At 37.7% G+C, this 121,151-nt stretch overlaps 2 protein-coding genes across 2 annotated transcripts; one reads left to right on the plus strand and one right to left on the minus strand.

Moving 5' to 3' along the window:
• Positions 1–8,206: 8,206 nt before the first annotated feature.
• LOC121429576 (multidrug resistance-associated protein 5-like) lies at positions 8,207–41,532 on the plus strand. Its single transcript, XM_041626671.1, has 26 exons — positions 8,207–8,413; positions 15,769–15,852; positions 17,548–17,808; positions 19,965–20,123; positions 21,660–21,807; positions 22,275–22,508; positions 23,174–23,350; positions 24,240–24,387; positions 25,118–25,272; positions 26,294–26,401; positions 28,380–28,610; positions 28,983–29,264; positions 29,516–29,785; positions 30,103–30,306; positions 31,501–31,810; positions 32,385–32,569; positions 33,320–33,439; positions 33,667–33,796; positions 34,169–34,638; positions 35,087–35,176; positions 36,090–36,279; positions 37,569–37,728; positions 38,507–38,585; positions 39,534–39,647; positions 40,288–40,452; positions 41,006–41,532. The coding sequence occupies exons 3-26, from the start codon at positions 17,573–17,575 to the stop codon at positions 41,099–41,101; spliced, it is 4,461 nt and encodes a 1,486-aa protein (XP_041482605.1). The 5' UTR covers positions 8,207–8,413; positions 15,769–15,852; positions 17,548–17,572; the 3' UTR covers positions 41,102–41,532.
• A 6,227-nt stretch (positions 41,533–47,759) lies between these two features.
• On the minus strand, positions 47,760–114,063 carry LOC121429481 (E3 ubiquitin-protein ligase TRIP12-like). The gene is made up of 42 exons (XM_041626506.1): positions 114,011–114,063; positions 111,644–111,702; positions 94,414–94,696; positions 92,844–93,793; positions 92,221–92,311; positions 91,783–91,928; positions 90,294–90,377; positions 89,708–89,803; positions 88,646–88,833; positions 86,778–86,873; positions 85,799–85,891; positions 85,147–85,308; positions 83,172–83,294; positions 81,665–81,776; positions 80,892–80,956; positions 80,380–80,429; positions 77,897–78,053; positions 76,716–76,875; positions 75,943–76,064; positions 74,734–74,840; positions 74,021–74,139; positions 73,032–73,299; positions 72,346–72,587; positions 71,575–71,919; positions 70,990–71,102; positions 69,465–69,656; positions 68,728–69,063; positions 67,532–67,585; positions 66,552–66,760; positions 65,495–65,652; positions 65,042–65,193; positions 62,812–62,954; positions 61,696–61,849; positions 60,915–61,013; positions 60,128–60,242; positions 58,206–58,360; positions 56,499–56,663; positions 55,430–55,594; positions 54,276–54,389; positions 53,345–53,439; positions 51,338–51,441; positions 47,760–50,912 (listed from the first exon to the last, which is right to left on the minus strand). Exons 3-42 carry the CDS (start codon positions 94,626–94,628, stop codon positions 50,716–50,718), a joined length of 6,711 nt encoding a protein of 2,236 aa, XP_041482440.1. The 5' UTR covers positions 94,629–94,696; positions 111,644–111,702; positions 114,011–114,063; the 3' UTR covers positions 47,760–50,715.
• Positions 114,064–121,151: the final 7,088 nt, after the last annotated feature.

Here is a 121,151-nt window from a genome sequence, read left to right on the forward strand (position 1 = left end):
TACTACTCTTTATTTTCATGCAAGCATTTATCATGATTATTGTTTCACTGGTACATGTAGATGAATACAAATCCTATTGTTGATTTTGTGCCAATTTACTTTCTTTATGTCATGATAGGGGTATTTATTGTGTGTGTATTGAAGCAAGACACTGTCACTCATTCAAGGCTCTTCTGATTGTCCATCTAACGTAGCAACTTTCAATTTGTGCGTTTCATGATACATGTGAACGGGTCGCTCCCTCATTGTGACATCACTCATACACATTTATCCTGAGAAATGAGCTAACCACCGTGTACTCAACAGCATGCATTGAATGGTCACCGTGTTACTCTTTCAAAGTGATCACATATCTCCTTTAAGTTCTTCAATCCCGGGGGGGGGGGGCTACTCAAATTATGACATGATACCTATGTGCCACACCGAAATTGAAAATATGGGGCCCTAGAACTAAATCTTGGTCTTAAAATGGGGGTCTCCTGAACGGCTCTTGGATCAACGATCGCTGAAAGTGCAATTCTCTGGAACTGACCACATAAAAAGGGGGGGTCTCTGGAACTCATTAGATAGTAGGCGTAGCATGGTAGCGGCCGTGTAAAAAACGTGCACACGTCTTGCTAGATTAACATCGGGCTAGCGCAATATAAAAGAAATATGTATATCGGGCCAGCGCTAGTGCTAGACAGCTACAGGCGCAGCAAACTTTGGCGGCCCGGCATATGGCTCCACGCCGATCGAGCTCGCCACTCTGATCGGGGCTTAGTTCATGATGGACGTGCACTGGTACGAGGAACAAAAAAATTTTAGGGTCTCGGGAATGGGGAAAAAATAGGAATTTCTAAGGCTTTCTAAATTGGCGATACTCTGGAACGAATATTTAGGCATAAAAATGGGGGTCTCAATTGCGGCACATGCATATCATACATTTATACTAAGTGCCCCTCCCCCCTGGGTCTTCAATTTGCCAGGATCTCACATAAATTTCTTCTGATTAACCCTCATTCTTCTCTGAGCTTGGGACTCTTCGTTCAACTCAAAATTTCCTCAATTTTTCAATTGTCACTCACAGCCTGTGCTATTTTGTAGTCTGTGGGTACACACCCTAATTGAAACTTTGATCGACAAGTGGGTCTCCATGCAAAGACTAGCATATGTAAAACAACTTGACAGTCTGGTGTGGTTCTCCTAAATTGCGCAAATGATGCAGCGCCACACCTCCCTTTGAATGATATGTATATGTATAAGCTAAAACAGCAACTTGCTTTTACAATCTAGGGTGGGAGGGCCTTCAGTACACAAGGCATTATAGGCTGATCTTTCAGACCCTTAACTCGATCGAGTAAAGAGTTTGCACTGCAGACTATCTATTTTGTATGTCTCTAAAGTTCTTGACCTGCAAGACCTCTCATGGTAATGAATTCATCCAAATTTCTGAATTGGACGGATAAAGACAAACCTGAATGCGGTGGCTCACATGTTTTTATGAAATGCTCAAATTGAATAATAATATTAGACTTTTTCAAATTGTGGACAAGATGGAGCCACAATTTTTTTTTCATGAAGTGAGTGAATTTAACAGATGATCACTGATTTATAATTTATTTGAGAACTGTAAGCTTTGAATGGACAATAAACAAAACACAAACTATAACCGATATAAAGAATGTTATTCCATCTTTGAAGTGATTGTTTACTTTTTTTGTACTTAAGAAGGGTAATTGCAGATTTACCAACACATACTTTCCATTTCGTCTTTATCACACATGATCTAATCCTATTTCATCTGCAAACAGTTTGTCTGCTAACCATTTGGTCTAATCGCCTGTTTCATTTATTGCCGTTTCCCCCAATTGCCATTTTTCCCAGGGATATGCAATATGCCAAGTTCTGGCCAAATATCTGACATTCGTTGGTAACATGTACACTGTAGATTGATGGACATGAAAGAAGAAGTGGTAATGTGATGAAGATTATGTGAGATAAAATTGGTTGAGTAATGAGTTGAAATACCCATTAATGTTTGTGCAGTATGGTATGTGTTTTGCTTTGGTACATGTAGGTGATTGTTAGAATCCATGCCAATATCAATATCAGAATGCATGTGGTTTTCCTTTTTTGAAATCCAGATACAGTCCACCAAATGAGTTTTTGGTACCCCTTCTTCAAATTATTTTTGCTCACTCATGTGTGAATCAGGAATAATCTAAGTAATTTCAGATGAAAGAAGAGATTCTAAGCTGTACAATGGTATGTCATTTGTCATGTATTTGCGATAAAGTTATGATGAATCGACAAATCTTGGTTTTGCTTTTTGTGGAACGCACTGTATACAGTATTTGGACATTTTACAAACAAATGCACACCCTTTTGCTGGCCAAGTACATGTTCTTATGCATGTATCATACTTTTAAGTAAATCATGTAATGATTTCCTCTCTTTGAAAGGTTACAATGGGAAGAACCTCGTACCAAATCTCTCGCATGGCTAATTGAAACGCCTTGATAGTAGGCATTGTCCAATCAAGCTTGTCCTCTATTGCGGTAATAGTGTGATGCAGTATCTTCTCTTGTAAACATACAGTATCTTATCTCTTGTTGGTCCTCTGTAAATAGCTCTGGCTTGATCTGGTAGTGACTTAGTGACTGTAGGATGTGGTGATGTATTGATTGTGATTGAATTAGAGGGCTTTCTGGTTGTGAAGTGTTATGGTTTTCTTATGAAAACTTTGAATTGAAACTTGGGAGTGTTGGCAATTTGCTTTTGCAATTTAGATTCAGAAATAATAAATTGGATCTTTGGGATTAATGATTGATATGTTGAAAGGGAGGAATGTATGATGATTCTCCCTTCTTTTCCCCTGCCAACACAATCAATTCATGATCATAAACATTAACATTTTCATCTTTATCATCGTTATCATCTTCATCATTATGTCATTATCATCCTCATCATCATCATCTTTATCAGCATCATCATCATGATGGTTGTGATGATGATCATCATCATCACCATTCTCCTCTTCCTCATTATCACCATCATCATCATCATCATCTTCATCATCATCATCATCATCATCATCATCACCATCATCATCATCATCACCATCATCATCATCGTCATCATCATCAACTCCATCATCAGCATCATCATCATCATCACCACCACCATCATCATCATCACAATCATCATCATCATCAACTCCATCATCATCTTAATTCTCTCCACCACCACTACTAAAACATAAGCATCCAGACTTATTTGATATGTAATGACATCAAATTTCCATATAAATATGACTTCAATTATATTAAGGTTGAATGCCATAGCGTAATAAGATAATTATATTGAATCAATTGCAATATACATGTAAACACATGTATTATATATTCATAGATTTGTACAACAGATAAAGGTTTTTTGTTTGAACGAATTTTGACCCTATGCTATAATTTTCAATAGTATTTTGTAATTGAAAATATTTTGGTTACTCCCTGAAAAATGATAATCCAAGACAAAGTCCTTCTCCAAATTATTTGTTTTACTAATTTAAGAACCGAGACAAAGAACTGGTATTATCAAGTTACAGATAGTCTTCGATCAAAACATGATTGTCATATTCTTTATTAAAGTGCTGTGCCATTTGATTAATTGCACATGTGCAAAAACATTTCTTTGAAATTTTCATCAGTCAGCCATGTACATGTACACTGTATATCAGTTTTTGTGGAAGCAAAAATGATTATCCCAATTACAAAAATTACATTAAAACGCCTGTGTCAAGGAAAAGATTTCGCTATTAAATAGCTTTCAATTGTGAGTACAGAAATGATTGCTCCAGGGGCGGGGATTTCTGTATACATGGACGACAAGGAAAACACGTAAGAAAGGTACAGTTTTGGGAGTCAAAGCACATTATGAGTGTAAAACAAGCCTTAAATCTGAAAAAGGGTAATACATGTTTAGAAATTAAAAATGCAAGTAAAAAGGGTATATTTCTGGATTTGTCACGCATGAGTTTTTTTTAATTAAGTGTATACAAATGAAGAATACTGTGAGTTGATTAAAGTCACAGACTTGAGAAGAGGCTAACATCTGTCCCTATTTCTGGGTTAGCATGTGCAGTAGCCTCACCAGTGAGCATCGCCATGGCAACTTAAATCGAGCATCGGTAAGCCGTTGCTCAAATTTACACGACACCCAGGCTCGGACGATCTTTGGATGCTTGCGCCGGGCGAAGATCGCAGCGAAGGAAAGATAGCACTTTATCAGGAACCTACTTCAAGAAATGCTCATGATCATATTGACCCCAAAGGTAATAGTTTATTCTGATATTCAAAGTACTTTACGTAAAGTCCACAAATTATTATCCAATAAATATGTTTTTGATAACTTATCAAGTAATAACCAAAACCAATGGACTTGTGTACATGTTTGTTCAGTTTATTATGATATTTAAAGTTGTTTTTATGTAATTCCACAAATTATTATCCAACAATATGTTTTTGATAACTTATATAATACCCAAGAACAATGCACATATATATAGGCAGTTTATACTAATTTTCAAAGTACTTTTATGTAAATTCCAGAAATTATTATCCAACAATTATGTTTTTTACAACTTTACCATAATACCCCAAAACAATGGACATACATGTATATGTATCATATAGGCAGTTTATACTGATATTCAAAGTACTTTTATGTAAATTCCAGAAATTATTATCCAATAATTATGTTTTTGATAACTTGTATAATACCAAGCACAATGGATGTATTTGTACATGTATGTAGCCTTGTACATTGTTTTGGTTTATTGAATGTCAATTGACTTTTTTCTCAATAGTATTTTGGAATGTTTTTTTTTAGTTTGGAAACTTCCAACCTACACATTATATACATTTATAGTAAAAGTTTATCTCAGAAGGTCATTGTGAAATCTTGAGGATATTTGAATTATTTATATGTTTTTTCAGTAGTATTTCAATATAATCTTTCTTTGATTTAAATCGAGTATGAAATGATGTGTCTGATGATATAATGAGAGCACATTTAAAAATCATTGCCAATTTTCTGAGAAAATTGATTTTTGTGGAATTCATATCTCATGAGGGAGCTGTTTGCACATGATATGACAAAACCAGACCTTAAAAAAGATCCATAACTCTCTTATTCCATGATCAGTTTTTGCCAAATCCTGACCAGTACATGATGTTTCTTTTGTTGTCTGTTATTATTAAAAACTTTTCTTCATGGCAGGGTAAACTTCCCCTTTAATAACGGTCCCACACGCTATCTTACATCTTCTGATTCTGTGAAAAGTTCCTACCTCACATTCTTATTCAATTAGCCAGAACATTTGACATTGAAAACATTCTTCCAAAAGTCGCCACTTTGTCTTCGTGTTCTTTCCATTTGATCTGATGATCGCATTCCTATTGGTCTAATACTAGTTTGTCTTCAGCCAGTTGGTCTACTACCAGTTGGTCTAATCCTAGTTTGTCTTCAGCCAGTTGGTATACTACCAGTTGGTCTAATCCTTGTTTGTCTTTAGCCAGTTGGTCTAATCCTAGTTTGTCTTCATCCAGTTGGTCTATTACCAGTTGGTCTAATCCTAGTTTGTCTTCAGCCAGTTGGTCTAATTGCTATTTAGCCCATCTACTACTATGTCTAATTTCCAATTTGGCTACACCAGGGGTGGATTCGGGATTTTCCAAAAGGTGGGGCACATTTTCCAGAGGGAAATTTGACAAGTAAAAATAAAAAATGGTCTTCACCAAAAATTTAAGGTCACCTCCTCCAGGTAAAAATTAACAAGCAAAAGAAAAAAAAGGTCCTTGTATATGAGCAACATTTTGTCATTGAAAAAACATGCTGTGACTTTGAAAGGGGGGGGCACACTTGTGTAAAAACGGCATATTTACATAATTTTTTCCATTATGGTTCTCAAGAAGGGGGGCACAGGCTGGATGGGGATCTGGGGTCGTCATTTTGTCCCCAGTAATCTGCTTGTGATGAAAATCCATCTCCTGCAAATTTTGAATGTTGCAATACCTTAGTAGTAAATTATATTTGTGCGCAAAGATTTTTAGTCAAGTTTTGTTGACGTGATTCATGCCCCCAAAACAGTAATCAGTGTTATGCAATGAAAAATATATTATACGAATGATATGAAAAAGAAAGGAAGAAAACAAACCAAATCAAAATACAGAATTTGATGTTTATAACACCAAAGTACACAAAATTTGCATTTTAGGAAATTGGAAAACTTGGGGCCGCTAAATTAGACCATCTGCCTGAGAATTAGACCTTCCGCAAGAAGACCAAGTGGATGGATTCTTCTCCGATGATGTATATGTGGTCAGTGTGTGAATGGGAGGATGCCGACGCCCATCTCCAACCTTTGTCTCCTCTTATCTCCACCCCTCAAACATTCATTAACCAAGCCCGATCTTGATCCTAACACCCCCCCCCCACACCACCACAAATGCAATGTTGAGCTGTCTTACTCAACAAATGCAATGATGACGGATCAGGACTGTACCATTCACAGGGCGGGGAGGAGATGGATTGCATTGAGGGAGGGAAGAGGAGAAAAGCATCTATGAAATAGGTACTTATAAATGACATAGCTACTTTACTTTTTGGAGTAAGAAAAACATTGTTTTTTAAATTCTGGTATGATCTTATTAACATTTGACAGTGTTCAAATGCATTTTGCTTGATAAAAGGGGTTTTAAAGCTCCATGTTTTTTGTATGTGTTTTAATGAATATTCAATCTTTTAAAATTGTTTTATCATTTTGAAAAGCTTTGTTGTGTTTGAAATGATTGGTGTTATTTACGTCAAGAGATGTAATTATGTCAATTTTTAAATATTCAATATGGCAAAATATTGTTTTTTCAATCATTCTTCATTTAATGATGAAGATAATCCCATTTGATGAATGATTGAATTTATTCATATTTTACAGTATTATTAGTTTATTCCCTCTTGATGTATGTTGTTGTTTTTCTTTTCATTTGAAATACTTGATACTTGAAATGATTTCAGAGACAAAGTTTAGTGACAAAATTTCTCCAAACACAACTTTTCCCTTTAATTTAGAATTTTGAGTGACAGATGAAAGTGTGGCATGGAAATTGTGTGGAACTAGGTATATTTTCTTAATAAACTTTTATAAGAAATAAGATTTGCTCTCTTGAACTCTTGATACTTAAAGTTAAAGCCTTTTTAATGTTTTGACAACTATTTCCCAAAGTTCGATCCTGTCTCTTCCTGACTAGATTACATGAATGTATATTCTCCAAAACAGTAATGATATGAAAGGTACTTATATAAAATCAAATGACTTTTTTTTTTGGGGGGGGAATACATTTGTAATTTTACATAGAAATTTATTCGGGTGCCCAGTCAAAATGGAAATAGGAAGGTGATATGTTTGTGTGTTCTCTTTGATATTTAAACCTTTCCCAAGCAAGCAAGGGGCTGAAATATTTTGCAATATTAATTTTGTCTATAGCTTTCTGATAGGCAATCACTGCATTTGTAGAATAAGTGCCCCATGTGCCCTTTTAAAAAGAGATTGAAACTTGAGGCCCCTTAATATACAAAAAGATCAAAATATAAAAATTTCAATTAATAATAAATGGATGACAAAAGATCCAACTCCTCTTGCTACCCATTTGATATCGGAAAGTTATATTATGATGCTTGAGTCTGATTCATATGATTGGAATTTTACCATAACTTAAGATGGGCTTTAACATAAATGCCAATTCACTTTATTCTTGATTATCAAATGGAAAGATCAATTATTATTCAAACCTATACAATGGCATCGACAAGAATAGCAAGAAAAAAAGGGACAACAAACAGCGTAAGATTGAAAAATTGAAATAATCAACCTTCAAAATTACAAGCCCTTAGAGGAAAAGAAGGAAGGAAGGGAGGAAGGAAGAACTTGAATAATGTGGCTATTACCAGAAATCTGTAGCAAATTGTGACAATCATAGTAAATGAATACTTACAGACAGATTATCAAAGATTCTTAAACTTTTAATCAAACATTGGAATCAAGGATTAATTTTCACCACCATACCCCTCCGTTTATATAGCACCCCTGCAGGTGGAATGGTATAGTCATATACCATGCATAGTATGTGCTATTAACTTCTGATACAGTTTTTTCTAGCAGGCCACAAAATACACCACCAAATCATTCAGGACTTCAGTCATATATTAACTCTCTTTGGAAGAGTATAGCTATCAATTCTTCCTCCCTCTTCAAGTTTCTCCATTTTTGGACTGTTTTTCCCAGGTTTTCTCCCAAGATGGAAGAGTTTGTGTGATCAGCTGACTTCGAACTGCCGTTTTATTTTACGAGCCATAAAACACAAGTGGATTTCAAGAGGTTAGTTGTCTAATTATTACTACCCAGTCAGTAATTGCCATTGATGTTCGTGTGTGAAGATGATTATGTTTTAACCATTATATTTTGCAATTTTTTCCTCTTTTTCATTTCTTTTGCTATTATTCATTTGGATGCCTGATTTTGAAGTTTATTTTCATAAAACAGTGTAATTCCATATAACCTGTGTAATATCGACTTTATAAATTTTTGTCTTGTTTTGAATCCAAAGTTTCAACATGCGAACAAATTATTTTCTTTGTAATTAAGCCACAGCCTTGGAATACAAAAGTTTATTTTAATATCAAAATGGATTAGAATTTTTTTTATTTTCAGAAGTATGACCTATTATTTCTCATGATGAATGCAGTCCTAAAAAAATATATATATGAATAATAACTTTGTTATTATCAATGCAGATAAAATTGAAAAGGTAATACACCTTCCTTCAAAATGAGTATTAAATTTAGAGGGATTCTTTTTCATTGTATGATGATTGTGTGTGTATGATTAAATTTTATTCGATAATTTCATAGTTTGGTATAAACTTTTAAATTTGGATCTCAGATTGTAAGATGTAGTTTATTAATTCTACGTTGATTCATCTTAACGTATGAAAGTATTTAACAAAATGGTATATCTACAGTAATGTAATATTCATAGAATATGTGAATGTATTGAGTGCAGCTTAGGAATTGTACATCTTTTTAGAATGACCTTTCTAACTGTTTTTACTATTCTACCATTATGAGTTTGCCTACACACATTTTCATCTTTCCCACCTTTTTGTACATGTATATGGTATTCTTCATTACTAGCTGTTAGTGTCTGAGCAAATAGCTTGATAATAATAGAAATTCTCACAAACTTTGATATTTTCTTAAAAAGCTGGCAAGCATTAGCAGAATCAAACAATTATGACATTTGTTGCAATCTTTGTCTTGGTCTATTTTCATACAGGAGTTATGTATTTTGTTATTGATAAATACATGGCCTTTTGTATTGAGGAGGATTGTATGCATGTATATTGCATTGAATTGAGAACTGTAATTTATTTATTTTTCATTTTGTGGGTGTTCTTGGGGCATAATCAATATTTGCCTCTTCATGAATGATAAATGTTTGTAAATTTGAGTAAACAAGATAATACTTTCATATCTGGAGAAGATAATTGTTTTCATATTCCATTTCATTCTTTTTTTTGGAGGGTGGAGGGGGAAGTTTATTTCTTCAGATTCAATTTTTTTTGGAGTTTCTGCTTTTATTGAAGAATCTATGTATTCTTTATTCAATAACATTGAAAAGCAATTTAATTATAATATAATGACAAGAAATTACCACATTATTTCAATGTGTGAGGTTATAGAACAATTAATGCAGGGGCAGACTGTCATGAATATGTTTGTTCGAGTTAAAAGCAACCATTTCATTAGGATCTTTCAAATCCTAAACCATTGAAGCAATATTAACTATGAATTAAATGTTAGCATAGATATAGTACATTTCATATACCTTCAAGGGTTGATAATCCCATACTATCCCAATCTCAAAAGTATTGATTTGTCAAATATAGACTTTAAATTATATTTCTTTGTACAAAATATATGTTGCTCATTTTTCCAATGCAAATTGTGATGATAAATTGATTACCGAATTGGAGGGATTCAATGCCGCCTAATTTAGATTCCCATAAATAAACCACTTTAGATTACATAGCATAAATAAAACCAGTGTTAAGAATCATGTAATAGGTAGGTTGCATAATATTCTTGTAAAGTAACTGTTTGCAACTTTATAACAAATATTTATCAAGATAGTTCTCCCTGAAATAAAATTTCTTACTGAGGTACTGTAATGACTACCGGCACGATTAGGATTAAGATACATGATTATTAGTCTAGATTGGGAGAGAGCTATGGGGGGGGGGGAGAGCAAGAGTGAGGAGGGAGGGGGGCACTCTATGTCACCGTATGAATGAAAGAAAAACCAGAAATAAATTTATCAATAGTGATAGGAAAGAGGGAGATATGAAACCAATAATAGACAGAGCTATAAATGACATTTTGGATATGATGTATTCATTGGGCTGTTTAAACCTCGTATCTCAAAATCACAAAGTTTTGAAGAAAGCTCAGAAAAAAGCTCCACCCTACCATGATTGCATAAGTGGCAACCTTCTTTTGCCTCGGATGAATTCTCCACAGTACTTTGGAGAATGTTCAGACAATGTGAGATTGCTGAAATATTTTTAAAATAGAGTTTCTTTCTTTGCTGCCCAATATATAGGCCTACATATATATTTTAATTTTGGGATACAAAGTTTAACAGCACATCCAATTTGAAAAAAAAAATCTACTGACACCTGTGAACAATTGAAAAATGAAAACAGATCAAACTATGCGTAGAGAGAGAGAGCGAGTGAGAGAGAGCGAGAGAGTAAGATAGCAAGAGAGAGAGCAAAGACAGACAGAGAGATCATTTAACACTCTTGTTAGGGTCACTCTGTACAGTGTTATGAGAGTCCCTTGGGTTAATCATAAAGGAAATCCTTCTGAGGAAATTGATTTTTTTACAACCATCATTCTCCAGTAACCCCAAGCTGAATCAGGATGTTAGGATTCATTCTGCCTTTATATTCATACAATTCTAGGAAGTTACACTATTAATTTTCATAATGCAGGTTGGGTTTCTTTTTTTAATATGCATATATGTACATGATGGCGGGGGGGGGGGGGGTTACAATAGGAATGTAAAGATGATTTCAATGGTTCGTGAAAAATGGAGGCATTGCATAGAATTTTTTCCTACATGTACAAATGGCTTTTAAACAATAACCATAATTTGATATAAATTGTGAAAAGATATAAATAGTAGTAGCAGTAGTATTAATATCAATAATAATAATAATAATGATGAAGATGGTGGTGATGATGATTATGGTGATGATAATGATGGTGATTATGATAATGATGATGATGGAGATGATGATGGTGATAATGATGATGAAGAAGATGATGATATTAATAATGATACTCATTATGATGATAGTAATAACAATAACAAAAACAAATTATGTGGTTATTTTAACCATTTCTTTATCAGAATGTACAATAAGATTCTTTTTCTTTTCCAGACTGAATATTCAATTGAGATTGGCAAACTTATTTGCTTCAGAGAAATGAATACTTACGAGCAACAAACATGTCCAAATCACTATGAATTTTAAGATTTAAAGCAAACTATTATCTTTCAAAGCTTTCAAACAGTAGAAAGAATGAACATGTGAATTATTGGTGATATACTCAAGTAATAAGAGGAAGGGTTACTTGCTCATTAAAAGTAAAGATTAATTGTTTGGTTTTAGAGTGTCTATCAATCAATCTATGAAGGCCTAGGATTGAAGCATTTATGGACAACGGTGAGGGCTATACAGTCCAACAACAGAGATATTAATAAAGATATCCATGGTTCACCATGAACTTGGGGGCGATATTAAAGAGGGAAGTTCACCCTGAAGAAAAGTTTGTTTTAAAAATAGCAGAAAAAATTATTTAAAAATATTACTGAAGGTTTGAGGAAAATCCACTAAAGATATGGACAGTTATTCAAATATAAAGTTTTGGATTTGGGGGTGATGTCATAAACAGCAGTTGTCCCATATGTTAATGTTATGTAAAATAAAATGCATAAATTTCAATTTTTTATTGGTTCCTGATTACCAATTTTTGTTTCTTTTTAGAAACGGGTATGAAATGATTTCTCTATTAATATACTGAAGGTACAGTAGCAGCCATTTTCAATTTTATGAGAAAATGACATTTTATTGATCTTTTTACCATACGTTATGGAGGAAAGCTGCTCTCATATGATGTCAGAAATCAAGTAAATAATTACTGGGATGCTCCGGGCTGAAGATGTTTATATCTGAATAAATAGAGTGAAATTCACAGAGCAAAATGCTGAAAATTTTCATCAATATCGGACAACAAATTAATGAAGTCATTGAATTTTAAAGATTTGCATTATTCTGGTGAAAAAGTTCTAGGCAGGTCTTCTTGAATGTTTATTAATTCTATATTCATATTTGGGGAGTACTTTTCGCAACCTATACTGCCTAGATGTACAACATCGGTTAAGCTTTACTAATATTGCAGCGATTGGTAATTTTTCGCGGCTTTTACAAATTTCAGGGGTACTTTTCTGTGCTTTTTTATTGGGGTGGGGGTGTCCTGTGTAATTTTTTTTCCTGATGGGGAATATCCTAAATGGAATATCCTCAATACTGATCACATTTTTTTTTCAAGTTGATATATTGTGAATTAACATTCATTGTTAAAATTTCAAATGTTCAAATAGTAGTACTACCTTCAGTAGTAATAATACTATTACATGCCATGTTAGAAGTACATGTAGAAGAAGTTATTGTAGTAGTTAACTTCTATTGGATAACTTTTTCAGTATTCAATGGCTAATTTGCTACAAGGTCCATTGTAATTTTTTTCTAATTGTGCAAAGACTTTTTTTCATTTTGAAAAATATTTTTCTGTCATATTCTGGTGTCTCTATTGATTTATTGATTCCTCATTTTTTTTATTATTTATATCACATTATCTAAACCCCATTTGTCCTCTTTGGAGCTGATTAAAACAGTTCATGATTAATAATGAATGGTTACAAGACTAAGCTCAATTGGTTCGAAGAAGAAGATAGCATTTAGTGTTTCTATTAACTGTATCTGATTGATCCGTTCACACGTTGCCTTGAGGTCCAAAGGGCACTCTGTATAGGGTTCATACCAAAACTTGATTGATGTTAACCGACCCTGGTCAGACCGAGCGCTTAGTTATATCGTGATTAGCATTTAACTCATTAAACACAGGATCTTTATTTGTGTATAGGATTTAAGCAATCGGTCTCGTTAAGGGAGCTCAATTTGAAGCATCAATTGTATCTTTTCTGTACTTGTGGCAGGGTGGTAGTTGGTCATTCGATTAGAGTTTGGAATTTAGAGCGGAGCAATTGTCGCCAGAGCAAATATCAGGGAACTTTAATAAGATCCATCCTGTAAAACTGTCTCCTATTACTACCTCACATCAGTATCATGAAATATTTTTCACTCGCTCACTGCAAAAATCTCTCAACAACTCAATTGGGACTCATTCGTTGAGTTGTTGAGAGACTTTTGCAGTGAGCGAGTGAAAAATATTTCATGATACTGATGTGAGTTAATAATGGGAGACAGTTAACAGGATGGTTGTTAGTGATGGTTCCATGATATTTGCTCTGGCGACAATTTCTCTGCTGTAAATTGTACACTCTAATCGAATGACCAACTTCAACCCTGGGTTAAATACTATACCCAACCCTGAACCTAACATAAAACCCTATTGTAATCCTAACGCTAACCCTACATCTTGTAAGCCCGGAGTAATAGTCACAGGAGCAATAGTCACAGGAGCAAATGTCGTGTCACCATTATGAATACCTTTCTATGAAGCATGCAGTGCTCATTTCTGCTTGATGATCCGATATCAATTGGCCGGCATGAAGGCTTTTTAAACATTAATCATTACAATTTGATTTGGTGTATTTTAGGAAATAATCACTTTTGAAAGAAAATATTTATTTCCTTCCAGTGATATTTATGTTTCGGTATCAATATGATATCCTGTGTCCACTAGGATAAGCTCAAGAAGTTCATCAGGTGAAGTAGCGAAGATGATCTTTTTATGGACGAAGAAGATAGAATGAGAGGAAGAGAGAGACAAAGACAGGGAGAGAAGGAGAGAGAGACAGGGAGAGGGGGTAAGAGGGTGGGAGAGGATGTAGACTGATGTGGAGGGGGGAGGGGGTGAGACTGTGGAGATGGGGAAGGGAGGGAGAAGGGATGAGGGAGGAGTGGCATATGGGTACGGAATGGGACAAGAGGGAGAGGTTAGAAAGAGAGAGATGAAGAGAGATAACTGGAAGAAAAGAAAGGGAAAAGAAAGGGAGAAGATGGAGGGGAGGGAGGGGGATCGGGAGAAGAAAGAGAGCGGAGAGAGGACTGGGGGAGGAGTAGCAGATGGAAAGGGAATGGGACAAGAGGAAGAGGTTAAAAAGAGAGAGATGAAGAGAGAGAATGGAAGAAAAGAAAGGGAGGGGGAGGAGGATTGGGAGAAGAAAGAGATAGAGAGGGGGAGAGAATGGAGAGGGCACTTGGGGAGGAGTAGCAGATGAAAAGGGAATGAGACCGAAGAGAGATGTTAGAAAGAGAGAAGAGAAAGATTTGGTTTTTGAGAAGAGGGTGTGGACTGGTGAGAGAGGGGAGGAAGAGCGGAGAGAGAGAGGAAGGGAGGAGGGGCAATTGAAGAAAGGATGGAGGGGTAGATAGAAAGAAAGAAAGAACAAAAGAAAGAAAGAAAGAAAGAAAGGAAGGAAGGAAGGAAGAAAGAAAGAAAGAAAGAGAGAGAGAAAGAAAGAAAGATCAGCAGAGAGAGAGAGATGGAATGAGGGATGGGAAGAAAGTGAGAGTAGAGAGAGAGGGTAAAATGGATAAAAGGAGGAATGAGAGTGTGAAGTACTTGCCATAAACTGGATGCTCCATTTGACGCTGACAATGATGAATGGTTTGTGGTACTTGGTTGTCTTGTAAAACTGTTTATTAGCAACATGCAGTGTTTCACTCTTAATAACATATGGGGCCTGTAACACAAAGCTTAGCAATGATTGTAGAACATTTTTCTACGATTGATTGCATTGCCTACAGTGTACAGTCAATCGTAAAAATCAAGCGTACGATTAATCGCTAATCTTTGTGTTACTGGAACATGGTCTCGACTATGATCTACAGTACCATTCATCTATTCCTTTGTTTAGATTGAATGAGCAATTCTGACTTTTATTTGATATAAATGATCTATATCAACATATATCTACCAAGTTTTCTGCCACCCTTTTCCTCTATCTCTCTCTTAATCTCCATTTATCTCTTCTTCTCTCTCTCTCTCACACACACACACACACACCCTCGCACACACACAAACCCTCTTACCCATACATGCACCCCACTCACCGACATACGTACTCTCTTTCTTTTTCTTCCTCTGCAATATATTAATTCACCATGCCCCATTCCCTCTCTCACACCATCTATTTGTTTATCACTTTTCTCTCGTTCTTATATCTCCTCTCCTTATATCATCTCTCCCACAATGTAAGTGCCCATCTTTTCTGCAACTCACAGTTATGGTAAATTCAATGCTGTCATGTGATGTTCACCACACAAGATTAATCACTAAATTAAAAAAAAATGATAATTACAACTTACTAGTACTGATCATGTGTTTCTTTTTGTTATCTTGTTTTTATTTTTGCAGGAACTTTACAGTGTTTGTTCTCCAAACATAGACATTTCTTACACTTGTATTTTGGACTGGATCTTGCTGTTAACTGCTGGAAAGGTAACTTGAATTGTTTTACATTGACCATATCATTCTCACTCTTTTATATCGCATAAAGTTATAAAAAGATCATAAAACAGCTTGTTCAAGAAATATATGTCATACAAGGATGATGTTTGAAGGTCAAGTCCACCTCAGAAAAATGTTGATTTGAATCAATAGAGAAAATCAGACAAACACAATGCTGAAGTTTTCATCAAAATCGGATGTAAAATAAGAAAGTTATGACATTTCAAATTTTCGCTTATTTTTAACAAAATAGTTCTGAACAAGCCAGTTTCATCCAATTGAGAGAGTTGATGATGTCACTCTCGCACTATTTTTTTTTTATTGTTTGACTAATACAATATTTCAATTTTTACGAATTTGACGATTAGGACCTCCTTGCCTGAAGCACAAAATGTTAAAATAATGGAATTCCACGTGTTCAGGGAGGAATGAAACTTCACTTCACATGACAATGATGAGAAAATCAAAATATTTCATATTTCAAACAATAAAAAACAAAAGAAATAGTGAGTGAATGACATCGTCGACTCTCTCATTTGGATGTAGCTGGCTCGTTCATATAACTGTTTTTGTGAAATGAAGCGAAATTTTGAAATGTCATAACTTTCTTATTTTACATCCGATTTTGATGAAATTTTCAGTGTTATGCTTGTTGAATTTTTATCTTTTTATTCAAATTAAGTTTTTGTTGGGGTGGACTTGTCCTTTAAATAAATCATGATCCTAGAGCATTGTGGGTCTATGCTGCACTCACATTTACCCTACGGTGTCCGCATGGTAAGTCGAAAGCTTGTACAAAAATGATAAAACAACTGTTTTTGACTCGCTGCAGTTTGCCCATCGTTGGCGAAATGTGACAGTGCCATGATACAACGTACTGTATCTAGTTCTTGGTGATATTTGTATTTCCAAATACTGTTACATCATTTCCCAGAATTAATTATTGTAAATTCGAGGAAAGATCTTTAAAAATTGTTTTATGAAACACTGCATTTACTTTTTCATACATGTAGATCACCTTGTTTCTGTATTATTTGAAATATGTAAAAGAAGTCAAAACATAGATGGATAATAATAACTTAACATTTTCAATGCTTGCTGGGATACTGTCAACAAGAACTGAAGTGGCTGCACTGGGTAAATTATTTTCTTCTTCTTCTTCATATCTTCCTCCTCCTCCTCTTCCTTATTTCTTCTTCTTCTTACATCCTTTGGCAAGGCATTTATCAACATTTGCCACTCTCCATTCATGGGGCCGTTTCATAAAGCTGTTCATAAGTTAAGAGCGACTTTAAGAACGACTGGTGAACCTTTCTTACGCGCTAAACCATCGCCAACGGTGTATTGCATTTACCAAAAGAAAGGATCACCAGTCGTTCTTAAAGTCACTCTTATCTTACGAACAGCTTTATGAAACACCCACCAGGTGTATTAAGTAAGCACTATATGAATGTAGTCTGCTGGGCAAACCCTTCACGCGAGTTAAGGGTCTGAATGTGTAGCCTACTCATAATGCCTTGTGTACTGAAAGCCCTGAATTGAAACAGCAAGTTTTGTATGTGCTAGTCTTTGTGTAGAGACACACTTGTTGATCAAAGTTCCAATCAGGGTCTGTGCCTGCAGACTAATATAATGTTGCATATTGTTATTATTATAAATGTATTTCTTATTTCCTTTGGTGTACAGGGCAGTTACTGACCTATTGCCAAGGATGCCCACCACAACGGTAGGCGCAACCAAGAACGGCAAGTCATCAGGGGTAGGTGGGTTCATCTCGTCGTTACCGGCCGACCTGATTGACAATGCCGCCCTCGCGGAGATCGAGACGGAGGAAGGGGTGGAGCTCGTCCCCGAGGTGACATACCGTGACTTGAAGAAGAAGAAGAAAGGCATCGCCAAATACAAGGATCCGCTGAAGGTCTTTATACCCATCAGGAAAAAACCCAAGTAAGTTATACACGCCTCGCTGAAACCTGTCTATCATGTCTATAGTGCTTCATAGTCTATGGAGCGTTGTGGCCCAGTGGATTAGTCTTTGGACTTTGAAACAGAGGGTCGTGGGTTGGAATCCCGGCCATGGCGTAATTTCCTTCGCCAAGAATTTTATCCACATTGTGCTGCACTCGACCCAGGTGAGGTAAATGGGTACCTGGCTGGAATTTATTCCTTGAAATGCCACCGCGCTGTAAAAGGCTGCGGGGCTAAAGCCAGGGTAATAATATTCAAGCGCACATGGACGTATTTGGCAGTGATATGCGCTATATAAGCATGTTGGTATTACTATTATTATTATTATTATCATAGTGACCATAAACATGTATACATGTACATATTGGGTATTATGACATTGGTTACAGATAGGCCTACGTGTGTATATGAAATTTTGTTTGCTACAGCTGGGGCCGTATTCTTGATTTGATTTTGATTTATCTATTATTTCTTCTACATGACAATATACATGTAGCATAAATATAACAAATGCGTTTTAATAAAAATCAGACATAAACATGTATATCATTGAACATAAAATCAGCTGCAGAAGATGGATTGTCATTGTAAGCAAAAATGCTTGAAAATATGACAAACAGAAACATATATTAATCATATAATCTTATTATGAGCATAATGGATGACTACAATTTATTAAAGTATCAATTATGTAAAAAGAAAGAGAATCAAACAGATTCTGGAAATAGTCTTAAGAGAAATATTTTTGTATCTTCATAGTTACATTGAGATCTGAATTCTGAAAATTTGTTTATCTTTTCCTGTAAATTGTTCTTGTATCTTTCACTGAGCCCGTATGATGTTAGAGCTATAATGATTCATAAAGTAAATAAAATGGCAGCCAATGGGTGAAATGTATTTTCTTTTTCACAAAAGGTTTATATATATATATATATATACGGATTCACGATAATACTGTACATGTACAGAACCGGTAAGATTGTAAGAAAATTAAATCTCAGCATTAGGCATGAGACATACTCTTTTGAGTCGATCAATACTGACTGTATCTCATGTTCATAGAGAAAAGTTTTGTTGTGGTGTCTCTGTCACATCAGTGTGTATACATGTAAGTTGATTTTTTTTCTGTTTTCTGTGATGGACTTGAATTCTTGATCAAACTCTTATTAAAATCTACACAAATCTTTTAATCAATTAAAATGCAATGTTTATTCCAACATAATCCTTGACTTGTTAAATTTGATTTCTGTTTTTATTATCTAATAAAGAGATAAACTCACAATGCATTTTACAGACACATTGTGTATACTCTAAACAAATAAATGCTCTTGGTATTGTTACCAACTGACTTTAAAATAGGTCATGAGGGTTAATACAAAGGCTCAGAAACTTTTGGGTGAACGAAAAGTTACGAGGTATCCTTAATAGGTTTTAATCAGCTCTCCTCTTTATCAATAAAGCAAACATGGCTTTATGCTGTAAGTAGCTAGAATAGTCAACAGGTAAAGAAACAACAAGAATTGTTTGTCTTATCGTGAAGTATTTGACCAAAGTTCATTAATTAGCGGCCCTGCCTTTTTCCGTAGTTCTGCTGACTTACCGTCGAGTGTTTTATGATGTAATTTGTTTGTGTGGCGTCTGGGGTTAATTTTTTGTGAAACAGTTTGAAGTGAGGAATGCGTGGTAGTATGATTTAATAGGGTGGAATCTCAATATGAACAAGTACAGTGTAGATGAATAATCATATTCATGCATTAGTAATTATGATGTCATAATGGTTCATGATAAGCTTGGTGAGGAAATTGAAAGTGAGGTATTTTCCTGACCTTTTTGCTGTTTGCTCCCCTTTGTGCACTTTGAGCATCTCTAACAAAATTGATATGGCGCCTTATTTATTATTATTAATGTTATTATTAATTGTTCCTGATGGTTATATGCTACAAATTTTCATATGCATGAAACTATATAAAAAAAGATCAAATGTACATGTATGTTGTAGTTGTTGAGGTAGTGGTTTTTAATCGAGTGTTATTGAAATTAGATAGGAATTGATTTTTTTTAATCCAGTACTTACATACATGTACATGTAAACAAATAATTCATTGATCCTTTTCCCCTTTCTTTTGCCCCTCCAGAGAAGAGAACTACTCCCCCCTTGACCATTATGGACTGTTCTCCTTCCTCACCGTCAACTGGTTGACGAAACTCTTTGTGAAAGCAGTCAAGAACAACCTTGAATTTGATGACCTCTACGACCAATCGGAACTTGATACTGGATACCTGAACGGATTGAGGTTAGGATCGATGAAATTGGAAGAAATTTTGAGATTATTTGATCATGTTGATCGTGGTGATGATAATAGTAATGTTGGTGATCTTGATCATAAGTATGACAAGAGTATGGATTGTTGTTTGGGCATGAAACAAAGCTGGTAGTATCGGGATGTGTTGATGATATTAAAAGGTACATGTAAATGTGATCTGAGAGTGATGATGGTGACGATAAATATGGATAATGATGATGATAGGGATGATGATGATGATACATGTAATTATGATATTAATGGTGATAATCAGATGATGATGATATGATGATGATGATGATGATGACAATGATGATGATGATGATGATGATGGCAGTGGTAATGATGATGAGGAGGATGAGGATGATGATGGTGGCGATGTTAATGGTGATTCGAGGATGATGAGGAGGATTATGGTGGGGATGTCTATGGTGGTGGTGATGGTGAGGAATGATGATGATGGTGTTGGTGATAGTGGTGGTGGTTATGATGACGATGGTGGTTCTGATGATGATGATGGTGCTGATGTTGATAATGAAGATGGTAATGATGATGATTACAATTTGATATGCGGGGGAGCATTTCATCAATCCTTTTGTCCGACAAGATGTCAGATCTGACAACTTTCCTCGATGTTGATTGGCCAGAAAGCAGTGTTACTATGGTAACTGTCGGATATAATCAGACTTGTCAAATAAAACGTCCAACAACTCCTTTCATGAAACGCTCCTCAGGTGATGATAATGATAATGATGACAGTGGTTGTGATTGGGATGGTGATGATGTTAACGTTGATGGTGAAAGTTTTGTTGATGATGTTGACAATAGGTGGTTTCAGACCGCCTCGAAGTTCGTCAGTTCCAGGTATTCTCTGATCGGGAAATTTACCCCGATCAGAAAATACCAGGTATTTTGGTAATGTGAAAGCAAACTACGCGTAATTTCCCCGAAAGAAAATACCCGCTAAATAGTAGGTACTTGGCGAAATTTCGAGAACTTTCGCTGGGATTTTTCCATGGTCGCGGGTATTTTGGCAATGTGAAAGCAAATTACGGGAACTTTTAGCCCAGCGTGTCGTTGGGCGGGGCAGTGTGGGTGGCTGCTGGGCTAGTGATTTTGAATCTCGCGCCTTGCCTGCTTATCAGACCATACTGCGCATGCTTGTAACTTCGGGAACTTATCCCGAAAGGATGTGTTTCGGGGCGGTGTAAATGCAGGAATAATTAACAGGTATTTTTTAGCCTTAAAAAGTTCTCGTAATTTAGCGGGGATTCTTGTGATAGAGGCGGTTTGAAACCACCTAATGATGAGTGTGATTATGATGATGATTATAATGATGATACCTGTGGGGGTTAAGGTAATGATGATGATGATGACAATAATGATGATGAAGTTTTTGTTGATTACAGAGATGATGGTATCATAATAGTGATGATGTGTGTAACATGAGCCATAATGTACCCCCAACTTCCTGCTCCAAATTAAGCATTATTTAATAATCCAACCTCCATCTCCTCACCATTCCAGATTTGAAAAGATGTGGGATGAAGAAGTTGCTAAGGTGGGCCAGGAGAAGGTCAGTATGGGTAAGATTGCCATGAAGTTTGTTCGGACTCGACTCGTCATCATCATCTCCGCTCTCCTTGGATATGCTGGTTGCCTCATTGTCATTTCCGTAAGTTGAAGACATCTCTGTTCTTTATAAATTGTGTATCTCAAAGTAAATTTTTCTTCCTCTCGTTTTCTCATACTTACTTTAAAGCCACTTTAAAGGATATTTATCACAATTTAAAAAAAAATTAAAATCCATAATTTATTGTTCAAAAAAAAGAAATTTGACGCAGAAATACTCTGGAAATTCATTTTTCCCAATTGACTGTGGGACCGGCCTCAACTGTGCAGTGCAAGATCGGCATTGCTCTATCCCTTGAATCGTTGAGCGCCAAACAGGGTAGCAGCAACTCCCATCTCTTCTTGTCTGACACGTCCGGGATTTGAACTCCCGACTTCCGGTTTTGAGGCGACGCTCTACCCACTGAGCCAACACATCGGTATTTGTTTCTTGTTTTCTTTTTCTCAGTCATTCTTACTTTTTATAAAATGTTTATCTAAAACGTTTCTTTGTTGCTCTCTTTTCCTCAGGCTTACCTTGTGCAAGAGCTGCTGGTGTTCACCGATGACGTAGAGGCGCCGATGTCCCGTGGCTATATCCTGGTCTGTTGTATCCTAGGCGTTAACATCATCCGTATCATCAGCGATGTGACGTTCTGGATGACCTCCATGAGAACGGCCACCAGGCTTAGGAGCGGTATCCTCTCCTTTGTCTTCAAGAAGATCGCCAGACTGAGGAACCTCCAGGATAGGAGCGTGGGAGAGGTAGGTCGATGGCTTTACGTTAACTTACGGGGCATTGCAAGAAATTTGTGATCAATTGCAAGTCTATTTTTGCTCCCTAAATCAATCATAAGTCTTGAAATTAATTGGGAATTTGCGATTGATTGCTGCTCTGCTTTATGAAACAAGGAGTGTAGTCTGATTTTGCTACAGTTGATCTCTCTAGGATCGATCTATCAGTTGTAAAATTGCAACAGAATATTTGCAATTGATTGAAAACATTTTCTCGCAACACCCCCTTAGTCTACAATCTTAATCTGTTATTGTGAATGTTACACTTATACAACAAGAGGGTCTTGTGGAACCTTTTGAGTTCATTAAATAACTCTACAAAGTCACAAAGTTTGGGATTACGAAATTGCTGATGGATAAGCTCTATCTTTATACTTCAAATAACAATGATTATAATAAGAACATTTATAGGGTGCTTTATACGGCTGTTCCAAGTCATATTGATGGACTTTCTAACTTAGGAAGAGCAACAAATCTATTATTTAATCTGTGTGATTCAATTTTGGAAGAAGATGTGTACTACTTTATTTTTCCTAAGTGGCAATGTTTACATTTCCTGTATGAAAAAATTATGACATTGATGCATTGCCTTAGTTGAGACTGATCAATCGCATCATCTCTCGTTCTCTTCGTAGATTGTGAACATCTGTGCCAACGACAGTCAGCGTCTGTTTGACGTCTGCGTCTATGGCAACTTCCTGTTTGTATCAATCGTCCTGATCATCGCTGTCCTGGTCGCCGCAAGTCTCATTATTGGATGGGCCGCTATCTGCGGTGTCCTCTTGACGTTCGTCTTCTTCTGGCCTCTTCAGGTAAATTTACATGGACGTGTTTTGATTTGGGCAGTAAAATGCAGTGAATGAAAATATGGGTGAAGTGGTGATTCTCATAATGAAAAAATATATAGATATGGTTATAAGATTATTAAGTCATATTTCATGTGCAATTGCTAACATTCATGAAAAAAAGGGAAACTGCATGTTAAGTTTCTCTTGAAGTAGCCAGCATAGTTGTGAAATGTCACCTCGGTTTTAACATTAGAAAGGTCTTATTTTAAAAAGGTCCAGTACCTTGGTGTGTGCTGTACTTGGTTTCAATCCTGTTGATATTTATGACGATTAAATCGTGATGAAAAAAAAATCTGAATGCTGCAGGCACTGTCAAGATATCATTTAATTTATCTGCTTTGAAGTCTAAGGCATGGATTCTGAAGTCAGGTTTAATTTAGACCATGGTCTCACTCTGTGCTTACTTTGTGGAGCGAGACACTCAAAAATTATCCATATATCGTATATTTCTTATATTTCTTATTTTGTTTCCCTTTGCTCTCATTATAAAGAAAATATTTCAGTTATCATTCTGAGACAGCTATAAAAGATTTGAGGCTCATACATGTAAAGTGTTAATAAATTAAACATGTACATTAGAGATTTTTGCCCCATTTGGCTCTCAATAATTAATCTACAACTTTAAACCAGGGTTTGATTTAAACCACAGTTCAGAATACAGGCCTAAATGTAAAAACTAAGGATGTGGTTTCTAGCCACTTTAATATTTCACTCTTTTGAAGCCCAATGATGATTTTCAGGTGCAGTTTTTCAGGGATATATTTTTACAACCTATCACAGGCACCAGTGACAAATGGAACCCTGAAACTCAGAAACTCAAATCAATGTTAATCAATGCCCTTGTATTTTGCAGATGATCTTTGGTAAGATCACATCCATCCTCCGAGACCGCTGTATCTCGGTGACCGACGAGCGCGTCCAGAAGATGAACGAAGTGCTCACCTATGTCAAGCTCATCAAGATGTACGCCTGGGAGGTGCCCTTCTCCAAAGCCATATCAGGTAACTTGCATCATCAACAGGTTGGGCAAATGTCCAGGGGATTCCTCTACTCCTTGAAAACCACTTAGAAATATTATCGCCACCCATCTTTTTTCCCCCAAAACATTGAAGAGTTAGATTTGGGATTCATGATTGGTGTATTGTGTCTACAATAAGGGATGATTTCTCCTTTTCCAACTTTTCTTTTTGCAACATATATGAAAGTGTCAAGTCACTGGTCATTCATTGCTGAGTTTGGTTATCCCACCGCTAACACCAAACCGTTAAAGTCGGAAGGACACCAGTCTAAATAACCCTACTGGTCAATTGTTGTGATGCCTGGTAGAAGTATTGTGGCTTATGCCATGGTAAATGCGCATGCCGATTTTCATCGCAATCGTGTGGTTGACGGCAGAGATCATAAGGGGACTGAATCATCCCCCACCCCCCAATCTTGCTAGGGTTAACTCAACAAATTGAAGTCTAATACTTGACTTTATACATGCAGAGCTTAATAGTTTGTGACATACTATGGGAGCCTGAGCCTTTGAATGGTATCTTTACAGATAAATGGCGCTACACATATGCTGGTTATCATGATCATCAGAGTTGGCGGGAAATAGGCAGTAAAATCTGCACACATGGTTAATTATGTTTTTTTTTTAATTTGATTTGTATAACTCTGTCCGAGGGAGGGCAGCAAAGCACAGTGGACTTAATTTCATCATGTCTAATTTTCTTTCCTTTTCAGCTATCAGGAACTTGGAGCGCTCCCTTCTCGAGAAAGCAGGATACATGCAGAGCTTCAGTTTGTCTGTGTCTCCCATCACCCCAAACATCGCCACCGTTCTCACCATTGTCATCTTCCTCTCTACTGCCTACGAGGAGCCTCTTACGTCAACAAAGGTGCCTTTACGCTTCCTTCAACTTCAGCTATTATTAATCCATGGTCCCGTTTTCCAAAGAGTTATAATCGATCCAATCAAATATGGAAAGCCAGCAACATCAACATCTAAAATGCAAATTTGTACATGTTTTCTAGATATGATGTATTTTCATACATTCATCATTCTCTGGAAGATTCGGTGTGATTCTTTTTGTTTTCAAAGGACATGGTGCAAATTTCCTGAAGAAAATATGATGGCATTGATGGATTACCTTATACTTGCGGTAGATTGGATCAATGGTAACTCTTTGTAAGACGGGGCCCATATTTCTGTTTTCTAAAATGCAGATTCTGTGTTCTTCGCTGAGGTACATGTACGAAATGTGACAGAGCAGTTGTATATATGAGTATATTTTTAGGAAAGCATAATTTTCCATGCAGAGTAGGATTAGCAGATACATACTAAACACTGTGAGCACTCAGATGTATTAGCCATAATTGAACGAAACCCCATACTTTAACTATACAGTGCATGTACAGTATGAAACTGTACACTTGGACATCCTCTTATTAGCACACACACACACAAACATCTGCCAGAATTATTCATATCTATGGATTTTTAAAAAGAAGAAGATACACACTAACACCAACATCCTCAAAAGTATTTGCTGTGAGGCAAATGATCAACCTTTTTGTACATCTGACCTCCATTGTCTAAAGTCTTACTTCACTTCATAAACTGACCAAATCATGGTCCTTTGAGAACATTACAGACTGTCAAAAGAACAAGAAATCAGAGACAGAAAATTTCATGAAGATATAACATATAGGTGGTCGGATGTACATAATTTATGGAATTGGCATGTGGTTTATCCTGGGAACTTGTGCATTGATGTTTGTCTTGGAAAGGTCTTGTGTAACCCAAAGATTTTGACTAATATGAAATGAAGAGACCGAACTCTCATTTGACAGGACAACTTGTAAATCTTATTGAATCTCTGTGTGAGTATTTGACCTCCTGTTTTCTTTCTGTTGTAGGCTTTCACCTTAGTTGCCATTTTGAATACTCTCAGAGCTGTGATTGGACCGACCCCGTGGGCCATCCGATCTCTGGCTGAGGCAAACATCGCCCTGGGCAGGTTAAAGGTATGAACACTTTTTTTATCAAAAAAATAGAGTTATCTGGTGGGAGGGGGGGAGGGGGGTCGCAGAGCTTAACTTAGAGTCACACTTAAATTTTAGTTGCATCCACTTACATAATGGACATGGTGGCTCAGTGGTAGAGCGCCCACCTCAGGCCTGCCAACTTCTCCGGGTTTTCCGGAGTTTCTCCGTTTTTCAGAATTTATAGCGGCCCAAAAGCGGAGAACTCCGTTTTCTTTGTATTTCAGATGATTTTCTTTTTTCTTTGGGAAATGACGCACTTTCCGTCTGCCTACGGCTCTCTTTCTCTCTCTCTCTCTGAGTCCTCTCAATGTTACATTTACGTACGTACGCACGTGTGTCGGATCGTACCATAGAGTTATATAAACCTAACTCTATGGATCGTACCTATACATACCGTGCGTAACGTTAATTAAACGCATGCACTACGCGCGGGTACGTGGAGTTCAGAGTTCAATGGATAAGAACGCGTGATGGGCCTGTGCCCCGTGTGTGCATATACGAAGCGCAACAAGCCACGGCCAGCGCGCTATTTATCCGACAGTGATCGTGTGTATTGACATTGGACAGTTCGCCCGCGATCGCGAGGATTCATAGCGAATGTAACTCTATGCATACGATGCAGCGCAGCGCTTGCGTGCCTCCGCTACTATACTACTGCCGTTCTGGAATACCGTGTGGGAAATGGATTGTTTTGCCAGCTGAGGGTTTAGAAACGGTAACATTTTAAACTAATATCTTTTCCTGATATTTTTATATGTGCTTTGTGCTTAGTGAGCTAAATGCTTTGGATTTTAAAAGTCTACCGTTTCAGTGCCGATTCTTGCAAACTTTTAGACCCCTGCTGTATTTTTTTTTAGTCTGTTAAAGGCACACAGTGACAGAGACACCCTCCTAATCCTATGCAAAACAATGAAAGCAGTTCTGCTAATTTTTCATAGCAACAGTGACTGTGAAAGAGTATTTTCCATCGTGGTAAAGAACAAAACTAAGCAGAGAGCAAGCCTGAGCACAAGAACATTAAGTTCTCTGATGGTACATAAATTGGCTATGGAGAGTAGAAAGAAACTATGCCATACTTGCTCAAGAGAGGTAATACATGGTGCCAAAAAAGCCACAATTTATGAAAGGCTCCAGAGAAAGGACAAGGCATAATAAGCTCAAGAAGGGCTCCAGAAGGCTTGTTTTTAAGGTGAAATTTCCTAAATGTCCTCCAGCTTCGAGGGGGCTCCGTCCCCTTGCACCCCCGCCGGGGCCTTGCCCCTGGACCCCACAAGGGGCCCTAAGGCGGGCCCCTTGACCCCCGCCGTTGGGAGTTCGGCTTTCCGCGCGATTCGTGGACTCCTTTTTTCCATTTTCAAATGTTGGCAGGTCTGCATAATGGATAAAGAGTTTGTATCACCTCATGAATAGGACATCATGGGTTCTATCCCCGGCTGAGTCATACATGTACTAAAGACATCCAAAATGGGAGCTTATGTCTTCTTGTTTAATGGACATTTGATGTATAAATAATAATTGGCATTTATGTATATATATATATATAATATCAATCTACGACTGTGCAGAGCGCTTCACAATTATTATTACCTGGTCAATGGATTCATAGCATTTCAAGCAGCCTGTTAGGCGCAAACTTGCTAAACCAACCACAATGACAGTTGTTTCCTACCGGTACCCAATTAGCACCTGGGTGAGAATGGCAAAGCGTGGATTGACGCCTTGCCAAAGGGCGCTAGACCCTCTGATTACAAGGCGAGAGTCAGAACCGCTACACCCTGGCTATTACACTATTAGAATTGAGAAGGGTAATAATAACATTGTTATGCAGGGCCCCTGCTGGGAGAACAGTTCATAAGAGCTGAAGTAGCTACCCTGGATAAATGAAGGTAATTATTATCATCATTGTTGTAAGTATAATCATTATTTTGGATTAATAATAATCATTATTTTCTTCTAGAGTGTATTTGTGATGGACGAGCAGAACCCACTGGACGTCCTCCCACGGAACGACAAGTACGCCGTCATCATCCGAAACGGAGTGTTTGCGTGGGATAGGCTGGAAAGCGGAGAACAGGAGGAGGAGGACGAGGAGGAGATCAAATTGAAAAGTCGGGCCATCGAGAATGGCAGCGCCAACAACAACGATAGAAAGGTTGCGTACGTCCACACCCGAGAGGTCAATCTGCAGGTCAGTTTTGGGCCCAGTAACATTAAGTTTTGTCTGGATGCAATGGGGTCATTGCACTTTGTTAGCAGCTGTTTCTGTTTCTGTTTATGGTACATGTAACTCCTGTGGGAACTCGGCAGGACAGCATTTTTCTGGTAAACGCCAAGCTGATATATTAGCAATTACCTAGGAAACATTTTACGTCTAGGTTATTCAGTCATAGTGGCTGACCTTGTAGACGAAAGATGGGCCTTTTTTTCAAAGTGGAGAGAATGGCAGAGTGGGGATTCAAACTCACAACCTTGCGATTATGTTTATTTACATATGTATATCACCAAACTGCCAAGTTTATTCTTTATTGTATTCAATTTTTGCTTGGATTATCACAACTAGGTTGATTTGGATGAAGACACAGAAGAAGCTCCCTCCAAGAAGTCGGCTATCACCATTATCGAGCCAGAGAAACCAAACGGAGCCATCGGCAAGAAGAGCGATGACGCACAACCAGCCAGGCGATTCAGCATGGCAATGAAACCGGTCACCCTGGCCGAGGCAGGGCTTGATACGATCGCCGTCGACAAACTCATTCAGAAGAGTAAGATCCACCCAAGACCTCACGTTCCGGACGACAAAGTCTCAAAGGTTCTCTTTGGCATCAACTTTGCACTAGAAAAGGTGAGAACATATTGATAATGCGACATTTGCCCCTGCGACAATCGCTCCTCTGATAATTTCTCAGACAATATATTTATATCTCAGAAGTTATATTCATTTCTACTATGTACATGTATGCCCTTCATGTGAATATTTTTTTTTAGTTTCAACGCATAATTCTCTAAATACATTGTATTATTATATTGTCCTGTAACATAATCTTGTTGCTGAGGACCTCATCAATGTTTTTCACCTATCTGTTTGTATTGTAGGGCAAGCTAACAGGTGTCTGTGGTTCCGTTGGGGCCGGCAAGACCTCTCTCATCTCGGCTATCCTTGGTCAGATGCACAATATGGAGGGTGACAACTGCGTCAACGGAAACTTCGCCTACGCGGCCCAAGAGGCTTGGATCTTCAACGCAACGGTCAAGAATAACATTCTCTTTGGACTTCCATTCGACGAGGAAAAGTATGATATGGTTCTCCATGCTTGCTCTCTAAAACCCGATCTGGCTATTCTACCAATGGGAGACCAAACAGAGGTCAGTTATTCTTGGTTTTAGTTGATATGCAAAGATTTTACATTTATCTTATAGAGTATGTGTAAACACTGTGCAATATAAAGGTTTATGATTGTATTAATCTATTGATTTTATAAATAAATGTCTAGAATGTCTAGCATAATACGTAATTATGATAATAGTATTAATGATGATAAGAATTGTAATAACAATAATGATAATAATAATACTGAAAATAAATATGCATGTATTGTCATTGACCTACAAAATAACTGGAGAACTGGTATTGAATATTCAACCCTTGCTCTCATTTTCATCTGATTTATTTCTCGACGCAGATTGGAGAGCGTGGCATCAACATGAGCGGAGGTCAGAAGCAGCGTATCAGTCTGGCGAGGGCGCTGTATTCCGACCGTGATATCTATCTCCTTGACGACCCTCTCAGTGCCGTGGATGCCCATGTGGGTCTTCACATCTTCACACATTGTATCAGCACGGCTCTCAAGGGAAAGACGGTTCTCTTTGTTACCCATCAGCTTCAGGTAATCAGGGTTAAGCTTCGAAGGAAAGGGTCATCTTGATGGCCTGGGACCCTTGTCATAATACTTGTTATAATAAGAAATTTGCAATAACAGTTAAAAAGCTATTGAAATCCTGCAATCTGATTGGCTGATGGAAAATTTGTTAATGGGAATTTAACCCTATCTAGGCCAGGCGGGGGGGGCCTCCGAGGCCCCCCCCTCAACGAATCGCGCAATATTTTCGCAGCGCGAAATTTTTTTACCACGCCGCTCCCTGACTTTTTACTTTCAAGTCTTGCGCAACTTTTGAGACCAATTTTGCGTCACCCGGGTACGTGGTTCCGAAATTACGCAAGATTATATAAGTGCATGTCAGACCAAAAATTGCTCAAAAACATGATTTCGTGTACAAAGTCAATGCAAATTGTGTTTTCAACCAAAATTCATAATTGCATGATTATTTTTACTTTTACTGGTCTAAATGTATTTATTTTATGCTTTTTATGATCACAGAAGAGTCCCCAACGAATTTCATTGAAAAAACAATGAAAAACAAAAGGTCAAAAACAGAAAAATACATAAGAAATTGCAAAAAATAATATAATACATAAGAAAAAGATTTGATATTGCAATTTTTTTCACGCACACTTGCTAAGAACACCACAAAGAGTTTCTATACCAAAAATTAGTACATTTAGAGCTTTATTTAGGGAGTTAGAGGAAAAAGTATGATTTCGCATACTAATTACGCATAAATTAGCATAATCACTTAATAGCAATTCGCATGAAATAAATCACTATACAATCTTGTAGATCATGTCCCAGGCAACCCGCGTGCCAATTTTCAGCGCAATCAAGCGGTCGACGGCCGAGATCTTAAGGGGGCCTGGGAGGCCCCTCCCCCTGGTCATATGAACTCCCAAAATACCCCGGCCTACATAGGGTTAAAATTTTTCATTATAACAAGTTATGGTTTACTTGCGCTTAGAAATGTTCTGGTGTATTCTCACACAATTTATATTAAATCATATAAGTAAGTTAGTTAAGTATTAAAGTTAAGTTAGGTAGTTAAAGTAGTTAGGTTGTATATTGTAAATCACTTAAGAGAAATTGTTAGTTTGGGGCTTTATACATGTGAATATTGTAATTACTGGAAGTATTATCATTATTATTTCTTATTCATCTCTATTGTTTCGTTCTTTCTTTTATCGACAGTACTTGAAGGACTGTGACTTAGTGATGACGATGATGGACGGAAGAATCGTTGAACGCGGTCACCACGACGAGCTGATGGCCGTGGACGGCGTGTACGCAAACCTGATCCACACCTTCCATTCCAAGCAGGAAGCAGAGGACCTTGAGGACGTCGCCAACCCTGAAGCCGATGAGGACATGCCAGAGCAGGAGGAATCCATGGTGGAGCGACGAGAGAGGGCGCAATCCCAGCTCAGCTCAAGATCTAGGGCGTCCAGCTTCGTCTCGGATGTGCCGCCGGAACCGGAAGCCGCTGTACCCGTCACTGATGGTGAGTTTTGTCGAAGATTCCGATGGTGATATCCAGTGGCCCAACCGTGACCCAGAGGAGACAAAGCATTGGAGGGGCACAGCATCGTTCACAAACAAAGCAGTGCCTCTCCAATCATTGTTTCCTCCGGGTCACGGTCCGCCACTGGTGATATCTTATCTGTGCCTTTATATGAGGTGGTTTTTATTTCCATGTCCGTGACAATAGACCACACTGCTACAGGAAATTGATCCATATTGTGCTGCACTCAACCTAGGTGAGGTAAATGGGTACCCGCCAGGATTAATTCCTTGAAATGCAGTGCGCATAACATCTGCTCTGCTAAAGCCAGGGTAATTATGCTGTATTACTGTATAACGGTATACAGACTTCTGATAAAGGAATTGTTAGTCTCTATATATTGAGCAAGTAAATCCATGATGACATACTATTCAAATGGGAGGGGGGGATGAACAATAGATATACCCCCTCCCTGAACGGTAGGGTTTCCGCTCGGATTAACGGCATTGCATTCATTGTACATGTATGTACCTCCAATGGCTTATTCTACGTACCGAATGCTATATCTTTGTAGGTAAACTGATGTCCTCGGAGGAGAAGAGCACTGCGTCTGTTGGCTGGGGCACCTATGCTACGTACATCAAGTCCATGGGCGGCTATCACATGGGCTTACTCGTCCTCTTCTGCTTCATCCTAATGTTTGGCTCGATCACACTCAATAACATGTACCTGTCTTTCTGGCTCAATCAAGGAAATGGAGTAAGTTATCAATGACCATATGAGTAGGGTTTGGGGTGATAGGTACTCTATAATAATAAGAAGAATGTCATATTTACCCAGGATAGCCACTTCAATACTGGAAACCGGTGGGTGTTTCATAAAGCTGTTCGAAAGTTAAGAGCGACTTTAAGAACGACTGGTGATCCTTTCTTGTGGTAAAAGTTATATGCCAAAATGTTCATTGGCGATTATTTATCACAGCAAAGGATCACTAGCCGTTCTGAACTTACGAACAGCTTTATGAAATGGCCCCCTGGACTCCCAGCAGGCCCTGTTTAACGTGATAATATTGTTATTTACCCTGGCTTTAGCTGGGCTGTCCAGTTGCTCAAGCATTTGAGAAATTTCTTCCTTCTGGGTACCCATTTACTACACCAGGGTGGAGATTGGCAAATGTAGATAAGTGCCCTGTCTAAGGACGCGGATGCTATGTTGGGATGTGAACCCTGGACTCTGTGGTTCATAGTCAGGAGACTTACATGTATCCTCTCCAACACCTTTATCTCTCATGATGAAAGAATTGGGTTATACTTTAGAAAGGGAGGGAATGTGATCAGGTTAGGGGTTGTAAGGGCTCTATTAAACACAATCAAAGAAATAGGGAAAGTTGAGAGACAAAATTGGGGGTAGGGTGTACATGTAATAGGGGTGTCCTTTTTTGCTATGATGATGTGTATTCGCAATAAATTGCATATTTTCACTGTGTGCATTTCTCTTGCTCTTTTTCAGACTGATCCCAATGGTGATATTGGTTTGAACCCCGATGCCCAGAGGTACCAGCTGATCTACGGTCTGTCCCTTATCGTTATCATGATGTTTGGAGCATTCAAGAGTCTGGTCTTTATGAAGGTACGATACAATCTTATTTTAGGTATCTGTAGAATGATATACAAGAAACGGAAAGAGAAAATGATGAAAAGAAGTAACAAAAGAAGAAGAGAAAAAGAAGAAACTTGTATCACTTTATGAATTGACTTCATATTTCATGAGCACAGAAACTTATAAAGAGATACATGTACCAGCATGATTATACAAAGTGTGATTCCTCAAATATCTGATAATCTGTCCACATTTAGGTAACCCTGAAAGCTGCATCTCACATGCATGACACTGTCTTCATCAACGTTTTCCGCTCACCAATGAGTTTCTTTGATACAACACCAACCGGCCGTATTCTGAACCGATTCTCCAAGGATTTAGATGAAGGTATTTGTTGTTTGTATCCATTTTATGAACATTTTGAGGATTTTTGATAAATGATTTGTTAAGAGGTGGTCACGTGATAAAACAAAACAAAAAAATATTTTTTTCTGGGGCTTTTGAAAAAATATAGAACAGGAATTCCTTGAAAATACAGTGCACATAATAGCTGATCTTCTAAAGAGTAATGTATGCTGCATTACTGAAGAGTGCTTAGAGACTTGGGGTCAAGTGGTTAGCACTATAAGAGCAAGTATAATTATTATTAATAGTGTAAGTATTATTAGATTTACTGTAATTATAATTATCATTACTAGTAGTAGTAGTAGTGGTAGCACTGTTATTATTTTTATTCATTGAATGACTTCTTTCTTACAGTTGATGTCCTTTTACCTTTCAACCTGGAACTCTTCCTGCAAAACGTCTTCCTCGTATCGTTCGCTCTGATTGTCATCTGCATCGTCTTCCCCATCTTCATCGCCATCATCATCCCAACGTTCATCATCTTCGTCATCATACTCCGCTACTACCGAAAGGGAATCCGCGACCTGAAGCGTATCGAGAATATCACCCGCTCGCCTTGGTTCTCCCACATCTCCGCAACCGTCCAGGGTCTCTCGACAATCCACGCTTACAACAAAACCGACGATTTCATTGTCAGGTTCCGGACGCTGCTCGACGGCAATGCCCTACCGTACATGTTCTTTAGGATGGCTGCCCGATGGGCCGGTGTCCGATTAGAGACTCTTGTTATCCTTCTTGCATTCATCTGCCATCTCCTTGTCGTCCTGTATCACGGAGAGATTGATTCCTCAACGGCCGGTCTTGCTGTTTCATATACTATTCAGGTAATTCATCAATTTGGTTATTTTCTCACATTGATATTCTCTAACGAAAAAATCTTTAACAAATATTCCCTAGGGAGTGGAGGATGTTGTGCGCGGGAATGACTAATAGGATCTGTATTAAAGCACTTAGATACATACATTGTATGTCTTAAAGGCTATAACCAGACTCATATATTGTTTACAGAATGGTGTGTCAATACCTGAAAGAATTTATTATTTCTGACAAGAAGATTTTGATGGTTTTATATCAGCAAAATGCTGATATACTTTGAATTATACGATATCATCAGCATTCTTTAAACAATGAATGTATTCATGTTTATTTTCATTATATTTAGTTTTCTTTCTTTTTGTGAAATTAAACACATCTAACTGATGTCATCATAATTATCATTATGCGTGTAAATGGATGATTTTCTGAACTTTATACTTTTTGATCCGTTTACAGCTGACTGGTATGTTCCAGATGTTGGTTCTCATGGCTTCAGAGACAGAGGCTCGGTTCACATCGGTAGAAAGAATCCAGAGCTACATGAAGGTAAACTATATAGCTACATACTGAAATGCCTTTAACTGGTTGACTACTGAATCCATTGATTCACATAGGCTATGTACAGGGATCACCTGGGCCCCGTCTTACAAAGTATTATGTTTGATCCAATCAATCGTAACTCTATGGAAATCCATCAGTGCCATAATTTTTTCTACAGGAAATTTGCAAAATGTCCTTTGGAAACAAAGGAGAACACACCAAATTGTCAAGAAATGAATGAATTCATGGATATACATTCATATCTAGAAAATAATTTGAATAAACATGCAGTTTATGTGTTGACTTTGCTGGCTTTCCATAGTTGCGATTGATCGATTCAATGGCAACTCTTTGTAAGATGGGGCCCCTGGTTCTAATAGGCAATGGGTTAACATTCTTACCATGATAAAACATTCCTTGATCAGAGTCATCTCTATAATAAAACTAAATCTTTTCAACTATACAAGTTTAATTAAATTTGAAAAAAAAATGTTTAATGTTCAATCCTCGTGGACAATTCTCAACCCAAATGACTGGGTGACTTAAAAATCTATCTTGACATCTATGTCTTTTGAAGCACAAGTTTGGATAGAACAACATGAATCCTAAGTTGCCTTCTCTATCTAAACATTGAACATTTGATACCAACAAGATGGTGCAAGAAACTTGCGTTCAATAGTAAATCAAGCGTAATTTAATATTGCAAGAAAGTTGAGTTTCCATTGAATGCTAATCAAATACAAATTTGCATTTAATCAATAGATTGGTTTTAATCAAGGGACTTGGGCTTTACGATTGGAATAAAAAAAAGTAAGTTACTTGCAATGCCCCATAAGAGTTTTAACAATAATCTCTGATTACTATACAACTTTCAAATAAGGTAAACATCCTTTCTGTTCATTTTCTTGCTATTTTCTAGAATCTAGTCGCGGAGGCACCAAGGGTAATCAAGAACAAACGGCCGGCCAAGAAATGGCCAGAACAGGGTCAGATTGAATTCAAAGACTTCAAGATGCGTTACAGGGAAGGGCTACCTCTTGTATTGAAAGGTGTCAAGCTTGTTGTCAAACCTATGGAGAAGGTTGGCATCGTGGGAAGGACGGGATCAGGTATTTATAAATACAATATTTCTTTTCTTTGGATGAGGCGTTTCTCCATTGTTGTGGCTCAGTGGATAAGCCTCCAAACAAATGCTACAGTCATATTTCCCCTACGGCGATGGTACAGCAAGTAAAAAACAGCTGTTTTATTCATTTTTATTCAAACCACCGATATGTATTAGTACAAAAAATGGCTGTTTTTGACTGGCCATACGGCAGTTGTGGAGCAAATATGACTGAGGTATAAGAGCCACAAGGTCACATTTCATTTACATAGGTGCAAATTCATATCATATTAGTAATGATGTCCTGGCAAATGTACAATAAAATTTTAGCCAATGTTGCCATTACTGCAAACTGAATTCTTGTGCAATTATTCAAAAAAATTATTTAGTATTCTAATACATGTAGTTATCCTGAACATTGAATAAGATCATTCAAGATGATTGCATCATAACAAAATGGCCATAATGTTGTTTCTTCCAAATTTATGTTGTAGAACGGGGGGTGTTTCACGAAGATTTATTAAGTATGTCTTAGGGTTGCACTTAAGTACCAAAGTGTATATATCATGCAATGCGTAATCTTATTGATTAATACGCAATAATGAGTGTCCTCTTTTATAGCATGATCTGACCAATGCAGTCATGCAACTAGGCATCCAAGTGCGACTCTTAAAGGGGAAGTTCACCCTGACAAAAAGTTTATTGTAAAAATAGCGAAAAATAATAAAAAATATTGCCGAAGGTTTGAGAAAAATTCATCAAATAATTAAAAAGTTATTAGAATTTCAATTATTTGATTTGTGACGTCATTTCTACATAGCAAATGGTAAAAAATCAATGAAATGTCATTTTCTCAGAAAATTGAAAATGGTTTTCACTGTAACTTTTGTATATCAATAGACAAATCATTTCACACCCGATCATGAAAAGAAAACAAAATTAAGTCATCAGGAACCATACAAAATTTGAAATTCATACATTTTATATTACATAACACATGGGGCAGCTGCTCGTTTATGACGTCACAAATCCCAAATTTTGAACTCTAATAACTTTCTTACTCTTTATCGGATTTTCCTCAAACCTTCACCGATATTTTTGACTATTTTTTCTGCTATTTTTACAACAAAGTTTTCTTCAGGGTGAACTTCCCCTTTAAGTCATTCTTAAATCTTTGTGAAACACCCCCCAGTTGTAAGGTGTGTAGGTGTAGTGACCTTCAAACAGAAGACATGTTTGACTTTGTGAAAGAGAACTTAATGTTACAACCCGATGTTTGTTTTGGGTTTGCAGGTAAATCAACGCTTGGAATTGCCTTGTTTCGGCTGGTAGAGGGCGCCAGTGGCCAGATTGTGATTGACGGTATCGATGTCAAAGAGATTGGTCTCCATGATCTTCGTGCTAAGCTATCCATCATTCCCCAAGATCCAGTCCTATTCATCGGAACCGTCAGGTAGGTCCGGAGACTCACTTATGGGTAGTAATTGCTTCTGTTTTGTTGCAAAGTACGATAAGACATTTTCAGGTGAAGAAATCAATTATATTCAGCTCTATGAGAAGGATAGATTTTTATGTCAGTTTTATCAGTTTGAACAGAATATGTAAAAGGGATAGGAAAGCTTGAGGTATGAACAGTGGCGGATCCAGCCAGGGTTGGACACCATGCCATTTCACGGCCTACATTGTTTGTGCACAGTGGGGGTTCTGGCCAAAGTATTGTGTCTAGTTCGGCTGGATCCTTCAAATCATATAGATGAAGATTTATACAGTAAGTGTAACCCTCAACTATGGCAGGCCATCTATACCACCTTGCCCTCACCCTAACCAAATAACAGACCTTATATTTCATTTAAGGTGCTTTTGTTTTTATGATGAATGGAATAAATGCTATCAAATCTAATCTAAGTCTAATCTAATCAAGAATTATCTCTCAAGGTAGTAGTAATTATCTTTAACTTCTATCATGAGACGACAAATAGTCAGAGCAGACTTGGTGATGGGTAACCATAGTAACAGTCTCATGATGCATCTTGTCATTGATTATCACTGACAATATAAGCTACTGAAATACTTTCATCTCATTGGCTGAGCCAAGTAGATTAGTATGTGAAAACGACTGATGAAGTGCCCCATGGAATGCCTTTCCAGTTACATGCAATGGACTTTTTATTACATCTATAACCTCAGATCAGAATATCAAATAATTTTCATTTAATTTTGTTCTTATGTAGGTACAACCTTGATCCTTTCAATGACCATAGCGACAAGGAACTCTGGGAAGCCCTGGAAAGGTCTTATATGAAAGACAGGGTAAGAAAAATATACATATGCATAGGCCTGTTTTTTTCTAATATTTTCAAATGTATTAAAACCATGTACAATAAATTCAATTACATAATAAATATCTAATCTTTGTGTTACTGCCCCTTGTCTTGTACATATCAAGTAGAATATTGCACGTTTCATTTTCAAATAATTTTGGATAAATTAAGCCAAAATGCTTAGAAATTATATTTCTCGATTTAGAGATTTCTCGTTTTAGAGATCTGTCTTTTGACGAGCTGAGTTATGACCATTAGGGTAAAATGCACCATCTCTGAACAAACATTCAAAGTAGCAGCATAATTGCTGATCAAAATCCTATCTTTGGACTTTTGGTGGCAGCGGTGGGATTGAAAATCTGAAATTGTTCTGATGACAACCACAGCAAGTCATTATTCTAATGATAACTGCATCAATTCATTGTTCTGATAATCACAGCAATTTATATCCTGGTAATCGTAAAAGTAGATGTGAAACTTGATACCTACAATATCATCTACAGTGCTTGTAGCATAAGAATTAGAATGACAATACTGATCTTGTTGCGAAGGGAAGGAGTCAGAATTGGCATACACTGTAGTTGGGAAAATATACTGTTGCGTCCCATTGCCTCTGTTGCAGCCCTTCAGTTTCATCTTTAAACCAAGTGGATATTGATTATCATTGGGATATAATGCAATATTAAGTTCTTTAATTGGAGACTACCCGATTATGCTACAACATGCAGGCTGATTATTTTACATGTATCTCCTTCCAATTTAAACAGGATATGGCACCACAAAGCCATGAATGATATCAATCCAAAATGAAGTTGACATAAACATTTTGCAGAGAGAACTTAAAGAGTTATCATTTCCGATTGTGTCGATTCACACTCATTGTGTATGCACATTGATATCATTAAAATTTGACTGTTATTTTTGCTGTGTATTATAGATAAGTGCTTTGGAGAGCCAGCTAGAAGCCCCAGTAACAGAGGGTGGAGATAACTTCTCGGTAGGAGAGAGACAACTCATGTGCATGGCTAGGGCTTTACTCAGAGGCAGCAAGGTGAGAATTCATCTCATATAGATTGTAATTGAGGAGGAGGATGATGATGATGATGATGATGGTGGTGATAATGATGATGGTAATGATGGTGATGATGATGGTGATGATGATGAGGATGATGATGATGGTGTTGATGGTGGTGATGATGATGAGGATGATGATGATGATGTTGATGGTGGTGATGATGATGAGGATGATGATGGTGATGATGATGATGATGATGGAGGCGATGATGATGATGATGATGGTGATGAGGATGATGATGATGGAAGCGATGGTGATGATGATGATGATGTTGATGATGATGATGATGATGATGGAGGCGATGATGATGATGATGATGATGATGGTGATGATGGTGATGAGGATGAAGATGATGGTGATGATGAAGATGATAATTGTGATGATGATGATGATGATGATAAAAATGATGATGATAAAAATGATGATGATGATGATGATAATGATGATGATAATGATGTTTCTGCTGCTGATGATGATGATAATTGTGATCATGATAATGATGATGGTGATGTTGACATTGATGATGATGAAGAAGAGAATCTTGGGGGTGATGATGATGAATGTGGTCTGATTTATAATTAGGTCTCAAATGCTTCTTTTTTTTAAACCTTTCCAGATTTTGATGTTAGATGAGGCTACGGCAGCCATTGATACCGAGACTGATTCATTGATACAGCAGACGATAAGACAAGAATTCAAGGACTGTACTATGCTCACAGTAGCTCACAGACTCAATACAATTCTAGATTCAGACAAAGTATTAGTCATGGATGACGGAAGGGTAAGGAAAACTCACCACTCTCTGTCTCGAAAATAAGTTTAGATTGATAGATGGATGGACAGATCATTGGGTTTTATTAAAATCATCATGTCTCGCAGGTACAGACTGAAATCGAAATTAAGAAGAATCACAAGACATTGTATGATATAACATTGGACAGCTGGGGGCCATATTTGCAGTGCACTCATGTTCAATCCAGAAAAATACTAACAAGGCACTACTTTCACATTTAAGATATAATTATGTACATTACAAATAAGAGAAAAGAAATCGAAAGAAATGGAAAGGAAGGAAATCTATCTTTTTAGTTTGGAAAAAGAAAACGAATGGCTTACTTCAAAGTCATGGGCATAAGGTGACGGCAACAGGCAAAAAGTTATATTATATATATATATATATATATATATATATATATATATATATATATATATATATATTTTAGGCCCTCGATGGCTGTTAAATCATATAGGGGATTGTCGTTTGGAATACTGTAGATTGATATGTTTTGGTAAGCTATTCTGATGAAATCTTTGCCTTCTTTTCTTCCCTACAGGTGGCAGAGTTTGACAAGCCAAGCAATCTACTAGCTAATCCTAACTCTATATTCAGCGGTATGGTAGCAGCTGCGGAGTCGGCTCAGAACCGTTAATCATGCTCATCCTTCCTACTCATTGAGTTCAATCTACATCACAACTGCATGTACTAATGGCGAAAGTTTCAAAGCCCAACCGAAGCACATTCTCTTAAGTATTGAATAGTAGCGTGGACTCGGCTGTTAAAACTTGGCGTTCTTGTGGGCCATTTGGAAGTTCAGTTAATTCTGAACATCAGTGCTATCATAGCATTCAATGCAATAAACTATTGTGTGAAGCCGATATTGGATATTACTCCCGAAACAAAGACTAGCAATTTTGCCAAATTCCGATTTTGTTATCCTTCCTATATTTCTTCTGAACCAAGTAAGATCATTTATCATGTTTAAACATTTGCATTTGAAGCAAAGAGCCAGTTGTTCCTAAGTCTAGCTACAGTATGCAGTGCAGGGGCCCGTTTCATAAAGGACTTGCAACTGTTGTAACTTTGCCATTATGGCAACTGTCATGGCAACAGGGCTCAGCAGCCAATCAGAATCAAGGTTACCATGGTAGTTGCCATAATGGCAAAGTTACAACAGTTGTAACTCTTTATGAAATGGGCCCCAGACTGGAGACAGAATTTGACTTTCAAACCATAAAAGAGATGCATGTTGTCATCACTTCCCTATAAAGTGTACTTGAAATGTTTGAGATTTATATGAGTTTGAACCTGTGAAGTTGCTCCATAACTTCAGCAATGTCATGTTTTATTTTGTACTTTATCATGGCTTGAAATTCGAAAATAATCCATGTTTATTTTGTAATTTGTGTTAACACTTCTTTTATGTTTCATCATGAGCTTAATGAAGCTAGCCAGGTTTAACCTCACAGCTTAAGTGAGTAAATGTATGCAATGGCAGAAATGAAAAAACACACCTACTTTTACCTGTCCATTTTAAAGTCCTTTAACTTGATTTAACAAGCATGCTAATTAAAAATGATAGTAATTTTGCATTAGTTCTTTGTCTATAGACATTCTTGAGAAATGTCTTGATGATTACAAAAAAAATGGTAGGATGCACCTAGATTTTAATCAGAAATTCAGAGAAAGTCTTTTCCTGTGCGTGTTTTTGTGCGTGTTTGTCTTTCCACATTAAAAATGGATTCATTTTTTTTGTATTTAAACCCAAATAAAATACATTAAATTGGCAACTTATTGCATTGGTATTTATTTGAAGGGTATTCTGCTATTTACAGGATATCAATAATGCAGATATACATGTAAGACTATCAAGCCAAAATTTTACATTCCCGGAGTGTGTTCATATTTTGTTTCTTTTAAATGTCAACAGAAGTTGTGTTTGTTTTCATATTCAAGAATAAACATATAATTCATGTTTTGTTAAATGTTACATGTATGTTGTAACAATGACAGAAATAACTCTAAGCACTTTAAAGATATATTATTGCCCCAGTCATCAGATCTTGACTTGCCTACTACCAATGTATGCACTTTCCCCACTCCTTGGGGAGCATTCCAACAAGAAGTCATTCCTGCATCAAGATTTTATACTATATTTTCATCTTTTGAAATCAGTAAGATTCATGTTATAATCTGCCAGCTTTTGATGAAAGCAGTTTGCATTTTAGTTTTTGTAATGAACTGAACTTTTTTAATTTGTGTCATAGTCTCGGCGTCAGACTTCTTCCAATGCTGACCTTCTCGTATATATTTTTTTTCTTTCTCCGTGTTATGAATTATTAATATTTAATTATTAATATTTAAAAGAGCCCCATCCCCAATCGAAGTCAGATTTCAGTTTTATAAATAAATTTCATAAATGTGCTAAATGGTGTTTAAATAGCCTTTTTACAGAAAATATCAATATTAGATATTTTTATGTGTAAAATTCTAATTTTCACCAAGAATCAATGGATTGGAAAAGATTCAACTGACTCTACACTTTATGTAAAGATTGGAATTTTAGATGAAAAAATATAATTCTTACTTCCAAACCTGTAGCAAAGCTTTAGACTTACTTTAGATTATTCAACTTGTTTAATGACTAAAGTATAGTATTTATACTTACTTGAATCCTTTTGTACAATGCAATCACTTCCAAGAAGATGAAGGAATGGATTGAAAATAAGATGCCAGAGTTATATATTTACCTCTATACCAAGTATATATATTTTTTAATTGTGTATGGTTACAGCAAGATGATGTGTTTTACTGAAAAATGATGTGCTAAATTATTTGTATATGTTGAAACAGAGAATATAATTCATTTTGAGATCAGTATTATCAAATTGCAGACAAGATATGAATATATACGATGAATGGTGCTGTGTTGAGGTATGAGATAATAAATTATAGAAACAAGGAACAATTGTGTATGATGATGATTTTTGTGTCGTTTCCTTGGGACGGATGGAAGGGAGAGGGAGCATTGTAGCTCTCCTCTGTATCTTTTCGATTTTAACAACATCCATTCTTAACACTAATAAGTCAGTTTTTATGTCGTGCATATCACATAATAGACCAGTTCGTAATTACTTCATGGGCAATTTTGGTCAAATGACCTTTCATTTCTTTCATCATGATAGGCAGATTTCAAAGCAAGATATTACGTAAGCTTGCCTTACATAGCAGGATGAAGAAATTGAATAGACCAGGTGACCAGAATAGCACACCAATGAATGCTTAATGAAGGTATTTGTTGCTACTTTGAATGCATATCTTAGCATGTTGCACAATGTACTTGACAAACTGTGAAATACTAGTCGTTCGTGGAAGCATTGTTGTTTTTTGTGGATGTAAATAAAAACGACAATTCAAAAGAATATATGAATAATCAAGACATCAGAGTTGGTGCTTATCTCATTAGATTTTAAAGCACCATGTCACTTTAGTGCAAATGACCTTCTTCTGATCATGCGCAGAAAGGAACTACGAACTGGCTTATATGAATATTTTTCTAGGCACTCCTACGAACTGATTTTATTTTGTTTTATAATCAAGGTCACATTTTGAATTAGAACCAGAATGTTTTGTCAACTGAATCAATTGTTTCCAGGGAATTTGGAGGTTTGCTCCATAAAAACATTAGCAAATTTTCACGTTGACTAAAATAAACTACCGGTCATGTGATAGGTTTCAGCCAATCATTTGCTTATAAACCCACTCTTGATTCAGATTTAAACTACTCGTGTCAAAATCACAAAACACACGCAGTACTACGATAAACCCACTCCTAACTCGGATTTAACTTGGTCATATTTTTCATTTTTTATTGAACCCATCGAAGTGCATTTTGTTTCTCATATTTTAGACTACACAGCATCTTTACATATTACAGAAATCATTAATAAAAATCCAAGAAAAAGAAAAAAAAAATCTAGCAAAAGAAAAAATTAAATCTTTCATGTAATTTACACTTTCAGTTTAGGTGAACCCAAACTAACGTACACCCACAATCACATATGAATAACAGAGAGGAGAAAAGGAAATCATACTTCTTTTTATGTCATTGCATCAAAACTTTACACCTTACATTAACATAGTGACAGGAAAAGTGTACATCGATCATTCTCAAAAAGTATTTTCAATATAATACATTAATGATTTTTTTTTTATCTATATCAGTGTACATACCAATGTATATATCACATTACATGTACATCAATGTATATTATATCGTTATTAATGTATTTCTCTCATACAATTTCTTACACTGCTATTTGTCATATGCTTCAAGGGAAATAGTTAATATTTCTTTCATATTATTTTCATCCATCATATTTATACACGAGACTTACAATGTAGAACCAAAATGAGAATATGCAAGAAATGAACAGGTTAACGGTTCTACGGAAATACTGCAAGCATTCTTAAATCCAATTAGTATGCTAATTTTCTTTCAAACATAAATAGAGTGTCTACGGTATATAGCATGCTGCATGTACAGTGTTTGTTAGCCCCACATTGTCTTCAGAATATCGTGTATTACTCTCTAATTCCAACCATCTGATGAGCATCGGGGGATTTATACATCAAATTCACGAGGGAGAGCTGGCATATGAAAAAAAAAACATAAAATAAGGCATGCATGTGTACATGTATGTGACCAATTTATCCATGGACTTCGATTTCGTTGCAACACAGGGATTTTCAGGAAGGATGAGCCTACATGCCGTTCCCCTATTTGAATGGTGTGACGTCGTCCATCTACGTCCATGCAATGGACATGAGAAATTCACGGCATAGTAATTCTTTCTTTTTATCAATCTACCATTTTTTCCTCCTTTCCTCCAATATAGTCTACGCATTTTGATGATTACGGATTATATAAATATTGAGGAAACACATACACAAGGATGAATGTTCAAATGTATTCTTACCATTACAATATCTAAAATTTCAGTATACTAATCGACAATCCTCCCTGGTTTTGTCTGCGCTTTGGATATTAGATCCCCGTAAATTTGTTAACAACTCCCATTATAGTTGTTTGGAACAAAACCATTCTATGTTTAAACATCCATATAGCTGAAAAGTTATCTGACTATTCCAATACTTCTTGTAAAAAATATGTTGTATATGTTCCCACATACCTTGTCACTTCTATTAATCTATTGAACAAATGTTGGCTTGCATTGGCAGTACTTATCAGTTTATCAGGGGAGTGTTTCATCAATATTTTCGTCCGACAAGTTGTCAGATCTGACAACTTTCCTGGATTCTGATTGGTTGAAAAGCACTGTTACTATAGTAACTGTCGGATAAAACGGGACTTGTCGGATAAAACGTCCGACAAGTCCTTAATGAAACGCTCCCCAGATCTCTATTGTGTTTTGTATATATACATGCAACTATGCCTAAGTCGACTCTTTTGGGAACATGATAAAAACAAATACATTGTACAGAGATGAAACCAAACTTAAGACTGAGCGACAGACCTCTAAACCATCTTTAGTAAGCTTTGGGCTCGAACTTTTTTATAAGGAATAAAACAATCCCTAAATCTTTTAAAGCAATTGTGCTAAACGTCTTTCTCTCTTTGACCAATATTTGATCTACAAGCGAGCAAGAACACTGAGAAATTCTCTTCACAAAAACAATATCATGATCAACTTAAAAAAACAATACTTGACATTCAAAGTGGAAAATACTAGTACCTCATATGATGTGTATGCGTGAACTGAAGTTGTGACATTGAAAGTGAATACAAAAGATCAATACACTTTTTATTCTCTTGAAGTGCAAATGAATTTCATAAATTGTAAGATGGAATCATCCCTTTTTATATTCCCTTCAACACTTTCAATCGTTATATTAACCAATTTCTTGAAAAGAACATGAATATGGGAACACAAGGGATCAGGGCCCTGTCTTACAAAGAGTTAGGATTGAACCGATCAATCGTAACTCTATGGAAATCCATCGGTGTCATATTTTTTTCCACAGGAAATTTGCAAAATGTCCTTTGTAAACAAAGGAGAACACCCGAAATTGTCAAGAAATCAATGAATTTACATGTACATGTATAGATATGCATTCATAACTAGAATTTTTTTTGAACAAACAACCATTTTACATGTTGACGTTGCTGGCTGTCCATAGTTGCGATTGATCGTATAAAAAAAACAGGGCCTAGGACAACCCTATACCTACATCAAACAGCCATAACTTGACCCTGGTCTTTTAATTTGTTATAAAATATACATGTATGAGACAGACTTATATCATAGCTTAAAACAGCAAATGATTAACTTACAGTTGATAAAAGTTTTGCGAAACGGTCAGTGGTCTTCTAGTGCAGCTGTATCTTAACCCTATCTAGGCCGGGGGGGGGGGGGGGGGCCTCGGAGGCCCCCCCTCAACGAATCGCGCAATATTTTCGCCGTGCGAAATTTTTTGACCACGCCGCTCGCTGAGTTTTTACTTTCGAGTCTTGCGCAACTTTTGAGACCAATTTTGCGTCACCCGGGTATGTGGTTCCGAAATTACGCAACATTATGTAAGTGCATGTCAGACCGAAAATTGCTCAAAAACGTGATTTCGTGTACAAAGTCAATGCAAATTGTGTTTTCAACCAAAATTCATAAATGTATGATTATTTTTAGTTTTGCCAGTCTAAATGTATTCATTTTATGATTTTTATGATCACAGAAGAGTCCCCAACAAATTTCATTGAAAAAAACAATGAAAAACAAAAGGTCAAAAAACAAAGAAATACATAAGAAAATGCAAAAAAACAATATAATACATAAGAAAATGATTTGATATCACAATTTTTTTCATGTACTCTTGCTAAGGACACCACAAAGAGTTTCTATACCAAAAATTAGTACATTTGGAGCTTTATTTAGGGAATTAGAGGAAAAAGTATGATTTCGCTTACTAATTACGCATAAATTAGCATAATCACTTAATAGCGATTCGCATGAAATAAATTACTATACAATCTTGTAGATTATGTCCCAGACAACCCGCGTGCCAATTTCCAGCGCGATCGCGTGGTCGACGGCCAAGATCTTAGGGGGGGCCTGGGAGGCCCCCCCCCGGCCATAGGAACTCCCAAAATACCCCGGCCTAGATAGGGTTAAAAGGGCTCTGCAGCCGACATGTATCTTACAAAAATCTCAACTTGCATGGATGTTATATGGATTGAGGAATCAAGTCTAAATGGTTTCCGAGCCCCATAACGCATTAGGGAATACTTTTTGCAATTCGCTCCACATTTTTATTCATAACACAAAATCTCCTTTAGGCAATGATCTTTTTCTGTGCTGTTATCTTCAATGAGCTCTGCAACCAATTTCCAAATGATCTTAACTTGCATGGATGTTACGAGTGGGTAATACAGTCAAATTGTTTCCAGGTCCCGGCATAAATCAGGGAATAATTTTCCTGGTATCGCCACGCAATTCGCTCATTTTTTTCATGACTGCTACACAATATTTCTTTTAGGCAGCAAATTTTTTTTATACATAGGACTGCACAGAACACAATTGAAAGCTTTTTCTCTTACAACCAGAAATGCTAATCAAATTCAAAAAGTAAAATATTGCCCTGCAGATATTTGAGTACTTGATCCGAGGTCTGATATTTATGATTTATTACATTGACCGTTATTTGCAATCAATCATACTTGTACACACCAACTGTCTGATCAATAAGCTATTGTGTTACAGGTCTCAATGCTTAACAGGGCCCCATCTTACAAAGAGTTGCGATTGACCTGATCATCCACAACTATGGACGGCCAGCAATATTAACATCAAAAGTGCAAATTTGATCAAAATAATTACTAGATATGAAATACATTCATATATTCATCCTTCGCTTGAAGATTCAGTGTGATTCTCTTTGTTTGTAAAGGAGATTGCCCCAATTTCCTATAGAAAAAATTGTGGTATGGATGGATTTCCATAGAGTTGAGATTGATTGGATCAATCGTAACTCTCTGTAAGATGTGGCCCTGTGGTACCAGGGGATTGGATTTGGGCAGAATTACCTGTAAATTCAGTTTGATTATCCATACAGGCTTGGTCAAGCCTCAAAAATATAAGTCCAACTTTCTAATGCTAGAAGTGTATCATGGACAATGGAGGCTTATACCACTTTACATGAAAAACCAAAGCACCCAAGCTTCGTACACAATAATAGAAATAAATGTGAACTAGTTTGAGTGCACGAAAGTTACATTGCAATTTAAATCTTTGGTGTAATAATATACATATTTTGCTTTAAATGAATAAGACCTTAATATGCAAAACAGTAATCGTAATAATCATATGCAACATCGACAGTGGTAAATCCAAATGTTTCTTAGTGCCGCACATTACTACTCACTACCCAGCTATAGCATTCTAGGAATTTCTTACTACCAGTTACCCATTTTTCTACACCTGGGTGGCGAGTGACAAACGTATAGTGGATAAATGGCTTGCCGAAGGACACCAGTGCTGCAGTGGGATTTGAACCCAAGACCATGCAGTTCAAAGTCTGGAGACTCGACCACTGAGCCACAACACATCTACCTTGATATAAATAATGTTGGCATTCTTCCTATATAATAAAACCCACCGATACTTCTCAACGTGTGTAGCACGTTACTTGCACTACTTATAAGTATAAGGTTCATCTTAAAAAGCAAGATTAACTAAACAATGATACAATCATATTCTTAATATAATTATTGATATAAATTATAATTACAAACTATCCCCTGGATCCAGATGTGACTGTAAATAGTAAAGGGGAAAAAAAGAGAAGAGAAACAAAGATCAACCTACAAATTTCAGAGCAAGTATTCCTATAAAATCATAAAAAGTTTTCAGTTTCTGAAGACTAACTCCAATGAGCGTTGATTGCAATGTCAAATGCGATATTACAGTAGTAGCTCGAGGGTCATTAGGAAGGTAATATTTCCTGTATGAGCTGATATAAACTCTGCTCTAGCATGGATGCAGAAATCCAGTTTCTGGCAATTCTTGCAACATACTGTACAGCTCCTTAATGATGGCATGCCCCATTTTGTTAAAGGGATGCATGGGACGAATACACCCTACGAATAAATGAATGGAGGAATAAATCTGACGTTACATTCAGATATTTATATGGTATATGGGAACATGTTTCTATTCAGAGAAAAGAATACATCTGGCTTGCTCTGTAAGGTCAATACCGGTAATTCAAATCAATGGTGATATTCATCTTTTCTCATTAATAATAAGGTTTCTCTGGTTGCTGGATCCTTGTCTCAGCTGTTAATTCCCTGGCTCCACATTAGGTCAAGTAGCTCCACATGGATCCTACCAGGAGCTTTGTAATGAGTGGGACAGTGTCCTGGAAAATGACTACAGAACGCTAGACAGCAATCTTCATGCGATAGTCAAAGGTGCCCTCTTAAAGGGTCTGTTAATGGAAGGAATGTTATCTTTGATTTCAGAAGCTTAGGAGCCACCTTGGTGATAGTTCGGCAGATCCTCCAATTGTTAGATCTTTTGCAGAACCAAGGAACGACATTTGCTTTGAATTACAACAGCAGACCTACTGGAGCACCTGTCTTAGTGTGCAAGTCACAGAGATCCTTCGCTTGTTAGATGATTTCTGTTAAAGAGAAATAATATTCTCCTTGAATGATTACAGAAGACTTGGCATCCATCTTGGTACGATAGACGCGAATAAATCCTTTGTCCAATACAGAAGAACCTCGCGTCATCTTGATGTGATGGTCGCAGAGAGCCTTCCCTTATTAAATCCTTTGTCCAATTACAGAAGACCCAGCGTCATCTTGATGTGATAAGACGTGAGATCCTTCCCTTATTGAATCCTTTGTCCAATTACAGAAGAACCTAGCATCATCTTGATGTGATAGTCGCTGAGAGCCTTCCCTTATTAAATCCTTTGTACGATCACAGAAGACCTAGCACCTATCTTGGTGTGATAGTCAAAGGTCATTCCCTAATTGATCCTTCATATGATTACAGAGAAACCCATCAATCTTAGTGCGATCTTCATAGAGATCATTACCTCATTGAATTCCTTGTATGATTACAGAAGACCTAGAGTCCATCTTGGTGCGATAAGTCAAAAAGAATTTGTTCTCTCTGATTACAGAGACCTAGCTTCCATCTTGGTATGATAGTCACAGAGTCCTTTCCTCTCGAGGAGCCTTTGTTATGATAAATGGAAGGACTGTTGTCCTTCTCGAATGGCTATAGAAAGCTTAGACGCCATGACTTCTTTGGAGCTATAGTCAGGTAGCTTTAGGTAGTTCACACAGGTCATCACCGAGGGAAGGAATTTGTCCGGGTCCTCGGAGCCTTCAAACATCTTCCTGACGATGGTGAGAGGAGGATTCAAAGACCTGAAACCTGGGGTAACAATGGCAGAAAACAAAGAGGGTTAATGATTAAGTGTTCAGATAAGTGGAAAATAGCCTCAAACACAGGCACACTGATGCGTTTCAACATGCACTCAGAGCAAACTTGCATGAATGAACAGAACACTAGAATAAAACAATATATAATAATTCTATATAATTTCTTTCTCGCATTCTAATCATATTGAAAAGCTCCAGTATGTCCACTTTCAGTGCTATCAAAGAGGGTTGATAATGTGGAAGCATTTTAGTGTAGGAATCTGACTTTTCAATCAGTTGGGATTTTACTTCAACTCAAAAACTCTTATTTCATTCAGCATTTCATCAAATAAATGAATGAAAGAATGAAGGAATGAATAAATAAACGTATAAATGAATACATAAGTAAATAATATATAACTAAATAAAATCACATACCTCCTACAGGGAGTTTGGGGCTGCCAGTGACAAACTGAAGAAACTCCCTCTGTTGGCCATCTGTATACGATGCCATCAGCTCAAATAATAGCTTCACAGCACGACTGTGGATGAAGGAAAAAAAAACAATCAATACCAATTTTTCTGCGGTCACATTACCCCTACGGTGTCCGCAAGGGGATCAAAGACTGCTGTTTTACGGATTTCTGTAAGAACCACATTAAGGAAGCTGGCACAAAAATTATATAACAGCTGTTTTCGACAAGCCCTAACGCCATCATAGGCTTGTCCAGATGCTGGCCCTTTAAGATGTTTTTTTCTCCTCCACTCTCTGTGCACCATCCACTGCACGTTTTCCTCCACACTACACTTACCCAGTGACTCAAAAGGGGTAAAATCGAGGGTCGCGCGATCACTGGGTAAGTTAAGTGTGGAGGAAAATGTGCAGTGGATGGTGCGCAGAGAGTGGAGGGGGAAAAAATCTCGAAGGGCCAGCATCTGGACTATCATAGGCGAAATGTGACTACGCCATTAATCAAGTAAACAAGGAATTGATAACAGTGATGATGGATATAATTATCAGTATTTGCATAAAAGCATGAGGGCCATTCTCTATCATGCTTGTGACCAAATTCCTTTATTAGTGTGGGGGCGTCGTGGTCTAGTGGCTAGGACTCTACGTCTTTCAATCTGAGGGACGTGAATTTGATTTCAAGCCACGTCATGTTTTCCTTCAGGAAGAAATTTACCCTCAAATTGCTGCACTTAATCAGGGTGACGTCATGGTACCAGGTAGGGAGAAATTCCTCGAAAGGTACAGTGCCTGCATGGGCAGCGCAGCTAAGGCCGAGGTAATAGCAGCAGCGCTTTGTATCCTCAGGCAAAGAGTGCTTGATAAATCCAGCTATTACTATTTTGTCTGGACATTTGATTTGTACTTAAGAATCTCTAGTCATTGATATTATAGAAATCTTAAGCCAGACAGATGGTGACATCGCAAATACTTGAGAATCCTATGTTTTTGTTCCATGACAGTGACCTTCAACAAAAAGTAGAATTGTTATTTTTTTTTAGTCAGAGCAACAGTTAATGTAATTCTACTGAAAAGAATGTTGACCTTGGGTAAATTTACATGAAAGGCCAGAAATAGTGTCTGGACCCCAATTTGTGATGTTTGGACCTTCAGTTCTTCATTAGATAGTATTCTGATTCCATGCATAAATTACAAACAATTAGCTGAATGAATGGAATTGTACCATTTTCAAAAAATGTAGTACTTCATTTAATAGTAAATTCTTCTATGAACAAATCAGCTCGCCAATTTTCAGCATGATCAACAGCCAAGATCATGGGGGCCTAGGAGCCCTCACCCCCTTTATAATCTACCAATAACCAGGCCTACATGTACTTATAGTTAAGAAACAAAAACCCAAGAAAAGGATCAATCTTATTGGTAAGAGTAAAATGAGAGGAACAATTTAAAACAAGTTTTATCAAAATCTGTTCTGAAATAAGCAAGTTAATGGACATTTAAAAGGTCTTGTTGTACTTACTCTATATGGGGATCCTCAAATTGGCAAACATGCTTCAATATGGCTAATTTTGTGAGCAACTCTCCATTTGTTTTGTACACAAATTTTCAGATTTTCCCCTTTATTTTAAATATTTCACATTATCTCCTCTTGACCTTGACATATGTGGTGTGAATTATATTCTCCTATGACATATGTTGTGCTCATCTTGTGCTCAAGATGCAATGTGAAAGATAATGAGGAAAATCTGAAAAATTGTACACAAAAGAAATGGCCAGTTGTCCACAAAATCAGCCATTTTGAAGCATGTTTGCCATTTTGAGGATCCCAAAGAAAGTACGACAAGACTTTACAAACTTCCATAACTCGCTTATTCTATAACCGATTTTGATAAAACAAGTTTTAGATTTTATCATTTTTCTCTTTCTGATATGATAGATTTTCTCCTTGTATTTTGGTTTCCTTTAAACCTTACCTATCGTGTGTATAGCCATGGTCAGGCCTGCAGCATTCTATTAAAGTCTTGATGTCCCACGGTTCACTTCGATTCCCACAGAAAAGCTGATCCAACTGAAATATTAACACAACATTTCAATCAAATAACCCTTTTCAGTCATAAATATCTGGATAAAACCACACATGAAAATAATTCTATTCTTTGGGGCCAATTCATAAGTTTTTTGTATTTTACCCAAGAATGGTGATCTAATGTGTAACGATATATCACCATAAAGCTAAGCACAACTAAGCACCATTAATAAGTGGAGCGCCTCTGGCAGTCTCACCTGATTCAATATAGCAGCAGTGCTGAATTTGAAAACTACTATAGAATAATTCACAAAAAACACCATTCATATAATGATACAATACTACATTCATTGACCCTAAATGATATTTGACCTTGATCATGTGACCTAAGACTTGTCAGTGATACTTGATTACCCCTACGTCTACATTTAATAAAAAAAGTCCATAAGCTTTGAAAGTTACGACAGCAATATAATAATTTCCTCCAACATGGCCAAAGTTCATTGACCTTTAATGACCTTTGACTTTGGTCATGTGACCTGAAACTCGCATGAGATGATCAGTGATACTTGATTACTCTTATATCCAAGTTTTATGAAGTATATCCTTACATTTTCAGAGTTACGATTATTCAACAAATACACCCACATGGCCAAAGTTCATTGACCTTAAATGACCTTTGATCTTGGTCATGTGACCTGCAACTCGCACAGGATGTTCAGTGATATTCGATTACTCTTATGTCCAAGTCTTATGAACTAGAAAAATACACTTTCAGAGTTATGGTAATTCAACAAATACCCCCAACATGGCCAAAATTCATTGACCTCAAATGACCTGGTCAAAGTTCATTGACCTTAAAACTTAGAGGATCTTACCTCTTCACCGTAGAAGCTTTGTAGATGAGAGAGAGGAAACACTGATTGGAAACCATCTTTAAGGGCCTCAAACTGCCTCGATACGCCTTCATTCAGGGTCCAACGTACAACAAGCTGAAACACAGTAAAAAAAAAAACATGGAAACACGAGTGCATTAATATATTTTTTTTATTTCAATGATAAAAGGGATTGTCCAGGCTGGAGATATTTATATCTCAATAAATAGAGTAAAATTCAGAGCAAAATGCTTAAAATTAGATCAAAATCGGATAATAACGAAGTTATTAAAATTTGCATTATTCCGGTGAAACACTTCTAGGCATGTCTGCATGAATATTCATTATGTGGGCCGATGATGTCATATCCCCACTTGTTCTTTTGTATCTTATCATATGAAATTAGGTTTATTAAAAAATTTTCTACCAAGAACTAAAACGATTGAATTGACAACTGATTAAGTGTGTTAGTTATTTATTGCCGCAACTTACTTCATTATCATGGAGACTCATCATTTACACATGTATGAAAAATGAAACAATTACGATTTCACGTAATAACATAAGAAAAAGGAAAAACGGGATATGACATCATCAGCCCACCTAATGAATATTTATGACAATGTGCATATAACCGTTATCACAAAATATTGATAAACATTAAAATTCAATAGCTTTGTTATGCGATTTTGTTGAAAATTTCAGCATTTTGCTCTGTGAATTTCGAACAGACTAACAGACCAAAAGGAAAAGTGATCACTTAGTCTCTGCAGAACTTCATCAGGCATGACAAAAATTGAAATATTACAATCTGTCTTTTAAATTGTGAAAACGATAACTTTTTACATAGTGACCTTGAAAATGCCATGTTATAACTATCTTCTTGGGTTTTTTTTACTTTTCATCCCCATATCTGCCAACTTTTTAAAACGAATAATCATACTGAAACCAGAAAAATATTGTAGGCAATGGCCCACTCAAAGTATACATAGATTACTTTGAAAAAATTTTACTTTTGCTTTCATTTTGCCATTTTGAATTTTAAGAAATCTTACAAGTTGGAAAGTATTTTTCAAACAACTAATCATCAAATCATTGAACAAGATACCAAATATCTATGACTTATATTTGTATATTAACATTTGATTGGCACCTACCTTGAGGTACTCATCTAGATTATGAATGGTGACATCGATATCCTTGCCTCCTTTCTTAAGTTCTATATTGGGGTAACCGGGCAGAGTGAAGTCTAATCCAAGCTCTTCCACTGGGCTACCATCTATACTCAGTGACTCTAGGGCTAGCTGTAGACTGGCAGCGGTCTGGGGGTAAAGATCACATACAAAGAATTAATGACGTTCCCCAGCTATGTGTGTGCAAATCCCTATCGAAGCATATCTTACGCCAAGCGCGCTGATGTCACAATAATTGAACAGGTGAGTAGTCAGCGAGAGGTATCAGCTGATATTTTTCCAGTCATCGGCACAGAAAATGTTGCTCTGTTATTTCACGAATATATTAGCTGAAATGATCTATAGACCGAAAGTTGTCAGTAAAAATCACTGATTATTTGTTTCATGAAAGGCTCCCCTGTTGCCATGTCTTACCCGACATGTCATCAACATGCCTCTGGGGAGTGTTTCACAAAGCATCTTATCAGCCATTTTCGATGACAAATTTGCTCTTGGCCAATCAGATTCAAGGATTTCAGTAGCTTACAAGTGATTTTCACTGACTAAACTCTTCTAAGCCAATCGGATGCATGGATTAAAGTACCTTGTCAGTGATAATCACTGATAATTTGTTTCATGAAAAGCTCCCCTGTTGGCATGTCTTACCTTGGCCAAGTCTTACAAAGAGTTACGATCGATCCAATCAAATGTAACTCTATGGAAATCCATCAGTGTCATATTTTTTCTATAGGAGATTGGCACAATCTCCTCTGTAAACAAAGAGAAGCACAGTGAATTTTCAAGAAAACAATGAATGCATTAATATACATTAGAAAATATTTGAACATGCATAATACATGTTGACGTTGCTGGCCGTCAATAGCTGAAATTGATCAGATCAATCATGACTCTTTGTAACACGGGGCCCTGACGGGTCATCAACAGGCCTCTGGGGAGTGTTTCACAAAGCATCTTATCGGCGATTTTCAATGACAAGTTTGCTCTCGGCCAATCAGATTCAAGGATTTCAGTAGCTTATAACAGTGTATCTTACCTGGGAGGGGTCATCAACCAGCCTCTGTTTCTGTTGACCAAGCTCTTCAAGCTGCTGGAAGGATCGGGCCAAGGTACGGTCGATGTACTGCAGGTCTGCCGAGGTCAACGTGGCCTCCTGTCCCAGGAGCCACTTGTAGAATGGCAGGCTGAGTGGAATGTCAATCTACAAGCAGGAGAAAAGAATGATAGTGTTAAAGATAAATGCCAATTGTGGAAACAATTTCAAAATGACTTCGTACAGAATCCAATGACATGGATTTGTATAAATAAAACATATGTGCCAAAGGATTCTGGAAGAAATAGTGTAACTGCTGAGAAATTAGCAAATAAGCACAGGATTCAGGTCAAGAGTCAGGCCGACATTCAAAGCAATAATAAAAATACACTGTCCCACGTGCACTTATCTGTGTTGATGATCTTAAGTGTGAACATTTTCCAGTGTAGATTTCAAGATTTCGCAAAGTTCAGTTTATGTAACTGTACCAGATCACCATCCTCGATGATATAATGACAACAAAGCCAGGTTTTACAGACTTTCTTGTGAAATCAGTGTTTACTGCAACTACTTTCATTTATCTTTAATAAAAATCTTTTCTTAGTATCAAACTAGAGGTGTGGAGGCAAACTATTGCCAGCTTTTCAAAAGGATAAGCTATTCAAAGGGTTCTTCAAATTCATAGGTCAGTATTCTGAAGTCAGGTTCAATTTAGACCACTGTCTAACTCTGTGCTGAAATTATGGGGAGCCAACAATTGTGTTAATATTGTATATTTCTTAAATGTTTGCTATTTTGTTTCCTTTTGCTTTCATAATGAAGAAAAATAATTCAAAATACTTGTTATCATTCCCAGACGATTTGAGTGCCATATAAGTTGATAAATTGGATGTGTATTGGTAGGAATTTGTGCCCCAATCGGCTCTTCATAGATAGACCACAACTTTCAACCAGGGTTTAATTTAAACTTGAGTTCAGAATACAGGCCATAGAGTTCTCGAAGTTCAAAAGAAGGGACTACATGTATCTTCCGCACTGCCTATCTCCACCTTCTTATCATATGAATTTTCAGATGTTGAGGATAGAGAGGTGATTAGGGGCTTGACAAACTAACACACAAAGGACATACACACATATCACGAAACAGGGTGGTTTCAGAAATTATCACCACTGGTGATCGCTAACACTCTCCTTTTCCAGCATTGTGATGGCGGATTGGCCATTGTAATATACAACACATATAATATGTAAAGGCTTGGTCCTACTGCACTTGCGGATGCAGAGAGGATGTAAATTGGAAAAAAATCTTGCCATCTGTTGGAAAACATCCAGTATTATTCATTGTGTAATCTTTGCATACGTGTCTCATATGCTATATATCCGTTTTGCTTGTCCGCTGTATCCATTATGAGTACGTTTTGTGTCCGTCGGCCAGTGGAACCGGGCCTTGATGAAGTAAATAATAGCGCACTGTATCACAAAAGATCTACATGTAAGCTCTGTCCTGTAATCGTAAGTGGCAATCAGTAACATGTCATCCAGACGTTACCGCGACTTTAGTGAGTAGCGACAGATGGGGCACGGTGATCATCACCATTCAGACGTGCAATCTATCCCCACTGACCACTGATAAATTTACCAATCGGCAGTGGTGCCAACATCAGAAAGGGGAGGGGGGGAGTAAGAAAAGGATTAGAAAAGAGATCTTACCATTCTAGAATCCATAAGCGCCTTAGCAATGAATCGCCCCATGAAGGTAAACTTGGACTTTATCTTGGCTACTGCTGAAGCCTTGGCATTGCGTCCTATTGGTGACGGGAAGAGGCCATGGGGCGAGTGGATGTATTTCACTCCAGCTTGTTTGCCTATATCAAAGATTGAATAAAAACATGAATGAGATAAATTTTTTTTTTTTTTTTTTCTTTCATAGAAAGATTTGATTCAAAATCAAACACAAAAGCAATTCAATTTACAGAAAAATTATGAAGCGAACATGTTCAGAACAACTGTACTTGCGTACTATTATCTAATGATAAAACAAAATTATGTTTTTGACTGAGAACCCTTTCAATATCACAATAGCGTTTCAATACGTTCTTGAAAGAGCTAAAACACAACCGATCACCCTTATAAAGTGTCAAAAAATAACACATTTAGCGTAAAGAATATAACAGTTTACAGTAGAGTATTGAGGGTCAGGGCAACCAAGCAAAAATAAATTCTTATTCAAGTACACATCATTGTTTAAAAAAGTGGTTTGGAAGTTTTGAATAAATTTTCGAGTTATAGGGCAATCCCAAAACAGATGTGAAGTACTTTCAACAGAGGAAGAACAAATTGTACATAAATTAGATTCAGACAAGCCAATCTTGGCTATGTACAACTGAAGCATCAAAACAAGCCCTCAGGGGCAAATCGTTTCATATTAAAGATTGATCAGTTGCTGTATCAAAGATTTATATTAATTAGACCTAAAACCTGTTTTGATTATTCATTTATTTTTCTACAGTGTTCAGGGTCTGACAAGGACGGTCAGGCACCGCAATACATTTGAAAATCTATGAAAGTATAAAAGCGTCCCGATCATTGACAACACAGGGGTTGATATTTTATGTGGCATATCCGATAAACCCTTCAGATCCGACTGGCTTCTGCAGAGGCGAAATGTCTGTATCTACTATTATTGTCTCTAATATAAAAGCATTGTCTTAGATGTTGGGTCTACATTCAATGAGGCTATCTGCTCTTTTTTGTTGGTCCCTCATTTTCATGAATATGTTTTCCATTTGTTGTGACAATATTTAACTTATGTATCTAATGTATGCTTTTCATTTTTTTTTATTGAGAATGTAAATAAATTGAAATTGAATTGAAATTGTTTTGGATCAATTTCTTTGCAAGTTTCAAATAATTCATAGACAACAAAAGGGAAGCCCTTGTGATATTTGCATGCCAACATAATATACAAGAATAAGAATAAAAAGACATACACAATTCCTTAACTACTTACAAAATTGACTATTTTCAGCATTTTCTGACTATTTGCGCTATTCCAGAGCTCATTCATTATAAAAGATGTAATTATGAACATATTTTGTACAACAATTCACGTGCGCTCTTGCATGAATCTGACATAATCAACTTTCAATATTACTCAAACTATGGTTAATTCTGTTTGCTAATACCCGCTATGCCCACAAAACATACCAATGCATCATTAAAAACTGAACAAGCTTCATTAGAATCTAAATTTATCTTGATGCTTGGAAAAACTGTTGCAAATAAAAATGTTTATATTGTTGAAACACCTGAACTTCAGTAAATGTTGAAATCATCTTTTTAAAACACATTTTTCTTGTTGGCACATCACAAGGCTTAAAGCAAGCTGGTACTAAGCAGGTACATTCCTATCGTTCCTAGCACATCCCTGAAAATATACACATCCCATTGCTAGTCTTATTTCTCAGACATCTTTTCAACTTGATCCGATTAAAGATGCAGCAATGAAGCTCTAGTTCATATGCAAGCAAAGCAATCATGGCTTCAAACAAGACAAAATAAAAAGAGAATGATGACCTTTCTGATTTGGTAATAAAAAAACAGATTTGAACCAGATTTTGAAAAATGATTACCTTTAGGGTCTGGTAAAAGAACAGACTCTCCTCTCCAGAGATCAAGATCAGCTCGCTGTACCTCTCTCGATACCAAGGCATAGAACTCGAGGGTGGGGCCAAGACCAGTACCAACCTGAGGTTTGTAATCAGTGAGTGAGGGAGAGAGTGAGCAATAGAGAGGGAGAAAGAAGGGAAGAGGGAGGGAGAGGGGAAGAGAGAGGATATAAATTTCAAGGAAAGAATAATGAAAATGGGAACAGAGAATACAAACAGTAGAGAAATAGACAGGAGACAGAAGGAAAAAATAGGGAGATAAATAGTAGAGCAGCAATTAAGATGTTCCTTTTCCAGAATTTCTGATACATGGCCATGTTTTCTTTTCTTACATTTATGAAATATGGGTGAAAAGTGACTTTCGGTTGCGGAGTTAGGTGTCATAAGAAGGTCTTGCACGTAAACTTTAACATTGACCTGAAAATGACCTCTGATCTTACCATGTGACCTCTGACTGACTGCAGCATAACATGTAGGTCCCATACGTACATCTACATGTACCATCCAAGTTTTAGTGAAAAGTGACTTATGGTTGCAGAGCTATGTGTCATAAGAGGGTCTTGCATGAAAACTCAAGACCTGAATATGACCTCTGACCTTACCATGTGACCTGCAGGTCTCCTAAGTACATCTACAACCCAAGTATGGGTGAAAAGTGACGACATTTGGATGCCTTAGTCTCGCCTTCACCTTAGGTGGGCGACAAAAAAAATCAGGTCTCTTTAATGCCCTTGTGTTATGAGAAACATACCTCATCCTCGTACTGTATTTCAAGGACAGCTCTTGAGTTTGCTAGGTCCTCCATGACGGACTCGGCTTGTCGCAACAAGTCTGCTCTCGATACGCTTCTCTGGAAGTGGGAGACAAGATATAACAAAAATAATATCATTGTTCAAATAATATCATTATTGTCTATTTATATAGTGCAGTACCTATGGGCCTATGTAGAAATTCTAATAATAGTAATATTAATATATATAGCATTTGTAAGATATCTTTACCTAGTTTCCTGTTCAAAGGCGCGGAAACATTAATAATAATACCAACATGCTTATATAGCACATATCACTGCCAAATGCGTCCCTATGTGCTCCATTGGATATTATTACCCTGGCTTTAGCCCCGCAGCCTCTTACAGCGCGGTGGCATTTCAAGGAATAAATTCCTGCCAGGTACCCACTTACCTCACCTGGGTCGAGTGCAGCACAACGTGGACGAATTTCTTGCTGAAGGAAATTACGCCATGGCTGGGATTCGAACCCATTAATGCTCTGCAAATTTGCTATGTCCTTAATATCTCAGAGGGCATAGGATTAGAGTTTAGATTGTAATATAGTTTTGGTTTAAGAAAAAGAGAAGATTAGGATTGGGGTGTATTTAGTTTTAAAGGTTAGGTTTTTTAGTTTGGCTCAACATGCGGATTTTCCAACGGAGCAATTGTCTCCGGAGCAAATGTCACGGAATCGGGGACGACAGGATGTGTAACAAAAGGAAACAGAAACCAAAAGAAGTCGGCATGTTTTCCAACTCACTTTCCTCCTGTCCAATCTAGGAGCGACCCGTTCGCTGTTTTCGGACGTTGACATGTCTGGATTGTTGTCTTGCAGCCTTTGCATGGCTCTATCGCGATCAAACGCTGTGGTGTAGAATAGCAGCTGACGAGTGTCGAACGGCAGTAGGAACGGGCTGAAAGAAACATGAGAAAAGAAATATTGAACTTCATTCTCTGAATGAAGATGAAAACTTTAAAAATAAAGAGTTCAGATTTTTTTTAACCATAGCACTGTCCAGGAATAAATAAATAACTAAATACAATGGCCCATATACTGAAGTCGTGTTTAACATAGACCCCAGTCTACCTTTGTGCTAAAATTAAGGGGAGCCAAAATTTAAAAATTCTGTTTAAATTGCATCAATACATTGAATGTGTTCTGTTAGGGATTCGTGTCCCAATTTGCTCTCCATAGATACACCACAACTTGAAGCCAGAGTTTAATTCAAACCTGACATCAGAATACGAGCCAATCAGTCTTACCATAATTCTTTAGTATATGATATGTCAAAGACTTGGGACTAAGAAATATTGTAGGTACATGTACGGGGTATATATGTCACCAACACATTTATATACATGTACAAACCACCAATATCAACTACATGTAGATTTCTTTTTTTTTGTAAGCAATCCCATAAATCATTCAAACGTTTTGTTCATCCCGCTCACATTTTTCGATGCCCTAACTTTAGTTAGAGCACAACAGGTTTCACTGAATATAATAAAGGTGTTCATTGAGACCGCCTGGGCCACGTCTTACGTAGAATTATGATTGATGCAACAATCATAACTCTATGGATATCCATCCGTGTCATAATTTTTCTACAGAAAATTTGCCAAATGGCTTTTGTGAACAAAGGAGAACACACCAAATTGTCAAGAAATCAATGAATTTATGGATATACATTCATATCTAGAAAAATTTTTGAACAAAAATGCATTCCATATGCTGACTATGCTGGCTTTTCATAGTTGTCCATAGATGCGATTGATCGAATCAATCGCAACTCTTCGTAAGAAGGGCCCTAGCTCAGGCATAAAGACCATTTTTGGGGGGTCTTCCTTTGGTGGTCTTTATAGGCTATTCACTCACCATGCCTGTGCGACCGCATTAAGCCAAGACGGTAGGTTCCCAGTCATGATCACCAAGGGATCCTGTAACTGTCTGTTAGCCTTCGCTGACAGCTTGCTGTTCACAAACTCACTGCTACCTAACGCCTGCTGCGGTAAAGCTCCCTAAAAACAAAATGAAAATAATAATAATGGTCAGCTTTTGTATAGCGCATAACACATAACAAATAGTCTCTATGCGCTTGAGACAACAAAGGAGAGGAAGAGAAGTGTTGGTGAGTTCATTTTGTTGAGGCTTCGTACAATTTAGGTACAAATATAGGTACATATTATGAAACAAACATAATATTCAACAGATGCAACAGATGGGATCCGATTGATATCTACAAGTACAAAATCATCTACGTTTTAATACCATGACAACTACTTACAAAGACTTGTGAAAAATTCCATTAAAACTCAAAGCGTGAGGGTTCTAAAATTCCTACCTCTGAACTCGACGGATTTATATCAATCGTAATATGAGATTGATTTATATCTATTGTGACTCTTTCTAAGACATGGCCCAGTTGTAAATCTTTGTAAATACCATTGTTTATTCACACGAGCCACGCAGATACAATGTACATACTAGGGATAGTTTATTCCAGTGTCTAATAGGATGGAACCCGGTGATTACAGTGTAGGAACTTACCAGGTATAGATTATTCCAATGTCTATTAAAGACCATAGAGAACTCTTAGAAGAGTGATAGCTGCACATGTAGGGTCTTCGATAGGGACAGAAAGAGGCAGAATTCAATGTAGGTACATGTACTTACCAGGTATAGACTATTCCAATACCTCCGAGGAAGGAACCAGGTGGATTACAATATAGGAACCTACCGGGTATAGATTATTCCAATGCCTTATTAGAACGGAGCCAGGTGGATTACAATGTAGGAACTTACCGGGTATAGATTATTCCAATGCCTTATTAGAACGGAGCCAGGTGGATTACAATGTAGGAACTTACCGGGTATAGATTATTCCAATGCCTTATTAGAATGGAGCCAGGTGGATTACAATGTAGGAACTTACCGGGTAGATTATTCCAATGCCTTATTAGAACGGAGCCAGGTGGACTACAATGTAGGAACTTACCGGGTATAGATTATTCCAATGCCTTATTAGAACGGAGCCAGGTGGATTACAATGTAGGAACTTACCAGGTATAGATTATTCCAATGCCTTATTTAGAACGGAGCCAGGTGGATTACAATGTAGGAACTTACCGGGTATAGATTATTCCAATGCCTTATTAGAACGGAGCCAGGTGGATTACAATGTAGGAACTTACCGGGTATAGATTATTCCAATGCCTTATTAGAATGGAGCCAGGTGGATTACAATGTAGGAACTTACCGGTAGATTATTCCAATGCCTTATTAGAACGGAGCCAGGTGGATTACAATGTAGGAACTTACCGGGTATAGATTATTCGAATGCCTTATTAGAACGGAGCCAGGTGGATTACAATGTAGGAACTTACCGGGTATAGATTATTCCAATGCCTTATTAGAACGGAGCCAGGTGGATTACAATGTAGGAACTTACCGGGTATAGATTATTCCAATACCTTATTAGAACGAAGCCAGGTGGATTACAATGTAGGAACTTACCGGGTATAGATTATTCCAATGCCTTATTAGAACGGAGCCAGGTGGATTACAATGTAGGAACTTACTGGGTATAGATTATTCCAATGCCTTATTAGAACGGAGCCAGGTGGATTACAATGTAGGAACTTACCGGGTATAGATTATTCCAATGCCTTATTAGAACGGAGCCAGGTGGATTACAATGTAGGAACTTACCAGGTATAGATTATTCCAATGCCTTATTAGAACGGAGCCAGGTGGATTACAATGTAGGAACTTACTGGGTATAGATTATTCCAATGCCTTATTAGAACGGAGCCAGGTGGATTACAATGTAGGAACTTACCAGGTATAGATTATTCCAATGCCTTATTAGAACGGAGCCAGGTGGATTACAATGTAGGAACTTACCGGGTATAGATTATTCCAATGCCTTATTAGAACGGAGCCAGGTGGATTACAATGTAGGAACTTACCGGGTATAGATTATTCCAATGCCTTATTAGAACGGAGCCAGGTGGATTACAATGTAGGAACTTACCAGGTATAAATTATTCCAATGCCTTATTTAGGACGGAACCAGGTAGGTTACAATGTACATGTAGGAACTTACCGGGTATAGATTATTCCAATGTCTACTAAGACCATAGAGAACTCTTAGAAGAGTGATAGCTGCACATGAAGGGTCTTCGATAGGGACGGAACCAGGTAGATTACAATGTAGGTACTTATCAAGTTCTTTCTGTATTACTGGACACACACCATCTGAAAATGAACAAAGGAACAGAATTAAGCGATGATCCTGATATCACTATGACAATTTCATCAGTAACCAGTTTAATAAACATCCTGCAAGACAAAAGTCAAGTTTGAATAATATAATACATCGTTCATGCAGTCCTCGGCATGTACACCCCAAGTACTGTATATTAAATAACTCGTATATTCCAGGAATATCATACATTTCAGGAATTATGAACATTAACCCTATGTAATACTATACATTACAGGATTACTATACATTTCAGGAATATCTGCACAAAGCATTAAGTTGATTCCAACATACCCATCCATAATTCATCATGCTTTCTTCCTTTAGAAGATGATTTGGAAGAGCTTCCTCCCTTGCCTTTCCTAGTGGTGGTTGTGGTGGTAGTTGTACTGCTATTTGATGACGACGACTTTTGAGTGGATATTGAGCCAGCCTCTGGGACGGGACGGTACCTGAACAAGGAAAATATCACAGGTTATCATCCTCCTCTTCATCATAATCATCATCATCATCTTCATAATCACCGTCTTCTCCTTCATCATCACCATCACCACCAACATCCTCTTCATCATCATCATCCTCATCATCACCAGCATTATCATCAATATCTATTGCCGGATGTACTGGAAAAATGCAGAGATCTGCAGCGAAGTTTCCAGGTCTAGCTCTCATCCAAGCTTTCATCATCATCATCATTGCCGACATCACCATCATCATTAGCAATCATCACCATCATCATCATCCTTTTCTTCTTCATCACCACCACCATTATCATTACCATCATCCCCATCTTCTTCATCATCATCATCTTCACAATCATCATCACCATCATCATCATCCTTTTCTTCTTCATCACCACCACCATTATCATTACCATCATCCCCATCTTCTTCTTCATCATCATCATCATCATCATCTTCACAATCATCATCATCATCACCATCTTCACAATCATCATCACCATCATCATCATCCCTTTCTTCTTCATCACCACCACCATTATCATTACCATCATCCCCATCTTCTTCTTCATCATCATCATCATCTTCACAATCATCATCATCATCATCATCTTCACAATCATCATCACCATCATCATCATCCTTTTCTTCTTCATCACCACCACCATTATCATTACCATCATCACCATCTTCTTCATCATCATCATCATCATCATCATCTTCACAATCATCATCATCCTCATCTTCACAATCATCATTTTAGTTGGTTTTTAATATTTGTTATGAATGACATAAATGAATGTTGCTGGGAAGGGGGGGCGGGGACCTGTGAAAGTTGTACCATGTTTATTTCGGGAATTTTTTAATCACAAAAAGGGTCTATTGCTTACCATATAGTATGTGTTTTGATCCAGATACCAGCCCGCCCCAACGGGTTACTCTCATCATCCGTATCTCTGTCCTCCTCTGATGCGCTGGCAGCGCTACCAAACTGCTTGATCGCCTGGTAGACCGTCATGTTATATGGAAGAACTTGCTCTCCGATCAAGAACTGAAGCTTGTGCTTGATGTTGGTGTTGGAGCTTGAGAAAGCTGTAGCCTGGGAGGAAAGTAACGTAAAATAACAGTATGTTTATTAGTGTTCTGTCTTACAAAATAATAATAACAGTATCTTTACCCAGGGTAGCCACTTCAGTTCCGAGACTGTTCTCCCAGCGGCCCTGCAATTATTATTACCCGGCTAAGCTAGGCTACCTATTCAGGTGCACACAGCTTTTTGAGGAATTACTTCCTGCCGGTACCCATTCACCTCACCTGGGTCGAGTGCGGCACACTGTGGATGAATTCCTTGCTGAAGGAAATTACGCCATGGCTGGGATTTGAACCCACGACCCTCTGTTTCAAAGTCCGGAGACTAATCCACTGGGCCATGATGGTCCACCGTTGCGACTGATCCAATCAATCTAAAACTATGGAAACCCATGAATGTCATAATTTCTTGTGCAGAAAAATGTAAAAATTTCCCTTTGAAAACAAAGAGGAGAAAACTGACTGTCAAGACAATGACACATGGATGGGTGTACATCATATTCAGAACACAGTTTGACTAGACATATGCAGGTTAGATGTTGAGGTTGCTGGCTTGAAAAACTGTTATTAATCAGATCAATTGCAACTCTGTGTAAGACCCGTCTTACAAAATGTTGTGATTGATCTGATCAATCGCAACTATGGACGGCCAGCAACATCAACATGCATAATGCATGTTTGTTCAAAATAACTGTGATGCATATTTATGCATTCATTGTTTTCTTGAAAATACAGTGTGCTTCTCTTTGTTTACCAAGGACATTGTGCAAATCATACTTACAACCGATTCATCGATCTCATCATCAGATGCGTCATCGTCACTATCCTCCTCATCCTAAAGATAATGAAAAGATAATTAGCATTGATGCATGAGCTGAAATATTGGCTTTAATTCCGCTTGTTTCTCTAATTCAAGACAAGAACATTCATTCCTGCACATTTAAAATTCACAAATTTTAAATGAATAATATCCTATCATCTCAATTTTCACATTTTGAAATGCATAAATCAACTCTACATAGAATGCATAAATATGCATGGTGGTAGTTTAACTTTGTTTTAATAAACTAAAACCTTTCAATGTTTACAACTAAGCTTTGTAACACATTACCAAACCTAGGATCATTGCGATTTTCTTTATTTTCAATCACACACAACTCAAGAAATGAAATGTGACTCGCTTTTCAACTCCTCAGCAGCATGTATTTTGGATTTCCTATTGATTTTTCAAGTTGAGTTTGAATGCTACTCTTTCTGGAATGAACCCTTGGTGGATTTGTCACACCATCATGAACACAAGAGGCCCTAATGTTAGAGAAATGGACCACTTAAAAAAAAAATAGCGTTTGCTGATAGGGTGTTCCATACCATGAGTCGTAAATAGGTAAATAATACAAATACCACAAAGATAATAATAGCCAATTTTTATAAAGCACTTTTCCCAGAATGGCTCAAAGCGCGTTACAGCATATTATAACCCCGGTCATTGGATTCATTGCAATCCTGCACGAAAAGTGAACAATTACCTCTCACCTGGGGAGCATCCGTTACATTCATCGCAGCCTCATTATGGCGCTGGCAAATTCAAACATACAATATCTTTCACATCCTAGCGGGTATTACCCCGGTCATCGGATCCTTGCATGCCTGCATACATTGTATGCACCTTCTCCACTCCCTGGGGACCATTCCAATAAGAGTTTTGAGACTCAATTGCTATGCATACTACAGAGGCTTTTGCATCCTACCGGGTACCCATGTAGCACCTGGGTCGAGAGCGGCAAAGTGTGGATTAACGCTAGACCGCGGTGGGATTCAAACACACGACCCTCTGTTTACAAGGCGAGAGTCAGAACCGCTACATAACGAGGCTTCCACAAAGCCTGATATCAGATTAAGGGTGGAAACAGGAACGGGTATTATGGTGCTATGACAGGCAATTCATGAAAAAATAAGTGTGTCCCTAAAGATACTAACCTGTCTCATCCGTCCATAGTTCCTGACCATGAGATACCTCTCGATGGCCTGCACTAAGGCCAGAGGGTCAATCTTGACCGGTCCGCCCCTCCACTGTCTCAGGTTGGCGCAGTCCGGGTGTCTCTGCAGCTGGCACTTCAGCTGGTGCGTGTTGAAGAACTTGAGGGCTTGCGACCCCCTGGTTCCACCGGATGACCCCCCGGCGCCGGGCAGGTCGTGGACTTTGACCGGGAACTGCTCCAGATGGTTGATGCAGCCGTTGATCTTGGAGACGAGCGAGGTGAAAGGCGGATTCTCTGGGATCTCCAGTGATGTGAATGGAGGACTGCCTGGAGCCTAATATTCAGATTTAAAAAAAATAAAAAATTGCTAAAATCATCCTAGCTTATTTGATCAAAAACATGAATCATTATACAAACATTTTTCACCATGGAGTGTACAGCAAGAAAGCTTGATGAATTCAATTTTCATTTAACCCTTCACAAAATGGGCTATTTCGATGCTCAAAAAGACTTGGGGGGGGAGCTGATTCAGACTCATGTTAGCTGTAGAATATTCACCAAAAAAGTTAAGTCAATTTCTCTACAAAATCTCATAATGAATTATGCTAATTAATGCGTAAAATAAAATTTATTCTCAAACTAAACTGATATTTTTATTTACAAAATACAGATATATAACATTATTACTGGATGAGGAAAATGATTCCAAGAATTAAATGCACATTAAATACTCACCGGACATTGCAGGAATATATGTAGAAAGCGTTGCAGCCTCAGGTCCCTTGGAACGGGATTGTGGTCACTCTTATTGGTCATGTATTCTAAGAGCTTGACCACTAGACCGCTGTGGAGGATCTCAAAGGCAGATATATCAGAATTGGTGAGAATGTGAGCAATGCTCTCAAGCATTTCACTTCCTTCATCATCCTAAAGGAAAAAAACATAACAAAACAAAAGGCTATTTAGAATTTCACTTCCTTCATCATCCTAGGGAAAAAACATAACAAAACAAAAGGCTATTTAGAATTTCACTTCCTTCATCATCCTAGGGAAAAAAACATAACAAAACAAAAGGCTATTTAGAATTTCACTTCCTTCATCATCCTAGGGAAAAATATAAACAAAACAAAAGGCTATTTAGAATTTCACTTCCTTCATCATCCTAGGGAAAAAACAAAACGCTCAATAGTACGGAAGATGTTGATCATCGTGGAAGTATAGAATCGGTAAAGGAAATAATCTGTTGTCTCACGATGCGGCAAACTGAAATTGAGACGTTTCAACTGCACCTGCTAATCTTCGTCAGGCAATGAAGTGAACAATTGCTGCATGCGCCTTTTATACCATAAGCTGCGTGCCGTCGGTGCCGAACCGCCGCGTATGCTCCAACCAATCAGAAGCCACGGACGGTGTTATCGCTGGGTGGGAAAACAAAAGGCTATTTAGAATTTCACTTCAATCATCACTCTAGGGGAAAAAACCCATGGATTTATTGATGAATCAGCTATGATGCATGGCAATAGCTAGAGGGTAATTTGTCGAAACAGTGCAAGTACTCCCTTAGCTAAACATTTTTGCGCACTGCATCGGTGCAGAAACGACCTTATGCCCAATGCACTTTCGCACACTGCTAAGGACATTTTTTTGCGCATGCCATGCACGAAAGTGTGGTGTTAAAGGCGTTCTTGCATCAATACGACAAAGTCATGCCTGCTGACCCTGACAGCAACAAAATAGGGACAAACTACTAAGAAATTTGCAGAAATAGGAACATTCTCACATTTCCTATTCAATACGACTGATTATTTTTTTCTTCTGAAATACAAGTACAAGTAGGAATACCTGACTGTGTTTCAGTAGAGATTTCCTTTCTCTCAAATTAGAAATGATCTTATTCAATAGGAACAATTGGCAGGTATGGTAATTTGACATTCCCTTCGCGCAATCTTTGAACTTTTCATTAAACTTTGAATTTCATGTACCAACGGTAATGGGCTAAGCGACGCTCGGATGATTTTTGTGTGGTGCTTCCAGGATAGAATGTTCGTACGGATCGCACACGTATTCACAGTAATGTTTACAGAAATTTTCTTCATTTTCAGATGAGGGGGTTTGTACTCACTAAGCCTGTACTGTACAAGACTCAATACTGGTATTTTACATATTGTATCCCCTCCCAGATAATAATAAATAATAATGTGACTTATAAAGCGCTCAAGGTGCATTAAGAGCCAAGATTTAAATAAAAAAGATAATTTACCTTTAGTGTAAGTTTGTCTGCATTAGTACAGAGCTGATTGAGTAATGTGAGGGCCGGGTGTGACTCCCCTTGGTGATCTGTTTGGCTGAAGTACTGACTTATAAATTGAGAGGCTAAACAAAAAAAAAAGATCAAAAGGACAAGCTCAATTGTTAAATTCATATACACATAGGAGTGGGTTATACATGAGTCAAGATACTTTTTTAGTCATTTTAACACGGAAACAGTTTTTATTTATTTCTTAAAATGTATCTCAACATGAAATGGCAATATTTTTGGTATAGGGTCAGAGAAAAATATGTGCTGGGCAAAAATCCAAAATGGCTGCCCAAACCCCTCAAAATCGCATTTTTGGCCACAACTTTTTTATTTGGTGGTCTTTTTCTCTGGTTTTGGTGTTTATTCACATGTTTTTTTTTTTTTTTTTTTTTTTTTTCGGGGGGGGGGCAGGCAATTTGTTTTCCTAAAATTAGAACTTTTACACCATTATTTGTAGAATAAAGTAAAAATGCTTTACGATTTGTGCTGAGCTCTGTGTAACAGGCCCCTGGTTTGATTGTATCAGGGTTGAAGAGGAGTCCTTACCCTGTTCCTTGATCCACGCTCGAACCTTCTCCTTCTGCGACCCGCTGGCATCCTTCTGCACCCCTAGCAGGTTCTCACTCCCATGTCCCAGTATCCTATCCGACCCGTACCCCATCCCTCCCCCGGCTCCGCCCCTCTGCAGACCCATCTCCCGGCCCGCAGCGGTGTGCAGGTGGTGGTGGTGATGGTGGTGGTGGTGGTGGTGATGGTCGCTACCCATGGCTGTATTGCTTTGGGTGGTGTTGGTCGAGGAAGGGGAGTTGGACGCACCCCTTCCCCAGCGGGAGAGGTTGAGGCTGGCTAGGAAGGAAGAACGTGAGGAGGTAGAGCCACTGACCATCTTGCCTGTATGTAACAGTGGTAATGAGAGAAGGAAGATTTCAAGATTTTATTAGAACAAATGAAGGAAGGATATTAACACTATTATCAATATCATTATTATTACTATTATTATCTGGATCTAAATGTAATACAGTGCAGGACCGCTTGGAATAATGCACCGGGTTAGGAGAGGGCGCAGATGAGTTTAGTCCAAACATAGGTGGCTTTCTTTGATCTTGGCTTTAAAACACCTCTGGTGATGTACTATTGACAACTTTGTTTAAAGATTGACTCCAGGCCAATGTTGTATTCACAAAAAAAAGTTCTTGATTGCTCCGTGTTACAATGTCTTATTGAAATAAACACTCAAAGTTTGATTTCACGTTGATGGTGGCACCCATTCCTATCATTATCATAAATATATATTTTCTACAAGATATTACTACGTACCTGTGGATCCTTTGCCCTTGCTGACCCCTGTCCTGCCCCCACCACTGCCCCCTACAGCTCTTGATGAAGGAGGCATTGGCACCGATACTGCGCTTAGTCTACCAGGTGGTGTGTCAATAGCATCGTAATGGTGGCCGTGACCTCCCTGGGATGGCGTGTCGTCGTTGCTAGCGTAGCGGTTACTCTTTCTACCGGGACCTCGCTTCGTTGCCCGCTTCAGCTTCAAGGCATCGCTAAGACGTCTGATGAATAGGAGTAAAGATAGAAATAATCACTATAAGTACTTATTTCTATGAACTTTCATTTGTGTGGGGCAATATTTCTATTTCTAGAATACATCATGGTCCAGATTCCTTTATTTGAATTAGTATTCATACGTCTGCTGCAATATATGCATATTAGTTTGACGTATGCATGATGACAATGACAAAGTTCACAATCTAATTAATACTACCCTCCCTTAACCTGACATTTCACTTTAAAAACCTACTGTAAGATATAATTTTCTATAAAGGACATCTAAAAATATTGCTTGCAACATTCTTGAAAATACAGTCTTGTATGGACAAACGACCCACCAGGACGTACAACTCAGTGTAGACTGAATCTATCCACAACATGAATGTATTTTATAAAGCAAGCATTTGAATGCATTCCATCACTAATGTATGGGGGATAGTACATACCCTTGAGGCACACCATCAGAATCCAAGCCCACATTGATATTGATTGTATCCCTGGGTGAAGGGGTATGTGTGGATGATGCGGATGACGACGCCGATGACGCAGATGATGCCGAGGATGCGGAGGAGGCTGATGATGCTGGGGTGGAGGACGACGATGAGGAGGGATCTGAAGCTGTGACCTTGGAGGCCGGGAACTTGTCTTTGACTGGAGGGGAACTGTCGGCCGTGATGGTAGCCTCGGCAAGGTTCTTCACTTGATGCATCACACCTGGGTTAGAGGTCAAAGGTCAAATGTCATGACATACTACTCAGTACAACAAATACAGTCAAACCTGCCTAGCAGCCACCTATCTTTAGTGAAAATTTGTCTTTAGTGGCCACCAAAATTGTCTCCAATTTGAAGACATATGTGATACAAAACCACCATCTCCAGTGGCCACTTTCTCTGTTTTCCTCAGGTGGCACTAATAGACAGAATATGACTGTATCTGAGGTAGATACAGGGATATAAAAATGACATAATCTATAGAGTACCAAACTGATGACCTCATCGATTTTCTTTTCCTGCATTTTAGTATGTTTGAAACCTTATCTTGCCAGAACATGATGAAAAGCATCAACAACCTGAATTCATTGAGAATCTGTCCACGGGCAAACAATGATATCTGGTTGGTGTTTCATAAAGCTGTTCGTAAAGTTACAACTTTACGCACGACTGGAACATGTACTTACTTAGGTCGTAACTCAATTACATAGATTTATCATATAGCACAAGAAAGGATCACCAGTCGTGCGTATCTTACGAACAGCTTTATGAAACGCCCAACTGATCACCTAGACTAAGAGGTATAATACCAAGAGTTTATTTGGCCAAATGGTTAGTAGACAAACTGGTTGTAGATGAGCTAGGGCCAAGAGGGATGAGACCAAATGGAAAGTAGAGGATTGAGTGAGTGGAGACCAAGTGGGAATTTTACATCAGTGTTTACCTTCTCTTCGGAAGTAGATGTGGAAGATATCCGGGAGCTTCTGCATCAGTATCTCGGCCATCTGAAGGGCACCTACAACAACCTTGAGATCTTGTGATGATAGCATCGCTGCTATGTGACTAGAAAGGGCATTAGAAAAAAAACAAGTGTGAAAGGCTGAGCATCGTTTCTCTGACAAGAGCTTTAAAATAACAAAAACATCAGTGTGAAAAGGGCTTCTTGTAGAGTGCCAAAATCTGCCCTTGACTGGTGATTGAGGCCTTCTAACAACCAATAATAAAAAAATGTATCCTTTTGCTGCACAGTCCTAATTTTTGCCTCTGCCGTTGGTTTAATTTCTAAAATTTAAAAGAATGGCCTCTGTGACCTTTGACCTTGGGACCTACAAAACTCTGATCCTTCATGCATACATGAAGCAAAATTGAAGTTGAACTGTCAAATGGTTCTGAAGTTATCGTAAGACCAAGATATTTCAATATATGTAATGGCCTCTGTAAATTTTGGCAAAATGACCCTCAAATCTGATCAGATCATAATCCCTCCCACACACATACATAAGCCAAGTTTGAAGTTGATCCATCAAATGGGTCTCTCCAGAAAGAAGACGAGAAGGACAGCAGGAAAAAAAATATTGCTTCCGGCAACCACCTATAGTGGGTGGATGCATACAGAAATATTCTGAAATACATATGAGAATGGTGACCATTATTTACCTGGATACAGCATGATTCTTCAGCATGTCTTTCAGAAGATCTGGTTTTCCAAAGAACACCATTCTTAGTAAGGCCTTCAAACACTTATGCCTGACTGCAGGTCCAGCCTTAAACACAAATGGGAGTGAAAGAAAGTACCTCTATGTCAATGATGTCAAGGTTTACACATTAAGGCGACCGCACACCATATGATTGGTCTGCAACTAGATTTCAGAATAAAATGTAGTAGAATTTGATGCTAATATCGAGACTTGGAATATCTTACTGTGTAATGTTCGAAATCATTGTACGAATAACTATGTTTAAATCTGACTATGCTCTCATCCTTAGAATAAAAGCAAATTTAATATCTAGTTGTAATGACGTCATAGCAGTCATACGATTTAATAATTAATTTTGCCTTTACTCCAAAATAAAGGTTTGCAATCTTTCAAAATGGTTATATTAGTATTCTTTCAATTAATTTTAACCTCAAATAAAATGATATGTTCCATTCACATTTTCAGAAAATAAGCAAAATGCAATTTGTTCCAAAATCGGATTGCGAACAATCGTAAGGTGTGCGGTAGCCTTTTTTAAGCATGCATTATACACAGGTTGTTAATTTCACAACTCTCCTTAGGTTAGAAATAACATTTTAGGAATGGTGAAACACAACCGCAATATGAAGCTCAAGCATAATGGCCCACATTCTAAAAAAAAGATACAATAGTATCACGGTACAAAATCATGGACAATGCAGATTTATTGTACAATCACGCTTCATTCAATGGCTCTTTGTTGAAGGTGAGCATTTTATGATTGGACTTTTATTGGAGTGCGTGGTGAAATATGGCTAAATATGTACATAAAACCAGCGCAGTCCATGGTTTTCTACCACAGTGCTCCTGTAACCTCTTTTGAGAATACAGAGGTCCCGTCTTATGGAGAGTTACGATTGATCCTATCAATCGTAACTATGGACAGCCAGCCACGTCAACATTTAAAATACATGTTTGTTCGAAATATTTTTAATGAATGACCATAGTTCACATATTCAGTTTGTTGACAATTCAGTATGTTTCTCTTCGTTTTCAAAGGACAATGAGAAAGTTCCAAGAGAAAAAATTATGACATTAATGGATTTCCATAAACTTGAAATTGATCAGATCAATTGTAACTCTTTGTAAGATCGCCCAAAAATCAGACTATAACTTAGCATATATTTACCGAGGAGCTGTAGACTTCATATAGAACGGCAAAGAGTGATTTGATGAATGCAGCTGACTGCTCACCGTCCTCCTTCATGAACACTACTCTAGCATCTTCCTTAGGAGCAGTCACTGATGAAGCTACAATTTAGGGGAAAGAGGTGATATTAATTACTATTGCCCTGTTCATATGATACCAAATTAACTCATTGAGGTCATGGTAACAATTATTGGCCATCTTCAGGAGGTGCTCCTAATGAAGTGCTGACCAGGTGAAGACATTATTCATTACCATTGCCTGTGTCATATCATACTATATCAACTGACTGAAGTCATGGTAAAAACTTATGCTCATCATCTGAGCTAGTACTACTACTGAGGCTACAATCAGCAAATAGGTGATATCAATTACTATTGTCCAGTTCATATTGTAATATATTTACAGACACTGGTCAATGTAAGGAGGCAATGTAAATTATTATTGCCCAGTTCATATCATACTAGACTGACTGATAAAGGGTCTATTCCCCATATATGATTGCCTTGACCATGTGACAATCTTTACACTCTTCTGTACCCAACTAGGAGAAGAGTGAGGGACAACTCGCAATCTCAAGATCTATGTAACCTTAACTTGGGGGGGGGGGGGGTGTATGGCAGGAGCTTCAATTACATGCCACAATTTGCCAAGGAGAGCAATTTGGCTCGCTCAACTTGAGCTAACTGGATTTTTCAGGCCAGCAATTGATTGGGCTCCTGTGATTTTCAAAAATGACGGACTGAAAAACGTACCTGAAGATGAGCCAGTTCCCGCTGCAGGATTAGGTCTTCTCTGGACCGGTCTAGCAGTACCGGTATCTTCATTAATCTGCTGCATCGCATTGAAATCTATTGTGTAGGTTCGCCCCAAAGTAGATAGAGTCACTTCATCTTCTCCTGCTTGATGGGCGGCCTAAATCAACAAACAATGGTGTATGGTAAGGTCAAGAATTGGACAGAAAATGGTGTATGGTAAGTTCAAGAAATGGACAGAAAATGGTGTATGGTAAGCTCAAGAAATAATGGTCAATGGTATATGGTAAGCTCGAGAAATGGACAGAGAATGGAGTATGCTTAGCTCAAGAATTGAAAAAAAAACAACTGTGCATGGTAAGCTCAAGAATTGAAGAAACAATGGTGTATGGTAAGCTCAAGAAATGAACAAAAAACGGTGTATGGTAAGCTCATGAATTCAACAATTAATTGTATGGTGAGCAAAAGAAATGAACAGGCAATATTGTATGGTAAAGCTCAAGAAATAAATATTCAATGGTGTATGGTAAGCTAAAGAAATTAACAGACAATGATGTATGGCTAGCTCAAGAATTGAAAAAAATAATGGTGGATGGTATGTTCAAGAAATGAACCGACAATCGTGTATGGTAAGCTCAAGAAATAAAAAGACAAGTGTGTATGGTAAGCTAAAGAAATGAACAGTTAATGGTGCATAGTAAGCTCAAGGAATGAATAGTCGATGGTGCATGGTAAGCTCAAGAATTGAACAATTATATGGTAAGCTTAAGAAATGAACAGACAATGGCAGTGGCGGATCCAGAGGGGGGCGCCCCGGGCACGCGCCCCCCCTATTTTCGCCTGATTTTTTTTGGGGGGGGGATGGTTATATTTACTGGATTGGTACAATGTAGTCAATTTCAATTGATTTTTTGAAAAAGTCCTTGCCGTGGGAGGGGGGTATCCCCCCTCCCACACCCTCCCCCGCTCGGTCGCTTGGCTCCCTCGCGCTGGCGCCCCCCCTATTTCGAAATCCTGGATCCGCCCCTGAATGGTATATGGTAAGCTAAAGAAATGAACAAACAATGGTGTATTATTGAGACATGTTTCATATTGTGACATTAAAAAGAAAAAAAAACGAACAGCAGACTGAGCAGAGTAGTTGTTTAATAAATAAAACTGAAAAAATATTGATCTTTTACCTCAACGATCCTGTTATCAATACGTGTATAAGGATGCCACATCCCCCTATCGTCTCTCCACTGCCAGAGAGCAGCCTCGGTAATCAGATTGGGGACCTTCTTGAGGTACGCATCGACGGAGAACAACCCATCGCGGGGGAGTCTTGGCATCAGCTCACTGGTAAGAACAAAAGAATATCATCATGATTAGAACGTTGAAGGAGATTATTTCCATTTCTCAAAGTCGATCAAACTGGCCATTTTGAAAAAAAAATAGGGAAACTTGCATTATTATTATTTATTTGGCATTTCAAAATACATGAATTATATTACAATACAAATTACATAACAACAGGATATATGTGACATAGTACAAAGGACCTGGAATAGAGATAAAGGGGCTGCCTGGGTTTGGAAAATGTTAACTGAATTACCATGACCCACAGGTCTTCCTTCCCACACCCCTTTACGTCCATCCAGGTCAGTATAAGAATATAAAAAGAAACATATGAATTAAGAATATACAACTGAAACTGGCAACAGTTAAAGGTATTGTTTAACTTTGTGAGCAGCCCATTTAAAAAATTCTCAAACCAAAATGAAACATGTGTAAAAGTGCATGTATTAGAACTTATAAACCCTGAAAGCAACCATTATTGAGACTGAAAAGCTAAAACTACAAGGCAAACCCCGATTTTGTAAATAAGTGTCTTATAGACACCTAAATAGTACACATAAATGTATGGGATGAAATTAAGATGGTGTTTCCGGTCACTTTATATTTCAATTTTTGAAGCACTAAATGATTATTTATGAATGCAATTTTTTCTGGGCTTCAATTTTGTAACACATCGCAGACACAGGTGACAAGTGTGACCTTCTAGCTGAGATTTTTTTAAAGTCAAACCAATGTTAACCAATCACTTTAATTTGGAGAAACAAATATAACACAGATCCATCAGCATAAGCATAATAAGATCTGCCAAGAACTTACACCATTTTACTGTGAAACCGACCGGCAACAAATCAAGCTATGTCCTTTTTGCACATTCATCAGAATCTTTAAGGTAAATGCTAGTTTTGGTAACGATCTCAAAATGACTTTTTACAGAATCTAATATAATGACCACCCAAGTGTCTGTTTGTATGAATAAAAAATATGTGCCAAAGGATTCTGGAAGAAATTTTGTAATTGCTGAGAAATAAGCAAAATAAGCGCGGATTCGGTCACTTCCGTCGGGTCTTTATTCCAGCAATAATTATACACTGTCCCACGTGTGCCTATCTGTGTTGGTGATCTTCAGTGTGAACGTTTTTCAGCGTAGATTTCAAGATTTCACAAAGTTCAGTTTATGTAACTGTATCAGATCTAGATCCTCGATGATATTCTGACAATTAAGCCTGGTTTTACAGACTTTCTCATGAAATCAGTGTTTACTGCAACTTCTGGCATTTCTCTTTAATTTTTTGACTTTTACTAAGCCACACACCCCTAGGTCTGTTCATCTAAATTTCTATAAATTTCCATGTCATGAAATATATCCTGGCAAGTGGGTTTTCATTACAAAAACAATTAAATCATAATCATTTTGCATATTGTACTCGTGTTTTTTTATCATTTGCTTTGTAATCAAACTGTTATTCTCATTCACTGATGTGTAATTTGACTCATTCAGCTTATACTGCTGGTCAATCTGTAAATAAAAATAATAATAAAAATTGGCATTTATATAGCGCTTTACCAAACTACAACTGTTCAAAACGCTTCACAATTATTATTACCCGGTCACTGGATTCATAGTATTTCAAGCAGCCTGTTAGGCGCACACTTACTAAATCAACCACAATGACGGTTGTTTCCACCGGTACCAAATTAGCACCTGGGTGAGAGTGGCAATGTGTGGATTGACGCCTTGCCAAAGGGCGCTAGGCCATGGTGGGATTCGAAGACACGACCCTCTGATTACAAGGCGAGAGTCAGAACCGCTAGACCACGGCGCTTCCAAATATATATATATATATTGTAAAGAAATGGATGAAGAGAACAATGGTAGGCGAAGCTTAAATCAAGGTTCCCCAGAGCTATCTACCCTTTGGAAAAATTGGTGATGCCGAAAAAATGTCTCTGCCGGGAATCGAACCCGGGCCCCCAGCTTTGAACACCGGTGCCTTAACCACTAGACCACAGAGACGGGTTAGTGGCTAGACTGAGCCCGATCCGATTGACCGTCAGATAGACAGATTTTCGACACTATACCAATTATATTTTCCTTTGTCGGGTGAAGGTGAGTTTTGAACAATGACAAGCCGCCATGCCTCAGCTGGATCAAAGCTATTGCTTTGATACAGTTTGATATATATATATATATATATATATATAAATACATTATGAAAAATCAATAAATGTTCTGAATGTGCTAATATATTTGTTGAAAAAAAAAAAATGAAAATATAATGTCAACAAAGATAGCGGTGATATAGGATAATGGCATTGTATTGCTTACCTGATGAGAGAGGTTATTTCATAAAGTTCCTGGGGGCTTCTTGATACAAGCTGTTTATAAGATAAAAGGGAATTTGGTGTATTTAAATACCATGTGCGGTGTAATGACAACTTTTCATGAATATAATTATGACCATTGATTTCAACAAATTCTAGGATTTGTTTCTGTTTCATTCCAACTAAACATGAATACGAAACGAGTGGAGTTGTCCAATGGAATGTGCAAATTCATATTACATCCTTTGATCAACATGAGAGATTCACGTTGCCATCATCCATAATATCAATAATATATGCATGTAGTGACTGCATTATACAAATCTTATAACATTTTAATTATTGTTTATTATTGTTATCTGATCACTAGTATTAAAAGTAGTAATAATAGTATTATTATGATTATTATTACTATTATGATAATCATTATTACTACTACTACTATCATCATTTTTATTATTATTACTATTGTTATCATTATTTTTATTATCATTTTGTAATGTAAAAATAACTGACCTCAATATCTAGATTTGAAGAGTCTGAAGCACCGATCAGAAGGTAACTTATCGTTTCTGCAATATCTGTGAAAGAAAAACAAAACTATCAAACTAATGATCACTTTACATGATTTACATCAAAAAAACAAAAATTGTATGCCCAGGGGTCTGTTGCAGAAAGTGTTGCGTTTAAACGCAAGTAAAAAAATCCATCGCAGGCCCCAAATGCGTGCTGTTGATTGGGTGAAAATCAAGTTGTGCATGATTTGTGATTGATTGCAACTCTTTCTGCAACAGGCCCCAGTGCAGGTAATGTTGGATTTTTGTTTGATCCGTTTGATCAGGGTCACATCATTGATAAAGGCTTCGTTGACAAGTCAGAAATTTGGGGGTAAACTTTCCAGTGTGTTGAGAGCAAAAAAGTTCAATTTATCAGTTCCTTCTACACCACTGAAAAAATTTCAGAAGAGTCCTGGTGGGTGTTTCATAAAGCTGTTCGTAAGATATGAATGACTTCATGCAAGACTGGTGACCGTTTCTTGTAATGCATGATATATCCCTATGAAGCTGACTTAGCACCTAAGAACATGTTCCAGTCGTCGGTAAAGTTGTGCATAACTTTACGAACATCTTTATGGAACACCCACCTGTTTGCTGTTTTATAAAGACTTGTTACAACAGTCTTGAAAAAATTTATAACAAGTGTACTTACAGCTGATCAAATTGAATGATTTTAAACTGTCAAGGAAAACTTATCAAAAGAAGCTTTGTGAAACATGCTCAAGATCTTACTTTGTTTGAGGAGCTGAACAGCCAGGCTCGGGCAGTTTGCACACATGAGTGATAGCATCCGAATGACCATGATGAACGTTCCCGTGCTGATGATAGGGGGTGTTACGACCAACTACAATCAAAGAAAAGAAACAAATAAAGATGAAAATAAAAATGATTACTAAGGATCGGAGAATAGGTTGACCTGACATAAATAGCTTTCTTAAGGACATGTCACATCGTTTCGTGCAAGTCTTGCGAGTGAGTTGGTCCATTGTCCGCAACTCACCTGCAACAAAAATTTGAGCTTCTGCAGGCAACTGCGGGAGAGATGCGTGCAACGTACCGTCAATGTGGGCGACCTGCGGGTAGCAAGAATAGTTTCCCCGCAAGTCACAGGCAAGGCTTGGATGGAACCATGTTACAGAGCCATTACTCTATGGTAGATGTAACATATATTCACTCAGGACAAGAAAATACCTGCTGAACATTTCACAAAATATGTGGCCTCCATTTGCACTGACAGTTTGTTATAAGCTACTGAAATCCTTGCATATGAATGGCCGATAGCAAATTTGTCTTTGAAAATCAATGAGGAATTCTTCAAGAAACACTTTCATAATTACATTACTCCATTGATAGGAAACTCAATGTAATGTTAGATATTTAAAAAAAATAAGCTGAAGAATAGCAGAAGAATTATATCACAATTCAATATAAAAGATGCTATAGCGACAACTACTGCTAAAGCAATGACAAGAAATTTGCTCCTGCGACAACTGCTGTGGGCTTAATTTCATCTAAGATGTAGGGTGAGGGTTTAGGGTTGTAATAGGGCTTTATGCTACATTTAGAGTAGGGCATAGTGTTAAATCCGTCATTCGATTTAATTTAGAGCAGAACGATTATCGCCAGAGCAAATGTCATGGAATCTCTAGAACTTCTACCACTTCAATTTCAATTCATTCTTTTTTCAAATGAATTTTCCCAGTGTTCTCAACTTTTCAAGTAAACAAATTCCCTGAGTTTTTACCTGATGAGGTATAAAATTTCCCTGAAAATTATTCAAACCCATTCCCGGTTTCACATGTTTTCTAAGTTGTTGCAGTGAATTACATGTTTTTTTCAGTATAAAAACAATGTAAAACTAATTAGTACCACCATAACCAGTCATTCAATGGATGTTTTTTTTGATATGCAACAAAACAATCAGAGTCTGACCAACTACCGTGCTTTCGACTTTAGGGCCGATCAAATTTCTGATTTTCCCCTCATTTTGAGACATTTTTCCATGATTTGAGGTATTTTTCAGCAAATTCCCTGATTTTTCCCTGACTGGAAGAGTAAAATAATTTTCCCTGATTTCCCTGATGGGCTAGGAACCCTGTTTACACTTCATTTTCCAATACTAAGCACTACCTGATCCACCACCACTTCCAACACTTCTATCATTTGAATTGTCATCATCACCATCGTTAATATATTTTTTCTATTTTCTGCTAGTTCTATTAATAGTACTCATACATACCAGTTGTTGCAGATTGGTAAGCAGTCCATGTTCTGCTATAAGCAAGAGAAGTTTCTCATCATTCTGATAATTATCTACCAGACGGGCAAAGCACAGGCAACAGCTCTCCACTGACTTCTTATCCTGTAACAAAACAAAAAACACCAAAAAAATCAAGTATGTGTGTGTGATTGGTCAAGAAAAGGCCACTGCACATCTTATGACTGGTCCACAATCTAATATTGGATTAAAACTTGATTTGCTCATTTTCTGAAAATGTGAATGAAAAGTATCTTTTTACATGAGGTTCATATCAACTAAAGAATATCAATATAACAATTTTAGATGATTATAAACCTTTATTTTGGAGTAAAGGCCAAATCATGTTTCAAATCGTAACCAATCGTACGATTACTATGACATCATTACAACTAGATAATAAATTCGCTTTTATTCTGAGAAGATAGCATGGTCACAGATTGGAATATAGGTATTGGAGCGATGACCTAGAACATTACGCAGTAAGACATTCCATGGTTCAATATTAGCATCAAATTCGGACAAAAGAATGAAGAATTCACAGAATTTCACAGAAAAAACATGTTTCAGGCAAAAAAAAGTAAACAAAAACAAACTGATACAATCTGTATGCAGTATCCCACCGATTTATTAATGTACCCAATATAAAAGTGAAGTCAACTAAATATTACACATGTATTTCAAATGACTACTGTGGGAAGCCATCCACTTTGATACTGCAACCATGTGTTTCAAATTTTCATAAATTGGAAAATTTTAAAATTGATGACACTTTGAGAACAATTCCGATTTTATACCCTTTAATAGATGCAATATGGGTTGGGGAAATTGCAAGATTTGAGTAGTTGCGGATTTGAGGTGGTGCAATTATGATTTATGCTTTAAGACCTGGGCCCCCGTCTTACAAAGAGTTACAATTGATCCAATCAATCATAACTCTGTGGAAATCCATCAGTGTCATAATTTTTTCTACATGAAATGAGCAAAATTTCCTTTGCAAACAAAGGAGAACACACCAAACTGTCTCAAGATGAATGAATTTATGGATATACATTTAACCCTATCTAGGCCGGGGGGGCCTCGGAGGCCCCCCCCTCAACGAATCGCGCGATAATTTCGCCGTGCGAAATTTTTTGACCGCGCCGCTCGCTGACTTTTTACTTTGAAGTCTTGCGCAACTTTTGAGACCAATTTTGCGTCACCCGGGTACGTGGTTCCGAAATTACGCAACATTATGTAAGTGCATGTCGGACCAAAAATTGCTCAAAACGTGATTTCGTGTACAAAGTCAATGCAAATTGTGTTTTCAACCAAAATTCATAAATGTATGATTATTTTTAGTTTTGTTGGTCTAAATATATTTATTTTATGCTTTTTATGATCACAGAAGAGTCCCCAACAAATTTCATTGAAAAAACAATGAAAAACAAAAGGTCAAAAAACAAAGAAATACATAAGAAATTGCAAACAACAATATAATACATAAGAAAATGATTTGATATTGCAATTTTTTTCATCTACACTTGCTAAAAACACCACAAAGAGTTTGTATACCAAAAATTAGTACATTTGGAGCTTTATTCAGGGAGTTAGAGGTAAAAGTATGATTTCGCATACTAATTACGCATAAATTAGCATAATCACTCAATAGCAATTCGCATGAAATAAATTACTATAAAATCTTGTAGATTATGTCCCAGGCAAACCGCGTGCCAATTTTCGGCGCGATCGCGCGGTCAACGGCCGAGATCTTAAGGGGGGGCCTGGGAGGCCCCCCCCCGGCCTTATGAACTCCCAAAATACCCCAGCCTAGATACGGTTAAACCTAGAAAAAATCTTGAGCAAACATGCATTTAACATGTTGACTTTGCTGGCTTTCCATAGTTGCAATTTATTGGATCAATCGTAACTATTTGTAAGACAGGGGCCCCAGGGTTGAAATAAACCAGAATCCTACCTGGTGCTGTAGCCTCCCGGACAGCAGGGGTAACGAGTTGGCCACAAGATGGAACTCATCAGGCCCCATGCTCTGGCAGCAGTTTGCTGCTACAGCCAAGGCATTTCGCTGGGCTGTTATGGAGAAGAACTCAATGTACAGGAGGCATGCGCAGAGTCCACCCTAAAAAGGAGCAGCAAAATTGAAGAAATTGTTAATACAGGGATGTCACTAAGAGTTAATAAAGAGTCTGAAAATTAAGTACATGAGCCATTTCATACACAAAATAATGTGTATGACTGAATACAAGTTGATTAAGTCTTAATTCAGACTTCAGTCTGAAACTTGGCATCAACTGCTGATTTAATGTACCAGTATATGAAAATACATCCAAAAATGAAACACTTGTGACTTCATGTACACTATTAATCAAGAAAAAGTAAAAATTGGGAACATGACATCATCAGCCAACCTAGTAAATATCCATGACATACATCAGTCTTTTCAAAAAATATTTCACAAATTTAAAATTAAACTGAACTAGTTTTTTTATCAGAGTTTGATTTGATTTTCACGGTTTTTCTCATTGAATTGCACTCTCTTGTCTTTTTTATATACAGTTTTTTGTTCAGCCTGGAGTACCCATTTAACACAAACCCTGTTAGGAACTTACTGCTTGGAGAATGGCTTTGCTATGCCGTCTTGAAAGCATCTCAAGAGCAGTTAATGACTGCTCAGCTACATCCATACACTGGATTACTTGAAGCTACAATCAGAAAGACACAAAAAAAAAATTAAATCTCAAGCTAATGGGGTCACAATTTGTAAAAATAGGAAATCATAACATTATTTCATAAAAATGAAGGATTTGAAAGAGCACTGTTTATCTACATGTAGTTGCCTATTCAAGTGTGCACTATACATTAGGCAACAAGGATGCTGTGTGTCGTTTCATGGTAGCTTTCCTGCAGTCCCCATTGTTTTGTCTATGGTGATTGTGATGATTTGTTACAAAAAGCCGCTTGCAGGATTCAATGCGCAAGATTTGCACTTGATTTTGGGCATTTTATGCCATTACCATGGCAACGCAATTTTCAATGTGTAAGAAAAATGTGTCTTACACATCTTTACCCCAAGACCAATGGATGGTCCAAATTTCAAGAGCATTGTTTACAAATTTAGAAAGTAGTTTGATGCGCAAGATTTGCACCTATTTTTTAGAATTTCTTGCTGGTACCAGGGCAACACAATTTTCCACACAGAAGGAAAACGTGTCTTGCACATCTTCACGCCAAGACCAATGCGTGGTCCAAATTTCAAGAGAATTGGTTAAAAATTGAGAAAGTAGTTTGATGCGCAAAATTTGCACTTGATTTTTGGAATTTTATGCCGCTACCATGGCAATGCAATTTTCAACATGTATGAAAAATGTGTCTTGCACATCTTTACCCCCAAGACCAATGTGTGGTCCAAATTTCAAGAGAATTGGTTAAAAACTGAGGAAGTAGTTAGTTCCATGCGCAATATTTGCAACAGACCAAACCGAACACCCTACCATACACTGATTCCTATATACATGTACCCCCTTCAGTGTTTGGTTGAACCAGAAGGCTACTGCATCAATAAGCATGTGATTCCAGTCATAAACTTACTTTCTCGAGGAATACTGGTATAGCATCCATGACAACAGAAGATGACCGTGGTAAAGCCTCCATCATGTACGTCAATGCACGGCACGCATGGTTCATCTAAAGTATGAATAAGAGAATGCTTAATTAATTTAATTACAAATACATAAAATCATGTTCTTCAGAGTTCTAAACATTACACGTTCCAACCGCGTGTAACTTACAAACAGCTTTATGAAATACTCACATGGTTATCATTATCACATATACATTTGCATCATGAAAGTATTTCCATTAAACATCACTATCAATTGTAATGATATGACTGTGCATTATTTGTTGGATGAAAACACTATCAGTCTGATAATTTGGGTTGCTAGCAGTTTAGTCACCAGGGGCTTATAATTTAAGAGGTGGAAATTTTATTGTTGTCGGACAACTTCCAACCGGGGTTCTAAGGAACAATACTTGCCAATTTTCAAGGCTTAACCCTATCTAGGCCGGGTATTTTCGGAGTTCATATGGCGGGGGGGGGGGGGGGGCCTCCCAGGACCCCCCTTGAGATCTCGACCGTCGACCGCGAGACTGCGCCGAAAATTGGCACGCAGGTTGTCTGGGATATAATCCACAAAATTGTATAGTAATTTTTTTCATGCAAATTAATATTACATAATTATGTTAATTTAAGCGTAATTAGTTTGCGAAATCATACTTTTTCCTCTAACTCCATAAATAACGCTCCAAATGTTCTAATTTTTGGCATAGAAACTCTTCGTGATGTTCTTAGCAAGTGTACATGAAAAAAATTGTGCTATCAGATCAATTTCTTATGTTTTATATTGTTTTTTGCAATTTCTTATTTCTTTGTTTTTGGACCTTTTGTTTTTGATTGTTTTTTCAATGAAATTTGTTGGGGACACTTCTACGATCATAAACAGCATAAAATACATACTTTTAGGTCAGCAAAACTAAAAATAATCATACATTTGTGATTTTTGGTTGAAAACACAATTTTCATTGACTTTGTACACGAAATCACGTTTTTGAGCAATTTTTGGTCTGACATGCACTTACATAACGTTGCCTTACTTCAGAACCGCGTACCCAGGTGATGCAAAATTGGTCTCAAAAGTTGCGCAAGACTTGAAAGTAAAAAGTCAGCGAGCAGCGCGGTCAAAAAATTTTGCGAGGCGAAAATATCGCGCGACTCGTTGAGGGGGGGGGGGCCTCCGAGGCCCCCTACCCGGCCTAGATAGGGTTAAATAATAGAAATATAATTTTTGTATAATATCCTCTGTCTGAGTAGTGTCAGAAATTTTGAGTCTTGGGAGGGTTTTGATCAGTACCAAACACTATCTTGACAAAACGGTAGCATGTCGGCTCGGGGTTTGATTAACTACTATATGATGACTGCAAATAATTATAATTATGTTTTTCTATTCTTTCTTTCTTATACTCTCTATTATTTATCCCTTGACCCCCCCCCCCCCCCCCCCCCCCGTCTTTTTTGGGTCTTTATTCATTTTCATTTCATCTTGCTATTTTTATTTTTATTCTTTTCCTACTCCATCATTTCCAGGTAACTTGATGCCTTTTGATATATTTTGTGTATAACGATCTACGTAATAAGTATGTATTCCGTTTCCACGTTTTTTCGCTCAAAGTAACAACATATATTTTCTCCCAATGGGAGCCTAATTTTCTACAAGCACTGCTTTTTATTCAGGCACCTTATTTTTTTTACATTTTGTAGGGTACCTTGTGTTAAATACTTATGTTAGATAGTTAATTTGATCATTGATACACTATGTTTCCGAGTACATTTGTTATGTATATTATGATATTTGTTTTAAAAGTGGAATGAATAAATACAATACAATATAAATACTCACAATATCAAAGTTATGTTCCATGGAGAGTAAGCTTATGAGGGCGGGTACCACCTGCTTGACAGGGAACCCCCCGAGGGTATCCTCGTTACCCATGACTAATAGCTGACACATCTCAATCACGGCCTGGAGTTGTTGGCTCTCGTCCCCCATGGCCTGCAGACCTGATAATAGCTGGTGAGCTTTGGTGCCTGGTAAAGGAGATAGGAATATTGGTGAGACATAGTAATAATAATAGTCAGTTCTTGTAAAGCACATAACACATTATGAATAACGTCTCTATGCCCTTCCAAAGGACTGACTTGGATATTATTACCCTGGCTGTAGCTCAAGCAGCTTTTACGCACTCAGCATTTCAAGGAATAAATTCCTGCCAGGTACCCATTCACCTCACCTAGGTTGAGTGCAGCACAATGTGGGTTAATTTCTTGCTGAAGGAAACTACGCCATGGCTGGGATTTGAACCCACGACCCTCTTTTTCACGGTCCGGAGACTAATCCACTGGGCCACAATGCTCCACTTGACATGATTGACTTCCAAGTAAAATCACATCTCAGGCCAGCTGCTACCCAATTTAATTTAATCATCCATTTGCTTTTATTTGCAGCTTATTTATAAACAAGAGAAAAACTCCATAGGCATCTTTGGACAAGGTGTGCTCTCTACAAATCAATACTTTTTATCATGACAACAAAGACCATACTCATTATGATGACGATGATATAATTTTTTTAAACTTCTTTTATTTATCTAATTACCACTTGTGAGAGGAACACCCTTTCAGCAAATGCTGTTTTTCGTAGGAGTGAAGGATAATGACGATGATAATGATAACCAGTATTATCATATTAATCATCTATTAATCTTTTCCGGGGGGGGTGGCACTGGTAGTAATACCTGGCTTAAGCTCAAGAGAGCTCCATGCATTTAATGAATTAATCCTGTCAGGTTCACCTCATCAATAAGATCAAAGAGCAAATACTACATGTATATAGCCTGCCAGGCCCCCCCTCCCCCTCGGTTTGAAAATCATTACCAGTATCATAACTGTTCATTATACTTACTAGTTCCAGATCCCATGCTGCGTTGAAGTAGTTGGTGCATGCGAGGACCAAGAGCATTAAAGAGATGGGGAGGCACTCCTCGAGACTCTAGGAGAGCTACAAATAAAGAACAAAAAGACCAACACTCGCCATGATACGTCTTAAACATTTCACTTTGAAAAGGAAAGGAAATTTTCGGCATCGTAGAGTATCTTACTTCATCCCGCTCCTTTTTTTCTTCTCTTCTTCCTCAGTTTTCCTTCATCCTCTCTTACTTCTATTATAGATATATATATAATATATCAAAATTGCAAGTTCATATACCTATTTTTTTTCATCAGTATTGTTTGAAAAGTATAAAGAAATGACAGTATCGACTTCTATAGAAATACTGTTAATCATTACCCATCTTCCTATCCTTTTTCTGTTTGTCCCCTCTCTTGTATTCATCAATTCCTTTTTGATCCTTTTGCATTTTTTTTGTGTTCAGATTGTCACTTCATTTCAGGTAGACTCAGATAATTCATTCATTCATATTGGCAAAGAGTCATTACTTCAGCTCAGAAGGCAGTATATATTACTAGGTTATGAAAGCGCAATACATTACCTTGTAGTCTTGTAACTTCAGACTCGTCAGCGTCGCCTTTGCTGCCGGCGGCTAAGGCCGAGGCCCCTGTACTGGATCCTGCAGCTAAAGTACAACATTCAAAATCATTTTTGGTATTGTTTTTTTTTCTTCAAATTCATATTCAGGGTTCCCACAGAAATTTGGAAACAGAAGTCCATGGCTTTTCCATGACTAAATTGCTGCTTTCCATGACTTCCCGTGACATCCCAGGAGATATGTTGAATTTGGGATGTCACAAAACTGGGAAAAATGGAAATCATGAACACCAATTATAATAGCAGACTATGATCAGAGCATGAGAGTTGCGAGACAGGACAAACTGGAAAGCTGTCATAGCCAAGAGGAAAAGGCAATTCCATGACTTTTCACAAATTTCCCAAATTCCCTGATTTTCCATGACCACAATTTTTTCCAGGTTTTTCAACGAATGTGGGATCCCTGATATTTATTTTAATTCTCACGAAAACTTCACAAGCAATCAATTTCATGCGAATGGTTTATCAGAAAACAAAAAACATTATCAAACGTCATTTTGCTTGAGCAGGATTTTAAAAAAGTGCAAATTTAACGCCCTCGGCTATGCCTCAAGCATGCTAGAACTGTTCACGAGAGACCTTGTGGGTGTAATTCTTCCCAATGCCATTGAAAACATGAATTATTTGTATGCCTATACTATTGATTCTTAATAAATTTCCTTATAAAAGCTCTACAATGGGTGATTCAAGAACGGTGTTGAAATCTGGTGTTGTGACAACACCAAATAAAATCGTGCTGGTGTTGTTGGGATTGTCCTTGGAAAATATGACACATTTCCGGCAGTTCATGTTGAGAGCTGGTGTTGAATGTCGTCTGCTGAACCGAGAATAACAACTAGTGTTGATGATCTACGTGTAAATTTCCTATTCACCAACACCAACCCCCAGGGATTGGAAAAATTGTGATTTCAAGTTCGGTGTTGGTGATTTGAAGCCCACAAACAGGATGAAACATCCCCCTAAAATTATATTTTTACAGTGGGTAAAATGCAAATCATTTAAGTCTGAAGCAATTTAATGGACAATAATGTTAACTCTTTCGGATTCTGAAGTGATTTTAGCCTTTGCTCTCTGTACGATGAGATTTTACTGTAATATCTTCCCGATTTCACTCTCCTCGTCGAGAAGTTCACACATAAAGATTAGATGATCTTGCAGTGCAGCACAGGGGCGTGACGTCATAGGCTATCGATTACGCAATCAGTATCGTTCCTCTGAACCCAGCTCGGTTCAGTAGCCTTTTCACGCTCTCAACACCTCAACACCAACACGGAACAGGTAAGCAGGTAATTATTTCTCGCTAATTCACAAACAGTAAATAGTCCATGTAGATACCATGTATGCAGTTTTGACCAATCAGGGGCCCAAATGTAAAGTATGCAGTGTATATGCATGACTATTGCCACCCCCCGCCCACAGACCCGGGCGCTTACCGGTGGCTCCCTGTGCTGATTCGTCAGATGCGGTAGGAGCATTGGTTGGGTTGGCGTCAGTGTTAGCATCCCTTCCTCCGGTTCTGCCTTCCTGTCGGCCAGAGCCCCCTGGCCCTCGCTTACTCATGCCCGAGCTGCGCCGGCTCCTAAAGGAGTCATTCAAAGTAAGTAAAAATGGCATTAAACAAATGGATTGTAATGGCATTTTGTGGATACAAAACAATAGTAGTGAAAGTAGATCACTATTATAACGTAGGATATTGAAGTAGATCCACAGAAATGCCAACGATCATCAAATAATAATCATGATTAATAAATTCTACCAAGGAAATCATTTGATGTTTTAATGAGCTCTCTCTCTCTTTCTCTATCTCTCTCTCATCTATTTTACGTATCAATAATGCAATTGTTGCCATGGTAACTTGATAGTACACAAACCTTGTACTTGCACACGTTCCCGTGGTGGTTTCTGTTGACCTCTGACGGAGAGAATCGGAGCGAGCGGTCGATGACCGGCCCTTTCCCTTCCCTGTAATAAAACAGAAAAAACGACTTACTACATGCATAGTGTGACCTACATGTAGATGTAAAGAACTAGGACAAACTTTCATTGAAATTTGCTTTAAAAAGAATAGAATAAATGCAAAATGAAATAAAGTAATGAAAATTGAGTGTCAATAACGATTAAAGTTGATACTTGAGACATCCATCACCTTGGATTAGATTGATTTAAAGTATGAGCTCCACAAGGCAGCTTAAGAATGCCTATCACTCATGGCAGATAAAAGTTCTCCTACCACGAAATACACATGGGTGAAACAATAACAAGTGCATTGACAAAAAATAAACATGATAAATGATAAGTAATCCATGTTTCTTTAACAGTGCCACAAGGGTAACACGAATACTGTTGTATTGTGGTACTGTTGGAGAAACAAAGTTACTTGTTACTTACAAATGGCTTTTTGAAACACCTACCAGAGGAGCATTAGTGTACCAAGCGGGCATTGAAAGGATGGTCAAACCACCCATCTACTTCCTTCAACTACTGTTTCACCCACCTTTTATGGTTGCTTTGTGGTTGCTACTCTGTCGTCTCTTTGGCGGTGATGCGGAACCTGATGAAGATTGCTTGGTAGAAGCAGACTTGGCAAGTTTCTTATTGCTTTTCCTCTTGGCTTGTGCCGCTTGCACAGGGGCTTTGTGTATTGGGGTTTTAGAGACCGTCACTTTCGCCTTCTTTGGCCCTGCTTGGTCACTTGGCGTAAGGCTTTTGTCTTTGCTAGCACTTGTGGTGGTCAGATCGTTCGCTTTGGCTTGAGCTCCACCAAAGGTAACACTGTTCACTTTTGGTTCTTCTGACTTGGTAAAGGAAGTGGAAAGGGTAGTGGTAGTCCTGAGACCTAGTCGGCGTGGGGCGTAGTAGTCCAAGGCCTCGAATTGGTAAGGGTGATTCCTAGAGTATGAGCGTAAGGAACGTGATGTAATATTTATATTCACACGGCCACGTTTTGAATTATTTGAGGAGCTAGGTTCAGAACCCTCTGGTTCCCCTGTGGGAAGGGCTGCGCTTGCTAAAGAACTCCCAGCGAAACAGACGCTGCCTGTCGAGTCTGATAAACTAAAATGACTTGATCCTCCAGAAAGGGAAGACCACGCTGAGGAAGCGGAAGACGTGCTCCCACGTCTGCGCTGCTTCGAGTCCCGCGAGTTCGCGCTTTCGTTGCCGCTGACGCTGTTCTGATTAGAGTCCTCGCTCTGCAACAGGTTGTGCTTCGAAAGCTCAACAGTCTTTTTGGATTTCTTCAAGAGGTTGTGCCGTTTGCTTTTGAGGGTGGTGACTGGAATGCACACCTCGTGTTTGTGTTTATTGTTCTTGATAAGATGGGCACCACTGCTACCGTCAGCATTTGATGCATCTAACAGGGTAGTTGATACCTTTGACGGAGGGGCTCCTTGGCCCTCAGTAGAAGCTTTCCTTTTGCTTGCACTCGTGATATTTTGCTTCTTGCTGCAGTGAAAAAAGAACCATGTACAATAAATTAAGAAACAAAAAATTATTTACACATCCATAAGATACTGAATACAACTGAAATATCTCAAGTCATCAAGTACTTACAGCTAACATGATAGAGGGATGTGCTCAGGGATGCTACTTAGAATTCATAAAGAAATAGTCTGCAATTCATCTAGAATGAACCATTTCATACAAAAAATAATGTGTTTTCTACATCTGAAACTACGTTTTAAAATTCTGAATTCAGACTTTGAACACAGATTGTATCATTGATCTGAAACATTACTTAGACTTGGGATATTGTTAAACTTACACAATGTTGATGTACGCAAACTATATACCAAATGTCTTGAAACATTCCCTTAATACAGGTCAGTAGAAATTAAGAAAAATCACATATGCATAGAACAGAACTATTTCACCAAAACAATTCAGAACTATAAGATGTCATTGCCTGAAATTTCTTGTAAGATTTTTATGGAACTTGTCTGGTTTTGTTAGTCTGATTTTACCTATCTCTTCAAATCATAATATTTCTACGATTATGAAAGTCCATCTTTCTAGCCTGTATTACCCCTTTAACAGACAAACTTGATTGTCATCCTTCAACATACCTAGATTTGATGCAGGTCTCCTGCCGTGAGGAAACTTGATTCTTCTGATGTTTGGACAAGTCTTGGACAAGACCAGCTGCCGAAGACCCAGCAGTTGAGGAGGTGACAGCGTTGTTTGTGGTGGACGTGGTAATAATAGTAGCAGCAGCACCTCGCTTTGATCGTCGGTGTTTGGACCCCCCTAATTGGTGGCAGCTAGGGCTCTGGTCGGCCATAATAGGCACCGGTCCTGGGACGAGACATTCCCAAAGGCTCCTCAGCTCAGGCAAATGATATCTGCTCTCTGAAGAACAGAAATAAACAATAATATGCAACAATGATAGAGAACATATTGTTTATGTTTATAAGTGCTGCATACAATTCAAAGACTGAACATCCAAGGAATTTCTTCCTCCTTGTTACCCATTTACCACACCTGGGTGGAGAGGGACAAATGTACGTGTAGATTAACACTAGTAATTAACGCCCTGCCAAAGTACGTGAGTGCTGCAGTGGGATTGTAATCCAGGACCTTGTGGTTTAAACCAAGGAGACTTATCCACTAAACCACAACACCTCTAAAAATTTATTGTGAGATACGTTGCTTCAATATAGTTATTTCATACAAGTACATTATCTTGTGACCCCAAAATACAATCAGATCGGTGTCCTTTTAATTTGCACATAAAAAAATACACAAACTAAGTTTGAAGTGGACCCCTCAAACAGTTCTTCAGTTACCACAAGAACAAGAAATTTCAGTGGATGTTTCTTTGTGACCTTTGACCTAATAACCCTCAAATCTTATATCAGATCAATATCACTCCTACATGTACATGGTACATGCATAACTTGGACAAAGTGAGAATTTGAACCCTCAAATGATTCTTCAGTTATTGTGAGAACGAGATGGGGGGGGGGCACTCTAAATATATTTTGATGGGTGTGTGCCTCACGGAACCCTGAAATGGGGGTCTAAGGAACTGATCACAATGGTAAAATACGGGGTCATTGGAACTAAATATGTATAGGGGGCAGTGTGAAAAAGAGGGTCAACGGAACAGGATCGCAGTAAAGTATACCATGCATGCCTAGCACTCTGCATGTATATGTGGTCGCTAACTGTGAATGGAGCTGCTAGCGAAAGGAGTTGTGAAACCCTGCGTGCAGCTCTCGCATGCGGTCTAAGGAACTGATCACAAGGGTAAAATACAGAGTCATGGGAACTAATAGACTAGGCGGTCTGAAAAACAGGGTCTATGGAACGGGATCGCGGTACAGTATACATGTAACGTGCATGCCTAGCGTTGTGCATGTACATGTGGGCGCTAGCGGTGAATGGAGCTGCTAGGTCAACAAGATGCCCAGCGTGCAGCTCTCGCGTGTGGTGCTCGTACAAGACATATCTGGCAAGGCTAGGGAAATGAGATGTTTCGTAATGGGGGTTTTGCGAGCGAGGCGGGGAGGCTTCAGAACAGAACTTTTGTCATTTAAGGGATCTAGAGAACTGAAAATTACATGTCCATGTAGGTCTGAAATAGGGGGTCATCAAAGCGACACGTCCCGTACTGGTCACCAATATGTGAGTGCCCTCCCACCTGGACCTCTGGCAACCAAATCTACTTTTGGCAAAGGCAAGCGAATGCAAAATAGGCTGCTCATACATGTACATGTACATAGTTCAGACGTACAGTAGTTTTTACATGTACTGTCTTCAGCTGGCATTGTTAAAGTGACTGTGGCATACATGTACGACATGTACATGTACTTCTACATCTTGTTGAAGGCAAACAATGCAAACCCAGTACATACACTACCAGTATGTAGTTTTACAACCACCTTTTTCCTTGCTTGTGTTGAGCTTGTCATCTCCAAAAGCAAGCTCTCCATTGTTCCCCAAAGTACATTTGTGTGTGCTTTGAAAATATTCATTTATTTGCAATTCCTAGTTGGTCAATTCTAATAAAGTAAAAAAAAAAAAATTACTTTGTATATTCTTAAGTCCCATTTCACTTCATGTCTGCAAATTTGCTTATTAAAATTCATGTACATGTAAAACTAGATGCGTACATTGGAGCATACATCCATAGAAACAGTCTGCTTTGGCATATAAGGAATAATAATAACGATTGGTTTAGTGAAATGCCATAGAAATAATTGTAGATTTTCAAAGGAGCGTATATAAATATACAATGAATGTAACAGTGAATATTGTTTTAGCTTCCATGATTATGTAATGATTATGTAGCCCCTGGCAACAAGACGTTGTCTGTCTTGTTAAAATCATCATTCATAGACTGACTAGATATGGGAGTTTGTGGCTAGAACAGAAAAAGAAAATACCTCCTTGAGTTGAATAATGTTGAGTCATGCCTCACAAGTTTGATATTACAATACTGTGTACAACTGCTCGACTATTAAAGATGTACACAAGAGCTATGTACAAAATCAGGGGTGGATCCAGAATTACCAAAAGGGGGGGGGGCAAAATTTGACAAGAAAAAAAAGGACAATCCTTACAAAAAGGGGGGCACAATTCTGTTTTAATGACATTTTTACATTAAAAAAATTTGATTGTGCCTCTCAAAAGGGGAGCACGGGCCGGCTTTGCACCCCCCCCCCTTGACCCACCAATGTGCATAAATTACATGCATACATGTACGCTTTTTTTTTCATTTAGGGGGCTACATACCATTCACAACATACTTCCTAGATCTGCAACATCATGAGATATGAAGCTTTAACATTGCTGTGAGTGGGATTTTTGGGGGCTCTTTTTTTTCTCTAAGCCGAGCCCCAGTATTACATGTATTTTTTCCCCATAAAGGATGGTACTGGTATACACTGTATTTTGTATTTCCTCTTGACCCTACTCAGCATAGCATTTTGCCCTGCAACATGCTTTAAATAACAAAGCCTAAATGTGTATGCACATGGCATTTAAATCCATGACCTCTTTATGGCAATTACACATACTATGTACATGTACACACAATGTAAGTTGCAATTGAGGTTGTACATGTACATGTACTGTACATGTAGGCCTATTATACCGTGTTTACACGCTGCATCGGCTCACTGTGCAGACCAAAGAGCCGAAGCAGACTCACCATTTTTTATGCGTGTAAACACAATTATGCACCAGCTTGCAGTGCAGGCACTGCAATTTTGCTGCGCCAAAATAGTAGGATCAGAAACACGAGCCACTGCAGACACGGCAATTTTTCTCTGTGTAAACACAAAGCCGCGTCTGCCCCGGCAATTCGTGTGCGTTTCATGATGTAAATTCTATCCACTGATCTGTGTTTTTGCCCTGCGAGCCGATTGTGATCCGGGAGCGAGCTGGGGCAGCATGTAAACGCGACACAGGATAATCCGCAAGCCGGTGTAGGCTCGGCTCGCGGGTCTGCATCTCAATGTGTAAACATGGTATTTGTAAACTAAAATAAAGGGGAAAGGAACAAGTTGGGAACCCACTCAAAAAATGGTCCTTTTTGAGTTGGCCCCATCTTGGGGAAATGTCTTTTCAGTTTGTATTTGTAATAAGTGCTTTCTACATGTATGCATAATCTGTGTATTCATTGACTTGTTACAATGGCTTGCTAAATACTATTTTTTGTTTCTTTTTGTTTTGTTACAACTTGAAAATAAATGAAGAAAACAACGGTGAGCACAGTGTTACTGTACTACATGCATGTACAATAGGCTTGTGACCTGGTGTGTATTTTGTTAAGCTGTTTGTACCTGTAAGTTACGAGCGACTTTACAAATGACTGGTGATCCTATAGTTTCTTTCGGTGAGTGATACACACCAGATATCCATAGGTGTTGATTAAGACACCATTCTCATTATACTATGATCTAAAACTAGTTTACTGGAAACCAGTTCAGGAAACTAGTTTGGAAGATCAGTTTTGTTTCCATTTGCTCAGCCAAAAGTGGTTTTTCAACCCCACTTCATGGAAAGTAGTCTTGTTACTATGGGAACGCTCTCAGTGAGGTGACATGTTTCGCGCGAAGTTCGAAACCGCAGCACCGACATTCTACACTGTGTGAGAAGTGGCGCGCTCAAAATGAGCACACATCACTTCCTGAACAACGGTTGTGTCCTCACACTAAAACCAGTTTAACGACTCAAAGCAACCTTGAAAACTACATGTACATTACACTGGTTTGGAAGATCAATTCCAATGCCACTTCTCATTACACGTTAAACTAGTTTCCAGTAAACTAGTTTTAGGGAGGTAATGAGAACAGGGTCTTACAGTAGTTCCTAAGAAAGAATCACCAGTCATTCGTAAAGTAACTGAACAGCTTCATGATAATTTCTGATGATCACTAACACAAAAATGCATATGTGGGACAATGAACATGTACAGGATGTATTAATATTGTTTGGAAAAATAGCAAACATACACATTATCATGGAATTACGTGCTTATTTGCTCATATCTCAGAAATTACTCATTCTTTTCAAGACATTTTGGAACATATTTTTTAATATACAGTACATAAAAACACTTAGGTGGTCATTTTATTGGATTCTGTTCGAATCATTTTAAGATTGTTACTTACAACTGGTATTTATCTATATTCTTTTTTTTAAATTCCAAGAACCTATGCACTTTTTAGGGAAGACCTACATGTATAAATGATAAAACCATGTCATCAAAACATACCTTCTAATCCCACGTCTGTACTTTCCTTGGCATGCTTATTAGGAATTTAGCCTAATTTGCTAATCCTTTTGTAATCCAAACTTTCAAACCACACCCTTTTTATAAATGTACAAGCAGACAGCTTGCATTAATAGGGTTAAATCAGAAGATTAAGCTATTTCTTAAAGCCATGAAATATGAATTCATAACGCACAGACAACAGGAAATCTTGGTTTCTAAATTGTAATATCGCATTGCTGTACAAGAAGTTGTAGTGCGGAGGAAGGTTAAAGGGAGTTTACTGTGGAATTGGGTCGAGTACATGTAGTTTTGATAAAATTAACCAACTGTTTCGATGGAATTCTAGTAAATTCTGATGAAAAATTATTAAAACTTAATCTACAACAAATATAAATACATGATGGAAATATTTGTGAAGGTTTGATGAAAATCTATCAAGGAAGAAGAGAGTTCTGAGGTTTCATTTATTGAAGCCATTATTCAAGTACCGGTACTGTAGCTCCCCTATATAAATTCAATAAAAATAAAATAACTTCAATCATTTTCAGAAAATGCAATTTTTCTTACATGTATGGAACAAGATGAGCTTTTTGGAATGGTGTGTCTAATAATTCAATGACCCCACATGTAAAATAACTTCAATTATTTTCAAAGAACGCAATGTTTAGAATATCACATGACAAACATGTATAAATACAGCCCCTGCTCATCTCTGACACCACAAAAAAAAATTGTAACTCTGTTATTCTGTAACAGATTTTCATCAAACCTTCGCCAATATATTTTTTTCTTGCTTTTATTTAAAACCGACTTGTCATCAGGGTGAACTTCCCCTTTAAACACAAAAATGTAGTTTGGGCATGACATTGCGCAAATGTCAACTTAAGGTCAACAAGAAACTACATGTATTTATGATTCATTATCGCACATTATGAGATTCCTTGCATTCTTGCATTACATGTGTCTATTGTCCAATGATACCTTTGCAGGATTTAGTTTAAATCTCAAAGCGACACTCCAATGGTCTTAGTTCAAATCTAAAATTGACATTACATGTATAATGGTACCTTTTAGGCAAGCCTGAATCATTTATTTTGACAAGGCTTGAGTACTTTCAAATGGACGGTGTATGGTTAACTAGCAATGGCAGCGAGGGGGGGGGGCTATAGGTACCCACTAAATTGCTGAAATTTTCACATCTCAACATCAATAAAATACCCATTTCCTCATTTCCTTGATATTGTTTTGATTTACATGTAGTTGAAAACCATCAAGAAAATGGGGAATATTCCCTTTTCTACTTTTCTTGATTCTGAATGATCAATTTCAGTTGATGCCACACTATGTACTAACATCAATGTCTACATCTGGGACTGAAATGCCAATTTCTGGCAAGCATATGACAAAGTCTTACTACATTGCACACAAGCAATACATGTAACTTTTCATGATAAACCAGTAGTGTTGGCGGTTGGTCAAGCCCCCTCCCCCCTTGGAATTTTAACAAGTCTTGCTGCTCCTGCAGATGATGGTGATGTAAAGAATACATGTAATGTATATTGACTTTGATTCTGCCCGGGGGGGGGGGGAGGGGGACACTCAGTGTAAATGCATAGTGGGTATGTGCCGCGGAGGGGACCCCTATTTTTACACTCAAATTTCCGTTCCAAGGCATGGCATCTTTGTCTTATTGAGAAAAGAACAAAGAGATCCGCTCCAAAGCTTTGCATTTTTTTCGTTACATTCCAGTCGTATTGATCTGCTACAATGAGCCACAATTTTGGTGAAAAGCGGCCGCTGAGCGCTGTCCGACCATCGCATCTGCGCTAGCACACCCGGCGCCTGAGCTAGCTGCATGCACGTACATGTATGCCTGTTCCATAGGGATAAATACGCAATCACACGCAGGCGACCCGTTCCAAGGATCCGTTTTCACAAACATTTGAAGTTCCAAAGCCTGTTCCGAGGATCCTCCTTTTTACAATAAGCCCGCTCCAAGGCCTTTTTTTGTCTCGCCCACGGCACATACCCACTACTTTTATGGTCGAGTGCCCCCCTTCCCCCCCCCTCGGATTCTGCAAACTCATAGCCATACAATAAATTCCACACCCGAAAAATTTAGATTTGAAAAAATAAAGAAAAATCACACTAGCATACATGTATGCTAAAATAGGATCTGAAATATGAAAGTTGCAATGTATGACAATTTAAAGTTTTGCTTTTTTTCACAAAAAGTGATATGCACAACTCAGTGGCATGCAAATGAGACCGTTGATGATATCCCTCACTCACTATTTCTTTTGTTTTCAATTGTTTGAATTATACAATATTTCATTTTATTTACAGATTTGGCAATAAGGACCAACTTTATAACTGAACCATATAGTATTAAACAATGTTATTGTTTTGTTTTGTTTTTACTTGAGAATAATTGTGCAATAATTGTGTAACAAGTATATATGTACATGTACTGCATATAAGTAAACACATGACAATTCTTCTTTCTGCCTTCAGTAAAGAACACTCAGCTGTTTAATATGTAAACACACCTTCAGTCAAGGTGCCCTTCTAAATATATTCACATTCTGGGCAGTATTCACCTGACACATGAACAGTATGTACATGCACATGTAAAGGAGCATTGCTAGTCAATGATGCATACATGTGCACGGAGGCCTATCATTCTTTTGTTGTGAAGATCTATACACTGACTGTAGCCCCCTCCCTCTATTTTGCAGGTACTTCTTTTTAATAATCCTGGGGGCCGTTTCATAAAGCTGTTCGTAAGTTAAGAGCGACTTTAAGAACGACTGGTGAACCTTTCTTACGCGCTAGACCATCGCCAATGAATATATACCGTTTACCACAAGAAAGGATTACCAGTCGTTCTTAAAGTCGCTCTTATCTTACGAACAGCTTTATGAAACACACACCAGGTCAAATTGACCCCCTTCGCCTGGCCTTATACATGACACTTGAAGAGCTGTAATCTAGAGGATAATGACTCCAATAGTCAGTGATTTTCACTGGTATTATAAGCTACTAAAATCATTGCTTCTGATGGGCTCTGAAAAATTGGCAGTGAAAATCACTAGTGCATCTGTTTCATGAAACGCTCACTTGGAGGATCTCCAGTGTCCATATAATGCATGGCAGACGATGGGGCTCCTACATGTACATGTAGTAGGAGCACAATTCACCATACATGTACATACATCCATGTATGCCTAGAGACAAGGCTCGACATTAGCGGTGGCCCGGTGGCCCAGGGCCACCAAAAATTCATCTCGGGCAACCATTATTAAAAAAATGTTAAGTTTTGGTGGCCCGAATCGGGCAACCAATAATTTTCAAAGTAGCGCAATTTTTCTCCCGATTTTGCATGTATTTATCAACTTTCTACAGCTCAAATTGCAAGCCAATTCGTCATGCGCCTTTTTTGTTAATCTACACACAAATACACACACACAAAGATTGCACAGTCATGACAATACGTAGGCCTACCGCTAGCATACAGTAACTATTATTCAGCCGGCCGTGCCGGCTGTCTGGCTGAGCTTTGCATGCATAGCGCATGAAACCACTGCACTGCAGTTAGCTGTGCGCGAGCAGACTATTCAGACTCAGGTAGCTGCGATACGAAATGATACTGCTAAGAAATCTTCCCCAGAACTTTGAAAATCTACGTCAAAGTCACATTTTACACCAATGATATGCCCTTCTACAGTCCATATTACTGAAACCTGATTATCTGCAAGCATTAAAAGGAGGAATTATGACCTCTCTTTTGACTCAAAAAGACCGATTTCCAAATGCATTAATACACATAAACACATAGGTGAGTACATCACAGTCCCATATGTGCATTTGTATGTATGTTGATATTTGGTTTATTTCGGAGCTGTGTCTATTCTAGCCAAAAATAAATAGGCAGCTTCTTTCTTTCTTGTTTACAAATGACTTCTTAAACCACTCTTAAGGAAGTAAATACTTTGGGAAGGCATTTCATTGATATGAAATGTGAATTTTTCCATCATTTTGTCAAATATAGGGAAGGAATTTTCTCACTGTTTTTTCCCAGATAATTTTTGCCATTTTCTCATTTTTTTCTTTCATTTTTTTACAGTGATTAAACCATTTATACCCCTTCCCATTGAATATGCCTGATTAAAGAACATGTTTCTACTGAATAATAATAATTTTCCCCATTTTTTGATAATTTTGTCTTATTCATTTTTCTTACATTTTCTTTTGTTTTTTTCTCAAATTTTTTTTCCTGTTCTTTGTTTTTTCTTTCTTCATTTTTTCTTTTGTTTTATTTCACTTATTCATTTTTTACAATTTTTTATTTCTTTTTTCAGTATACTATTCTAAAAATGATTTTTGTTTATTTCCCCCTTTTACACATTGTTCTAATTCTGCAGCATATTTTTCTGTGATTTTCTCCTGCTATAATATGCTGGAAAAGAGAAAATAACTGGATTTGGGGCCTGCATAATCTAGGTTTTATGATCAAAAAGGAAGAAAGGAAAAATCATTGTATCTGAGTTTGCTATATGCACTATTTATTTACTTTACCATTATGAGTGTGTGCCGATACGGAGATTAAAAGTCCACAAAACCTGGGAACAATACAATTCTTTTATTCTCTTTCAATCATTTCATATTTACAATGATAGAACAATTTATATATTACCACAAAATAAGCAAAGTAAAATAACAGCAAGCATGATTTACATACAAGATGTACAAAGAATAGTGGTACGTGTTAGTGACTGCAGAATTCAATTTGTTTTATTCATTTTTAATTAATGTTTTTCTTTATATTTTTCGGGCCACCAAACTTTACTAATGGGCCACCAAAAAAAATTATTTGAAGGTTTTGGTGGCCCGAACGGGCCACCACCAAAAAAAGTTAATGTGGAGCCTTGCTAGAGACATACATGTATGCACCTCGGAATAGATTGTTTCTAGCCCAGGGGGGCCACTTCCATTCACAAGTGGATACCATGCGCGACCATGGGGTCTCCAAAAGCACCCTAAACACGTAATTTCCATATTCTGAAAATGCACCCCTTAACAAGTATTGGCGTGTGAAACCCTACCCTTAACAAGTATTGGAAACAAATATTCCCTGAAATGAACCCCCAAACAAGTACAGGAATGTTTTATTGTTACGGGTCCTTAGGTCGTCGGCTTTACTTTATTTGGTTTTGTACGACCCCACCTTCTACACCTCGCGCAAATCGGAATCTAAACACGAAGTGTTGGGGCAAAAAGGACATCCTTTATAAAACATTTTAATTTTGTTTTATCATCCCCGCAAATTCGACCCTAAACACGTAATTTACCTAGCGAAATAGATTTTTTTTTTCATTATTTTTGTGTTTTTGACACCCTTATCACGCTACGTACTTAACGTAATGTTGTAACCCGCACCCGTTGCGGTACGGGTTAACCTGCCGGTATGCCTCCGATCGCGGGTTGCGGGCCGGGCCGAGTTCATTCTCAAACCCGCAGACCGTCATGCGAAAAAAAGGGAGAATAAACGACGCATAATAAAAACATTCACAGTGAAAATTGAGTTAAGATCATGTGCTTCTTACGTGGCAGATTCTTTTAGAGACGTAGATATTTCCTTTTAAAAATGCCGGCGTATTTTTGTCTTGTGAATAGTGAACAGGACTGAGTCTGAGACAGTTCAACATGATAAATACATCGAGTTGCTCTCTTTCAAAGGCCAGCGCCAGTGCGTACTCGTGCATGCAGCGCAGTCAAAAGCAACCGCATGGGCCAATGAAACTCGATGTTGAGTTTCCCGTCCCATTTTTTCCAGCTCATAATGAGGAACCGATTTCATTATTCATTATTTTTCAGAAGATGAAAGTTTGACCTTTTGTAACCTTTTAACGCACTTTATTCCGTGGAACTTGAAGCCAGGGAAAAATTAATCATTTTTTTTTGGGGGGGGGCTCCATTTTCATTTTTTTTGCAATATTTCAGGGGCTCTTTTCAAATGCTACGTTTTTGTATTTTGAGGAATACCTGTTCACTTATTAAATTAATTATTACTTGTTTAATATTGTATGATTTTTAAAGTTTTTTTCATGCCTAGAATCATGGATGTGGGTGTGTTTGTGTGGGTGAGACTGTGAGTTGAACTTGATATAAATGAATTTAATATCTAATTTTTACTCCATCTAATTCCAGTACTTGGCCATGTAATAAAGGCCCACATACCCTTACTTTTCCTGAAGTTCTTTGAAAACGCAGATCTCCACGAAAATTGTATTTCTCTATGGGGGAGTCTAAATTTGGTGAGAATGAACTCATTAATAACTTAAATATACATGACAATGAAGAAATCATCAAACTTCATTGGCAGTTTTGAAAAATACACTTGAAATATAAACTCTGTCTGAAGCAGAAAATCACCATCATTGAGGCCTTTACAGAGCAAATTGTCCCCCAGAGCTCTGGCAGAGAGACAGAGCTCAGACTAGCTAGCACAAGCGCCAATGCGTACGTGGGTGAGTCTCCCGTCGGCCTTGTAACAGATTGAGCTTTGATGATTTTTTTTGTCTGATATTTAACTCATCCCCTGGAAAAATAAAACAAATGATTTTTAAGTTATAATTAGCAAATAAGATAAGTTATTTTGGATGAGTACTAGGCCGTATGATAACTCACCAACGCGAGGTTACTAGACTTTGGGATTTATTTAGGTAGCTCAACCATAGTACCTCGAGAGATGTTCGTGCAGGCTCCACCACTTCTACGGTTGTTGAGTGGAGCCTGCACGAACATCCCTCGAGGTATGGTTGAGCATATGCAGCGTCATTCCATTCACAAAAAAGAAAGAAAGAAAAGATTTGCAGGTATTTACAAGATATACAAGTAATTGTCTTACTGAAAAGCTTATATTAATGTTTTAAATCAGGTTTGAATCTAGATATCCAAATTATTTTCAGAATTTGATTTTCAAACGCAGGCCAAATTTCATAACGCGGGCGACGGGAAACTGAACATCGAGTTTTAGCGGCCATATTATCGAATGAAATACAAAAACAGAAGGAAATAATATAGAGATAAACGAGAAGAAAAAATTGACTGTACCATTATCCAGGTATTTATTGCAATTTTGATTACTTTATAGACGAGGTCCCATAGAATTGAATATTGTAATTATGATTGTTGTGAGTCGCAGTGTCGACCAACCTGGACTGAAAAACATTGCCGTCTGCCGATCCTTGCTGGGCAGCCTGGGCGCGGCTAGCTAGTGCGCTGAGCTGCGGCGCGGCTCGCTAGCTCCGATCCGAGGCGTTAATTGCGTAATGCTTTCAATTTCGAGATCAGAGCGGACCCATTTCGTGGTACAAAGTCACCCAAAAAACATTTTCTCTCCGGAATAAAAGGCGAATTTGCAAATTGTAAGTAAATTCACTCTAGGCTAGGTAGTAGTAGACATATATTTTCCTGATTTGAGCCTGTATAGTGTGGGGATTGCAGAAATAATGTTTTTCATTTTTCAAAGATAAATTGACTTGCGGGTTAAAACCCGACGGGTCAGCGGGTCCCGCTTGCAAATTATTGGATTATACGGGACGGTACGGTTCGGGTTTTCACTTGCGGGTTACAACATTAACTTAACGTGCACTCTCGTGAAAAAGACATCCTTTTTACTTGTTTTTTGGTCGCGCATGGTATCCACTCGTCAATGTAAGTGGCCCCCCGGGGGTAATAATAACAATGCACCTCGGAATGGATTGTTTCTAGATAGATGGCACTATACAAATGCCTATTATTACTGTTTAAGTGTACACAAATGACTGTGGTGAATACATGGTTTATTTTCAATCAGTCCAATGCCAATTCGTCTAATTACAGTGTACCAACTCGTCTAGTCTACTATCATTTTGTCTACCATCACTTCGTCCACTATTCACAAGGTCTCATTGCCATTTGTCCACACACCATTTCTAATAACCAGCTGGTCCAATAGCCATTTGGTCTATACCAGTGCTTCTCAACCTTTTTTTACTCGTGGACCACTTTGACTCTCAGATTTTTTTCGAGGCCCACCTACGAAAAAAAGGGATACGACTACTTTTCTCGACACAAAGATTGTCTCGACAATAATAAAGAGCATATTAGTGCGTAACTTTATGATCTTCTCCTGCAGTGGCTGAACCAGAAAATTGAGGGGGCTTGATATGGTGTATCGCATACAATTGATAAAATGTTGCGAGCGAGCATGGCGAGCAAGCAAAATAAATTTTGACATTTTTATTACAAAAATCCAAGTTTGTGTTAGATTTTGACACAATATTAAAAAATAATATCATACTTCACCCTTATCCCTTTTTCTTTTCTTTCCTTTTCTCTTTTTTTTCTTGGTCATGAAATATTTGGGCCAAGAGCCCCTCCCCCTATCTGTACGCAAGTGTTCTGCTGTGAATTAAATCCAGCCTTTTTCCTACCGAAACACTCTTGGCTTTCCTGCACTCTTCAGATGTTTTGTGTTTAGGTGTCTCTGAAGCTCTGACGGTTTAAGCGCCTTTATTTGACAATATCTTCAGGTTACGAGAAAAAGATGGTCATCTAGATGAACTGGTGATAAGACAAAGTGATTATTGGACCAAATGGTTATTGGACCGAATGGTTGTTAGACAAAATGTTGGACAGAATGACATTAGACTTAAAATGAGACCATGTGATGAGTGGACAAAATGGCAAAAGACAAAATGGCAATTTACCAAATGTAAACAGTGTATGTACAAGCTGTGCATGTGCATGCATGACCCTTGATCATGTTGAACCCATTCACACACAAAAAAAAAATCAACTTTTTTTAACTACAGTGTACATGTAGTTTATATTGCAGACCCACTAGGGCCACATGACATGACGTCTGAAAGGGGTCTCTGCCAATGCTTCATCTGTACTCCTCCACTTACGTGTAGCATCAATGCAGGCCTCCACAGTGACAGACACTCATACATGTACATGTGTTTTGTTACAGGTGAACTTCCCTTCACATCAAACATACATGTAGGAGCATTTCATGAAAGATTTGTCAGTTATTTTCACACGTTTGCTCTCAGCCATTCAGATGCAAGGATTTCTAGTAGCTTTATAACAATTAAGCCTGAGTCATATCGATTATTTTGAAAACCGGTGTTCGACAGCTTTAATTCGATCGAACATCGATGCATCGAATATTGAAGGCGGGGAAAAGTCAGTCTTTTTTTGCTCCGGCCGTGTCGCGTCGATGCGCTATGCATGCACTGATGACGGTGTGTGCGCTGGCGTTGGCCGGGTGAGCGTTGCACTAGCAGATGACAGAGCAAAGTTCGTTTGTATTTTCCATGATCACAAAACACACAAAAAAGGCCGGGGACCAATGCAGAATACTTCCCAAAATATCTTCAACAATGATATTTGCAGATGACAACATGTAAGTTTAAAATGAAACAATAATAAATACATGTACATGAATCACGCAGAGTCGATCCGAATGATTTTCGGTCAACTAGCATTCGCAGTCCAGACTCGCATTCACCAGCCCCGTCCCCAGCCCCGCACACTCACTCTCCCGAAACGACAGGCGTGCTTGTCAGCGCCAGCAAACAAGTGCAACCAACGGAGAGCGCTGTAACTTGCCTGAGATTGTGTAGTTGGATCCAAAATGAGCTCCAAATAAATTTATGGGAATAAATACGTAATTTTCCCTGGATGGTCATTTGAATTGTTATTCAATGCTGATATAACGATTGTGAGGAAAGATTGTGGAATATGAGTTATGACGATGTTCGAGAATTAATCCTGATAATGACAATCCATTTTTTTTTAGACACAAGAGCATGCGATCGAAATAAAAACGAATGTTTCGAATCGAGCCCTAAATTCATATAAATTATTATGATTTAACAAGATTTTATGGTCATACTAAGAATATTGACGATGTCAGCAAAGTATGTTAAGTTCATATGGAAGAATTAATACTGGAATTATTTCTATTGTTATTCCATCTCTGGACGTCTCCTCCGAGCTCCGAGAAAGGAAGCACACAATGCGCATGCGTATTCGATGACGTATGACATATTTTCCATCCATGAAATCAGAGCCCAAAGTTGGGCACAAACTAGCTTCAAATTGATGGGAAAAAAATATCAAACGCAATTTTCTCTGTTTTGTCATGTAAAATGTTATTATATGGTGATATTATGATCTTGAAAAGAGTTTTTGCATGTAGACAATGTTCGAGAATCAATCCTGACGTGATAATTATTTTTTTAGACAAGTGCACTTAAGTCGATCGTCATGAGATGTCCGCCATTGAAAATTGAAACGAAATACAAACGTTTCACATCAAGCTCTAAATTCATATTAATGATTATCATATGCAAATTATTGTTAAATATTACGATTAAATAATGTTCTGTGGTCATGATATGAATATTGTTCATGAAGCAAGATTTATTTTACGTTGATCGCGTCAATTTCCGGCCATTTTCTGGTTTGATTAAAGAACTGTACTGCGCATGCACGATCGATGGCCATGACTTCCATTCATGAATTCATCGTGCATAAATTATCTCGGCATGAGCAGACGAGTAAGACTCGAACTATGATCGAAATAAACTTCAAATTAATGGTGAATAGGCATCATAATTACACGATCGGTTTCATTTTGGGGGCAATAGAAATCAAGTAAGTAGTAGTCAAGTTGGACATTACTGATATTTTGCTGATTGATTGTGTGAACCAAACGAATCGGCCGGCCGACGTATTTTTTAAATTATTTTTTTCCATGCACCGATTTTGCAAAATCTGCACCGGTGTTCGATGACATCGATCGAACACCGATTTTAAAATCGATTCGACTCAGGCTTAATAACAATAGTCATTGAAAATCGCTGTTTGTTTCATGGATAACTACCCTGGGGCCTGTAATATAAAGCTTAGCAATGATGTAACTCATTTTTCTACGATTGATTCCATTGACTACAATGTATAATCAATCGTAAAAATCAAGCGTACGATTAATCGCTAACCTTTGTGTTACGGGACCCTGGTCATTGGGATATTGGCCATTTTTTACTCACACTCTCAAAACATAATCCACCTTAGTCACTAATGCACCTTAAAAACTTGTCTAAAAAATGTCAACACTACCCTCAATCAGGTGAGGTAAATGAATAGTTAGCCTAGCTTAGCTGGGGTAATAATAGCAGGGCCAGCTGGGAGAACAGTTTTTGGAACTGAAGTGGCTACCCTGGGTAAATATACAGTTGTTATTATTAGTATCATTAATCTTAGTACAGTTCAATTACTTTAGATTCTTGCTATCACTATCACACTAGACTTGATAAATTTCCAGCGGAGTAATATTTGAATAGTGGCAAATAACCTATTGGCTAACAAGCAGAACAAATTGGCCGCGCCCAATATAATAACATTAGGGGCAGATAAGGGCAAAAAATTAAAAAGTCCAGCACGGTGATTTCATTTTAAGAATTCCCCTTTACTGATAATACGAGAAACTTTTTAAGAAATCGAGTTGGTAGAATAGTAAGATGTCAAATCTTTTGACACTAAAAATGTCATTATTTTAGCGGTCCAAAGGAAATTGCACCTGTGATCGGCAGTGTCTGCCGGTTTGACTCGGCCTCAATAATTATCATTTTCATCATCACCATCATTAGGGTGTGTTTGCTTTAACGATGTACATTGCACAATGGACTCAAGAACATAGAGAATCTATTATCAAATGCCCATCATCAAACTGACCCAAGTAAGAAGTCTCTTTCGAAAAAAAGTGAATCAAAACAGGAGTTTCATCCTGGAGTCTGGACAACAAAAAAATGCTATTTTTTCATCAGCTCTGAAACTTAGGATGCTACTGCTGTTCTGGGTCACTTATTTTCGACAAAGACCTCCCAGCAGTTTATTGTCATTTGACAGGAATTTTCAATAATTTACTGAGTTCTTGAATCTGTCATACGTCATGGATGTGAAAACATCCTATCATCGTCATGTCATCATCATCACCATCATCATCATCTTATCATAAATTTTGTCAATGTTATCACTTTTACATTCTCATTATCACTATTATAAACGTTTTCGTTTATTATCAGCCAAATCACCATCACTATTACATAATTATAGAGCTCTGAAGAATGAAAAAATATCAATACATGTAGGCTAATATCGGATCATAATTGAACAGCAAACAGTTTTTCAACTACATGTAACAGAATCAGCACTCTTCTATTGATTAAGGGGGCAGGGCAAGAAAATTTGTACTCGTAATATGGGGCAGGCCAATTAAAGATCTATTACATTCCATAGAACAGAAAACTTGAAAGACAATTGAGAGCCAAAAATTAGAAAAGGTCCTTCAGCAGTCTCCAAGATGACTGAAATTTGTAGTCTCTTTCAGATGGCTCTGAAACCCCCCGAAAGGGTAAGCAAATTTAATGGTCTTTCAGGGGTTTTGCTCTCTGTTCAAGAATGTAGTACCATGTACACAAAGTTAAACTACCAACAGACATGTGTAGACTTACATGTACTCAGTCGAATAATGGACAGAGGCATATCTGCAGAACAATTCCAACTTCCAGATCTGAATTTAGGAGAGAACAAAAACGAAGAGAAAGACATTACAACAAATCTGTGGCACAGTGGTCGAGGATCTACCTAACAGATCAAAGGTCAAAACCTCTCACTGACCCAAGGCAAGGTCAGGATTGTGAATCTTGTAGGTCACATTATTCAATATTGGAGGGATTGCTAACTACACGATCTTGTCGTACGATAGGCGATCAATGATCAATTCCTTGGAAAGATCTTGCAGTATTGAGGAGCTCAGGTGTGTTGGCTCGGTTGGTAGAGCGTCCGTCTCACAACCAGGTCGGGGGTTCAAACCCTGGCCATGTCAGACCAAAAGACGTTAAAAGATGGGAGTTGCTGCTACCCTGTTTGCCGTTCAATGATTAAAGGGATGGAGCCTCGTCGATCTGGCGCTGCACAGCGGCTGCGGGGCCCACGATCAATTGGGCAAAGCAAATTTTCAGAGTATTTCATTTCAGGTCTATTTCGAACAATGAATTATAGATTTTCATCATTTTTTTTTTATATGTTCCTGACCCGACCAGGCACTTGAACCTAACCTGGGTCAAGAATCGCAGAGGGGGGGGGGGGGGTAAGGAAACAAATAAAAAAAAAAATGAAAGCTTCCATTTACAATGATTCTTCAACTATCATCTAGATGCTCTCATTCATCATACTGTGATACAAAGTTCTCAAGAAAAAACAAAGCAGCATCCAGTATGCCCAACGGGAAAAAGTAACGTTATTGCAAAATGGATCAATTGGTGTTGAGAGAATACATGCACAAGACCTAATGCTATTTGTTTTTAACATGTGAATGACGTTGAGATGGGGATTCCCAGTTCTTATGCTCTCAAAAAAATCTTCCCATCTTCAATCTGTTACTTTTTGTTTTGAACATAATGTACCTGATGTTTAGATTGAAAATGGCAAGATTGTTTTGAGCATGCATGCACAAGACAGCGCATTTCCTTCAATGTGAATGACGTTCAGATAGGGAATCCTAACTTTATTGCTCTAGGCCTAAACCAAGGCTCCACACTAACTTTTTTTCTTGGTGGCCCAAACAATCTACCAAAATCATCAATTTCATATTTTTGGTGGCCATAAAACAATAGAAAACATTACAATTTATCAAAACTTTGGTAGCCCAACCGGGCCACCAAGTGTTGGCTTTTACAAAATTTTGGTGGCCCGACTCTCATTTTTGGTTGCCCCAGGCCACTGCTAATGTCGAGCCCTGCCTAAACAATCTTACCATTTTCAATCTGTTACTCTTTTGTGTTTGACATGATCAAATGCTGATTTTATTTTCTTTTTCATGGACAAGAACTCAGAATCATGATTTAATTAAATTCAATGCAAATTGCACTAGCGTCCTTTGGCAAGACGTTTATACATTTGCCACTCTCGACCCAGGTGTAGTAAATGGGTACCCGGTAGGAAGAAATTCCTTGAATGCTTGATTCGCCCGATCAGGGTAGCCGTGCTAAAGCCGGGGAAAGAGTATGCAGCGCTTAGAAACATTTGTATTAAGCGCTATATAAATGTTGCATACTATTACTATTATTATTAGATCCTTTGGCAGCGGATTTTCCTGAGATTGTGCTGAACTGAGTGAGAAAGGGTTTTGGAACGCTACGCTGCTTTTATTTAATTTTGGGGTGTGCACAAGCCTAGCGCCATTGACGAAGTTTATCGCTAATCAGAACCACAATGCATCATGGGATCGAAAAGGGGGCAAGTTAGCTACCTCTGCGCACGCGCACTGCGGTCTCTGCCCTCTTTTTAATCTTAATTCTTAATCTTATGCTTTGCAGTGCAGTGCAGCTTAAGCTTCCTCTGCTGATATTTGCCGATTCCCCAAAAACCTTATTCATTTATTCTCCATTCCATTCCCAGAATGAATGAAATTGATAAGATTTGGTACTTGAATCGCCATGTCTGACTTAAACTAATACCCCAATACTGGATCCAGATTTTTGCACAAGACACAAGTCAGGCACAGCGCCCCGGCCCCGGTGATGCAACACACGTCGACGAATGACTGCGCAGACCGGCCTGCAAGCAAGACACTTGGCTTTTCTGATACACAGCTGGCCCTATGGCGCTGGCTGTGACCTCTGCACTGTCTGCGTAGCAAGCATCCGGCAAAAAATAATGACAATTACATCACAAATAGACAAAGAAAACACGCACAAAGTCTTCACACATTCAATATTCATACACTTTATTGGTTCATCAATACATCTAAGCCATCATCTTAACTTTTAATGGTATTTAATACACCGAAATATGATATTTAAGGCAAAGTTTCTCACCTCATTGATTGATTGTCTACGGAAATCTCGAAAATAATAGCCTGCCCTCTGGAGTCTGTATCCATCGCATCTTTGCAAATGTGGGTGTGTGTTGTGTGTGTTTTTCATGAGGAAATGCTTGTATTGACCAGCCAACCCAAAACGAGCATTACATCGATATGGATCAATTCTCTTTAAAATAGTCAAAATGGTTATTTTTTTTTAAATGAAAATTTGGTCATCTGAATGTGCAATTTTTCTTCTAAGAGCTGTCTAAGTTTGAAGTTATAAAGTAGAATAAACATGATAAAAGACAAGATACAGGATTTCTTTGACACCTTTTTTTAAATGCTAAAAAGTTCATCGAAATTGCACATTGTGTACATTTCAGGCTTGAGTGAATCCCGAACTTCGTTTTTCTCCTTATTATTTTTTTTTAGCTCTCCCTGATTTTTTTTCTGCAGGCCCGAAGCTAATAATTTTCAGGGGGGGGGGTTCAAGAAAATAAAACTTTAGAGGGCGGCACGATTACAAAAACGTGGGGAGGGGGCTGATGCCCATGGCCATGCAAAAATTCACAATTAGATAGTTATTGAAACTTGTGGGGGCCGGTACAAGGTATTGGAAACAGTTGGAGATTTTAGGTCTAAATCTCAATTTTTTCTGCTCGCGCTTCGTGCTCGCATTGAGTTGTTAAGTTTTATAGCTATCCTGTTCACGATTATAAAAAATTGATTATAATTTCCATTCAGTAGAAATGTCACTTTTTTCACTTCTCGCTTAGCTCACATTATTTGATTGTTGAAATATGCAAAGTCTTCAAAGCTAAGTGCAAGCAGTCCTTAACAGGTATCTTTTTAATCAAAACGTATATAAAAAATTTCAGTTCGCGCTTTGCGCTCCCATTTTAATGTAAGGAAGATCCACAATTACTCATCTTTTTCACGATTTACAAAACATGAATAGAGTTTCTCATTCTGAGAAGGTCTAAATCTCGAAATTCTCTGGTCGCGCTTCGCGCTCGTATCAATTGTTTAGTTAAAGATGTTTAAGTTACAAAAGTGCTTAGAATTTCCATTCTTTAGGTAGAAATGTCAAAAAATTTCAGCTCGCGCTTTGCGCTCTCATTACTTGAGTTTTAAAATATGTATCGTCTTCATGGCTTACCGTAAGCAGTCTTATCAGGTATCTTTTCCATCAGTTCATTTCTGCTCGCGCTTCGCGTTCGTAGTAATTATTTCGTAGCATGCACATCTTTTTCAGGATAACAAATATTGCCCAAAATATTAAATTTTAGAAAAAATACATAAAATAAAATAAAAAATAGCTCGTGCTTCACGCTCGCATTATAATGATTATGATACATATTCATGCTGATTTATAAAAATAAAACTAAAAAGTATCTACTACTCCTTCAAAGAAACCAAAAATCATCTTCGAGCGCGGGCCTATCAGGGAAAATATAGCTGAAAAAAATTCCGGGCCCCCCATTTGCGAAGGCTGGATCCGCCCCTGTAGTAAGATACCTATCCTGTTCAATAACCATGATAACAAAGTGCTTATAACGTCCAGCTTACACGTCATCAACTATGTTTTTAAAAATTCAGCTCGCGCTTCGCGCTCGCATTATTTGATTAGTGAGATATGAAGGTCTATCCTCTTTATGAATCACGGAAAACAACCCTTAACAGGTCCTTTTCATGTACTAATTTTTTTTTAGCTCGATCGTGCGTCGCCCTCGCATTTATTGTTTAATTAGGTACGCATCTTGTTTATGATTACTAAAACTGAATTAACAAAAAAAAAACATTGCTTGCGCTTCCAGCTCGCATTATTAGATACTTAACTTTGATTGTAAGGATAGAGCTAGGATTCAGTGTTTATCTAAAATAACCCCCTCAAAATCTTTACAAAAAAGTCTTTTAGGAAAGCCGACGAGGTGTTGTGACCCCCCCCCCCCCCTTCCCCTTCCACAGTTCGCGGAGTGACGCCTATGTCTATATAGCCAGCCCAATATTATTGGCTCATTGTTCCATACATCGTAAGTGGCTTGGCCTTTTCCTTCTTTTCCTCAAGGTTTCCATGACATGCCTTGTCTCTGGGCAATAAAGCATTGGCCAGGGGCGGTGGAACGTATTTTTTATTCATTTTTTTTTTGGAGGGAGGGGGGCAAAACGAAAATGTGAAAATGCACTATTATGTAAAAATGGGCATTTTGGTGCAAACGGATATTTTCGCCATGAGATTATCATCTGTGTGAAGTATATAATAATGTTTTTAGCGAAGTCTTTCTAAAATGGTTTCTCTAGTATATAGGCTTTATATTTTTCCGCGAGAGAGCGGTTTGGATAAAAAAAAATCTGATGTTGTGAAACTCGCTTTTTGGTCAATAATGGCGTTTTTTTAACCTTTCATTTAATAAGACATAAAAATTAAACTAAATTCCGAACAGTTTTTTGTAATAATGAAAAAGATTTTGTATCTATCTAAAAATTACCGCGAGCGGGAAGCGCGAGCTGAAAGTTTTAATGTACTGACAAAAAAGGAACCTGTTAAGGATTGCATTAATGAATCATGGATAGGATCACATCTCGCCAATTGAATAATGCGACCGCAAAGCGCGAGCTGAAAAGAGATTAAAATTATTTTTTTATGTGTTATCTAGGGACATTTTTTGTCTCAAAATTTGCGCGAGACTTGAAAGTAAAAAAGAGCGACGCAGTGAAATGTTTGCGCGGCAGATTTATCTCGAAAAATGTCGAGGAGGGGTGGGGGATGCCCTTGGGGGGACGCTGAATCAGCCCCCAGTCTTTTTAGGATTAAAGGACAAGTCCACCCTAACAAACATGATTTGAATAAAAAGAGAAAAAACCCAACAAGCATAAAAACACTGAAAATTTCATCAAAATCGGATGTAAAATAAGAAAGTTATTACATTTTTATTCGCCTAATGCACATTCCAGTCGGTTTGCAAATGAGGGTACCGATGACATCACTCACAGGGACGGATCCAGCTTTCACCAATAGGGGGGGCCGAAAATATTTTCATCAACTTTTTTTCTCGATTGGCCGCTATAAGCTGATTTTTTTTCTCGTTTTTTCAGGGGGTAGTCCTAATTAACTAAAGACTGAAGTTTTAAGAACATGTTAATGTTTATTGTAAAAAAAAGATAAGGTATCTCATGTGGTCTTAATATATAAAGTGAGCGCGAAGCTCGAGCTCAAATTCTTTGATATTTTATGTCCTTAGACCGGAAGATTCAGAGGAAATTTTATAACTATGAAAAAAGATAAGTATCCAACTAAATAATGCGAGCGCGAGCCGAAATTTTATTATAGTAATGTGAAAAGGGACTCAATTAGGACTGTTCTTTGGTGATTAATGAAGTGGATAAAGCGGAAGTATTACCAATAAAGAGTGCGAAGCGCGAGCTCAAAATTTTTGATATTCCGACCTGAGAACTGGACAGTCTAAGCGCGTTTTTATTTGAATAAAAAACAAGCTGTGTGTTCACAAACATTTAAACAATGCGAGCGCGAAGCACGAGCTTGATTTTTTTTTATATACTGACATAATAAAGAAGCATTTTGACAAATTTTGGTAAGAATTTCCAAAGAGGATAGGTTACAAATCAAACAATGCGAGCGCACAGCGCGAGCTGAAAATTTTGATATATACAATTTGTGTAAATCAAACAAAATAATGAAAGCTTGATGTGCGAGCTAAAATATTGAGTGCAAATTGATTTCAGAACTGGATATATAAGTGCGATTAATCCTCTTGAATGGAATTCATTACACAGGCAATGTGAGCGCGAAGCGCGAGCGAAAATTTTAATATAAAGCAAAGTCTATTTTCCAATTCTTCCCCTCACCTTTTTCTTGTTTAATTTCGGGGTCGGGCCGGCCGTTACGAGGCTGTAAATTACACATCATGGGTATGAAACCATTTTTTTTCTTTCTGTTTTTCATAGTTTCTATCAAGTTAAAAATGTACACTTTTTCTGCAGGTTGTAAAAAAATAGGGGGGGGCGGGGCCGGCTCGGCCCCCTCCTGGATCCGCGCCTGACTCACTCACTACTACTTTTGTATTTTATTACATAAATATGAAATATTCTAATTTTCTTCTCATTGTCCAGTAAAACAAAGCTTTATTTCTCCCTGAACATTGTTTGATATGATTCAGTCAAGTTGGTCCTTATTGTCAAATCTGTAAAACATAAAATATTGTATGTATGTAATTCATCAACAGAAAACAAAAGCAGTAGTGAGTGAGGGACATTATTGACTCTTATTTGCACGTGACCGTTGACTGAGTTGTGCATAGGCCTAACTGTTTTGTGAAAAACAAGCGAAACTTGAAATTGTAACTTTCTTGTTTTACATCCGATTTAGATAAAGTTTTCAGAATTATGATTTTCTCTATTGTTTAAAATCAATATTTGTATGCACTGCAAAAACTCTGGAGTTGCAGCCCGGAATCTATATTTCTCCACACCAGAGAAGTGTTAAACAACACCAGTTTCGTTTTGGTCTAACACCAGATAGATGTTTATACAACACCAATTAGTATCAAAACAGCATATGTTTCCAAAGTGGTGTTCAGGTGTTGTTTCAGTACTTTTCAGGTGTGGACATGTATAGATTCCGGGCTGGTGTTAAATCAACACCGGACTTTTGCTGTGTTGGGTGGTCTTGACCTTTAATTGTACAGTATAGTGAACATGGACAAGGCAAACGCGGAGAGTGGCTATCAGGTGGGAAGTTTTGAATGATGAATATACCAACTGCAAGAAAAATCCAATGAAAAACAAGTCAAACATATATTTTCATATACACTGCGAAAACACCGGTGTTAATTTAACACCGGCCTGGTATATCGGTCCACATCCACTCCAGGGGCCCGTTTCATAAAGCTGTTCGTAAGTTAAGAGCGACTTCGAAAACGACTGGTGATCCTTTCTTGTGCTTTGTGATATCCCTGTATAATTGATTCATGACCTAAGAACATGTTCCAGTCGTTCGTAAAGTTGTGCGTAACTTTACGAACAGCTTTATGAAACACCCACCAGAGAGGTGTTGAAACAAAACAGGTTTGGCGTTATAGGCGAACACCAATCTGGCATAATTACTATTATGCTATCACTCAAGCATTTATTTTGCTTATATAGTTTGCCACTGCATTTGTTTTTCACTACTTTGTCTTATCCTTAAATTGTATTCATGTCTAAATTTTGTTGTGACACAAATTTGTCACATTACAGTGTACTTTAATGTCATACTACGATTATGCTTATGTATTGTAAATTAAAATGCAGAAACTCCTTCAAAAAAAAAGCAACACAAATTAGTGTTAAACCAAAAGTTATTTCATCGCTTCTCTTGTGTGGACCGATACAGATACCAGGCTGGAGTCAAATCAACACCGGGGTTTTTGCGGTGTATGTGGCATTAAAGTTGGTTTTAAAGAGAATGCGCATATTGGATCATGGTTCTCCATCTCTTAAAGGACAAGTCCACTCCAACAAAAAGTTGATTTTAATTTAAAAAAAAAAAGAAAAATCAAACAAGCACAACACTGAAAATTTATTCATAATCGGATGTAAAATAAGAAAGTTATGACATTTTAAAGTTTCGCTTCATTTCACAAAACAGTTATATGCACATCTCAGTCGGTATGCAAATGAGGGAACTGATGACATCACTCACTCACTATTTCTTTTGTATTTTATTATATGAAATATTTTTATTTTCTCGTCATTGTCATGTGATATGAAGTTTCATTCCTCCCTGAACATGTGGAATTCCATTATTTTAACATTTTGTGTTTCAGGCAAGGAGGTCCTAATCGTCAAATTCGTAAAATTTGAAATATTGTATACTTCAAACAATAAAAACAAAAGAAATAGTGAGTGACATCATCGACTCATCTCATTTGGATGTAACTGGCTCGTTCATATAACTATTTTGTTAAAAATAAGCGAAACTTTGAAATGTCATAACTTTTACATCCGATTTTGATGAAATTTTCAGCATTGTGCTTGTCTGATTTTCTCTATTGATTCAAATCAACATTTTTCTGAGGTGGACTTGACCTTTAAACAACACCAGTTTCGTTTTGGTGTAACACCAGATAGGTGTTTATACAACACCAATTAGTATTAAAACAGCATCGGTTTGATTCCAAATTGGTGTTGCTTCAATACTTTTCTGATCTGGACACGTATAGATTCCGGGCTGATGCTAAATCAACACCGGACTTTTTGCAGTGTTGGGTGGTCTTGACCTTTAATTGTACAGTATAGTGAACATGGACAGGGCAAACGCGGAGGGTGGCTATCAGGTGAGAAGTTCTAAAGAATGAATCTACCATCTGCAAGAAAAATCCAATGAAAAACAAGTCAAACATATATTTTCATATACACTGCGAAAAAACCGGTGTTAATTTAACACCAGCCTGGTATATCGGTCCACATCCACTCCAGGGGCCCGTTTCATAAAGCTGTTCGTAAGTTAAGAGCGACTTCGAAAACGACTGGTGATCCTTTCTTGTGCTTTGTGATATCCCTGTATAATTGATTCATGACCTAAGAACATGTTCCAGTCGTTCGTAAAGTTGTGCGTAACTTTACGAACAGCTTTATGAAACACCCACCAGAGAGGTGATGAAACAAAACCGGTTTGGCGTTATAGGCGAACACCAATCTGGCATAATTACTATTATGTTATTACTCAAGCATTTATTTTGCTTATATAGTTTGCCACTGCATTTGATTTTCACTACTTTGGCTTATCCTTAAATTGTATTCATTTTGTTATGACACTGCTATAAATTTTGTCACATTACAATGTACTTTAATGTCATACTACGATTACGTTTATGTATTGTAAATTAAAATGCAGAAACTCCTGCAAAAAAACAACACAAATTAGTGTTAAACCAAGAGTTATTACAACGCTTCTCTTGTGTGGACCGATACTGACAGATGCCAGGCTGGTGTCAAATCGACACCGGTGTTTTTGCGGTGTATGTGGCATTAAAGTTGGTTTTAAAGAGAACGCGCATATTGGATGGTTCTAAATCTCTTAAAACTCGAAGGGAAGCACTCCACAGACAGAACAACGAGTTCAGTGGTACACAATCAGGAGAGATTGAAGAGCG

The sequence above is a fragment of the Lytechinus variegatus genome, chromosome 16 (genome assembly GCF_018143015.1).
Source record: "Lytechinus variegatus isolate NC3 chromosome 16, Lvar_3.0, whole genome shotgun sequence".
NCBI lineage: Eukaryota > Metazoa > Echinodermata > Echinoidea > Temnopleuroida > Toxopneustidae > Lytechinus > Lytechinus variegatus.

Bases quoted from the DNA above. Each gene is read 5' to 3' on its own strand.
- LOC121429576 (XM_041626671.1), top strand. From the start codon at position 17,573: ATGCCCACCACAACGGTAGGCGCAACCAAGAACGGCAAGTCATCAGGG. The intron at 30,307-31,500 runs GTAATCAGGGTT...TTTTATCGACAG, and splicing joins TTGTTACCCATCAGCTTCAG to TACTTGAAGGACTGTGACTT. The intron at 38,586-39,533 runs GTAAGAAAAATA...TGTGTATTATAG, and splicing joins GGTCTTATATGAAAGACAGG to ATAAGTGCTTTGGAGAGCCA.
- LOC121429481 (XM_041626506.1), bottom strand. From the start codon at position 94,628: ATGGCCGACCAGAGCCCTAGCTGCCACCAATTAGGGGGGTCCAAACAC. The intron at 76,876-77,896 runs GTAAAAGATCAA...TTGTTGATTTAG, and splicing joins TTGATAACAGGATCGTTGAG to GCCGCCCATCAAGCAGGAGA. The intron at 66,761-67,531 runs GTAAGTATGATT...CTTTCCTCCCAG, and splicing joins ATGAGATCGATGAATCGGTT to GCTACAGCTTTCTCAAGCTC.